General features: G+C 50.0%; 3 protein-coding genes and 1 long non-coding RNA gene across 6 annotated transcripts in view; 3 read left to right on the top strand and 1 right to left on the bottom strand.

Annotated features, from left to right (window-relative positions):
• The first annotated feature begins 3,389 nt into the window (after positions 1-3,389).
• Positions 3,390-12,855, top strand: LOC137356982 (cyclin-dependent kinases regulatory subunit 1-like). The gene is made up of 3 exons (XM_068022888.1): positions 3,390-3,498; positions 5,863-5,990; positions 9,322-12,855. The coding sequence occupies exons 1-3, from the start codon at positions 3,440-3,442 to the stop codon at positions 9,369-9,371; spliced, it is 237 nt and encodes a 78-aa protein (XP_067878989.1). The 5' UTR covers positions 3,390-3,439; the 3' UTR covers positions 9,372-12,855.
• Positions 12,856-15,537: 2,682 nt separating this feature from the next.
• Positions 15,538-57,314, top strand: flad1 (flavin adenine dinucleotide synthetase 1). The gene is made up of 9 exons (XM_068022753.1): positions 15,538-15,571; positions 16,272-16,521; positions 22,205-22,955; positions 26,482-26,629; positions 28,980-29,078; positions 34,063-34,252; positions 35,152-35,225; positions 37,752-37,883; positions 57,123-57,314. Exons 2-9 carry the CDS (start codon positions 16,357-16,359, stop codon positions 57,295-57,297), a joined length of 1,734 nt encoding a protein of 577 aa, XP_067878854.1. The 5' UTR covers positions 15,538-15,571; positions 16,272-16,356; the 3' UTR covers positions 57,298-57,314.
• Positions 57,315-95,723: 38,409 nt separating this feature from the next.
• LOC137356969 (mothers against decapentaplegic homolog 6-like) lies at positions 95,724-112,842 on the top strand. Of its 2 annotated transcripts, XM_068022870.1 has the most exons (5): positions 95,724-95,906; positions 96,250-96,790; positions 105,641-105,700; positions 107,934-108,008; positions 110,789-112,842. In XM_068022870.1, the coding sequence occupies exons 2-5, from the start codon at positions 96,370-96,372 to the stop codon at positions 111,325-111,327; spliced, it is 1,095 nt and encodes a 364-aa protein (XP_067878971.1). In that variant the 5' UTR covers positions 95,724-95,906; positions 96,250-96,369; the 3' UTR covers positions 111,328-112,842. The 2 variants fall into 2 exon arrangements, with proteins under 2 accessions (XP_067878971.1, XP_067878972.1); XM_068022871.1 differs by lacking the exon at positions 107,934-108,008.
• Positions 112,843-114,713: 1,871 nt separating this feature from the next.
• The window catches only part of LOC137356970 (uncharacterized), a 53,966-nt gene continuing 43,598 nt past the window's right edge, over positions 114,714-125,081 (bottom strand). The window contains exon 3 of one of the 2 annotated variants that reach the window (XR_010971118.1): positions 114,714-114,926. This is a non-coding gene — a long non-coding RNA (uncharacterized lncRNA). The remainder of the gene's footprint in view (positions 114,927-125,081) is intronic. The other variant, XR_010971119.1, reaches the window with a different exon arrangement.

The raw sequence follows: 125,081 nt of genomic DNA, 5'->3' as shown, positions 1-125,081 counted from the left end.
GAGCGGAGAAGGTTAAGGGGGAGATTTAATCGGGGCGTTCAGAATCAGGCAGGGTTTTGATGGGAGTAAATAAAGAGAAACTGTTTCCAGTGGCAGGAGGGTCGGTAGCCAGAGGGACACAGATTGAAGATAATTGGTAAAAGAACCAGAGGGGGGGGGGGGAGAGGAGGAGAATTTTTTTTTTAACGCAGCGAGTTGTTGTGATCTGGAACGCGCTGCCTGAAAGGGCGGTGGAAGCAGATTCAATAGTAACTTTCAAAAGAGGAGTTGGATAAATAGTGGAAGGGGAAAAATGTGCAGGGATATGGGGGAAAGAGCAGGGGGGGGGGCGGGGGGAGTGGGACTAATAGGATAGCTCTTTCAAAGAGCCAGCACAGGCACGATGGACCGAGTGGGCTCCTCCTGTGCCGTATCATTCTATCCTATGAGTCATCCAGTCTAATCCTACAGTATTGCCCACTCCCTGTACCCTTTAATATTCTTCTACAATTATCTATTTAATTCCATTTATAGACTATTTCAACAGGAAGCTTTGGCAATGACTTTTACACTCTAATCACCCACTGCATGAAGACATTCTGTCAAACTCTCCTTTAATTTATTTTTGATTATAATATCTGAAACGTGTTCCCTCTCATTACTGTCTCACCAGCCAGGGGAAATGCTCCCTGATTATTTAGTCTATCAGTCCTTCGTCAGCCCACTCGATGCCAAGCTTCTCCAGTCTCTTCTTAAAATTAACCCCTCATTTCCAGCAATAGATTCCATGTACGGAATTTCGGATGATCCACTCACTTGAGGGGGTGGGGGGGGTTCCAATACTGTCTGTTGGACCTTCCTTCCTGTGCATTTATTGGCTGTCCTGGGGCCTCTTCTGTGTATGCCCCAAAGCACTTCACAACCAGTTGGTAGCTTCTGTCGGGCAGTCAGTGCCGTTTAGTCCGACACCAGAAGATTCACTAGTTCATCTGTGTCTGATGGTGGTTTTAGAGGGAGATATCCCCAGTGTCCTGGGATCCAACATCACTAAAAGCAGATCAGAGACAGATTAACTAGTGAGTTAATAGTGTGCTATAGAAATGCAAGTCTTCTTTCATATCGATCATCTTAAGAAGCCATCTATTAACAAAAATGGGAGATTTGCATTTCTCTAGCGCCTTTCACCACCTCAGGACTTCCCAAAACGCTTCACAGCCAATGAAATACTTTTGAAATGTAGCCACTGTTGCCACGGAAACCTTCAGGTGGGTCTGGCCCACCCAAACGCATCCACAACAGGAAATTAAAACAGGTTAAGTCAACAGAAAGAGACAGAAATTGCAGGCAGTGCTCACGGTAAACTAGAAGGGACAGGGTGTTTGCGCTCGAGGGCCAACAAGGCTCAAACTGTGAGATATTGTGAATGGGTTTTTCCCGTCAGCCCCAGCAGTTTTTAGCCTTGCTAAAACAAGTGGATGGGAAGGGTCTATTTACCTTAGCAGAGAGGTCAGCGAACTAGGGGGCATAGATTTAAAGTAATTGGTAGAAGGATTAGAGGGGAGATGAGGAAAATTTGAGGGAGATGAGAAGAGGGTGGTGGGGGTCTGGAACTCACTGGCTGTAGGGGTATTAGATGCAGAAACCCTCAACTCATTTCAAAAGAGTCTGGATATGCGCCTCAAGTGCCGTAGCCTGCATGGCTAGGGACCAAATGCTGGAAGGTGGGATTAGGCTGGGTGGCCCGTTTTTCAGCTGGCGCAGCCACGGTGGGCCAGGTGGCCTCTTTCTGTGCCGTAAGCTTTCTATAATTTTCTTTATTCTATGACTGAGTTACGTGAACACATTCAGGAACGCCATCACTCTCAGCAGCCAACTGTGGAGAGACGGAGGAAAATTCTTTATAAAACCCTCGCGATGACATGCAATATCTCGAAACGCAGAACAAGCATTTTAAAAACCTGCAACAAAAAAAAAATCAGCCAAACCTTCAAGACAAAAGACAATCAGTACAGAGCAATGGTGGGGCGCCGGGGGGCGGGGGGGGGGGCTACCTGAAATGGAGGACAAGGACGCCAACACGTTCCTTGGGGTCCTCACCCCAACTTTCCAAAGACAGTCTGCTCCCCGGAGGATTACAGCAGCACCATTACAGAAAACATTTCTGCTCCTTAGCCAGAGCAGCACAGAAAGTTAAGAGACGGACAGAAATCAGACCTCAAGTTGCAGCGATCCAGTCTTCGTCCCCCACTGGATCCCAAATGGAGCTCTTAAAAGCTCAAGCAACACTCCCCCTAAATCTTCGCAGGAACCACAACTACTGGGTGGGCCCAGGGAGGGGAAAAAAGCATAGCTTAAGACATAAAACAAATGCACAAAGATAGAATAATAGTTATTCATATAAAAAAATTAACTGATTATAATTACAACCCACGTCAGAAATGTACATACAACATCTCTTTAAATGAAATTACAGCCCCAGTCTGGGTCAAAGGCTGATTAAACACAGAGTTTGGGGATTGGAAAAAGCTCCTGAAACTCTCAGCAAAACTTCACCAAAAGTTTTGCAAAACTTTGCAAAAAGTTTGGAGGTCTCCAAGGCCAAACATGTCCTGACCAATGGCAGAAGGGAAGTGGACCCCAACTGACCAATGAAATCCGTTCTAGGTCAGCTGATTGAGCCTGTGACGTTGCTTAGGTGACCAATGGAAATTTCCCTTTCCTTTGCCGAACTGGTTTAAAAAAAAAGCGCGGGCTCGGGGGCGGGGTTTGGAAATAGACCAATGGGAAAGGCGCCCTGAGATCAGCTGATGGGGCGTGCGGGGGGCGGGGCTTCAGATAGCCCATCTGGGGCTGAGCCGCCGCCGGGTGAACTGACAGCGCACGGACCAATGGGAAGGGTGTGTAGGCGGGGCAGGTGGCTGGTGCGGGCCAATTGGAGTGGGAGGTGGGTGGGGGCGGTGTCGTCGCCTGTGCCGGGTTAACTGACAGCGCAAGGACCAGTGGGAGTGGTGTGTAGGCGGGGCAGGCGGCTGGTGCGGGCCAATTGGAGGGGGAGGTGGGTGGCGGCGGTGAGGGAGGTCGGTGCTGGGTTGACTGACAGCGCAAGGACCAATGGGAGTGGTGTGTAGGCGGGGCAGGTGACTGCTGCGGGCCAATTGAAGGGGGAGGTGGGTGGGGGCGCCAATCAATGACAGCGGACGGGGGCGGCAGGCCGGAGCCAACCAGTGAGAACGGGAGTGAGCGTCGGCCAATGCGAGCGGGCCCAGGCAGCTCCGACCAATCGGAGTAGGCCAGGGGCGGGGACCAGCCGATAGGGTCCGGCGCCGACCAATGGAAGCGATCTGTGGGCGGCTGCGACCAATGGAAGCGGGCCGGGGGGAGGGCCAGCCGGTTCAGCCAATGGGGAGATTGCGCGCGCGGGTTTGGAGGGCCCTGCGAGCAAGCGAGTGGCGGTTGGAAGATGGACCGAAACGAGATCTATTATTCAGACCGGTACAACGACGGCGAGTTCGAGTACCGGTAAGCGGAGGAGGCTTCCTACATCAGGCTGCAAGGCCTGAGGCGGCGACATAGTTAATCATCGATTAATTCGGGTTGTTTACGTGAAGTCGTGTTTAATTACTCCCAATCTCTGATTTCCCTGACTGGTCTCCCGCAGGACCTTTTCTAATTTTGCATTTTCATCTGTCCCGGTTTTTTTTTTTATATTGGGCTTTTCTTCCCCGGTAACGGTCAAAAACCGACCTGTTTTTTCTATGCCTCTTCCAACCTATTTCCGGTTCCGAACCGGAAGTCAACATGTCTCGATAGGGCTTATTCTCAGGCGCGCTGGCCGATGGGAAATGTAGTCCCGGATGTGGCCAATCCGCCCCCTCCTCTCCCAAATCATTTGGATCATTGGCTGCTCTGCAGTTTTAGGAAGTGATTTTGTTGCTCAAATGTTGGAAGTGAGTCAATCTCCCCATCTCTTGTTCCCCCCCCCTCCCCCTTCCCACTTGGATAGAGAAGATTGCAAAGTAGAATATGTTCTAAATGGGGAGGTACTATCCAATGCTGGTGTTCAGGGAGTTTTGGGTGCCCTTGTACACGAAAGTTAGCATGCAAACAACTGGGAAGGCTTATTGGCCTTTATTACTGAGGTGGTTTTGGAGCACAAGAGTTAAGAAGACTTGCTACAATTGTACAGGGCTTTGGTGAGACCACACCTGGAGTACTGTGCATAGTTTTGGTTTCCTTACCTGTGCAAGGTATATTTGCCTTGGAGACGGTGCAACAGCTGCACTGATTTCTGGGGTGAGGGGGTGTTGTCCTATGAGCAGAGAATGAGTAGACTTGGCCTGTACTATCCGGCGTTTAGAAGAATGAGAGATGATTTCATTGCAAGTTTAAAATTCTGAGCAGGCTTGACAGGGTAGACGCTGAGAGGAGAACAGAAAGTGCTGAAAATGCTTGGCAAGTCAGGCAGCATCTGTGCAGAGAGAAACAGTTGACATTTCGGTGAACTGTGTCCCTCTCACTATAAATGGAAATGTTTGCTTTTCAATATCAGCACGTGGTTTAGGCTGTATACTAGGAAACAGATTTGCTGAACGGTAAGTTTGATGGGTAATTGGTAGAAGGATAGCCTGTGCTAAATATACTTGAAACTATAACCTGTGAAATACAGTGTAAAAGAACAAGGCGGCGCAGTGGTTAGCACTGCAGCCTCACAGCTCCAGGGACCCGGGTTCGATTCTGGGTACTGCCTGTGTGGAGTTTGCAAGTTCTCCCTGTGTCTGCGTGGGTTTTCTCCGGGTGCTCCGGTTTCCTCCCACAAGCCAAAAGGCTTGCATGTTGATAGGTAAATTGGCCATTATAAATTGTCACTAGTATAGGTAGGTGGTAGGGAAATATAGGGACAGGTGGGGATGTTTGGTAGGAATATGGGATTAGTGTAGGATTAGTATAAATGGGTGGTTGATGGTCGGCACAGACTCGGTGGGCCGAAGGGCCTGTTTCAGTGCTGTATCTCTAATCTAATCTAAGGCAACTATAATGTTTTCTGCACTAAAACTGGACTTGAAACAAGGATACTGGCCATGATCAGGTATAGCAGTTCACTGCTACCCTTCCTCGCCCTTCTCTGCCCTTCGGCTTCACTGGAGCCAACTGATGTGTTTCAAAAAACATGAATGAACTGTGGGATGTTCCTTTTGTCAAAAGCCAGGGGTCTTAATAAACAATATACACATCAAAGGCTTTGAAATGATCTCCTGTAACCCAGACTGGCATTTGCTGTACAGCCTGAGGAAGTAGCTGTCTTTACTCTTTCTGTTAAAGCACCTGAAGGTCCCCGATGGAAAGATATTAAGATATGCCTGTTTGAGCAATCACTTGTCAATGGATTTTAGGGCACAGGGATCAAGGATTAATTCTTGACAGTATTCACTTTGATTCTTGCAGTTCTGATGTGCAGAATCACAGAGAGAGAGAGAGAGGAACTTTCATTTATTCAGCAATGAAGTATTTTTGAAGTCTTGTCACTGTTGTAATGGGGCCCATTCTATAGTGCAGGGGACTACTGGGCCCTTTTTAAGCAGTTCTGCAGATTTCTGTTGCGCCCAGTTTACACCGGATAGGCTCTAGGAGTTTCTGTATGGGTGAAATCGCGACTGCACAATTGGTGGAAAGTCACAGTCTGACTTTGGACATCCCATGATTTGGTGGGGTGTGGGATAGGAGTCCCCAGAGGTCATGATGCTGAAAGTTTAAAATCACGAACAATGTCCTGGGTTCGCATGTCACTGGGGAATTTCACATGAGAATGCTTCTGTTTCCACCTGACCCTTCTTGCTTTAGAGATTGATTACTGAGACGAGGTGTTTTTCTTGTTCACTTCCCAAGCCACGTCATGCTGCCCAAGAAGATAGCAAAGATTGTCCCCAAGACTCACCTCATGTCCGAGACCGAGTGGCGGAATCTGGGGGTTCAGCAGAGCCCAGGATGGATACACTACATGATTCACGAGCCAGGTAACGTCGCCAAAGGGAGCAATCGCTTGCTTCAGTCACTAAAATATCCCGAGCCATCGGCGACCGCCTCACCCAGCACTCGGACTAACTGGTGTTCCTCTACTCTCCCACCTCTCTGTAATGTAACCGGTAATATCTCACGGCCTCAGAAAGCATGCCAGAGTTCACTCCGCTCAATGGAACCTTTTTAGTTAAATGACAAAATCCCTTTGCAATGTTTTGGATTTACAAGTTAACGCCTGACCGATGACTGCGCTGGTAAATACAAGGCTCTATCCGTGTGGAGCTCTACGTGTGTACGGGCCTGCGAGATTTCCCATTCGATCCCCAGTCTGTGCTATGTTGGCTGATCTGAACCAGGTTAGGTTAGCTTCTGTAATCGAGCAATGAGAGGACTTGGCACAGTTGTGAAGCCCTCCCTGATCAAATAACCTGTGGACATTCACTGCCTTGGCTTGCCACACGGGTCTGTAGGGCTAGGAGCCATACCCAGACAGCAGCAGTGCTTACAAGAGAGGAGGAAGAAACATGGAAATGTTTTCTCACAGCAAAAAATGTTTGTCTGTTGGGTTATACACTCCCAAGAATGTGATAAGCAACTAAATCAGTTCTTGTTAAATTTAGGGGTGGGAGGAGGCTCGTGCGCAGCATAAACACCAGCATAGACCACTTGGGCTGAATGGCCTGTTTCTGTGATGTAAACTCTATGTGCACCTCACAAGCACGTAAGCATCCAAAACCCTGCTGCCCAGTATCCTAACTCACACCAATTCCCATTCACCCATCATCCCTCTGCTCACTGACTTACACTGGCTCCCGGTCCAGCAGAGCCTCATTTAAAAATTCTCAACCTTGTTTTCAAATCCCTCCATGACCTCACCCGCTCCTGAACTCTCTAACCTCCTCCAGGCCAGTCCTAAAGGCCAGTTAATCTAACATAACAAGCAGGGTGGACAAAGGGGAACTGGTAGATGTAGTATATTTGGATTTCCAGAAGGCATTTGATAAGGTGCCACATAAACGGTTACTACACAGGCTAAGAATGTTGGGGGTAATATATTAACGTGGATAGAGGATTGGCTAACTAACAGGAAACAGAGAGTGGGGATAAATGGGTCATTTTCAGTTGGCAAACTGTAACTAGTGGAGTGCCACAGGGATCAGTGTTGGGGTCTCAACTATTTACCATCTATATTAATGACATGGTGAAGGGACCGAGTGTTGCAGCCAAATTTGCTGACAGTACAAGATAAGTGGGAAAGCAAGTTGTGAGGAGGACACAACGTGTCTGCAAAGGGATATACGTAAGTTAAATGAGTGGGCAAAAATTTGGCAGATGGAGTATAATGTGGAAAAACGATCCACCCAGTCTAATCCCATTTGGTCCGTAGCCCCTGCAGATTACGGCACTTGAGGTGCGTATCCAGACTCCTTTTGAATGAGTTGAGGGTTTCTGCCTCAACTACCCTTTCGGGCAGTGAGTTCCAGACCATCACCACCCTCTGGGTGAAAAAATATTTCCTCATCTCCTCTCTATACTTTCTACCAATCACTTTAAATCTATGCCCCCTGGTCCCTGACCTCTCTGATAAGGTGAATAGGCCCTTCACCTCCCTTAACTCAAGATTTTGTACATTTCAATCAGATCTCCCCTCAGCCTTCTCTGTTCCAAGTAGAACAAGCCCAGCCTACCCAATCTTTCCTCATAGCTGCATTTTTCCAGTCCCGGCAACATCCTTGTAAATCTCCTCTGTACCCTCTCCAGTACAATTACATCCTTTCTGTAATGAGGTGACCAGAACTGCACACAGTACTCAAGTTGTGGCCTAACCAATGATTTATACAGGTACAGCATAACCTCCCTGCTCTTATATTCTGTACCTCACCTAATAAAGGAAAGGATTCCATCTGCCTTCTTAACTACCTTATCGACCTGTCCTGCTACCTTCAGGGATTTGTGGACATTCACTCCAAGGTCCCTCACTTCCTCTACACCTCACAGTATTTTCCCATTAATCGTGTATTCCTTTGCCTTGTTTGACCTCCCCAAATGCATCACCTCACACTTCTCTGGGTTGAATTCCATTTGCCACTTTTCTGCCCATCTGACCAGACCATCAATATCTTCCTACAGCCTACAGCTATCCTCCTCGCTATCTACCACACGGCCAATCTTTGTGTCGTCTGCAAACTTTTGATCATGCCGCCTACTTTCACATCCACATTGTTAATATATACCACAAAAAGCAGGGGCCCCAGTACTGAGCCCTGCGGAACACCACTGGAAACAGCCCTCCAGTCGCTAAAACGCCCATCAACAATTACCCTTTGTTTCTTGCCACTGAGCCAATTTTTTATCCACCTTGCTGCATTTCCCTGGATCCCATGGGATTTCATTCTTTTAACCAGTCTGCCATGTGGTACCTTGTTAAAAACCTTGCCAAAATCCATGTAGACCACATCAACTGCACTACACTCATCTATCTTTCTTGTGACTTCTTCAAACAGTTCGATCAAGTTGGTCAAACAAAATCTTCCCTTAACAAATCCATGCTGACTATCCTTGATTAACCTATAGCTTTCTAAGTGACAGTTTACCTGCCTCTTAGAATTGATTCCAATAAGTTGCCCACTGAGGTTAGACTGACTGGCCTGTAATTATTTGGTCTATCCTTTGCTCCCTATTTAAACAGAGGTACAATGTTAGCAGTTCTCCAATCCTCCGGCACCACACCTGTATCCAATGAGGACTGGAAAATGATGGTCAGACCTTCTGCTATTTCCTCTGTGGCTTTCTTTTAATAGCCTGGGGTACGTTTCATCCGGCCCTGGTGATTTATCAACTTTCAAGGATGCTAATCCCATTAATACTTCCTCTCTCCCTATGTTTATCGCATCCAATATTTCACACTCTTAAAGGTAGCAGGACATATTGAGAGAATAATTAGCAAAGCATATGAGATCTTGGGCTTCATAAATACTGGTATCGAGTACAATTTCAGGGGGGAGCGTGCTTAAAACAGCTGGTACGACAGATCAGAGGGGAGCATGCTTAAAACTCTCCATTTAATGACATTTTCTCCAGAATATTTTGAAGCGACACACAAACTATTTCTAAAACATTATTGACTGCAAACTTGGCATCTTGTGGAGGCTGGGCCTTTATTTTGTATTTGACCAAGCTTTTGGTCGCCTGTCCCTTAATATCTCCTTATGTGGCTCGGGGTCAAATTTTGTTCGATAACAGTCCTGTGAAGCACCTTGGGATGTTTTATTATGTTAAAGGCACTGTAGAAATGCAAGTTGTTGTTGTTGTCTGTTTCCTCTTCAGAGCCTCACATCTTGCTGTTCAGGAGACCACTGCCAAAGAAAGAAATCTGAAAGCCAGCACCTCCCCCCACCAGCCCACAACCAGCACACACCAACAGCCCCCTACAACTCAAAGCCCCTCGCCTTGGCTCCAACAACGCTGAGTTGCTGGACCTTCCCCTTTGAAGACCAGAACTTGGGAGTGCTTTTGGGGAACCAGGATTATGGAGCCTGCTTCCCTTCGCAAACCACACCTTTAGATTTAATTCTACCATATGAAGACTTCTGGAAAAACAATGGTATTGAGCCTGCATCTTTGATGTAACAAATCCAGTGGGTGTTTAATCTCCTTCACCTTTCTATAACCATGAAAATTCTAATGGAGTGACATGCGTGAAAGATCCTTTTAATAACTCTGAACTCTCGAATTGCAGACTTGTTTCCAGAACAGCACCCAGTTTTATTTCGGTGTGAGAGATGTTCACAGGGAGAGTGTGTCGGGAAATTGTGATCTCTCTGTAACCCTCCTGAGGCACGTTATTTCACAGCCGCCTCCTTTCCCCTGTTTATCAGCTGGGTCCAGTCTGTGCATGCGAGTGCAGTGGTGAGCACGTGAAAGGTTCTACTGGCGTTCCGCCGAATCATATTGTGGGCGCAACTTTCTGAACTGCCAACCATCACCCAGTGCCCTGGTGGTGTGTCCCTCCTTCCACAGTCTGGCTGTGTCTGCAGAGAGTAGTTTGAGCAGCGCTGATGGTTCAATGTCTGGTGCCCGGTCGTGGCAATTTGAGGCGAGGAATTCAGTGTTTTCTGGCTTAAATGCCGCTTCCCCTGGGTAGCTCGGCGAACGAGCCTTGTGGCAAGGCTGCTAGTTGTTAAACACTTGCTTTTTTTGCCCTGCCTGTGTCCGTACCCCACTCCATTGGAGAGAGCCATCTTGTGGACCTGCATGCCCGGCCAGCCTGTGCTTCAGTCGGACAGGCCAGCCGGCATCTGCCTTCGCCTTATTTCATTGTGTTCCACCGCTGCCCATCCTGACCGATTCAAACAGGGCGAGGCCACCCATCGGCCAAGCCTTCAGACACCTGATGATGTGACTGGTGGGTGATCCCTTCTGTCCCACTGCTGCTGATGACATGTAGAGTAAACCTGCTGCAATTTAAGATTTCGCTTCACTCTCTGGTTTTTTTTTTCACTTGCTTTTCATTTATTTTTTTTAATGTTCCTAGTTAACAGGAGGAGGCCATTCAGCCCCTCGTGTCTGTCCTACCACCATTCAGTTTAGGTCACTGCTGATCTGTCTGTTAACTCCATCTCCCCACCTTGGTTATGTATCCCTTGATCCCCTTAACCCAACAAAAATCTATCAATCTCAGTTTGGAAATTTCCAATTGATCCCCCACCTCCCCTCCAGCCTCGACAGCTTTTTGGGGGAGAGAGTTCCAGATTTCCCACTCCCCTTTGTGTGAAGAAGTGCTTCCTGACATCACCCCCTGAACGGCCTGGCTCCAATTTTAAGGTTCAGCCCCCTTGTTCTGGACTCCCCCTCCCCCCCACCAGAGGAAATAGTTTCTCTCTATCGACCCGATCGAATCCTTTAATCATCTTAAACCCCCTCGATTAGATCACCCCCTTAATCTTCTACACTCAAGGGGAATACAGAGCAAGCTTCTGCGACCTTGTTCTAAGGTTTGTGAGACAATGGTGTTTCTTTTAGCTGTGGTAGCTGGTTATATGTTTTATGAACTCAGTCAGGGTGTGACGACCAGTCTTTTTACGGCTGAATATTCCACTCGGCGTCTTAAACAGAGTAGAGTGAAAGATTTCCCACTGTGGGTAGAGCTGATGAACTGGAAGATGATTAGGTATCAGAAGGCTCACCGTCTCGCGACAACTCTGGCCTGGCCAGTGACACCCACATCCCAAGAATGAATAGAGAGAGAGAGAGAGCACGCAGCGTCTGCTGTGTTTCTGGGAGAACAGGAGCTGCATGAACCTGAGAGCCCCGTCAGTAAGGTTGGGGTGGGTTTTTTTTGTCTATTGGTGCGGCCTCCGGGTGGCCAGTTTACTGCCAGGGAAGCTCAGACATCCTGAGATTGCAGGTCGTTCTCATTGAGTCATCCCAAGTAACTGGATGTTTAGCCAGTGACAGTTCTGTGGTCGGTGTCTCTGCCTGTGCCAATCTAGGTCCAGCAGTGTTGTGTTGCCACTCAGATTTCAGCAAGGCGCAATAATGACAGAAGAGAGTTGGTGTTGCTTGGGTGTTTAATGCTGGTTATGGGCATGTTGCTGAGGGTTGGGAGAGATGTGTGGGGGTGCAGTGTATCAGATGGACTGGAATTTTATTCCTCCATCTCTTATGCACAGTTGCCATCCTGTGCTGATAGTCGCCTGTTGTCTGGAGCACGGTTGTTGTGTTAAGCTGCAAACCCAGCTTGCTCTTTAAGCCTTGGGCTGTCCCCATAGGGAAGGGGTCGGGACAGGTCCTAAGACGAGTTACAAGTTGCTGTAGCTTGGGAGCTCTCAATTGTGAAGAAAACCATTTGCTGCTGCTAAAAGAATTTAACCGTCTTAGTGTTTTTATTCATTGTACAAAGTTGAGGATAACTTTTAAACTCCGTCAACCCACAGCTTGCCAAATCCCGACAGGAGCAGCGTGTGTTCAGTCAGAGAAATACCGCAATGTTTGTTTTTAATAAAGAATATATGGTCAGTGACTGAGACGCTGTGGCGTCGGGGGAGACATCTCTGGGGAGTGAGGAGTCCTGTCTGCTGGAATCCCATTACAAAGTGGGAAGGAAGGGATGCAACGCAGCAGAAATCCTCAGCACGTGTGTGTGTGTGTGTGTGTGTGTGTGTGTGTGGAACAAGGACCATGACGTCAGTGAGTTGTTGCTGTGCCGACAGGTTGAAAGATGGCAGACTGTCCTGTGAGAAATTCCAAGTATTTTCGTAACTCCTCGTTGCATCAGAATGCTGTGGATCTACCGGGCTTGTCCTTTATATAAAAAAAAAACATTCAACACTTTCACTTTATCCCTAATTTCAAATCACTTCACCTGCAGCTGAAGGAATGGTTCTTGAAACTGTTTGTTTTTTTTGATCTGGGTGACGCTCACTGCTGTAAAATGTACCTGTTTATATTTCATGTTATTGCTGCTGTTCATTATCAGTCTCTCCTACTCTGTAAATTGCTATCCTGTACATAGCACGGTCATGTTTGAATGAATTGAGACAGCTCTGCATCTTGTACGCCCTCCTTGAAGGTACAGATTTTGCTGTGATCTCTCTCGCACATTAAATGCGCCCAATCATAACTCTGCGCAACTCGGAGGCTTTTGATTGAGCTTGAAATCTCGCCCATTACTTCTTCTCATCTGTCAAGTCAGCTCGCTCAGTGATGCTGACTTTTGAACAAGTGCCTGTGATGTCCCCCAAAACTATTGGACTCTGATACCTGAACCTCATGTGTTTTAATCTGTCATTTTAAATCTTTTGATCTTGGTTTATTGCGATCTGTCTTGTATTTGTGTTTTTAATAAATTTGTAATAACCATCATGTCTGCAATGTTATTAGGGGTGTGTATGTTTGAGGGAGAACTGTGTGTGTCTGTCAGCCAGACACACCCATTGGTGATTGGCAGCAGCTTCTAGCAAACTTTACTCCTTCCCTGTCGACAAGAGCAGGAACACCAAGCTCCCACTACCAGTACAGGACTCCTGATTGCCATGGCCTGTCCCTGTATCACGCACTACAGTCACACATCAAGCCTTCGCTGCTTGTTTAAATATCCCAAACTTTGGTCAGAAAGAATTATGGTGTTGCACTGAAGGAGGAATCGGCTCCTGAGGTTATGCAGCGGTTAATGCGGTATCTGTATTTAGAAAGGTCTAGTTGGCAATGGGGAGCAGAGCGGGCCAGACTTTTCTAGGCATAGTCACCATTACAGAGACTAGGTTTTTTTTAAAATTCCAGATTTATTAATTAATTGAATTTAAATTCCCCAGCTGCTGTGATGGGATTCAAACCCATACTCCAGATCAGTAGTTCATGCTGCTGGTTTACTAGTCCAGTAACATAACCCCTATGCTACTGTACCCAGCAGTGATCAGATCAGCAGTTAAATGATAGCGTGGAGGCCTGTGATCTGAAGAAAAAGATCTGGAGTTAAATGGGTTAAACAGCCATGTAATGGCACGTAACCGATTCCTTAAAAAAAACGTTTTTCTTCCTAATTCTGAGACCATCCGGGCATTACTGCTAAAGCAATGAAAGAGCTTGCATTTCTCTAGCGCCTTTCACAACCTCAGGACATCCCAAAGCGCTTTGCAGTCACTGAAGTGCTTTTTCTTTAAGTGTAATGTAGGAAATGCATAGCAAGCTCCCACAAATAATGTGATCGCCACCAGATCATCTGTTTTAGTGATGTTAATTGAGGGATAGATATTGGGCCGCAGGGAGAGCACCCCTGCTCTTTGAGATAGTCCTGTGGGATCTTTTACGTCCAACTGAGAGGATAGAGAGGGGCTGGTTTAACGTCTCATCTGAAAGATGGCACCTCTGACAGTGTGGCACTCCCTCGGTGCTGGCACTGGGAGTGACCTCTTTTATTTTTGGGCTCAACTCTTGGAGTGGAACTTAAACCCACAAACTTCTGGCTGGGAGATCTACCAACTGCGTCACGGCTGACATGGGGAAAGAGCAAGGGAGTGGGATTAATTGGATAGCACTACCAAAGAGCCAGCACGAGGGTGATGGGCCAAATGGCCACCTCCTGTACTGCACCATTCAATGATGAATGTTCTCCAACACCCGCTGTCCCCTCCAGCTGAGGATTACCCCCACTTATCTGCAGCCTGAAGAGTGGGAGGCAGTTCCTGCAGGTGTCGTGCAGGGGTTCCCTGGCAATGTGTGAATATAGATAGATAAATATATAGTGAGTGTCTATACATGAGAATCAATAGGAGCAAGTCTGTTTGCAGTGCGTCTCCAAAAGTCTTTGAATATTGACAGCAGGTCTCTGGGGTTTGGGAGAGGAACATGTCTCTTGTCTCCAACAAGAGAGAATCTAACCATCTCCCCTTGACATTCAATGGCATTACCATCACTGAATCCCCCACTATCAACATCCGAGGGGTCATCATTGACCAGAAACTGAACTGGAGTAGCCATATAAATACTGTGGCTACAACAGCAGGTCAGAGGCTGGGAATTCTGCGGTGAGCAACTCACCTCCTGACTCCCCAAAGCCTGTCCACCATCTACAAGGCACAAGTCAGGAGTGTGGTGGAATACTCTCCACTTGCCTGGATGGGAGCAGCTCCAACAACACTCAAGAAGCTCGACACCATCCAGGACAAAGTAGCCCGCTTGATTGGCACCCCATCTACAAACATTCACTCCCTCCACCACCGACGCACAGTGGCAGCAGTGTGTACCATCTACAAGATGCACTGCAGCAACTCACCAAGGCTCCTTAGACAGCACCTTCCAAACCCGTGACGTCTGCCACCTAGAAGGACAAGGGCAGCAGACGCATGGGAACACCACCACCTGCAAGTTCCCCTCCAAATCACACACCATCCTGACTTGGAACTATATCGGCCGTTCCTTCACTGTCGCTGGGTCAAAATCCTGGAACTCCCTCCCTAACAGCACTGTGGGTGTACCTACCCCACATGGACTGCAGCGGTTCAAGAAGGTAGCTCACCACCACCTTCTCGATGGGCAATAAATGCTGGCCTAGCCAGTGAAACCCACATCCCATGAATGAATAAAAAAGAAACATAAGTTTCCAGCAGCACAAACATATTTACCAATGACCCCTGACTCTCACTTGTTTAGCAGTGATGCCACCAAGCTTTGAAATTGTCTGATGTACATAGCATCTCCAGAACGTGACCCAAAATTTGTTTTTTTTTAAAATGACCTTTTACACTGCATCACCCGTCAGAAAATAAAAGTCAAGCCAAATGCAAATTTTACATTCCAATTAAGGCACAAATTCAATGAGATCAGGAAAGGGAAGCAAACAACCTCGGAACTGAGAGTCAGGCTGTGGTCGCTCCACACGGACCACGTTGCCCGTGGGGCCGGAAAAAAAATGAATGAAGGGCGCCGCCGAACTTGGCGGCGGTTGGCGCCATGACGTTGGACCAATGGCTCAGCAGGCTGGCGCGGACGGACGAGGCGCTCAGCCAATGAGCGTGGAAAGGAGGTGGGACTTGGGGAGGGGGTGGGCAGCAGGTTCGGTTGAAGGGCAGAGCTGCAGGTAAGTGCAGCTGAGCTTTGTACAGGTGGGGAGAAGCAGCCAAAACCAACCTAAACTATTAAATAAGAGTTTTGTTATTAATATTTAATAATTATAAACATTATATGACGCTTTTAAACACTTCCTTAGGCCAAGAAGTCTAAAACAAGCTATTTACAATTTCCCCTTTATTAAATGCTCAAATATTCAGCATTTGCAGGATTAATGACCAGTTTTACTGGGGATTCAATTCCTTCCCCATGTTTCAGTGGTGGGACACTGAGCCCCTAAAAGTCCAGCTTCAGATCCTGGCCTGTGTTGACCAGGCTGATCCCCGTTGGGTTGCTGCATTTGGTTTCATCAGCCCTCCCTGGGCTAGGAGAGTATGAGGGAGAAAGGAGTTGAAGGATATGCAGACGGGGCGAGATGAGGAGAGGGGAGGTGGGAGGAGGCTCGTGTGTGGAGCAGGAACACTGGCACGGAGCAGATGGGCCGAAGGGCCTGTTTCTGTGCTGTAGCTTCCAGGTAATCAGCTGAGTTCAAACCGGCTGGCACGTGTCACCGAGTTTGCTCTGACTGTATGAGGGCACCGTTCCAGCAGTGCTGAATCACAAGGCAGAGGCTGCTGATTGTTTGACTGATTTCCGTGCAAATGACACATACAGCGAAAGCAATTTGTTCTCCCGTGTTTGTGCGTGCGTTTTTTATTTTTACCCTGCAGCCCAGCATCCGCCGAGGAGGGTTTGCAGACGGCGGAATCCATTGCTGAAAGATTCGCACCAGTTCATGAACCTCCGCGGAGTTCGATGCGTTGGTGCCCGAGGATCTTGGGGGCCACTGTACGCGTGAAGAGACTGCGTTACCAACTGCTGGCCATGGACCCGGTGGGATCGAAGGCCGATGCCTGTGAGGAGCAGGTGGATCTCACATCCACGGCGGGAATCATCGTCATTGGCGACGAGATCTTAAAGGTAAAGGCAACGCTTGGGCTGGCCTGAGAGCAGAACAAGATTTAGAGTCATTTACGGCGATGAGGGAGAGCATTCGGGTGGCCCATCGAGTCCAGGCCAGCTTCCCCCCCCCCCATTTCCCCCACCCTGCAAGTTTATTTCCCACAAGTGCCCATCCAATTTCCTTTTGAATTCATTCATCGTCTCCACTTCGACCACCCTTGTGGGCAGTGAGTTCCAGATCATTACTGCCCGCTGTGTAGAACAATTCTTCCTCACATTTCCCCGCATCTCCTCCCCAAAACTTTCTATCTGCGTTCCCTAGTCCTTGTGCCATCAGTTAATGGGAACAGTTTTTCTTTGTCTACCTTATCTAAACCCATCATAATCTTGCAGCTGCACCTTGTTAATTAGAGAATTGGTTTAAACCAGTTTTCAGGGAGCGAGAGTGAATCAGTATAAAAGTGAGCCATCTTATAGTGCTGACTTGTGTTGCAATAGAGTGCCACAGTGGAAGTTTGGTAAGTGAGGAAGTTCGGTAAGGAGGGAGCGAGGAGCTCCTTTCATTTCCTACCTGTCCTCAGAGTGAGGGGAGCCCAGAGCTTCCAAAGAGCACAGCTGACTGGGAGAAGACTCGGAGGGCAGAGTTCCGGACCGGTAAGTATAAAAAAAAACGTACCTCTGGTAAAAAAAAACTGAAAGTGACGTCACAGGAAAGCTGTGACCTGATTGGCTGGTAGGGAAATTTCTTTTACTGAATTTGAAAATAAAACATTGATAAAAATTGATTAAAACCTGAATTAACTAATTAATAAGTAAGTAGAGTAACTAAACCAGAGGGAGGAGATTACTGTACTTAGTTAGCATTTAATATTTATAGTAGGAATCTAGCACTAGGGACCATCTAGTTATAACAATTTAGTAAGGATTTAATAAGTATTTATCTATCTTAAATTAATTTATTAATTAGTGCTAGAAATGTCAGTTAAAGGGGTGAAGTGCTTCACCTGTGAGATGTGGGAGGTCCGTGACACTTCCAGCGTTCCGGGCGACTACGTCTGCAGGAGGTGTACCCAGTTGCAGCTCCTCACAGACCGCATGGATGCACTTAGGAGCATGCAGGTGGCGGAAAGCGTCATAGACAGGAGTTTTAGAGAAGTGGTTACACCCGAGGTGCAGGCAGATAGATGGGTGACCGCTAGAAGGGGCAGGCAGTCAGTGCAGGAATCCCCTGTGGCTATCCCCCTCTCTAACAAGTATACCGTTTTGGATACTGTTGGGGGGCGATGGCCTATCAGGGGAAAACAGCAGCAGCAGCCAGAGCAGTGGCACCACGGCTGGCACTGTTGTTCAGCAGGGAGGGGCAAAGCGCAGAAGAGCAATAGTTATAGGGGACTCTATAGTCAGGGACACAGATAGGCGCTTCTGTGGACGTGAAAGAGACTCCAGGATGGTATGTTGCCTCCCTGGTGCCAGGGTCAAGGATGTCTCTGAACGGACAGGGGGTATTCTGAAGGGGGAGGGTGAACAGCCAGAGGTTGTGGTACACATTGGTACCAATGACATAGGCAGGAAGAGTGATGAGGTCCTGCAGGGGGAGTTCAGGGAGTTAGGTAGAAAGTTAAAAGACAGGACCTCCAGGGTTGTAATCTCGGGATTACTCCCTGTGCCACGTGCCAGTGAGGCTAGAAATAGGAAGATAGTGCAGCTAAACACGTGGCTGAGCAGCTGGTGTAGAAGGGAGGGTTTCAGATATCTGGACCATTGGGATCTCTTTAGGGACAGATGGGACCTGTACAAGAAGGACGGGTTGCATCTAAACTGGAGGGGCACAAATATCCTGGCTGCGAGGTTTGCTAGTGTCACTCGGGAGGGTTTAAACTAGTGTGGCTGGGGGGTGGGAACCAGAGCAGTAGGACAGCAAGTGAAATAAATGAGGGGGAACTAGTAAATAAGGCCAGTAGGACTAAGAGGAAGAGCAGGCAGTGAGATGTTGCTGAGCACAGCAGGACTGGTGGTCTGAAGTGCATTTGTTTCAATGCAAGAAGTATAACAGGTAAGGCAGATGAACTTAGAGCTTGGATTATTACTTGCAACTATGATGTTGTTGCTATTACAGAGACTTGGTTGAGGGAAGGACAGGATTCGCAGCTAAATGTTCCAGGATTTAGAAGCTTCAGGCGGGATAGAGGGGGATGTAAAAGGGGTGGGGGAGTTGCATTACTGGTTAAGGAGAATATCACAGCTGTACTGCGGGAGGACACCTCAGAGGGGTCATGCAGCGAGGCAATATGGGTGGAGCTCAGGAATAGGAAGGGTGCAGTCACGATGTTGGGGGTTTACTACAGGCCTCCCAACAGCCAGCGGGAGGTAGAGGAGCAGATATGTAGACAGATTTTGGAAAGATGTAAAGGTAACAGGGTTGTAGTGGTGGGTGATTTTAACTTCCCCTATATTGACTGGGACTCACTTAGTGCTAGGGGCTTGGATGGGGCAGAATTTGTAAGGAGCATCCAGGAGGACTTCTTGAAACAATATGCAGATAGTCCAACTAGGGATGGGGCTGTACTGGACCTGGTATTGGGGAATGAGCCCGGCCAGGTGGTCGAAGTTTCAGTAGGGGAGCATTTCGGGAACAGTGACTATAATTCCATAAGTTTTAAGGTACTTGTGGATAAGGATAAGAGTAGTCCTCGGGTGAAGGTGCTAAATTGGGGGAAGGCTAATTATAACAATATTAGGCAGGAACTGAAGAATTTAGATTAGGGGCGGCTGTTTGAGGGTAAATCAACATCTGACATGTGGGAGTCTTTCCAACGTCAGTTGATTAGAATCCAGGACCAGCATGTTCCTGTGAGGAAGAAAGACAAGTTTGGCAAGTTTCGGGAACCTTGGATAACGTGGGATATTGTGAGCCTCGTCAAAAAGAAAAAGGAAGCATTCGTGAGGGCTGGAAGGCTGGGAACAGACGAATCCCTTGAGGAATATAAAGACAGTAGGAAGGAACTTAAGCAAGGAGTCAGGAGGGCTAAAAGGGGTGATGAGAAGTCATTGGCAAACAGGATTAAGGAAAATCCCAAGGCTTTTTGTATGTATATAAAGAGCAAGAGGGTAACCAGGGAAAGGGTTGGCCCACTCAAGGACAGAGATGGGAATCTATGTGTGGAGCCAGAGGAAATGGGCGAGGTGCTAAATGAGTACTTTGCATCAGTATTCACCAAAGAGAAGGACTTGGTGGATGATGAGCCTAGGGAAGGGAGTGCAGATAGTCTCAGTCATCTCATTATCAAAAAGGAGGAGGTGTTGGGTGTCTTGCAAAGCATTAAGGTAGATAAGTCCCCAGGGCCTGATGGGATGCTGCCTGGGGAGGTGGTGGAAGCAGGTGCGATAGCGACGTTTAAGAGGCATCTTGACAAATACATGAATAGGATGGGAATAGAGGGATACGGTCCCCGGAAGTGCAGAAGGTTTTAGTTTAGGCAGGCATCAAGATCGGCGCAGGCTTGGAGGGCCGAATGGCCTGTTCCTGTGCTGTACTGTTCTTTGTTCACCTCGATCAAATCTCCCCTCAATCTCCTTTGTTCTAAGAACAACCCCAGCTTCTCCAACCTAACCTTGTAACTAAAATCCCCCATCCCTGGAACCATTCTGGTAAATCTCCTCTGCACCCTCTCAAGGACCCTCACATCCTTCCTAAAGTGTGGTGACCAGGACTGGACGCAGTAATCAAGTTTAACACAGTTCACTGTTCTCTGTGAGGGAGGTGAGGCTACATAGAGCAGTCTCTTAAGTGAATCTTTCTGATGGTGGTACCAGCTGAATCGAGGTCCTTTTTTTTTGTGTGTCAGCCGTGGCTCAGTGGGTCGTGCTCTCGCCTCAGAGGCAGGAGGTCGTGGGGTTCGAGCCCCCGCTCCAGAGACTTCAGCCCATAACCCAGGTCGACGCTCCCAGTGCCAGCACTGAGGGAGTGCTGCACTGTCGGAGGTGCCGTCTTTCAGGACGAGAGGCAAAAGCCGAGACTCTGGCTGGTTCGGACGGATGCACAAGAGGTTCTGGAGCGCTGGCCGACATTTCCAGGTTTATCTCAGCGCGGTTTGTGGAATCTGGCTGTGCATTAAATGGCTCGCCTGCAATAATGGCGGCTGCCCTCCAATTGGCAGTGAAGTGCTATAGAAATGCGAGTTCTTTCTTAGACCCAAGGTTTGCATAAGAAATAGGAGAATGTAGAAATAGAATCATTGAAATATACACATGGCCCGCCTTGGCCCGGCCAGCTGACTCGTACCCATCCAGCCTTATCCCACTTTCTGCCTCTTGGTCCATAGTTTTGTAGGTTACAGCACTTCAAGTGCAAATCCAAATGAGGTGAGGGTCTCTGCCTCGACCACCCTTTCAGGCAGTGAGTTCCAGACCCCCCACCACACTCTGGGTGCAGAACGTTTCCCCTCATATCCCCTCTTAGCTGAAATCTATGCCTCCTGGTTATCGACCCCTCGACTAAGGGTAATAGGTCCTTCCTATCCACTCTATCTAGACCCCTCCTAATTTTAAACACTTCGATTAAATCTCCCCTCAGCCTCCTCTGTCCCAAAGAAAACAACCCCAGCCTGTCCAATCTTTCCTCACAACTGAAATTCTCCAGCCCGGGCAACATCCTCACCACTTGGGCACTCAAACCTGCTCCACCATTCAATGCAATCTTTGACCTCAACTTCACACTCCTGCCCGCTTCCCATATCCCGTGATTCCCTGAGAGAGCAAAAATCTATCGATCTCAGTCTTGAATATACTCAATGACTGGGCATCCACTGCTCTCTGGGGTAGAGAATTCCAAAGATCCACAACCCTCTGAGTGAAGAAATTTCTCCTCATCTGAGTCTGAAATGATCGGCCCCTCATCCGGAGACTGTGCCCCCCCCGTGTTCTAGATTCCCCAGTCAGGGGAAACAACCTCTGTGTCTACCCTATCCAGCCCCTTCAGAATCTTCTAAGTCTCAATGAAATCGCCTCTCAATCTTCTGAACTCCAGAGAATATTGACCGTATTTACTCAGCCTCTCATCATAGGACAACCCCCCCTCATCTCAGGGACTGATCTAGTGAACCTTTTTCTTTTGGCTCACTGTGGAGTATTAATTTCTTTTTCAAAGATGTTAAGCCCGTAAAATTTGCCTCAATCTGAAAATTCTCATCCTTGTTTTCAATCCCCTCCAAGGCTCCCTCCCCATCTCTATCATCTCCTCCAGCCCCGACACCCCTCCGAGATCTCTGCCCTCCTCCGATTCCGGCCTCTTGCCCATCTCCTCCCCCTGCCGATTCCCATCTCCCATCGTTCCACCATTGGCGGCCGTGCCTTCAGCTGCCTGGGAACTCTGGAATTCCCTCCCTAAACCTCTCCGTCTCTCTCTCTCTCTCTCCTCCTTTAAGACGCTCCTTAAAACTGACCTCTTTGACCGAGTTTTTGGTTGCCCGTCCCCTAATATCTCCTTATGTGGCTTGGGGGTTAAATTTTTTTCTGCTATACATATGCTGCTGTGAGTATAGGAACAAGAGGAGGCCATTCAGCCCCTCGAGCCTGTTCAGCCATACAGGTTTCCCTTGATCTACCTTATCAAGATCCTCGGAACCAGCTCAACGGCGTCACATAAATGCAAGTGGTTGTATAATTTTAGATCTAATCGATTTGTTGAAATCCTTCTTTCAAGGGCCACACCCAGGACACCAATTCCTATTTCATGTGCCGGAAGCTTCGCTCCCTGGGGGTGAAGGTGGAGAAGGTGTCGGTCATCCCAGACGAGGTGGACTCCATCGCGGAGGAAGTGGCAGCCTTCGCCGGGCGCTACCGCTACGTGCTGACCTCGGGGGGGATCGGCCCCACGCACGACGACGTGACCTTCGAGGGCGTGGCCCGAGCCTTCAGCGAGGGCACGTTCCCCCACCCCGAGCTGGTGGCGCTGGTCGGCGCATTCTTCGGCAAGATCGACGCCGCCTGCCCGGAGATGAAGCTGGCCCGCGTGCCGCGGTCCTCCCGCCTCAACTACGGGCTGACCGGCGGCCCCTCCAAGTACCCGCTCATCAGCGTCCGCAATGTCTACATCTTCCCGGGCATCCCCGCCCTGCTGGAGAGGGCCCTGAACAGCTTCGAGCACCTCTTCCGCAACGACCGGCTGCGCTACTCGACCAGGGAGGTCTTCGTCAACGCCGAGGAGACGGCCATCACTCCAGTGCTGGACGAGGCCCACCGCCGATTCGGCCGGCAGCTGAGCCTGGGCTCCTACCCCGACTGGACCAGCAACTACTACCGGGTGAAGCTGACCCTGGACTCTGACCGCGAGGGCCCCTTGGAGGAGGCGCTGCACTTCCTGGTCGAGCAGCTCCCCGCCGGGACCATCGTCCCCCTCGAGAAGGATCCCGTGGCTGTCTCGATGCGCGACGTGTACAACCTGGCTCAATCAGGTAATTCCCTCCCTAAACCTCTCCCTGTGCGTTTAGAGTCCATCGTATCTCTCATTGTTTACAATCACCCTTACTGAACTAGAATACCACATGCAGCCAGCGTCCGCCAGAGCTCAATGGGTATCCCTCTCTCCTCCAAGTCAGAAGGTTGTGGGGTCGAGCCCCCGCTCCAGAGCCCCATAATCCGGGCCGACACTCCCAGTGCCAGTACTGAGGGAGTGCTGCACTGTCGGAGGTGCCGTCTTTCAGGATGAGACATTAAACCGAGGGACCCATCTGCCCTTTCAGGTGGGTGTAAGATCCCTCAATTGGAAGGGGGTGGGGATGGGGGGAGTTCTCCCCGATGTCCTGGGGCCCAATATTTATCCAACCAACATCACTTTTTTATTTAAAAAAAATGATGATCTGGGTCATTATCGCATTGCTGTTTGTGGGATCTTGCTGTGCATAAATTGGCTGCTGCGTTTCCTACACTACAACAGTGACTGCCCTTCACAAGTGCTTCATTGCCTGTGAGACGTTTTTTGGGACATCCTGCGTTGTGAAAGGCGCTATCAAAGTGCACGCTCTTTCCCTGGTTGAGAGACGGATGCTGGCTGGTTTACTAGGAAAACCCATTTCACGTGGTGCCGTGGGGACCTTTTTAACATCCCGCACAGCAGCTCCTCGATGTCCCATCTCCCGGCGGAGTGAACTGAAAGGGAATACCGCACACCGAGCCACGACTGTCCCTTTAAATAGGGAGTGGACGATTGCTGGACTGCAATCCATTATGGGCATCAGAGAGGCTGAGCCTCTTTACTCAAGTGTCCACTTTTCCTCCAGCTATTCGACTGCTTGGGCATCCCAAGAGACCAACGCTGCCCTCATCTGACGTCGGAACATGCAATTTATAACAGGAGACTCGGGGTGGTGATTAGAAGGGGGGTATTCTCCCCCCACCTTAGGCCATACAGATTGCCTGTGACACTACCCTCGCTGGGAGAGGGTAATTTTATAAGAACTGTAGGGATGATAGCAATGCCCCTCTTCTCGGTGAGAATGGAGACGACTGGAGACGGCGCCGCTGTCATAAGAACATAAGAAATAGGAGCAGAAGGCCATTCGGCCCCTCAAGCCTGCCCCGCCTTTCAATAAGATCATGGCTGATCAGCTCCTCACAGCCCTCAACTCCCCGACATTTCAAAAATCTATCTACCTCCTCTTTAAATACTTTCAGTGATCTAGCCTCCACAACTCTCTGGGGGAGAGAATTCCAGACATTCACTGCCCTCCGAGAGAAGAAATTCCTTTGCATCTCAGTTTTAAATGAGTGTCCCCTTATTCTGTAACTATGTCCCCTAGTTCGAGATTCCCCCACTAGTGGAAACATCTTCTCAACATCTACCCTGTCGAGCCCCCTCAGAATCTTGTACGTTTCAATAAGATCACCCCTCATTCTTCTAAACTCTAATGAATAAAGGCCGAGCCTGTTTAGCCGTTCTTGATAAGTCAACCCCTTCATCCCAGGAATCAGCCTAGTGAATCTCTTTTGAACTGCCTGCAATGCCAGTATATCCTTTCTTAAATACAGTGACCAAAACTGCACACAGTGATCCAGGTGCGGCCTCACCAACACCCTGTACAGTTGTAACAAGACGTCCCTATTTTAAAACTCCAACCCCCTAGAAATAAAGGCCAAAATTCCATTTGCCGCCTTAATTACTTGCTGCACCTGCATGCTAACCTTTTGTGTTTCATGTACAAGAACACCCAGATCCCTCCGTGCTGCACTTTTTTAGAATCTCTCTCAATCTAAGTAATAGTCTGCCATTTAATTCTTCCTACCAAAGTGCATGACCTCACACTTTCCTACATTAAACTCCATCTGCCAAGTGTTTGCCCAGTCACTCAACCTATCTATATCCCCTTGCAGATTCCTTATGTCCTCATCACAACATGCCCTCCCACCTAGTTTTGTATCATCTGCAAATTTGGATATATTACACTCGGCTCCCACCATTAAGAGCAAGAGGATAACTAAGGAAAGGGTAGGGCCTATTCGAGATGTACAGGGGAACTTATGAGTGGATGCAGAAGATGTGGGCAGGGTCCTTAATGAGTCTTTTGTCTGTGTCTTCACAAAGAAGAGGGTTGATGCAGACGTTGTAGTTAAAGAGGAGGAGTGTGAAATATTAGATACGATAACCATAAAGAGAGAGGAAGTGCTTGAGAGTCTGACATCCCTGAAAGTGGATAAATCGCCAGGACCAGTAGGATTGCATCCCAGGTTGTTAAAGAAAGCCAGGGAGGAAATAGCAGATGCGCTGAGGACCATCTTCAAATCCTCACTAGATACCGGCGAGGTACCAGATGATTGGAGGTCTGCGAATGTTGTACCATTGTTTAAAAAGGGTGTGAGGGATAGGCCAGGTAGTTATAGACCAGTCAGTCTGACCTCGGTTGTGGGTAAATTGGTAGAATCTATTCTGAGGGACAGGAAAAACTGTCACTGAGAAAGGCACAGATTGATGGAAGTGACTGGGATTGATTTCACGCACGCAGAATCGTGGAATGCTGACAGTGCAGACGGAGGCCATTTGGCCCTTCGTATCCGTGCTGGCTCTCCGCAAGAGCTACTTAGATTAGATTAGATTAGAGATACAGCACTGAAACAGGCCCTTCGGCCCACCGAGTCTGTGCCGAACATCAACCACCCATTTATACTAATCCTACGCTAATCCCATATTCCTACCAAACATCCCCACCTGTCCCTATATTTCCCTACCACCTACCTACACTAGTGACAATTTATAATGGCCAATTTACCTATCAACCTGCAAGTCTTTTGGCTTGTGGGAGGAAACCGGAGCACCCGGAGAAAACCCACGCAGACACAGGGAGAACTTGCAAACTCCACACAGGCAGTACCTGGAATCGAACCCGGGTCCCTGGAGCTGTGAGGCTGCGGTGCTAACCACTGCGCCACTGTGCCGCCCTGCTTGCCTAGTCCCACTCCCCCTGCCCTGTCCCCTTAGCCCTGCAAATTTTTTCTCTTCAGATAATTATCCAGTGCCCTTTTGATAGCCTCGATTGAATCTGCCTCCACCGCACTTTCAGGCAGTGCATTCCAGATCCTAACCACTCGCTGGGTAAAATAAAAAGCTTTTCCTGATGGCTTCTTTTGCCAGTCACCTCAAATCTGTGTCCTCCGGTTCTCGGCCTTTCCGTCAATGGGAGCAGTTTCTCTCTATCTACTCGTGATTTAATAATCCCTATTATGCAACTCCCCTTGACTAACTGCATTCTGCTGGTGATGTAACTGCTTTTGTCGGGAGTCTTTGCTGTAGTTTCCACCATGAGTTCTGTTTGCTGCAGTTCAGAGAGACTCGCTCTAAGTAGACTCTGCTTTAGTGCACTGTATACATAGACTCTGTAGACTGTGAGTCCTGCCATACGTCCCACCCGGTCGCCAAGTCAGTGGCTGACACACTGAAGTCGAAGGGCACTGAAGTGAAAAGGTGACCCTGTGCTGTGTTTGCTGCAGAATCACGGCTTGGCCAGAAGGTGGCAGTAGCTCTGAGGACAGTGGAGGATGCTCTGGCCCAATACAGCCTGTCTGAGATCTGTGTGGGATTCAACGGGGGCAAGGATTGTACAGCCCTGGTCCATCTCTTCCATGGAGCGGTGAGCAGGTAGGTGAGCAACAGAAGTGCTGAGCGGTGGGCCAACTCAAACTGCCGCATCACCACCAGACGCACGGCAGGCTGTTTCCAGACAGAATAAAGCTCCCTCTACACTGTCCCATCAAACACTCCCAGGACAGGTACAACACTGGGTTAGATACAGAGTAAAGCTCCCTCTACACTGTCCCCCATCAAACACTCCCAGGACAGGTACAGGTACAGAGTAAAGCTCCCTAAAAAAAAAACGGGGGTTAGATAGAGTAAAGCTCCCTCTACACTAAAAAAAAGAAAAAAAAACGGGGGTTAGATACAGAGTAAAGCTCCCTCTACACTGTCCCATCAAACACTCCCAGGACAGGTACAGGTACAGAGTAAAGCTCCCTAAAAAAAAAACGGGGTTAGATACAGAGTAAAGCTCCCTCTACACTGTCCCACATCAAACACTCCCAGGACAGGTACAGGTACAGAGTAAAGCTCCCTCTACACTGTCCCACATCAAACGCTCCCAGGACAGGTACAGAGTAAAGCTCCCTAAAAAAAAAACGGGGGTTAGATAGAGTAAAGCTCCCTCTACACTAAAAAAAAGAAAAAAAAACGGGGGTTAGATACAGAGTAAAGCTCCCTCTACACTGTCCCATCAAACACTCCCAGGACAGGTACAGGTACAGAGTAAAGCTCCCTAAAAAAAAAACGGGGTTAGATACAGAGTAAAGCTCCCTCTACACTGTCCCCATCAAACACTCCCAGGACAGGTACAGTACGGGGGTTAGATACAGAGTAAAGCTCCCTCTACACTGTCCCCATCAAACAAGATACCTAGGCCCGATCATCTTCAGCTGCCTCATCAACGAACTTCCCTCCAACATAAGGTCAGATGTGGGGATGTTCGCTGATGATTGCACAATGTTCAGCACCATTTGCGACTCCTCAGATTCTGAAGCAGCCCATGTCCATCTGCAGCAAGACCTGGACAATATCCAGGCTTGGGATTTCTTTTTAATTCGGGATGTGGGCATCGCTGGCCAGGCCAGCATTTATTGCCCATCCCTTATTGCCCCTTGAGAAGGTGGTGGTGAGCTGCCTTCTTGAACCGCTGCAGTCCATGTGGGGTAGGTACACCCACAGTGCTGTTAGGGAGGGAGTTCCAGGATTTTGACCCAGCGACAGTGAAGGAACGGCCAATATAGTTCCAAGTCAGGATGGTGTGTGACTTGGAGGGTAACTTGCAGGTGGTGGTGTTCCTATTGCGTCTGCTGCCCTTGTCCTTCTAGTTGGTAGAGGTCGCGGGTTTGGAAGGTGCTGTCTAAGGAGCCTTGGTGAGTTGCTGCAGTGCATCTTGCAGATGGTACACACTGCTGCCACTGTGTGTCGGTGGTGGAGGGAGTGAATGGCACCCCATCCACAAACAATCAAGTGGGCTGCTTTGTCCTGGATGGTGTCGAGCTACAAGATGCACTGCAGCAACACACCAAGGCTCCTTAGACAGCACCTTCCAAACCCGTGACCTCTACCACCCAGAAGGACAAGGGCAGCAGACGCATGGGAACACCACCACCTGCAAGTTCCCCTCCAAGTCACACACCATCCTGACTTGGAACTATATCGGCCGTTCCTTCACTGTCGCTGGGTCAAAATCCTGGAACTCCCTCCCTAACAGCACTGTGGGTGTACCTACCCCACATGGACTGCAGCGGTTCAAGAAGGCAGCTCACCACCACCTTCTCAAGGGGGCAATTAGGGGATGGGCAATAAATGCTGGCGAGTGACACCCACATCCCAGCAACAAATAACAAAAAAGATAGAGTAAAGCTCCCTCTACACTGTCCCATTAAACGCAGGGACAGAGAATAAAGAGATTGGATGTTGGGTCGCCTGTCTCCACTCATTACCAACATTGAACCCTTGATTAAGGAACTGCCTCTTTAGCTCACAGTGACAAAGCAGCGCTGAATTAAAGGCGGATGCTCACTTGGAACTGCTAAATTCGTTTCCCATTAGGCTCGTAGCTCTGCCAGTGGGGAGCTGAATCATCCAGTTCAGGTTCATTGGTCGTTACACAGCCATCCTTTGTTGAGTATACTTGTAACGGTGAGTTTGTTGATCGATAACCTCGACTGCTGATAAACAGTATAAATGCCTGGATAGCAGGTAACGATAGACGTGGATTCACTGGTGATGCCCTCCATAGCCGAATAGCCCACCCACACTTGCTGTCTGCGCCCACACATGACGTAACGCCGCGTGAGGTGTCGGAAGAAGGGAGGCCCCACAGAAAAAGTGCCCTTGCCCACGTTGGTGCCTTGAGAATAAGAGAGGTCACCAAGAATGCTCCACTTAAAAGTTCCACTGTTTTGTACAGGATGTTTCCAGACCATAAGAATCAGCTGCAAGCTCTGTATGTCCGAATAGTTTCGCCCTTTCCAGAAATGGAGAACTTTATTCAGGACACCTGTAAGAGGTAAGTGTTTCTCCACATTTATAGGAATGCAAACCACCGGAACCCCTCGATTAGATTCCAGTCTGTAACTCACTCCGGGGTATCTGTTATTCTATATATAAACCACCCGAACCCCTCGATTAGATTCCAGTCTGTAACTCACGCCCGGGTATCTGTTATTCTATATATAAACCACCCGAACCCCTCGATTAGATTCCAGTCTGTAACTCACTCCCGGGTATCTGTTATTCTATATATAAACCACCCCGAACCCCTCGGGTATCTGTTATTCTATATATAAACCACCCGAACCCCTCGATTAGATTCCAGTCTGTAACTCACTCCCGGGTATCTGTTATTCTATATATAAACCACCCGAACCCCTCGATTAGATTCCAGTCTGTAACACACTGCCGGGTATCTGTTATTCTATATATAAACCACCCGAACCCCTCGATTAGATTCCAGTCTGTGACTCACTCCCGGGTATCTGTTATTCTATATATAAACCACCCGAACCCCTCGATTAGATTCCAGTCTGTAACTCACTCCCGGGTATCTGTTATTCTATATATAAACCACCCGAACCCCTCGATTAGATTCCAGTCTGTAACTCACTCCCGGGTATCTGTTATTCTATATATAAACCACCCGAACCCCTCGATTAGATTCCAGTCTGTAACTCACTCCCGGGTATCTGTTATTCTATATATAAACCCCCCGAACCCCTCGATTAGATTCCAGTCTGTAACTCACTCCCGGGTATCTGTTGTTCTATATATAAACCCCCCGAACCTCTCGATTAGATTCCAGTCTGTAACTCACTCCCGGGTATCTGTTATTCTATATATAAACCACCCGAACCCCTCGATTAGATTCCAGTCTGTAACTCACTCCCGGGTATCTGTTATTCTATATATAAACCCCCCGAACCCCTCGATTAGATTCCAGTCTGTAACTCACTCCCGGGTATCTGTTATTCTATATATAAACCACCCCGAACCCCTCGATTAGATTCCAGTCTGTAACTCACTCCCGGGTATCTGTTGTTCTATATATAAACCCCCCGAACCCCTCGATTAGATTCCAGTCTGTAACTCACTCCCGGGTATCTGTTATTCTATATATAAACCCCCTGAACCCCTCGATTAGATTCCAGTCTGTAACTCACTCCGGGGTATCTGTTATTCTATATATAAACCACCCCGAACCCCTCGATTAGATTCCAGTCTGTAACTCACTCCCGGGTATCTGTTGTTCTATATATAAACCACCCGAACCCCTCGATTAGATTCCAGTCTGTAACTCACTCCCAGGTATCTGTTGTTCTATATATAAACCACCCGAACCCCTCGATTAGATTCCAGTCTGTAACTCACTCCAGGGTATCTGTTATTCTATATATAAACCACCCCGAACCCCTCGATTAGATTCCAGTCTGTAACTCACTCCCGGGTATCTGTTGTTCTATATATAAACCCCCCGAACCCCTCGATTAGATTCCAGTCTGTAACTCACTCCGGGGTATCTGTTATTCTATATATAAACCCCCCGAACCTCTCGATTAGATTCCAGTCTGTAACTCACTCCCGGGTATCTGTTATTCTATATATAAACCACCCAAACCCCTCGATTAGATTCCAGTCTGCAACTCACTCCCGGGTATCTGTTATTCTATATCTAAACCCCCTGAACCCCTCGATTAGATTCCAGTCTGTAACTCACTCCCGGGTATCTGTTATTCTATATATAAACCACCCGAACATCTCGATTAGATTCCAGTCTGTAACTCACTCCCGGGTATCTGTTATTCTATATATAAACCACCCCGAATCCCTCGATTAGATTCCAGTCTGTAACTCACTCCCGGGTATCTGTTATTCTATATATAAACCACCCGAACATCTCGATTAGATTCCAGTCTGTAACTCACTCCCGGGTATCTGTTATTCTATATATAAACCCCCCGAACCTCTCGATTAGATTCCAGTCTGTAACTCACCTTCGGGTATCTGTTGTTCTATATATAAACCACCCGAACCCCTCGATTAGATTCCAGTCTGTAACACACTCCCAGGTATCTGTTATTCTATATCTAAACCACCCGAACCCCTCGATTAGATTCCAGTCTGTAACTCACTCCCGGGTATCTGTTATTCTATATATAAACCCCCCGAACCCCTCGATTAGATTCCAGTCTGTAACTCACTCCCGGGTATCTGTTATTCTATATATAAACCCCCCGAACCCCTCGATTAGATTCCAGTCTGTAACTCACTCCGGGGTATCTGTTATTCTAAATATAAACCCCCCGAACCTCTCGATTAGATTCCAGTCTGTAACTCACTCCCGGGTATCTGTTATTCTATATATAAACTCCCCCGAACCCCTCGATTAGATTCCAGTCTGTAACTCACTCCCGGGTGTCTGTTATTCTATATATAAACCCCCCCGAACCCCTCGATTAGATTCCAGTCTGTAACTCACTCCCGGGTATCTGTTATTCTATATATAAACCCCCCGAACCCCTCGATTAGATTCCAGTCTGTAACTCACTCCCGGGTATCTGTTATTCTATATCTAAACCCCCTGAACCCCTCGATTAGATTCCAGTCTGTAACTCACTCCCGGGTATCTGTTATTCTATATATAAACCACCCGAACATCTCGATTAGATTCCAGTCTGTAACTCACTCCCGGGTATCTGTTATTCTATATATAAACCACCCGAACATCTCGATTAGATTCCAGTCTGTAACTCACTCCCGGGTATCTGTTATTCTATATCTAAACCCCCTGAACCCCTCGATTAGATTCCAGTCTGTAACTCACTCCCGGGTATCTGTTATTCTATATATAAACCACCCGAACATCTCGATTAGATTCCAGTCTGTAACTCACTCCCGGGTATCTGTTATTCTATATATAAACCACCCGAACATCTCGATTAGATTCCAGTCTGTAACTCACTCCGGGGTATCTGTTATTCTATATATAAACCCCCCGAACCTCTCGATTAGATTCCAGTCTGTAACTCACTCCCGGGTATCTGTTATTCTATATATAAACCCACCCGAACCCCTCGATTAGATTCCAGTCTGTAACTCACTCCCGGGTATCTGTTATTCTATATATAAACCCCCCCGAACCCCTCGATTAGATTCCAGTCTGTAACTCACTCCCGGGTATCTGTTATTCTATATATAAACCACCCGAACCCCTCGATTAGATTCCAGCCTGTAACTCACTCCCGGGTATCTGTTATTCTATATATAAACTCCCCCGAACCCCTCGATTAGATTCCAGTCTGTAACTCACTCCCGGGTATCTGTTATTCTATATATAAACCACCCGAACCTCTCGATTAGATTCCAGTCTGTAACTCACTCCCGGGTATCTGTTATTCTATATATAAACCACCCGAACCCCTCGATTAGATTCCAGTCTGTAACACACTCCCGGGTATCTGTTATTCTATATATAAACCACCCGAACCCCTCGATTAGATTCCAGTCTGTAACTCACTCCCGGGTATCTGTTATTCTATATATAAACCACCCCGAACCCCTCGATTAGATTCCAGTCTGTAACTCACTCCCGGGTATCTGTTATTCTATATATAAACCACCCGAACCCCTCGATTAGATTCCAGTCTGTAACTCACTCCCGGGTATCTGTTATTCTATATATAAACCACCCCGAACCCCTCGATTAGATTCCAGTCTGTAACTCACTCCCGGGTATCTGTTATTCTATATATAAACCACCCGAACCCCTCGATTAGATTCCAGTCTGTAACTCACTCCCGGGTATCTGTTATTCTATATATAAACCACCCGAACCCCTCGATTAGATTCCAGTCTGTAACTCACTCCCGGGTATCTGTTATTCTATATATAAACCACCCGAACCCCTCGATTAGATTCCAGTCTGTAACTCACTCCCGGGTATCTGTTATTCTATATATAAACCAGCCCGAACCCCTCGATTAGATTCCAGTCTGTAACTCACTCCCGGGTATCTGTTATTCTATATATAAACCACCCGAACCCCTCGATTAGATTCCAGTCTGTAACTCACTCCCGGGTATCTGTTATTCTATATATAAACCACCCGAACCCCTCGATTAGATTCCAGTCTGTAACTCACTCCCGGGTATCTGTTATTCTATATATAAACCAGCCCGAACCCCTCGATTAGATTCCAGTCTGTAACTCACTCCCGGGTATCTGTTATTCTATATATAAACCACCCGAACCCCTCGATTAGATTCCAGTCTGTAACTCACTCCCGGGTATCTGTTATTCTATATATAAACCACCCGAACCCCTCGATTAGATTCCAGTCTGTAACACACTCCCGGGTATCTGTTATTCTATATATAAACCCCCCCGAACCCCTCGATTAGATTCCAGTCTGTAACTCACTCACGGGTATCTGTTATTCTATATATAAACCACCCGAACCCCTCGATTAGATTCCAGTCTGTAACTCACTCCCGGGTATCTGTTATTCTATATATAAACCAGCCCGAACCCCTCGATTAGATTCCAGTCTGTAACTCACTCACGGGTATCTGTTATTCTATATATAAACCACCCGAACCCCTCGATTAGATTCCAGTCTGTAACTCACTCCCGGGTATCTGTTATTCTATATATAAACCAGCCCGAACCCCTCGATTAGATTCCAGTCTGTAACTCACTCCCGGGTATCTGTTATTCTATATATAAACCACCCGAACCCCTCGATTAGATTCCAGTCTGTAACTCACTCCCGGGTATCTGTTATTCTATATATAAACCACCCGAACCCCTCGATTCGATTCCAGTCTGTAACTCACTCCCGGGTATCTGTTATTCTATATCTAAACCCGCTCTCTCTGATTAGATGCCCACACTTTCTGCTTTTATTGTGGTGTTCTGTCATTAAGATACTCTGCTATTACCTTCCTATTTTCAATCTCACTGTAGGGACACTAACATCCGCTGATCTTTCTTGCCAGATACCATCTCCAGATATACACTGTGTGCGGCAACATCAAGGAGGCGTTGACGGACCTGAAGACCCAGCACCCTCACATCAAGGCCGTCCTGATGGGCACCAGACGGACTGACCCATACTCGCGGACACTGAACCCCATGTCCATGACTGACCCCAGCTGGCCAGAGTACATGCGGGTCAATCCCCTGCTGGTGGGTATCGGGTGGCGTTCACCCTGCCGGGTCTGCACAGGGCACTGGAAGCCTCTGGCTAACAGTGGCAGGGAGCTGCACAGAACAGGCCCAGTCGGAAGTCAGACTTGCATTTCTGTAGCGCCTTTCACAACGTCGGGACCTCCCAAAGCGCCTCACAGCCAGCGGAGTGCTCTTTTGAAGTGTGGTCGCTGTTGTTGGAAACGCGGCAGGCAATTTGCACACAGCAAGATCCCACAAACAGCAATGTGATAATGACCCAGATCATTTTTTTTTTTTAAACTGATGTGGGTTGAGGGATAAATATTGACCCCAGTACACTGGGGAAAACTCCACCCCCCCCCCCCCCCTTTCCAATAGCGGCCGTGGGATCTTTCACGTCCACCTGAGAGGAGTAAGCGGGGGCCTCGGTTTAATGTCTCATTCTGAGAGACGGTACCTCCAGCAGTGCGGCACTCCCTCAGTCCTGGCACTGGGAGCGTCGGCCTGGATGTTTTGCTCAAGCCTCCAGAGTGGACTTCGAACCCAGGGCCATCTGGTTCAGCGGCTGGAGAGCTACCCACTGAGCCACAGCAGACACTGCCAGTCCCGGGCCTGTCCCTTTAGTTTCATGGGCACATTGATTGCCTCATCGCTAGTTGTCCTTCTTTACAGACTGCTACAACGCAGAAGGGTCTTGGGTCAAAAACCAGTTGATATTGGCTGTCTGGGGAGCTGTTGGGCAGGCGGATGATGCTCCCTGCAGTGGAATAGCCGATCAATAAACATGATTGGGTGATTTTGCGTTACCGACGCCGACTGGGCCAAAGCAGGGAGGCGACAGCCAATGCTGGGAGATGACAGTAGGAGAATTTGCCTCCTAGACATCCCTTTATCAAGGCTTCTGTTGTCTTTTGCAGGACTGGAGCTACCACGATGTCTGGGAGTTCCTACGCACCCTCTACATCCCGTACTGCATTCTCTACGACAAGGGGTAAGTGACACTCATATTGCTGAACTCATGCAACCTCTTCCTCTTGTTTCCGTACCCCAGGACATGGTCCACCTGTACAAAGAGGAGGGCTTGCATTTCTGTAGCGCCTTCACAGCCTGTGAAGCCCTTTTTTGGTTTTTGAAGTGCAGTCACTGTTGTGATGCAGGAAACGCGGCAGGCAACATTGCGCACAGCAAGATCCCACCAACAGTGAGGTGATAATGACCCAGATCATCTGTTTCTGGTGATGCTGGTCAAGGGATAAATATTGGTCCCGGGACACTGTTGCACTGTCGGAGGTGCTCTCTTTCAGGATGAGATGTTAAACTCGTCTGCTGTTTCAGGTGAATATAATGGTCAGAGGCTGGGAATTCTGCGGTGAGTAACTCACCTTCTGACTCCCCAACGCCTGACAACCATCTACAAGACACAAGTCAGGAGTGTGGTGGAATACTCTCCACTTGCCTGGATGGGTGCAGCTCCAACAACACTCAAGAAGCTCGACACCAGCCAGGACAAAGCAGCCCGCTTGATTGGCACCCCATCCACAAACATTCACTCCCCCCACCACTGACGCACAGTGGCAGCAGTGTGTACCATCTACAAGACATACTGCAGCAATGCACCAAGGCTCCTTAGACAGCACCTTCCAAACCACCGACCTCCACCAACTAGAAGGACAAGGGCAGCAAATACATGGGAACACCACCACCTGCAAGTTCCCCTCCGAGTCACACACCATCCTGACTTGGAACTATATCGGCCGTTCCTTCACTGTCGCTGGGTCAAAATCCTGGAACTCCCTCCCTAACAGCACTGTGGGTGTATCTACCTCACATGGACTGCAGCGGTTCAAGAAGGCAGCTCACCACCACCTTCTCAAGGGGCAATTAGGAATGGGCAATAAATGCTGGGGCCTGGCCAGCGACGGCCACATCCCATGAATGAATAAAAAATAAAATCCTACGGTGCGATTTGAGGAGGAGCAGGGGTGTTCTTCCCGGTGTCCCAGGCCAGTAATTATTCCCTACATCACGAACTGTCTGGATATTCAGCACATTGCTGTTTGTGGGATCTTGCTGTGTGAAAATCGGTTGCCCGCGTTTCCTGCAGAACAACAGTGACTTCAAAAGCGCGCCATTGGCTGCTTCCAGCGAGGATGTGAAGGGCAGTGCACAAATGCAAATTCTTTGCTGCTTTAATTCGCTCTCGTCCCCCGTCCAGGAATCGAGCCCCCCCCCCCCCCTCTCCCTCCCTCCGATGCCCCTTATCGCGCTACGCCCTGTGGGAGGCACCTTGACAGCTGCCATGTCCAGTTCTGCGATAAACAGGTGACTCCTCATCCTGGGGAGAGGGAGGTTGGGGGGTGGGGTGCAGGGTGGTGGAGAGAGTGACAGTGTCGGGGGATGAGAGACCTGGGGTGCCTCTGTCTTCCTGCCGGGCAGCCAGCTCTGCGGCGCAGGATGTGACAGAGTTCCGTGGCGTGGCGTGGGGAGGGGGGTGCTGATCCCCGGGGGAGGAGAAACGGAGGGTGTGGAACCTGATTGCGATCTGGGGCGATCGGAGCCTGGCTGATGAAGCTGCAGGAAATCCCCGTGTCGATCCCTGGCCTGTGTCGAGCCAGCACGGGCAAGCAGTGAGGGCCATTCTTCAATAAAACTCTTTCCCGGGATGTGAGCCTCGCTGGCGAGGATGGCATTTGTTGCCCATCCCCACTCGCCCGTTGAGAAGGTGGTGGTGAGCCGGCTTCTGAATCCACTGGCAGGCTTGATACAACTAGTATCAAGTGTCTCACTAGGCCCACTTCAGAGAGTAGTTAAGAGTCAACCAGTTTGGTTTGGGACTGGAGTCACATAGAGGCTCAGACCGACTCAGGACAGCAGGTTTCCTTCCCTTCCAGGGCATTATAACAGCAGCAAAAACTTGCATTCATATAGCGCCTTTGATGCAGTAAAACGTCCCCAAGGTGCTTCATAGGAGTTGTTAGCAGACAAAATTTTGACGCATAAGGAGATATTAGGGACAAGTGACCGAAAGCTCAGTCAAAGAGGTTTTTAGGGAGTTTCTTAAAGGAGGAGAGAGATATAGAGGCAGAGGGGTTTAGGGCAGGAATTCCAGGACTAGATGGGTCTTTGCGACAGTCCGGCAGCTTCGCGGTCACTCGCACAGGCAGTCAGCTTTTTTTAAGTTCCAGATCCGATCAATCTGAATTCGGATTCTGAAGGGCGCGTCAGTGGGGGTTTGAACAAATATCCTCCGGGTTATTGCTCCCTGGTCCGGCAACACAACCGACCCGGGGGACTTGCGGCCTGGACAGGCGGCGGAGTGGAGAGAAGACCAGGTCCCGTTGCGATGCCTGCCTTGGTCGGATATCTTGTCGACGCACTCTGTCTAGGATGACAGCGAGAGGAACGGGGGTGGGGGAGGGGCGGCCTGGGGGCGCAGGCGGGACTGCGTCATGTACCAGAAGCCCTTTGTCTAACCTGAAATATCTTTTTTTCTTTCCCTCCCTCCCCGTCCAACCAGATACACCTCCCTAGGGAGCATGGATAACACCTCAAAGAACCCCAACCTGTGCTACCTCAACCACCTGGGAATGGAGCGTTACAAACCTGCCTATCTGTTGGAGAAGGAGGAGGACGAGCGCACCTCCAGGAAGTAATTGCTGCAGCTCGCGGGTCCATGTCCCTCTCTCCGTCTCTGCTGCAAGGCGGAGACCAACATTATTAAGCCTGGTAGCAGAGAGAGAGGGTTAAATAACCGGCATCAGTTTTGCACACAGATAACAGATATTGGTCACTGGTATGTAGATAGGTGTTAATAATTGTTTAACACTGGATTTGGCAGAGAGAAGTTGAAATCCCAGGCCATTTCTCTTTCCGCCCTCCCTCCCCTCTCTGATGATCTAAATCAGCAGGTATTGCTCTAGCCTTGCTTATTCCTCCAAAGATCTGCCAGGCAGTGGGATCTCGGATGTTCAACTGTGCGTGGCATCACATCCAAGACCGATCCTGCCCTCTCCAAGCTGTGACCCTGAATTCCTTTCCCTTCCACACGGCCAATGGGCACCTGGCAGGTTAACTGCTGCTGCCCCCTGCTCGGCCTTGCCCACTGAGCCCAGTTGCACAGACACTTGTTGAAAGGTGCGGCCTTAACGTCGACCAGAACTGGACCTGGCAGCTGGTGGGCAGTGCGGACGGTCAGACTGGTTCAAAGGAAAACCAATGGGAAGTGGGAGCCTGTAGCGTCTCCCGTCAGATGCTTTCCCTCGCAACGCTGGGACAAAGCAGGAATGTGCCCGCAAGGAAAGTGAGTACAGTTCTTTCTGAGAGTGCAGGGTGTAAATGTGCCAACTGGTGTGGCACTGAAAGTACCCATCTGGTCCCTTTGACCCAGCGACACTGAAGGAACAGCAATATAATTCGAAGTCAGGATGGTGTGTGACTTGGAGGGGAACTTGCAGGTGGTGGTGTTCCCATGCGTCTGCTGCCCTTGTCCTTCTAGTTGGTAGAGGTCGCGGGTTTGGAAGGTGCTGTCTAAGGAGCCTTGGTGCGTTGCTGCAGTGCATCTTGTAGATGGTACACACTGCTGCCACTGTGCGTCGGTGGTGGAGGGAGTGAATGTTTGTGGATGGGGTGCCAATCAAGCGGGCTGCTTTGTCCTGGATGGTATCGAGCTTCTTGAGTGTTGTTGGAGCTGCACCCATCCAGGCAAGTGGAGAGTATTCCATCACACTCCTGACTTGTGTCTTGTAGATGGTGGACAGGCTTTGGGGAGTCAGGAGGTGAGTTATTCACCGCAGGATTCCCAACCTCTGACCTGCTCTTGTAGCTACCGTATTTATATGGCTGGTCCAGTTCAGTTTCTGGTCAATGGTAGCCCCCAGAGCCTGACAACACACAAGGTCATCCAGCAACTGTGAAACTGGACCCCAGCAAGTCAAGTCTGTGGGGATCATGGTGAGTTGAAAATAGCAGAAAGGAGAGATGCGTATTAGGTGCCTTTTAAACACCTTCTTTGACTTTATCGTCCAGTTGTTCCTGTCTCAGTATCATTTTTCTGAAGCTGTCACTGTTAACAATCAGAATGAGTCCAGAAGGAAATGGTATCATGAATTGTATGAGGGGGAACAGACAGCTGAAAGGAATCACATCACCTCTTCCTGTTGAGGGCAGCATTCACATCTAAGCTGCCCGACAGTAGGAATGTCACTTCTGGCCAGCTGATGTGAAATGAGTTGGGTAAAATCCAGTTTCTCGTGAGCAGATCGGGGACAACAGAGCTCCCAAACTAGCAGCTAATTGGCAGTCTCACACAGATACACCTGATGCTGGGAATGCAGAAATGTCACACTGGTGCAGTGCAGGATAGTGTAGAGGGAGCTTTACTCTGCATCGAATCCCATTTTTCTTTTGTGTTTTAAGGTGGCCTTTATACCCCAGGCCCCTTTTATATACATTTAAAAAAAAAGTTACTTCAGTAAAATTTGAATAAATAAACCAAAAACTCAAATTAAAATGCCATTCTCAGCATAGACGATGCACTCCAGTCCCTGCGGTGCCCACCGGTCGCGGAAGGCCTCAAGCGTACCGGCTGACACCGCATGCTCCTTTTCCAGGGACACCCGGGCGCGAACGTAACCGCGGAAGAGGGGCAGGCAATCAGGGAGGACGGACCCCCCGACCGCATGCAACCTGGACCTGTGAATTGCCACCTTGGCCAGGCCCAGGAGCAGACCGACGAGGAGATCCTCCTCCCGGCCCACGCCCCTCCGCACCGGGTGCCCAAAGATCAGGAGCGTGGGACTGAAGTGCACCCAGAACTTGAGGAGCAGCCCCTTTAAATATGCAAACGGGCTGCAACCTCACACACACTATACATACATGGAACACAGACTCGTCCAGGCCGCAGAAAGTACAGGTGGCCTGGGAGTCCGTGAACCTACTTAAAAGTCTATTGCACGGGACTGCTCTGTGCAACACCCTCCACCCCAGGTCCCCGATGTAAAGGGGGAAGACTCCCGTGTAGAGAGACCTCCATCGGGGTTTCCCCTCGCCACCAGATGGCAATGCGGACCGCCAGGGCGTGTTTGGCCGGCTGACTAGGGCGAGGAAGTGGAGAGTGTGCAGGAGCAGCCCGGACAAGAAACCCCTCCGCGCCAATTGGAATTTCACGGAGGCATTTCCGAGAGGCGGCTCGGGTTGTGCGGGACCAGCTCCCGAGGAGGGTTTCGGGGCCTGGGTCCGATGAGCAGTTCCGGCCGAGCGGGTATCAGCTCGGCCAGGATCGCTCCGCACTCCTGAGCCCCCTTGCCACCGACTGTGAGGGGCTTCCCGGGGGTTTCAGCTACTCCTCCGCCCGCCAGACCGTCCCTGGAGTCAGCTGAGGCACACTCCTCCGCCGGCTGGGGAGCGCGCTGACTGGAGGCGACCATGTTCCAGACTCTGAATAGATTACCGGTAAAAGACAGGCAACTCCCTCAGAGAGGCGCGGCTAACGGACTCCACCGGGAGCTGCGTGTCGTCTTGAAGGCAGTGACACTGGCGGAAAAAATACGTCGCCAGCGCACACCATCTGGGAGGACGCTCGACGTACAGGTATCTCTGCAGGGTACGAAGGAGGAGAGTCGCAGCCTGGGTGCGGACGCACACCAGCGACTGGCCGCCCTCCTCAATTGGGAGACTCAGGACCGCGGCAGAGACCAAGTGTTTCCTCCTGCCCCAGAAGAAATCGACGGTTTCTTCAGGATCTTGGTGGCAAATGCAGGGGGCGGGGCCAAAGTGACCAACCGGTACCACAACATGGAGGCCACCAGTTGGTTTATGACCAGCGCTCGGCCCCTGTATGAAAGCATTATCCCACCCCCAGGATCGATGGCGGAGGAGTCCTCTCTGGGTTCTATTGTGAAACTGGAGCCTGTGGGCACCTGCAGTTCAGGACCCCCCTCCACCTCTGTCCCCAGGCCAATGAGTGGTCCAGGGGAGACAGAAGTTCCCGACTCCGGAAATCCAGCCAAAGCCAAGACCGGAGGCGGAGAGAGGAGGCCATCTCCCGCTCCGCCATCACCCACAGGCCCAGCAGATGGGGAAGCATTCTCAGTTATAACAGGGTCGGGTGTCTCCTGGTTGGTGGTGGACTCCGGCTGGGAGGGCCAACCCTCTGGGGCCTCGCCCTCCCCTTCACTCTGCACTCGACCCAGTAGCAGTCGCAGAATGGGCGGCGTCCCCAGGGCCCCACTTACTCCTTCAGGAGGGGCCTCATGTACTGGGGCCTTCCTCTCCCCTCCATCCTGAGGAATAGGGTGCTCCTGCCCGGACTTTGTAGCCTTGGTGGTGGCGGTTGGGGAAACCTGGGGACCCGAAACAGGAGACAGCTCCCCTCCAACAGATGGGCCCTGCGCCTCAGGGCCCCTAGTTACCTCTGTGGAGGGGTGCCTTCTCCTCTTTTTCCCACCAGGGCGCAGAGGCTCAGAGACCTCCATGTCATCAGAGGCCTCCGCCTCCGCACCCTCCTTTTTAGCCACCCTGGGCCTGAGCCCAGCCCTGGGACAGGTGGATTCCATGAGAACAGGCTTTGGGCTGAGCTCAGGCTCGGGTTGTTTCAATGTGTCCAGGGGACGCGCCTCTTGATATTTCTTTTGCCTCCGCGTCTTCCTTCCACTCGGATGGGCACTCCCCTCCCCGCTGGAGGCTGTGAAAACCACAGCCTCCGGAACCGACTGAGCGGTGTCTGTTGGATGTGTGGGGGGAGTGGGAGGACCCTGGGCTGCCGAGGTGGAGCTGGCGGCCGGGAGGTTGGGGCAGTTCTTACGAACATGCCCCACCCCCCTTGCAGACATGGCACTGCGCCCCGTCCGAGGTCCAAAAGACGCGGTAGGCCGTCCCCTGGAACTGCACCTCAAACTGGCCTTCCGAGTCCTCCTCCCGCGCCAGTTGCATAAATAACTGGCGGCGGAAGGAGTAGACATGTTGGAGGCTATGCTCCCGAAGACCAAGCCGACTGGGGTGATCCCCGACCTCACCTCCCCCATGTGGTGCAGGTGGGGAAGGAGGAGCTCACTGGGAATAAAGGGCAGGACGTTTGATAACATCATCCGCTGCGCAGTGGCCCCTGGAGGGTCCACCGGCAGGAAAGCCCCACCCACAGTGAGCCCTTTATTCCGGGCCAGGGACACTGCCCGCTCGGTCTTTAGGAAGAACACAGCCTTCCTGTACATTTTTGAGGCTGCCACAATGGCCGAGGGGCCGACAACCTCGGCCATTGCCTTTACACAGGCCTCTATGGACATATTGGGGTGGGGATAGCTCTTTACCCCATGGCTTGAAGTAATGAATTTAAAAGGTGACGGGGTCACACGGGCGACCACAGAGGCTGCAGCCGCAGAGGTATGAGAAGGCCCCGCCACCGGTGATGATGGGCTTGCCATGGCTCAAGAGCCAAACCCAACCCCAAATTGCAGGCAAACAAAGAAACCAACTAGGAGGTTTGGGGAGAGGCTGAGGGTATACAGGAAAGGGGAAAGACAGGCTGCAAGCGATGACTTTGCTTTTTTTTTCTCAAAGGGTGGTACTCTGAGCACTGTAAACACTCCTGGTCTTCTGGTTGGGGGAGGCGTCTTCACCTGGGTCAGCTGAAGCTGCCCAGGCACTATTTATCCCCTTCTGTATATTAGCCAGGCAGCTTCAGCTGACCCAGGCTGAGCAACTGGGGTGGGGAGGGAGCTTCCCTGCAACTTTAGTGCAATTGCACAGCCTCCTGCAGAATTGTATAGCCCCCACCCCTTGTTCTTCTGGCCTTTTCCACCTCCCACAACAGTCCAAATAAAGTAAGAGTCTGGTGCTCAACACCCACCTCGAAATACAGGCTTAATCCAAAAGTCTTTCCTCCTCTGCAGCAAAAGTTGTTGAAAGGTTTTTGCAGTTTCTTCTCAGCTCTCCCTCTCCAGCAGCACCTCCAGCAACTGACTGCAGCACTGTCAGCTGCACCTCGTTGAGGCACACAGCACTCAGTATTCCCAATCACAGAGGAGCCAATCCCATTTTTTTTTTTCTTTTTTTTGATGGGGACAGTGTTGAGGGAGCTTTACTCTGTATCTAACCCCATTTTTTTTTTTAGGTGACCTTTATACCCCGGGGGATGAGAGGAGATTCGGTGGGAGGCATGAGGGACTCCACCACCTCACTGGCGATGGAATCAAGATCATCCTCCATGCCCCCCACTGAATCCCCATCCTCCTCCAGTCGCGGCCGACACGCCCACCGCACACTGTGGGGCGGACGTCCCGGCCGCGCCAGCTGGTCCCGCCTCCGTCACGATCCCACCCCCAGGATCGATGGCGGAGGAGTCCTCTCTGGGTTCTATTGTGAAACTGGAGCCTGTAGGCACCAGTGGTTCAGGACCCGCCTCCACCTCCGTCCCCAGGCCAATGAGTGGTCCAGGGGAGACAGAAGTTCCCGACTCCGAAAAACCAGCCGGAGCCGAGACTGGAGGCGGAGAGAGGAGGCCATCTCCTGCTCCGCCAGCACCCACAGGCCCAGCAGATGGGGCAGCATTTTCGGTTATAACCGGGTCGGGTGTCTCTTGGTTGGTGGTGGACTCCGGCTGGGAGGGCCGACCCTCTGGGGCCTCGCCCTCCCCTTCACTCAGGGCACCCGACCCAGTAGCAGTGTCAGAATGGGTGGAGTCCCCAGGCTCCCCCACCACAAGCAAGGCCCCACTTACCCCTTCAGGAGGGGCTCAAGTACCGGGGCCTTCCCCTCCCCTCCATCCTGAGGAATAGGGTGCTCCTGCCCCGACTTTGTAGCCTTGGTGGTGGCAGTAGGGGAAACCTGGGGACCCGAGACAGGAGACAGCTCCCCTCCAACAGATGGGCCATGCGCCTCAGGGCCCCTCATTACCTCTGTGGAGGGGTGCCTTCTCTTTTTCCCACCAGGGCGCAGAGGCTCAGAGACCGCCATGTCATCAGAGGCCTCCGCCTCCGCACTCTCTGTTTTCTTATTCACCCTGGGACTGAGATCGGGCCTTGGGCTGAGCTCAGACTTGGGTTGTGTTACGGTGTCCATGGGACGCGCCTCTCGATGTTTATTTCTCCTCCGCGCCTTCCTTCCACTTGGACGGTCACCCTCCTCCCTGCCGGAGGCCGTGAAAACCACAGCCTCCGGTACCGACTGAATGGTATCTGGTGGTGGTGTAGGGGGGTGGGAGGAGGTGCAGCGTCGCCACCCTGGGCCGCCGAGTTGGAGTTGGCAGCCGGGAGGTTGGGGCAGTTCTTACGAACATGCCCCACCCCCTTACAGACATGGCACCGCACCCCGTCCAAGGTCCAGAAGACGCGGTAGGCCGTCCCCTGGAATTCTACATTAAAGTGGCCCTCTGTCACCTCCTCCCGCGCCAGCTGCATGAATAACTGGCAGTGGAAGGAGTACACGTGTCGGAGGCTGTTCTCCTGAAGACCGAGCAGGACTGGGGTGAGCCCCGTCTTTACCTCCCCCAGATGGTGCAGGTGGGGAAGGAGGAGCTCACCAGGAATGAAGGGCGGGACATTGGATAGAATGAGCCTTTGCGCAGTGGCCTCCAGGGGGTCCACTGGCAGAAAGGTCCCGCCCACGGTGAGCCCCTTGCTCAGAGCCAGGGACACCGCTCGATCGGTCCTCAGGAATAACACTACCTTCCCGTACATTTTAGAGGCTGCAACAATGGCCGAAGGGCCGACAACCTCGGCCATTGCTTTCACGCATGCCTCGATAGTCATGTTCGGGTGAACGTAGCTCTTGACTCCATGCTTCGATGTTAATAAAGCAAACGGTGACGGGGCAACAGGTGCAGCTGCAGCAGCCGCAGCAGCATATGAACGGGAAGGCCCCGCCACCGGCGAAGAGGGGCTTGCCATGGGGTCGCAGAGCTGCGCCCACCCCCAAGAAACAAAGCACACGACAGTTTTCTTTAACACAAACAATATGATGGGGGAGGTGGGGATGGGAGTAGAGGAGGATAGGGTTGAAAAGGACAAGGAGAGGAGAGGAGAGGATAGGTGGCCGAGTGATGGAAGAGAGAGAACAGCTGCAAGGATGTTACAGTTCACTTGGTGGTTGGAGCACCTTCCTGCAGAGTCTACAGTTCAATCTTCCAGTTAGGGGAGGGTTCTTCGCCCGGATCGGCTCAAGCCGCCCGGTTCTCTCCCTTTTCTGTTGTTGTATAAAGATAGTCTTCAGCCGGGCAGCTCCAGCCGTCCCGAGCCACACAGTTGGGGGTGGGGAGGGAGCCCCTTTTGTGCAGGATGGCAGATAAACACAAGAACAAATACAAGGGCTCCCTATAGAATTTGGCAGCCCCACCCCTGGATCTTCCGGTGCCTCCTCCCTCCCCCCTCCCCCAACAGTCCAAACAACCAACAGTTCTCTGGTGCTCCAACATCCACCTCTCCAAAATGACTTGCAGGTCTTCTTAACCCTTGAAAAAGTGCAACAGTTCCTCTGTAAATGCAGCTGTCTCCATGCTACAGTCACCTCTTTGCAGTTATTCCTCTCTCCACTCTGCAGTTGCTGCAGCACAGGTGTAGCTGCTCCCCCTGATTGCTGGCAGGAAGTGCTCCAAATTGCCCAGCCAATCCCAGTGCTGTACCTGTCCTGGGGAGTGTTTGATGGGGACAGTGTAGAGGGAGCTTTACTCTGTATCTAACCCCCGTTTTTTTTTGTTTTTTTTTGTCCTGGGAGTGTTTGATGGGGACAGTGTAGAGGGAGATTGATGATTTGGTTCTTGTTATTTTTGTTGTATGTTATGTGTGTCCGAAAAGTGTGAGCTGAAAATCTGTTTAAATGTGTTCCTTTGTCCTGTACCCTGATTCAGTGTGACGATGACTACATTAATATAGTATTTAATACAATAATCCTGTATATTGTGTAAATTTGCTGTAATTTTTTAATTGATTTTTATACTATGTGTATAAAAGCTGTTAATTTCCTAGTACTGAGAGAGCTCAGATTGTCTTATGTTTCTTGTCTTTACCGTGTCTCTGATGCAGTGTTCGGTCACAGAGTGCAACTCTGCATTGTGGCTCTCTGGGTTGCACTCTCACCTCTGAGTAAGACGCTTAATGTCTTGAGACCCACTCCAGAGCCTTATTTTTCATTCGTTCTTGGGAAGTAAGCGTCGCTGTTAGGAAGGGAGTTCCAGGATTTTGACCCAGCGACAGTGAAGGAACGGCCGATATAGTTCCAAGTCAGGATGGTGTGTGACTTGGAGGGGAACTTGCAGGTGGTGGTGTCCCCATGCGTCTGCTGCCCTTGTCCTTCTAGTTGGTAGAGGTCGCGGGTTTGGAAGGTGCTGTCGAAGGAGCCTTGGTGCGTTGCTGCAGTGCATCTTGTAGATGGTACACACTGCTGCCACTGTACATCGGTGGTGGAGGGAGTGAATGTTTGTAGATGGGGTGCCAATCAAGTGGGCTGCTTTGTCCTGGATGGTGTCGAGCTTCCTGAGTGTTGTTGGAGCTGCACCCATCCAGGCAAGTGGAGAGTATTCCATCACACTCCTGACTTGTGCCTTGTCGATGGTGGACAGGCTTTGGGGAGTCAGGAGGTGAGTTATTCCTAGCCTCTGACCTGCTCTTGTCGCCACGGTATTTATATGGCGACTGCAGTTCAGTTTCTGGTCAGTGGTAATCCCCAAGATGTTGATAGTGGGGGTTTCAGTGATGGTAATGCCATTGAATGTCAAGGGGAGATGGTTAGATTCTCTCTTGTTGGAGACTGTTATTGCCCTGTGTGGCGCAAATGTTACTGGTCACTGATCAGCCCAAGCCTAAATGTTGTCCAGGTCTTGATGTCTGTGGACACGGACTGCTTTGGTATCTGAGGAGTTGTGAATGGTGCTGAACATTGTGCAATCATCAGCGAACATCCCCACTTCTGACCTTATGATTGAAGGAAGGTCATTGATGAAGTAGCTGAAGATGGTTGGGCCTAGGACACTACCCTGAGGAACTCCTGTACTGATGTCCTGGGGCTGAGATGATTGACCTCCAACAACCACAAACATCTTCTTTCGCGCTCGGCATGACTCCAACGAGTGGGGAGTTTTCCCGCTGATTCCCATTGACCTCAGTTTTGCTTGGGCTCCTTGATGCCATACTCGGTCAAATGCTGCCTTGATGTCAAGGGCAGTCACTCTCACCTCACCTCTTGAGTTCAGCTCTTTTGTCCATGTTTGAACCAAGGATGTAATGCGGTCAGGAGCTGAGTGGCCCTGGCGGAACCCAAACTGAGCGTCACTGAGCAGGTTATTGTGAAGCAAGTCTATGACCCCTTCCATCGCTTTGCTGATGATTGAGAGTAGGCTGATAGGTCGGTAATTGGCCGGGTTGGACTTGTCCTGCTTTTTGTGGACAAGACATACCTGGGCAATTTTCCACATTGTCAGGTTGAGCCCATAAGCCAGGCCGAAACTCCCAGTGCCACTACTGAGGGAGTGCTGCACTGTCGGAGGTGCCGTCTTTCAGGATGTTAAACCGAGGCCCCTGTCTGCCCCTCTTGGGTGGATGTAAAAGATCCCACGGCCGCTATTGGAAGTAGAGCGGTGGTGGTGGAGGTTTTCCCTGGTGTCCTGGGACCCAATATTAATCCCTCAGTGCTGAAGGCTTGCTGGGGACGCGAGCCCCGCAGAGCAGCAGGAGGTATGAGGTTGTCTCGGCAAGTCAAACCGTATCCGAGGGCCACTGGAATGACCCCATTCCAACTAACTTGTCGTCTGACATGGGCCTCTCTCTTTCTAACCTCGGTCGGTCGAGGAGACTGCTTCCACTCAGAGCAAAACGAGCCTGCGGGAACGGCTTGGCTGTGATGGCCCATGCAGTGGAATAGCCCGCCGATGCGCGCGTGCGAAATGGAATTGGGGGGGGGCGGGGGGGTGGCCATTGCCATCGGGCCCAAGACGGCCCGGGGAATTGGGAAGTGGGGAGAAAAGCCTGACGTTCGAATCATTGAAACTTGCAGCATGAGAGGAGTCCATTCTGCCCATCGTGCCCCTGCTGGCTCTTTGGAAGAGCAGTCACGTTTAGTCCCGTGCTCGAATACCTGTCCGACTCCCTTTTAAAATGATGTATGGAGTCTGCTTCCATTTCATTTTCAGGTTGCACGTATCCAGATGCTGACAGCTCCCTGAGTGAAAATGTTTCTCCTCATCTGCCCCTCTCAGTTGGATGTAAAAGATCCCACAGCCCCTATTGGAAGAATAGCCAGGGGGGATGGGGGACCTCCCCAGGGTCCTAGGGCCCGATATTTATCCCTCAACCAATATCACTAAAAAAAAATGATCTGGTTGTTACCACATTTGCCTTGACATCTCTCCTGAGGTGCGGTGCCCAGAATTCTCCGCAGTACTCCAGCTGAGGCCAAAACAATGATTTATAAAGTGACCCCTTTGCTTTTATATTCTCTTGCTCTATTTACAACCCCAAGTTAATCCCATAATTATTCAGATTTTAAAATCACTCTTCCCGCCCTGGTTCACAAAGTGGGTTAACTTATGTTGCTCTCCGTGGAGCCTATCGGGCAGTGCTCAGTGTGTGGGGGAAGAAAAAAAAACCCTCCCGTCGTTTCCAGATCGCTGGGTGCAGCTGAATGCAGTGTGGCCTGTGTTTGCGGTTTGTGCTGTGCAGATTGTGATCTCTCCTATTGTCTCCCCAGAGCCTGCGAAAGAACCCATGATCAATGGGGGAACGGGCCTGCCATTGTTCCGCTGAGCTATTACGTGGAGCTTTTCTGGAAGGTTCTCTGCCCTTCCGCTGGAGCGCACGAAAATGCCAAATTGGAGCTGGACTGCGGACAGTAACATGAGCTAAAGAGATCATGAGATGGTTGTGGTGTGGAGGGGGGGTGGGGGTTGTGCATATAGTGTTACAGCCTAGTTGGACCCTCCCTCCAACCCCTGATCCATACTCCCCCGCTCCCCCCCAGGTTATTTGGTTCTTAAGGGGCTTGCGGTTGATCGAGCGCGGGGCCGGGGGGGGGGGGTGGAAATCAGCCAGGCTTACTGCTCCTGGGGCAGGCGGAGGCCATTCTGCTCCTCTAGCCTCCTCCTCCGCCATCAGTCAGATGGCGGCTGATCGGTAACTCGATCCCGTCTACCCGCCTCTGCATCCCACGATATCCCGAGCCAATAAAAGTCTGTCGCTCTCGGTCCTGAAGGTTTGATTTAATCCCCGGGGGGGTCATTGTAATCCCAGCTGCCCAATTGGGAACTGTCGGGATCGGACGGGGCTCTGGGGTTTACGCTCCCCACCCACCTCACCCCACCCCTGCCCTATTTTACATTCCCTAAGGTTCAGCGATAGAAATCACCCTCTAAAATCCAGCCACTGCTCACGGGTAACTGGGCAGCAAATGGCAGCCCCTATCACAGGAAAGGCAGACTCGCATTTCTGTATCAAACATCTGTGGCACGGGGAGCAGAGTTAACGTTTCAGGTCAGTGACCCTTCAGCGTCGGGGGGGGGGGGGTGGGGGGGGGGGTTGGTTGGCGGGGACGCAGCGGTTGCGCTTGACGCCAGGATTCCGCCTCCTGCTCGTCGTCGGGGTGGGAATCAGCTGCGCGAGGCCACCCACAGTCGAATAGGCTCCCTGCGCTGTCTGGTCTGAACTGTTGAAGCAGCCCGGGTGCTGCGGGGCTCTCGCTGCCCAGAGTGACGGACTGCGGCGAGGGTCAAAAGAAAGAGGAGGAGGAGGCCATTCGGCCCCTCAAGCCTGCTCCGTCATTCGACAAGATCTGCTACCTCAACTCCACCTTCCCGCACTATCCCCATAATCCCTTAGCAGCCAGAAAATCCTATCAATCTCTGTCTCGAATATACCCGACGACTGAGCAGCCACAGCTGTCTGGGGTAGAGAATTCCAAAGATTTCAAAAACGGACGTCAGACGAGAGGCCAGAGCGTGAGGCCGCGAACTGTTTATGCTGCACTTTGTGAGATCAGAGTATGTACAGTTGAATGGACACAGGAGCAGAGGCAGTGTGTCAGTCGTTTCAGTGGTGACCAATGACAAGGAAAGGAGGCGGGTTTAATGCCCAGGGTCATTGCAAACCATCAGTGAGTCCCAGTTACTCATCGCAGCGGAATCCCACGAGGAATTATGGCTTTCGGACTGGCTGGGAAGAGCTTCCTGGGGCAAAGTAGCAGCTATGCTGTACTCCAGACCATCAGGGACTGCCTCTACATCCTGCTGTGCTGCTGGTGCATTAAGGAAATCATCGACTGACGCGTTCCCTTCGAGTGTGAGTGCCGCTTCCCCCACCAACCCCCCCCCCCCCCCACCCGTCCGCAGTGTTTGTTGTGGCAGCTCTTGAAATGCCACTGCTCCCCAAGCCTGCCGTGACTGAAGGATGCAGTGGATGCAGAAGGTGAGGGAGTGTGAATTGCCAGGCAACTCTTCAACCCCCCCCCCCCGTGTGTGGGCGCCGACACGCGCTGCGGTTCAGCTCCGTTATAAAATGCCCCAACCAACTCGGCGAGCTGAGACGGTGCCTGGTCTGGAGGGCTTTAGCTATGAGGAGAGGTCGGATAAACTCGGATTGTTTTCACTGGAACGACGGAGGTGGAGGGGCGACATGATAGAGGATTACAACGTTATGAGCGGCATGGACAGAGTGGATAGTCAGAAGCTTTTTCCCAGGGTGGAAGAGTCAGTTACTAGGGGACATAGGTTTAAGGTGCGAGGGGCAAAGTTTAGAGGGGATGTGCGAGGCAAGTTCTTTACACAGAGGGTGGTGAGTGCCTGGAACTTGCTGCCGGGGGAGGTGGTGGAAGCAGGTACGATAGCGACGTTTAAGAGGCATCTTGACAAATACATGAATAGGATGGGAATAGAGGGATACGGACCCCAGAAGTGCAGAAGGTTTTAGTTTAGACAGGCATCATGATCGGTGCAGGCTTGGAGGGCCGAATGGGCTGTTCCTGTGCTGTACTGTTCTTTGTTCTTTCTTTGTATGATACTGGTGCGTGTGCAAACAGTCCAGAGGACTTGGAGAGGGTGCGGAGGGAGATTTACCGGAATGGGACCGGGGATGAGGGACTTCAGTTAATGTGGAGAGACTGGGAGAAGCTGGGATTGTTCTCCTTAGAGCAGAGAAGGTTAAGGGGGAGATTTAATCGGGGCGTTCAGAATCAGGAAGGGTTTTGATGGAGTAAATAAGGAGAAACTGTTCCCAGTGGCAGGAGGGTCGGTAGCCAGAGGGACACAGATTGAAGATAATTGGTAAAAGAACCAGAGGGGGAGAGGAGGAGAATTTATTTTTAACGCAGTGAGTTGTTGTGATCTGGAACGCGCTGCCTGAAAGGGCGGTGGAAGCAGATTCAATAGTAACTTTCAAAAAGGGAATTGGATAAATATTGGAAGCGGAAAAATGTTGCAGGGATGTGGGGGAAAGAGGAGGGGGGAGTGGGACTAATTGGATAGCTCTTTCAAAAAGGGCGGGGGGTTGAACTTGGCACTGTCTGGTTCCTGTGGCTCAGTACCCACGCCTGTTCCTTTTCTCCCAACAAAGCACACAATTGGCTCCTCCAATTCCGGCCTCTTGCCCATCCACCCCCCCCCCCCCCCCCCCGATTCCCATCGCTCCACCATTGGCGGCCGTGCCTTCAGCTGCCTGGGGGCCCTAAGCTCTGGAATTCCCTCCCTAAACCTCTCCGCCTCTCTCTCTCTCTCCTCCTTTAAGACGCTCCTTAAAACCGAGCTTTTGGTCGCCCGTCCCCTAATATCTCCTCCATGTGGCTCGGGGTCAAATTCTGTGATAACGCTCCTGTGAAGCACCTTGGGGTGTTTTACTATGTTAAGGGCGCTATATAAATGCAAGTTTTACTTTAACACAAGTTTGCATTAAGTAAGCTGCAGCAAATCGGGGGAACGTTACCCCAGTGCACCGGACTGTTACGTCACCTCTTTTAGCTTCCTGACTTTTTATTGTGAGAAACCGAAGGGCGATTGTTTTCCAGAGAGCCGGCGTGGACTCGATGGGCCGAATGGCGTCCTTCTGTGCTGTTACGATTCGATGAGAGCAGCCAAGACACGACTGGCAAGTTTGTAAAGATCGGGAAGTGGCAATGAGGTGACACCAAGCTTGGGTTCTTGAAGTCCTCGAGGAAGAAGGGACAATGGAGGGAGGGAAGGAGTGTTGGGAAAGTATGAGTTACTGAAGGAGACAGAGCAATGATCCTTGATTCCAACACAGTGAGTGCGGATGGAGGAGGTCAAGTGCATAAAGAGTGTAAAAGTTACTTTCGAAAGGTTCAATGGTGAATCACCATTGCAAAGCGCCGGGTTTCATTGCGAGAGAGATAGACCTTTTATCACACTGTGGTTGGACTACACCTAGAGTCACTGTGCACAGTTCCAGATATAGAGGCACTGGGGAAGGCGCGCAAAAAGGATTTTTACTAGAATGATACCAGAACTGAGAGGATATAACAGGAAAGACGGGGGCTGTTTGCTCCAGAGAAGAGCAGGCTGAGGGGTGACCTGAACGAGGTGTTTCAAATGACGAAAGGGTTCCGATAGGGTAGACGTAGAGAAGATGGGAGGAGTCAAAAACCAGGGGCCATCAATATAAGACAGTCACTGATAAGTCCAATGGGGAATTCAGGAGAAACCTCTTTCCCCGGAGAGTGGTGAGAATGTGGAACTCGCTACCACAGGGAGTGGTTGAGGGGGAATAGCGGAGAGACATTTAAGGGGGAAGCTGGATAAACACGTGAGGGAGAAAGGAATAGAAGGATGAGGGTAAAGCCGTGGATGTGGTGTATATGGATTTCAGTAAGGCGTTTGATAAGGTTCCTCACGGTAGGCTATTGCAGAAAATACGGAAGTATGGGATTGAAGGTGATTTAGAGCTTTGGATCAGAAATTGGCTAGCTGAAAGAAGACAGAGGGTGGTGGTTGATGGCAAATGTTCATCCTGGAGTTTAGTTACTAGTGGTGTACCGCAAGGATCTGTTTTGAGGCCACTGCTGTTTGTCATTTTTATAAATGACCTGGATGAGGGTGTAGAAGGGTGGGTTAGTAAATTTGCGGATGACACTAAGGTCGGTGGAGTTGTGGATAGTGCCGAAGGATGTTGTAGGTTACAGAGGGACATAGATAGGCTGCAGAGCTGGGCTGAGAGATGGCAAATGGAGTTTAATGCGGAAAAGTGTGAGGTGATTCACTTTGGAAGGAGTAACAGGAATGCAGAGTACTGGGCTAATGGGAAGATTCTTGGTAATGTAGATGAGCAGAGAGATCTTGGTGTCCAGGTACATAAATCCCTGAAAGTTGCCACCCAGGTTAATAGGGCTGTTAAGAAGGCATATGGTGTGTTAGCTTTTATTAGTAGGGGGATCGAGTTTCGGAGCCACGAGGTCATGCTGCAGCTGTACAAAACTCTGGTGCGGCCGCACCTGGAGTATTGCGTGCAGTTCTGGTCACCGCATTATAGGAAGGATGTGGAAGCTTTGGAAAGGGTGCATAGGAGATTTATTAGGATGTTGCCTGGTATGGAGGGAAGGTCTTACGAGGAAAGGCTGAGGGACTTGAGGTTGTTTTCGTTGGAGAGGAGGAGGAGGAGAGGTGACTTAATAGAGACATATAAGATAATCAGAGGGTTAGATAGGGTGGATAGTGAGAGTCTTTTTCCTCGGATGGTGATGGCAAACACGAGGGGACATAGCTTTAAGTTGAGGGGTGATAGATATAGGACAGATGTCAGAGGTAGTTTCTTTACTCAGAGAATAGTAGGGGCGTGGAACGCCCTGCCTGCAACAGTAGTAGACTCGCCAACTTTAAGGGCATTTAAGTGGTCATTGGATAGACATATGGATGAAAATGGAATAGTGTAGGTCAGATGGTTTCACAGGTCGGCGCAACATCGAGGGCCTGTACTGCGCTGTATTGTTCTAAAGTTCTAAAGGAATAGAAGGATATGGGGATGGGGTGAGATGAAGAGGGGGCTCGTGTGAAGTAGAATTGTCAAGGGGCATGCAGCACCAGCTTGGCACAGGGCTTTGCGGACAGTTTGGAGCCCCGTCCTTGTCAGCGTGGCCCACTCCAAGAGAACGCCTGCACACCCGACTATGCTGCAGCACCTGTCGGCCGATGCCTCAGCTTCCATTGCAGCGTAAGCAGCAGCCACCCGATGTCTGAGTGCTCCAGACGAAGCTCAGACCGCCGTCACCATGGCTGTGGATACCAGTGTGCGAAGGGTGTCGCAGCAGCCTGTCCTCTCGCACGTTTTTGCTCGGCTTGCCGAGGTGCCTCCCCGCAGCTCGGCGGAGCGCGGGCCTGCTGTCCTTCCCCGGGATGGCAGCGTTTGTGCTCCCACCGCCAGCCCGGACTGCTGCCGCCTGTGCCGAGGCGGCGCGGTCCCAAGCCGGGCCCAGAGCTGCTCGAGGGCGTCCAGCAAGGCCGTCTAGGGTCTCCCCCAGAGAAAGCCAGCAGCCACTGGGGTAACACTGTGTAGGAGCATTAGGACAGGCAAAGGCACGGGGAAGACGGGCACTAAAAGAATGGACAAGTGTGACTCGTCGACTTCGATATGGAATATTGGATGATTTGATTTACAAATTTGGTTTGAAATGATTGCTTCAGTTGCTTTTGTTTTTGCATTGTGGCCAGGAGGAGGCTGTGCCAGTCAGTGACAAGAGGGAAGGGAAGGTGTGGGACTGTTGGGGAGTTGGGGTTGCATTCACTGGTACTGCAGTCAGATGTGTTGATTATGGACAGCCCAGAGAGAAAAGGGATGTGTTGACTGCCTCCGCCTCTTCCTCCTCCTGCTCCTCAGCTTCTCGCTGCGCTGCCTGGTTTCTCACGTGTGCGTGGGTCGTGCACCGGAGTCATCGGCCGCATGGTCAGCCCTCGTCGCCCAGTAGCCGCCCTCCGGTTTGTCCCGGTGGCTCAAACACAGCTGGCACAGCGGACGGCGGCGGAAAGAAGGCATCACGACGTCCGGGCATTGACCTGCGTGATTCGCTGCCTGTGGTCGCCCACCAGCTGGACGATGAGGGACTGTAATCCCCTCCGGTTGCAGCGGTACATCCCCCCAGAGTCGCCGCGCGGCGTCAGCAACCCGGCGTGCGTGCCGTCGGTAGCACCACGGGGACGGCTGCATTTCTCCGTGAAGCTGCACGCTCGCTCCGCTTGCTGCTGTCGGGCAGGAGAGAATGAAATGTGGTTCAGTTCTCGTTAAATCGAGGGCCTCGGGGGACCGCCCTTCTGCAACAGCGGGCGGCAAACTGCGAGTTGTTGGAAATGCCTCCAGCTCCGGCCTGGAGGGAGCCCGACATGTAGGAGTTTCCTGGCCCAGGTCACCTTCACAGCCACTGGCAACGCCGTCCTCGCCCTGCTTCGGGGCTGCAGTTGCGGAAGATTTCAGTCAGGGCGTGCTTCTTCAAACAGAGGTGTCTGGCACACAGTTCCAGGCTGAAGGTTGAGGTAGGCGAATTGTAGATGTGGCATGATCCCTGTGCCAGCACTAGCGCCCTAACCAAGATGGTGTGTGCCACAGCCCGCACACAGAGTTGAGGCACGGACACCCACCCACAACTGAATTTTGCGGCTTTTGGAATGAGGTATTGTTCGGGGTCCAGGGAGCCGGTGCTGGCATCTGGTGGTTTCCAGCAGTACTGCAACACATATAGCAGAGATTCTGCAAAGGTGTGAATGCTGACAGTTGACGTCAGAGCAGGACTAGGCCATTCAGCCCATCGAGTCTGCTCCACCATTCAATTAGATCATGGCTGATCATCTACCTCAAAGCCACTTTCCCGCGCTATCCCCATATCCCTCGATGTCATTAGTATCCAGATATCTATCAGTTTCTGTCTTGAACATGCTCAATGATTGAGCTTCCACAGCCCTCTGGGGTAGAGAATTCCACAGAGTCACTACCCTCTGACTGAAGGAATTCCTCCTCATCTCAGTCTTAAATGGCCTGCCCCTTATTCTGACGCTGTGTCCCTCGGTTCTCGACTCACCCGCCAGGGGAAACATCCCATCCACATCCACCCTGTCACGAATGTTGTACGTTTCAGTGAGATCACCTCTCGTTCTTCGAAACTCTAGAGATAGGAGGCTACATCTATGCAAGTCCTTTTTGTCAAAAAGGTATTTCTAGGTTCTGAGGATGTACAAGATACAGCTACGATATTTACTGCCAGCCCATAACTTTTCTAAAAATTTCAGGCAGCGTTTTTGAAAAGTCCGGAGGAGCACGCCCGTTTCTTCTGACCCCACACACACACCAAAAAAAAAAAAAAATCCATTTAAAAACAATTTTATGGCCTTTCTGAGTGTAAAGAGAAACATCCTAGAAGCTCCCGCGAGAGTGGGGCTGCGACAAGACGGGAGGTTTCTGCCAGTGTGGCATTTATGAAGAGGCTTTCATTCTTTGCAACTGCTGCAGGCTGTCTGGCGTCAGCCCTTGCCTCTGAGTCAAGGATCAGGAAAGGGTCAGTTTCTGTATCGATGGAGACGGAGGGTTCCTCAGGCAGCTCTATACCCTACAAGTTAACCCAGAGGAGTTACTGCCCAGCGGGACATAACTCATGAAAACATATGAAACATACCAACATATAAAACATGGAAACACATGACTCATGCGAATATATGAAACATACAATCATATGAAACATTTGGACATATGAAACATACCACCAAATGACATGCAAACATATGAAACATACAAACGTGTAAAACATTCGAACATATGAAACATCAACATATGACTCATGCAAACATATGAAACATTCAAACATATGAAAAATACCAACATATGAAACATGGAAACACATGACATGCGGATATATGAAACATCCCAGAAACTCAGTGCTCTCTGATCTTCGCTCAAAGATTCACACTTCTCTCTCTTTCTTTACTCCCCAGCTGGTGGAACTCAAAGGGACTGCCCCCCGGCTGCCAGCTGAGCCTCCCCACTGGCCACCCTTCGATCACGAGCTCACCAGAGTGGGCCAGGAGCAGCGACTCGCCATTTGACACAGTCTCAGCAAGGAGGACCCGAGGGCCAAAGGATGCCTCAGCATCCCCATTCAAGAAATAAAGATTGGGACAATTGAATCTCTTTGGTTTGTGTGCGGGTTCTTACCGATGAGATGCGAATGTACTGACCCCAGCCAAGATAACAAGCAGAACAGGTCGTACCGTAGTGCACATCGGAGAGTGGCGGCTATCTTAGTCATCCCACACACACTGACGTAACTGGGTCGGAGGTCGCAGCCACAGAGCAGGGAAGGACTTCCATCTCTCTAGCGCCTTTCACCATGAGCCAAAGCGCTCCACAGCCAATGAAGCACTTTTTCTTGTTTTTGCCATGGGGGAAACGCAGCAGCCAATTTGCGCACAGCAAGATCCCACAAACAGCAATGTGATAAAGTCCCGGGTCATCTGTTTTTTTTTTACTGATGTTGGTTGAGGGATAAATATTGGGCCCCAGGACACCGGTGCGGTGGGGGGGGGAAACTACCCGCCAGCTCTTCTCCCAGTAGTGGCCATGGGACCTTTTACATCCACCTGAGAGGGCAGAAGGAGCCCTCGGTTTGAAAGGCGACACCTCCGACAGTGCAGCACCTCATCAGTACTGGCACTGGGAGTGTCGGCCTGGATTATGGGTTCAAGTTTCTGGAGTGGGAGGGGCTCGAACCCACGACCTCCTGCCGGAGTGCTACCCACTGGCACCACAGCTGTCAGATCCAGTGCATCACAGACTCCCTTAAATGATCAAGAGATGGCGGGGGGGGGGGTGTGGGGTTACTGGGATTAGCCTGGGCTAGGGGATATGGGGAGACATCTGAACCGCTTCAGCAAGGAGCTGGCACAGACACAGTGGGCCGAATGGCCTCTCCTTTTGCTGCGAACCACATAGGTAGAGAGCTGCTTGAGACGTTGGAACGGAGCTCCAGCGAGGAGCCACGCCTTTGTGGGAGGGAGTGGGGCAGGGCTGGTGGTGGTGGCTAGAGGAATGCGATAACATTCCACAATCACACGATTGAAGTACAAAACAGGAGGGAAGGCGATCGGTCCGACTCAGCTCAACCTGCCAGACAACAAACTACACACACCTCATCCACCAGATGGTGCCAAAACATCAAGACCGCAAAGAAAGGCCTCCACTGTCATCGAGCAAAAGTGGGCAAGAAATTGCTTCCTTTAAAAAGGAAAACGTGCATTTCCGTGGCGCCCCTGGAATCCAGTGAAGTACTTTTTTTGAAGTGTGGTCACTGTCGTAATGTGGGAAACACGGCAGCCTGTGCACAGCAAGATCCCACACACACAGCAATAAAGACCCAGATCATCTGGGTTTTTTTGTGTGTGATGTTGGGTTGAGGGATGAATATTGGGCGCCAGGACACTGGGGAGAACTCCACCCCCCCCCCCCCCCGCTCTTCTTCCAATAGCGGCCGTGGGATCTTTTACATCCACCTGAGAGGGGCAGACGAGGGCCTTGGTTTAACGTCTCATCCTGAAAGACGGCACCTCCGATAGAGCGGCACTCCCTCGGCGCTGGCACTGGGAGTGTCGGCCTGGATTACGGGCTCGGGATTCTGGAGTGAACCCGTGACTTTCTGAATCCAAGGCGAGAGTTCTAGTCACTGAGCAGTGGCTGACTGGTCATGAGGCTGTTGTTTGACTCGTCTCAGCACCTGGGCACCACCCAGCGATGCCAGTGAGGGGGACTTAACTGGGCTCAGCTTGCTGTGGCCTGATCCTGATGTGACGCCATGCTCTCTCTCTCTCTCTGTGTCTGCTCTTAGATTTTGAGATACAGCGCTGAAACAGGCCCTTAGGCCCACCGAGTCTGTGCCGACCATTAAACACCCTTTTATACTATTCCTACACTAATCCCATATTCCTACCACATCCCCACCATCCCTCAATTTCCCTACCACCTACCTATACTAGTGGCAATTTATAATGGCCAATTAACCTATCAACCTGCAAGACTTTGGCATGTGGGAGGAAACCAACGCAGACACAGGGAGAACTTGCAAACTCCACACAGGCAGTACCCGGAATTGAACCCGGGTCGCAGGAGCTGTGAGGCTGGGGTGCTAACCACTGCGCCGCTGTGCTCTTGCTTTTTCTCGTTGTGCCGTAGGCCTCCAACAGATCTGGCATCGCGGATGCAGACACCTTGGACGGCGGCTGTTGTTTCAATCTCACTGCAGGTACCCAGCCTCGCAAAGCGAGCGAGGAACTGAAACCCATCATCCAAATTCAACGCGGCTTCCGCACAAGTGACAACGGCATCTCAACCTACCGGCAGGGGTGCGAGACAGGCCCATGGGAATCGCATTGAGAATCCCACAGAGTAATTCAGCAGGCCAATCAATAGCAACAACCTGCACTTCTATAGCGCCTTTAAATGTAGCAAAACCACCCCGAGGCGCTGCACAGGAGCGTTATTGAACAAATTTTGACCCCGAGCCACATGAGGAGATATTAGGGGATGGGCGATCAAAAGCTCGGTCAAAGAGGTCGGTTTTAAGGAGCGTCTTAAAGGAGGAGAGAGAGAGGGGCGGTGGGGGGGGGGGGGGGCGGAGAGGTTTAGGGAGGGAATTCCAGAGCTTAGGGCCCCCAGGCAGCTGAAGGCACGGCCGCCAATGGTGGAGCGATGGGAATCGGGGGGGATGGGCGAGAGGCCGGTATTGGTGGAGCGCAGAGATCGCGGAGGGTTGTAGGAGGTTACAGAGATAGGGAGGGGGGGTGAGGAGGGCCATGGAGGGATTTGATATAAAGGATGGGAATTTTAAAATGGAGGTGTTACCGGACCGGGAGCCGGTGTAGGTCAGCGAGCACGGGGGGTGATGGGTGAATGGGACTCGATGCGAGTTGGGATACGGGAGCAGCAGAGTTTTGGATGAGCTGAAGTTTACCAAGGGTGAAAGATGGGAGGCCGGAGAACATTGGAATAGTTGAAATGACCCAACTACTCCGTGCTGGTGTTTCTGCTCCACTCGAGCCTCCTCCCACCCCCTCTTCATCTCACCCTATCACCACATCCTTCCATTCCTTTCTCCATCATGTGTTTATCCAGCTTCCCCTTAAATACATCTCTGCTATTCCCCTCAACCACTCCCAGTGGGGTAGCGAGTTCCACACTCTCACCACCCTGTTTCCACCGGTGCTGAGTTCTGTGCTGGGCCGGATCTGAACTACACCCCTGAGATACAAGGCCGCTGTCCTAACATGACTGAACCACGCCAGCCAGTTCACTCAACCCACCCCCCTTCATTGTTACAGTGACCTGCAACAATGTCTGCACTGAGTGTGAAGAAGGGAGTGAATTTTAAGGGTTAATCTCTCAAGACTAGCTTTTGTTTTGTTTACATCTAGCAATTAATTGAAATTCCTGTTTCAGTTAAGAGGTAAGTTAGGTTTCTTGCAGTTTTCAACAGGGGCATACTAACACTCTGAGAGTATCTATGGTGAGTTAATCAGGTAGCTAGCTTAAACTAGTTTCTGAGCTGTAGCAGAGCTCTAGCAGAGCTGACACAGTATTGTTTTCAGAGTATAAATTCAGGGGACTCTCAGTGCCGCTTGTCTGCATTGAGTGTTGCTGGAGGGCACAGAGTGTTAAGAAGGGAGTTTGGTAATTGAGGGAGTTCGGTTACAAAATTACAAAATTTAAGAAGAAAGTACATTTGAGTGCACAGAGTGTAAAGTGGGAGTTTGGTGCCTGAGGGAGGGGCTCCTTTCTTTCTTTCTTTCTTTTACCTTTTTTCAGCCTCCAGTAGCTGCCTCTCTCGTCTTTGCAGGGGAAGAAGCTGATTGGTGAGTAATTGGTAAGTTATTTTACTTCACATTGTAATAAGTTTTTAAAGTTACAATATAGCAGGTCAGCTTGGCCAAGTGGAATATACGTCCTGTGTTATGTGGAAAATCATGGACGCAACACATGTCCCAGTCGAACACACAAGTGTCACCAGCTGCAGAAGCTTGAGCTCCAGGTTTCAGAACTCCAGCGGCGGCTGGAGTCACTGTCGTGCATCCGCGCGGCAGAGGACTACATGGATAGCACGTTTAGGGAGGTGGTCACACCTCAGGTTAGGAGAATGCAGGCAGAGAGGGAATGGGTGACCGCCAGGCAGTCTAAGAGAACCAGGTAGGCAGTGCAGGAGTCCCCTGAGTCTATCTTGCTTTCTAATCAGTTTTTCATTATGGGTACTGGTGACAGCGATGGTTCCTCAGGCAAGTGCAGCCAGAGCAAATGGCATCACGGGTGGCTCAGCTGCACAGGAAGGGAGGAAGAAGAGTGGAAGAGCAATAGTGATAGGGGATTCGATAGTCAGGGGATCAGACAGGCGTTTCTGTGGCAGTAAAGGTAACTCCAGGATGCTGTGTTGCCTCCCTGGTCCCAGGGTCAAGGATGTCATGGAACGAATGCAGGACATCCTTCTGCGGGAGGGTGACCAGCCAGAGGTCATGGTCCACATTGGTACCAATGACATAGGTAGGAAGAGGGATGAGGTCCTGAAATCAGATTTTAGGGAGTCAGGAAGGAAATTAAAAAGCAGGACCCCCAAAGCAATAATCTCAGGATTACTCCCAGTGCCACGTGCAAGTGAGCATAGGATTGATCGATTGACCACGTGGCTGGAGAATTGGTGTTGGAGGGAGGGCATCAGATTTCTGAGGCATTGGGGCCAGTTCTGTGGCAGGTGGGATCTGCACAAGATGGACGGGCTACACCTTAACAGGACTGGAACTAATATCCTCGTAAGGAGATTTGCTAGTGCTGTTGGGGGAGGGTTTAAACTAGCTTGTCAGGGGGAAGGGAACCTGAGGGGTAACTCAAATTGGAAGGAAGTAAAGCTAGTAACAGAAGGTAGAAAATTAGCAAGTGACATTAAAAGGCAGGCAAAACAAAGGTGACAATCAACTAGACTTAGAATGCATAATGTCAAGAAGACAAGGTTAAGGGCACTCTACCTGAATGCACGCAGCATTCACAACAAGGTAGATGATTTAAAGGCCCAAACAGAGGTAAATTGGTATGATCTAAGAGCCGTGGCGGAAATGTGGCTACAGGGTGACCAAGACTGGGAACTGAATATTCAAGGATATTCAACATTTCGGAAGGACAGGAAAAAAGGAAAAGGAGATTGTGTTGCGCTGATAATAAGGGAAGGGATCAGTACAATAGTAAGGGAGGATCTCAGATCGGAAGAACAAAATGTGGAATCTGTTTGGGTGGAGCTAAGAAACAGCAAGGGACAGCAAATATTGGTAGGAGTCGTTCAAAAACAAACAAAACGGGAAGAGGATAGTGACAGCCAGAAATATGCTTTAGGCACCACAGGCAAAGAGAAAAATAAAGATGTCAAGTAATTAATTCAGGAGAGAGAAATAACAAATGTGTGAGTAAAACATTGGAGCAGAAGGACAGGTTTGGGTGTGTGGCCGAGATAAGTGTTCTTTATAAGGAGTATAAGGAAAATAATTGAATGTTTTCTTTATTCTTTCATGGGATGTGGGTGTCACTGCATCCCTAATTACCCTTGTCAACTGACTGGCTTGCTATGCTATTTCAGAGGGTAGCTTAGAGTCAGCCATATTGCTGTGGGTCTGGAGTCAAATATAGGCCAGACCGGGTAAGGATGGCAGATTTCCTTCCCTAAAGGGTATGAGTGAACCAGATGGGTTTTTATGATAATCGATGACCGTTTCACGGCACCATTACTGATTTTTCAAAATTAATTGAATTTATTAAGTTTAAATTTGACCTGGTGCCATATCTGGATTTGAACCTACGTCCCCAGGGATTACTCGATCAGTGATATTACCACTAGACCACTGTCACCCATAGTAGTGCTAGCCCAAATTCAATTTGAAGGGTATGACATGGTAGCCAATACTGAGACATGGCTGCAGGACAATCAGGACTGGGATCTAAACATACCAGCTTATAAGGTCTACTGGAAAGATAGGGAAATGATTGAGGCCAGGAGAAGCCCTTAGTGAATATGGATTAAATCACACCCTTGATAAGAGAGGATATGAGAGGTAAGCAAGCAGTGGCACCTTTATGGGTAGAAGGGCAGCACAGTGGCTAGTACCACAGCCACACATCTCCAGCAACCCAGGTTCGGTTCTGGGTACTGCCTGTGTGGCGTTTGCAAGTTGTCCCTGTGACTGTGTGGGTTTTCTCCCACATGACAAAGACTTGTGGGTTGATAGGTAAATTGGCCATTATATAAAAATAAATTGTCCCTAGAGTAGGAAGGCGGTAGGCGAATTGACAGAAGGTGGGATGTGAAAGGGAAAAATGGGATTAATATAGGATTAGTATAAATGGGTGGCCGATGAGTGGCATCGACTCGATGGGCCAAAGGGCCTGTTTCAGTGCTGTATTTCTCTATAATGTGGCAGATCAAATATAATGTGAGATATACCACTTTGGTAGGAGGAATAGATGTGCAGAGTATTTCTTAAAGGGTAAGAGATTAGAAAGTGTAGATGTACAAAGGGACCTGGCTGTCCTTGTCAATAGGCCACTGAAAGCTAATGTGCAGCAAATAATTATGACGGCTAATGGTATGTTAGATTTTATCGCAAGAGGATTTGAGTACAGGAATAGTGAAGTCTTGCTTCAATTGTATAGAACCTTGGTTAGACCGCACCTGGAGTACTGTGCAGTTTTGGTTCCCCTTACCTTAGGAAGGATATTATTGCCATAGAGGGAGTGTAACGAAGGTTCACCAGACTTGTTCCTGGGATGGTGGGACTGTCCTATGAAGAGAGATTGGGGAAACTGGGCCTGTATTCTCTAGAGTTTTGAAGAATGATCTCATTGAAACCTACAAAATACTTAAAGGGATAGACAGGATAGATGCAGCTAAGATGTATCCCCTGGTTGGGGAGTCTAGAACCAGGGGACACAATTTCAAAATAAGGGGGAAGCCACTTAGGACAGAGATGAGGAGAAATTTCTTTACTCAGAGGGTTGTGAGTTCTCTACCCCAGAAGGTTCTGGAAGCTCAGTCATTGAGTAAGGGGATATGAGGATAGTGTGGGAAAAAGGCATTGAAGTGGATGATCAGCCATGATCATACTGAATGGCAGGGCAGCCAAATGACCTACTCCTGCTCCTATGTCCCCGTGGAGGCCCCCACCAGCAGCCTCCCTCCCCAACTCCACCCCCTCTAATGTTCCCAATTCACAATGTGTTGGATTCAAGAGAATGGAATCAGAATGGATGACCTTTGAATGAGATTTCTTGCAGACAGACCCATCTGGGACAAGAGCCTCCCAATGAGAACACGCGAACAACATGGCGGGGGCTGGTAGACTGGTTTCCAAACAAGGCTGTGGTTTGTCAAGTGACCTTTGACCCTCCCTCGCCCACCCTAACAGGATACTTGACTAATCCACAACATGGAAACATCTCGTTTAGTTTCCTTTGGAGTGTATGTGCGTGTTGAATGTGCGGTTGCGGGGCCAGGGGTGGTTTGCGGTGGTGGGGTTGTATTCGGGCCTTTCAGCGAATGAGCTGTTTTTTTTTGCGGGGAATTTTCCACTTTATTTCGCAGACAGTGTCAAGGACTCGCTGGTCAGTGGAAATCTGGAGCTCTCTCCCCGAAAAGGATCAATTAACATTTTCAAACCTGATCAATGCGTTTATGTTGACGAGGGGAATCAAGGGATATGGAGCATAGGCGGGTTAATGTGGTTGACGTACAGATCAGCAGCAAATGAAAGGATTAGGTGCACAGGCTAGAGGGGCTGAATGGCCTCATCCTGTTTCTATGTGAGATAAAGCATGGAGTTAGACACAAAGTAAAGCTCCCTCTACACTGTCCCCATCAAACACTCCCAGGACAGGTACAGCACGGGGATTAGATACAGAGTAAAGCTCCCTCTACACTGTCCCCATCAAACACTCCCAGGACAGGTACAGCATGGGGGTTAGATACAGAGTAAAGCTCCCTCTACACTGTCCCCATCAAACACTCCCAGGACAGGTACAGCACGGGGGTTAGATACAGAGTAAAGCTCCCTCTACACTGTCCCCATCAAACACTCCCAGGACAGGTACAGCACGGGGGTTAGATACAGAGTAAAGCTCCCTCTACACTGTCCCCATCAAACACTCCCAAGACAGGTACAGCACGGGGGTTAGATACAGAGTAAAGCTCCCTCTAGCTTAATGTGGCTTAGTCCCCAACCTTAAGTACCAACAGATCCTCCTGAAGTCTAATTTGGTAACTGCATCACGCACGGTATCATATTCGACTAGGTGCTCTCTGATTCAGGTCTGTGCTCCATTGGTTGGGCTCACACAGTGCTGGTCTGGAGAGAGGGGAAAATGAACCATAATTCCCATTCCTGTGGCAAAAATAAAATAATTATAGCAAAATTATAGTGCCCGTATTAATTTCGGCCCATCCTCCCTCATTGCTATTGAGGTTGCGACCAATCAGACAACTGGGAATTGGTAATAAGTGCAGCCTTGCCTGTGCTAGCCCCTTCTCAAGAACAACTATTTCAAAAATGAGTTTCTGGAAGACTCTTAATCCAACTTATTAAGAAAAGTTGGATCAAAATCATAAATCATGGCAAGCAGAGTGTGCTTTGTTCACATAACGATGTTGTTGTGTCACGATGAGTTTACAATCAAATCAATCCATCTACTCACAAGCCCTCCCTGCACTCACGATGGGTGGCCAATGTGTCAAAATGACCACACTTACATTCTTTGGCCTCCAAATTCTCATCCTTGAAATCCCTTCATGGCCCTCGCCACCACCCCCCAACCCCCCCAATCTCAGTCACCTCCTCCAGCCCCTACAACCCTCCGAGATCTCTGCCCTCCTCCAATTCTGGCCTCTCGGGCATCCCATCCGATTCCCATCGCTCCACCATTGGCGGCCGTGCCTTCAGCTGCCTGGGGACCCTAAGCTCTGGAATTCCCTGCCTAAACCTCTCCGCCTCTCTCTCCTTTAAGACGCTCCTTAAAATCGACCTCTTTGACCGAGCTTTTGATCGCCTGTCCCCTAATATCTTGTCATGTGTCTCGGGGTCAGATTCTGTCTGATTAACGCTCCTGTGAAGCGCCTGGGGGATGTTTTACTACGTTAAAGGTGCTACATAAATGCAATTTGTTGTTGTTGTTGTTGTTGTTGTGCCCATTCAAGTGCTGGTGATCTTCGCTGGAAAATGTGGCCAGGCTTTGTTCTGGATGGTGTTGAGCTTCCTGAGTGTTGCTGGAGCTGCACTCATCCAGGCAAGTGGAGAGTATTCCATCACACCTCCTGACTTGTGCCTTGTAGATGTTGGACAGGCTGTGGGGAGTCAGGAGGTGAGTTACTTGTGACAGTTTGGAGTTACCAGTTGATGTCCCCAGCATCACAGATGCCAGTCTTCAGCCAATCTGATTCACTCCACGCGATATCGAGGAACGACTGACGGCACTGGATACTGCAAAGGCTATGGGCCCTGACAATATTCTGGCAATAGTCCTGACGACCTGTGCTCCAGAACTTGCTGCACCCCTAGCAAAGCTGTTCCAGTACAGCTACAGCACTGGCATCTACCCGGCAATGTGGAAAATTGTCCAGGTATGCCAGAAGCAGGACAAATCTACCCAGCCAATTACCGCCCCATCAGTCTACTCTCAATCATCAGTAAAGTGATGGAAGATGTCATCGACAGTGCCATCAAGCGGCACTTGCTTAGCAATAACCTGCTCACTGATGCTCAGTTTGAGTTCCGCCAGGGCCACTCAGCTCCTGACTTCATTACAGCCTTGGTTCAAACATGGACAAAAGAGCTGAACTCAAGAGGTGAGGTGAGAGTGACTGCCCTTGACATCAAGGCAGCATTTGACCAAGTATGGCATCAAGGAGCCCTAGCAAAACTGAGGTCAATGGGAATCAGGGGAAAAACCCTCCGCTGGCTGGAGTCATACCTAGCACAAAGGAAGATGGTTGTGGTTGTTGGAGGTCAATCATCTGAGCTCCAGGACATCACTGCAGGAGTTCCTCAGGGTGGTGTCCTAGGCCCAACCATCTTCAGCTGCTTCATCAATGACCTTCCTTCAATCAGAAGGTCAGAAGTGGGGATGTTCGCTGATGATTGCACAATGTTCAGCACCATCCGTGACTCTTCAGATACTGAAGCATCCATGTAGAAATGCAGCAAGACCAGGACAATATCCAGGCTTGGGCTGATAAGTGACAAGTAACATTCGCGCCACACAAGTACCATCTCCAACAAGAGAGAATCTAACCATTTCCCCTTGACATTCAATGGCATTACCATCACTGAATCCCCCATTACCAACATCCTAGGGGCTACCATTGACTAGAAACTGAACTGGACCAGCCACATAAATACCGTGGCTACAAGAGCAGGTCAGAGGCTGGGAATCCTGTGGCGACTAACTCACCTCCTGACTCCCCAAAGCCTGTCCACCATCTACAAGGCACAGGTCAGGAGTGTGATGGAGTACTCTCCACTTGCCTGGATGGGTGCAGCTCCAACAACACCCAAGAAGCTCGACACCATCCAGGACAAAGCAGCCCACTTGATTGGCACCCCATCCACAAACATTCACTCCCTCCACCACCGACGCACAGTGGCAGCAGTGTGTACCATCTACAAGATGCACTGCAGCAACGCACCAAGGCTCCTTACACAGCACCTTCCAAACCCGCGACCTCTACCAACTAGAAGGACAAGGACAGCAGACGCATGGGAACACCACCACCTGCAAGTTCCCCTCCAAGTCACACACCATCCTGACTTGGAACTATATCGGCCGTTCCCTCACTGTCGCTGGGTCAAAATCCTGGAACTCCCTCCCTAACAGCACTGTGGGTGTACCTACCCCACACGGACTGCAGCGGTTTAAGAAGGCAGCTCACCACCACCTTCTCAAGGGGGCAATTAGGGAAGGACAATAAGTGCTGGCCTGGCCAGTGACGCTTATGTCCCAAGAACGAATACTTTAAATAAAAGGATAAAGTCCGCCCGATAGGGGTGTGTGGTGAGGTTTGGCAGGGTTCTTTCTGTATTTTAGCCAAGCCTGTTTGGCACCAAGCAGTCCAGGCTCTGACTGTCTCACACGCTAGTGAGTTGGTCATTATACTTATCAGAACCAGATGCCTTGTTCCAGTGTTGTTGGAGCTGTCTCTCTCTCTCCCCCTCTCTCTCTCTCTCTCTCTCCCTGTCTCTCTCGCTCTCTCCCAGCTTTTGATTGTCCTGCCAACATTTACTTTGGCTGCCAGTGACCGTATGTTTGTGGAAAGAGACTTATTAAAGAGATGCAATCTCTCGCTCGCTGGCTCTGCGCTGACTGTTTTTTCTAGATTTTTCCACTTTTTATTTATTGTCTTTTGTTTGAACTGCTTTTGTCTGTGTCCCTTTGGTTTCACCCTCCTCTGTCGTTTACATGGGACTTGGCTCCAACACAGGCCCAGAACTGGGCTGATGGCGACCGGAGGGAATGAGGTTGCAATCCACAATCTTAAGTCCGCAACTGTTTATTCTTGCCCGGGCGGGTATTCGTTCCGTTAATCCCTGTGCTTTTCCCCCACCTCCCCAACACCAAACACCATCCCCATCTCCCCTCAGGATGCTGACCCAAGTCAGAGTACAGTTTCCCATTAAACCGAGGCCCCGTCAGCCCTCGCAGGCGCGAGTGAAAGAGCCCACGGCCACTATTGGAATGAAGAATGTGGTTCTTCCCCAGTGAGCTGGCCAATGCTCATCTCTCAATGACCATCACCAAAAGCAGACAACCCTGGTCATTATCTCACTGCTGTTTGTGGGAGCTTGCTGTGCACAAACTGGCTGCTGAGTTTCCCACATTATCACAGCGACTACACTTCAAATGGCCGCCAGGTGCTTTGAGACGTCCCGTATCTTCCTATAACAATTAGGAATAAAGCTGAGTCTAGCCTTATCTGGAATCTTTCAGCAGGGGTCGGGTTCGGGATGGGGGACAGGGGTGGGGGGGGGGGGGTGGGGGCGGGGGCGGGGGGGCGTTCGGACATAACTGGATAGGGATCAAGTGGGGGAAACCACGGCTGATTTCCCCCCCCCCACCCGACCTAAGCCAAAACCGGGGGCATTGCAACCAATGGCAGCAACTCCCACTCCCCAGCCAGCCCATTCCCGCTGTCGCAGCTCTGGCTGGAATCAATGTGTTTCCTGTCTTGGGAGCAACGGGGATGGCCACACCGACGGGCATCACTGGCAAGGTCGGCATTTATTGCCCACCCCTTAGTTCCCCTGAGATGGTGGTGGGCCACCTTCTTGGACCACCTCGTAAGGGGGTTTGATGCAACTCCCTGGGCCCGCTTCAGAGGGCAGTTCAGAGTCGACCACGTTGGTGTGAGACTGGAGTCACGTGTAGGCACAGCAGCTTTCCTTCCCTTAAAGGGGCATTTGTGAACCAGTTGGGTTTTCACAACACGGTGACTTTTATTGAGACCAGTTTTTAGATTTAGCACTGAACTTGCCATTTGTTGGGATTTGGACTCAGTCTCCCTGGATTGCATTAGTTGGGGGCGGGGGGTGGGGGGGGGTGGTGGTGGGTAGAGGGTGGGTGCTAACCATTAAGGATTGGCTTAAGTCTTCAGGAATAGAAGATTAACCTGCAGGACATTTGCAGCGAGCAACACTCGGGAGAAAACCTTCGGGGTGTTTAAATGAAATTACGCCAGATTTAAAAAAAAATTTTCCCTCAACATTTATTAGTTATAAAAGTATTGGCGACGGGCCAAAGATGGCTGTTTGACAGTCAAGGGTCGTCCAATCGGGTAATTAAAAACCCAATGGTGAGAGTGGTGGGGGGGGGGTGGTGGTTGGGGGGGGGGTGCGGGTGCCACTTCGGGGTAGGAGGCTTCACTCCACTCTTTGACTGCATCAAGAGATTACGGAGATGGGGGGAGGGGTGGGGGAGGGGGAGGTGCGAGGGGACCATGGAGGGATTTCGACTCAACGATGAGGATTTTAAAACGGAGGCGTCGTCCGGCAACCGGGAGCCAGTGTAGGTCAGCGAGCGCCACTGGGTGATGGGTGGATGGGACTCGGTGCGAGTTAGGCTGCGGGGACAGAAAAGTTTTGGGTGAGCTGACACTTACAGACGATGGAAGGCAGACGATCAAGATTTAAGAAGGTTGTGGGTTCGAGGGAGTGCCGCACTGTCGGAGGTGCCGCCTTTCAGGATGAGACATTAAACCGAGGCCCACGTCTGCCCCTCTCAGGTGGAGGTTAAAGGTTCCACGGCCGCTATTGGAAGAAGGGCAGGGGGGGAGCCCTCCCCAGCATCCATGTGACACGTTCCTCACCATTAAACATCCGGTTGTTCACCTCACTGTTGTTCATGTGCCAAACCAGCTGCTGTGTTTAGCTACATAATGACAGTCACTACACTTCAAAGGTTGAGGGAGGGCTGTTGACCAGGACACTGTTTCCAATGGTGGCCATGGGATCTTATACATCCACCTGAGAGGGGCGATGGAGATTCAGTTTCATCTGAGTTACGGCACCTCCGACAGTGCAGCACTCCCTCACTTCTGGCACCAGGAGTGTCAACCTGGATTATGGGCTAAAATCTCTGGAGTGGTAGAAGCCATCCTTCAGCGATACAAAGCCCTGGTTAGAACACAACTGGAGTTACTGTGGGCAGTTCTGGGCACCACACCTTCGGAAGGATAGATTGGCCTTGGAGGGAGTGCAGTGTCGATTCACCAGAATGATACCCGGACTCCAAGGGTTTAATTACAAGGAGAGATTACACAAACTAGGGCTGTATTCCCTGGAATACAGAAGATTAAGGGGTGACTTGATCAAAGTTTACAAGATATTAAGGGGAACAGATAGGGTAGATCGAGAGAAACTATTTCCGCTGGTTGTGGGGAGTCTAGGACTGGGGGGGCAGAGTCTAAAAATTAGAGCCAGACCTTTCAGGAGTGAAATCAGGAAACACTTCCACACACAAAGGGTGGGAGAAGTTGGAACTCAATTCTGCAAATGGAAGAACAATTGTTAATTTTAAATCTGAGATTGATAGATTTTTGTTACCCAAAGGTATTAAGGGAAAAGGTGGGTAGATGGAGTGGGGGTACAGATCAGCCATGATCTCATTGAATGGCGGAACAGGCTCAAGGGGCTGAATGGCCTCCTCCTGTTCCCTATATTCTCATGCTCCGTACCAAATGGGATGGTGCATTCAGCGGTTAAACCTCTGGTGATGGACAGAGGGAGGAAGACGTCATTGCTTCTTACTTATCGAGTGCGTTAATGTCCCTGGTCGAAAGCTTGGATCTGGCTCCCCTCTCCGACCATCCCTCCCCGTCTCCACTGCAGGCACATTCCCAACCAGTGAGAGCACTGTGAGCCGGCCCTTCACAAACCAGCCTGACTCCACTCTTTTCCTGTTGACCTAAACCTTGTTTGATTTTCTGCCTCTGTTTCTTCCTCTTCAGAAGTGGCGACCTTTCCCCGCTCGGTTCCATTTTCACATGGAGAGCCAGTCTCCAACTGTGCAAGAGATTAGATAGAGAGAGAGAGAGAGAGAGACAACTGTCTGGTGACAACAAGCCTGTGAGCAGTCCGACCGAGTGTGCTTGCCCAGTGTGAATGTCTTTCCTTAACCCTTTAATTAAACGTCGACACAGCACGGTGCAACATACTCTGTGGCAGCAGTGACGTAGGTCCCTCGATAACGCCGCCCTCCCCCGTAACTGCGCAGAGACTGTGAGGTTCGATCCCCTGGGCTGCACAAGGAAAGACATGCATTTCTGTAGCCCCTTTCACGACGGCCCACAGCCCTTGAAGTAATTTTGTCAAGCAGCGGTCACTGTTGCAATGCAGGAAACGCAGCAGGCGAGTTGCGCACAGCAAGATCCCACAATGCGATAACGGCCGGATCATCTGCCTTTTTTTTAGCAATGTTGGTTGAGGGATAAATATTGGCCCCAGGGAGAACTCCCCCCCCCCCCACACACACCTTCCAATAGTGGCTGTGGGATCTTTTACATCCACCTGAGAGGGACAGACTGGGGTCTCATCCGAACAATGGCACCTTCGACAGTGCGGCCCTGGGAGTGTTGGCCTGGATTATGGGCTCAAGTCTCTAGAGCAGGGACTCGAACCCACAAATTTCTGACTCAGAGGTGAGAGCCCTGCCCACAGAGCCACGACTGACAGCTACAGGGCTGTGCAATTTACTCAATGACACCAGAAACGTCAATGATGAAAATACTTGCTCCCCACCCAGTGACTCAGGCGAGCTCCTGATTACCACAATGCCACAGGGAGCAGGAAGGTTCTAGGTCTGATCAGCAGGCTGTGCTGCATCAGGTATAGCAGTGGGTGGCTCACGATTCTCCCTGGAGCAGAGAGGGCTAAGAGGGGATTTAACAGAGGCGTTTAAAACCATGACGGGTTTAGATGGAGTAAAGAAGAACAAAACTGTTTCCAATGGTCAAAGGGTCAGATTTCAGATGATTGACAAAAGAAGCAGTGGCGACATGAGAGAGAACGTTTTACACGAGTGGTTAGAATTTGGAATGTACTGCCCGATTGGGTGGTGGATACAGGCTCAGTCGTAGCCTGAAAATAACAAAAAACTGCATTTATAGAGCACCTTTAACTCATAAAACGTGCTGAGGTGCTTCACAGGAGTGTTAAACCTGGTGAAAGACGAATGAGATATGAGGGACAGCTCGGTCAAAGAGGTCGGTTTTAAGGAGCGTCTTAAAGGAGAGAGAGAGGGAGGCGGAGAGGTTTAGGGAGGGAATTCTAGAGCTTAGGGCCCCCCAGGCAGCTGAAGGCACGGCCGCCAATGGTGGAGCGATGGGAATCGGGGGGGGCGGGGGGGGGTTGGGCGAGAGGTCGGAATTGGAGGAGCGCAGCGATCTCGGAAGGTTGTAGGGGCTGGAGGAGATTATAGAGATAGGGAGGGGGTGCAAGGGCCATGGAGGGATTTGAACATGAGGATGCGGATGGAGAACCGAGGAAAAGGGGCCAGGTTTAGAGAGGCAGAGGAGGCACAGACAGATTAATTCGTGTGTGTAATGGACGGATCAGGGAGGCAATGTTGACAGATAACGTGGGATAGGTTAAGGGAGAACTGGATGGGTATTTGAATTACGAAGTCACTCTTACCTAGGGTTGACGTGGACCCATAATCAAGGCCGACTCTCCCGGTGCCAGTACTGAGGGAGTGCTGCGCTGTTGGAGGTGCCTTCTTTCGGATGAGATGTTAAACTGAGGCCCCGTCAGCCCCTCTCGGGTGGATGCAAAAGACCCCATGGCCACTATTGGAAGAAGAGTGGTTGGGGGTGGTGGGGTGTGAAGTTCTCCCTGGTGTCCCGGGGCCCAATATTTATTCCTCAATCAACTCCAAAAACAGATGATCTGGGTCATTATCACATTGATGTTTGTGGGATCTTGCTGTGTGTAAATTGGCTGCCACGTTTTCTGACATTACAACAGTGACCGCACTTCACGAAGGCTTCATCGTCTGTGAAGCACTTTGGGACACTCTGAGGTTGTGAAGGGTGCTATAGAAATGCAAGTCTTTCTTTCTGACGCTGTTCGCAGTGACCCACGGTGAATCCGGGTGATTGATCCCTGATCAGCTCCTGAACTTGCTGCCTCCTCTGCCTCTTGTTGCTGGGTAAAAGGTCAGAGGTTGTGAGAGATTCGGCCGCTGGCTGGATGGAAGTTCCCAGCCTTATAGTGGGAGCTGGAAATCATTGCTCGGCTAAATCTGAGCTGGGTCACATTCCACAGACCCCATCGGCTACCCTACCCAAGTGGCCGCTCCCCATGAATGAGCCTTGGCAGTGAAAGTTGGCAGGCTATTCGGCTGTGCAGGCAGCGCACCCAACCAAGACCAAGCCTGTCTTCTGGTCAAGCAGCATACAACTGGGCAACAAACTGTCCAATGGCAGTCGGAGGCGGGAGTCAACTTCAGGTAATCACAAGCAGCAACCCCGGCCAACTTTCCCTCTCCACAGTTGAGACGACGCAAAGAGTCTCTTTGCTGATGTAACCCACTTGCAGGATAGATGGTGGCATAGTGGAAATGTCACTGGACTAGTAATCTAGAGGCCCAGGCTGATGCCCTGGGGACACGGGGCCAACGGCCCGAGGGAGAGGAGGCGGGTTGCCGTGCGACAAACTTCCCGGAACGCGCTCAGCCAGAGTTTGGCGACTCCGGGTCGGAGATTTACCGAGCGCGACAGGAGGAAGCTGCACTTCTCTAGCGCCTGTCACAACCTCAGGACGTCCCATTAAGCGCTTCGCAGCCAAGGAGGGACCTTTTTCTTTCTGGAGGCGGTGGGTCGCTGTTGCCGTGTGGGGAACGCGGGCAGCCCGTTCGCGCACGGGGAGATCCCACAAATCCAGGGAACGCGCCGATTTGGGGAGAAAGAAAGCATTCTTGGGACGTTGCCCATCCCCGATCTGCCCTGACTGGGTGGAGGGGAGCTGGGGTTGGGGGGGGGGGGTGGGGTGCTGACCTGCCAGACCACTTCACAGAGTGACCGCGTTCCCGTGGGGGACCCCGCACTGCGCAAAGATGGCAGGCATCCTTCCCTCAGGAGGGGGCACGCGTGAACCAGTCATGGCGGCTCTTTATCCAACAGCCTCAGGGTCACTTTTTTTTTTAGGGCATCCTCTACCAATGTACCGATGGGGGGGGGTGGCGAGGCTGCTGGGAGCGGCTCCGGGCTGTGGCTCACAGGGAATTAAATGCAACATAGGAGACACTCCGTGTCAGATGTGCTGTGCAGACTCCCTTCATAATCAGCAGACCTCAGCCTCGGCCCCCTGGCGCCTGCAAATGAGCGATTGCTGTGAAGCGGGCAATCAAGGGATTCAGACGTCAACCTGTTAGGATGTGCTTCCGTTCCCTCTCTGTTTGCTGAGGACTTCCTTCCTGGCTCTTTTCCTGGTCATTCCTGCCTTCACCAGTGCTCCCCCCACCTCCCCCCCCCCGCCCCCATGTTCTCCCCACCGCAAACTCCCAGCCTCTTCCAAAGATTCGAATCCAAACACGGAATTTTATTTAGGAAACAAACAAAAGCGATCCGCGTCAGCTGAGAGCAGGGATAAAGAAAAGAAACGGCCGGGCTGATAAGGATCCATTTTGAGGCGGGGCAGCGGGCCCATTTAGAGGAAAGGCTTAACTGTTCCGGGGGGGGTGTCGGGGGGGACTTGCTTCCCCTTTTGTTAACCATTGGGTTCTCCCTCCCGGCCGGCTCGTAACCAGGGCAGTTTTGATCCCTCACCCACCTCGTGTGGCCCTTCCTCTTGTGTGAGCCTCGGCACCGGGTTGGGGGTGGGGGGGGGGGGTGCGAAAGGGGAGCCTGGAGCTGTTCGACCAGGTGTGGCATCGTGGCTGAACCTGATCCTGCCCTTGCCCGACACCCACCCCACCCCCTCCCCCCACCAGCACACACACACAGTGGGGAGGAGGAGGTGGGGTGAGGGAGGTTTGAGCTGGTACTTGAATAAGGATGGATGGACGTCAACTTGGCACTGAACTGGCATTTCTGCAACACATTTCAACACTGCACAGTTGTAATGTAGGAAACGATTTGTGCACGGCAAGATCCCACACGCAGCAACAAGATAATGACCTAGATCATTTTTTTTTCTTAGTGGTGTGGGTTGAAGGATAAATATTGGGTCCCAGGACACTGGGGAGAACTTCCCCCCCTCTCTTCTTCCAATTGCAGCGGTGGGACATATAACATCCACCTGAGAGAGGAGACGGGGGCCTCGGTTTAACATCTCATCCTGAAAGACGGCACCTACGGCAGTGCAGCTCTCCCTCAGTACTGGCACTGGGAGTGTCGGCCTGGATTTTGTGCTCAATCTCTGGAGAGGGCCTCAAACCCACAACCTTCTGATGCTGAGATTTGCGATGCTACCCACTGACAACATGCACGAATAGGAAAACAGTTAAGAGAGGACCTCATCCAGGTCCACAGACCATTACAAAGTAGGTTACAGGTAAACTTGAAAGGATTAGGTTGGTGGTCAATGCAGCCTGGGGAAGCTGTGTGAATTGGCCTCAGGCGAAGCAGCAATTAGGGATTCTCCCACTGGTTCCAGCAGGTCTGGGTTCGCGTGGGCAGCAATGTCAACCAGAGTTGCAATCCAGCAATGCCGGTGGAAAGTGCAAGAGTGTGGATGTGTCAGACATTCCCTGCTAATGCAACCGAGAGAGGTAAGTGTGGAGACCATGGTTTAGTTTATATTAATGGACAGAATAAACACGTGCAACCCCCTAACATCACAATTCTACACATTGATCTCTCTGCTGGGGACACAGCAATGTAGAATCAGCCACTGTGTGTCATGAAGATAAAGATGCATTACATATAGAGGGTGTGTTAGAGAGAGAGGGTGTGTTCGATATAGAGAGAGGGTGTGTGTTATATAGAGAGATGGTGTGTGTTATAGGGAGACAGGGTGTGTTTTATATAAAGAGGGTGTGTGTTATAGGGAGACAGTGTGTGTGTTATAGAGAGGGTATGTGTTATACAGAGAGAGGGTGTGTTTTATATAGAGGGTGTGTGTCATAGGAAAAGAGGGTGTGTTTTATAGAGAAAGAGGTGTGTTTTATACATAGAGAGGGTGTGTGTTATAGTGCTTCATATAGAGAATGGTTGTGTGTTTGGAGAGAGGGTGTGTTTTATATAGAGAGAAGGGATGTGTTTGGAGAGAGGGTGTGTTTTATATAGAGAGAAGGGATGTGTTTCGAGAGAGGGTGTGTTTTATATAGAGAGACGCTGTGTGTTATAGGGAGAGAGGGTGTGTTTTATATAGAGAGAGGGTGTGTGTTATAGGGAGACGGTGTGTTTTATATAGAGAGGGTGTGTGTTATATATAGAGAGTGTGCTTTATATATAGGGAGAGGGTGTGTTATATAGAGAGTGGGTGTATGTTTTATATGCAGAGAGGATCTGTGTTATATAGAGAGGGTGTGTATTATATAGAATGTGTGTGCTTCATATAGAGAGAGGGTGTGTGTTTTTTATAGAGTGTGTGTTATAGGGAGACACAGTGTGTGTTATAGAGACATGGCGTGTGTTATATAGGGAGGGTGTGTTTTATATAGAGAGAGGGTGTGTTTTATATAGAGAGGGTGTGTGTTATAAAGAGAGAAGTTGTGTGTTATAGAAAGAGGGTGTGTGTTATAGAGGAGAGTGTGTGTGTTATAGAGAGAGGGTGTGTGTTATAGAGAGAGGGTGTGTGTTATAGAGAGAGGGTGTGTTTTTTAAAGAGTGGGGGGGGTGTTATTTAGAAAGAGGGTATGTGTTATAGGGAGAGGGGGTGTTTTCTAGAGAGAGGGTGTGTCTTATATGGAGGGAGTGTGCTTCATATAGAGAGGTGTGTTTTATAGAGAAAGGCTGTGTTTTATTATAGAGAGGGGGGTGTTTTATAAAGAGTGGGTGTGTGTTATTTAGAGAGAGAGTGTGTGTTATAGAGAGAGGGTGTGTGTTATATATAGAGTGTTTTATCGAGAGAGGGTGTGTGTAATAGGGAAAGAGGGTGTGTGTTATAGAGAGAGTGTGTTTTATATAGAGAGTGTGAGTGTTATAGAGAGACGGTGTGTGTTATAGAGAGAGGGTGTGTGTTATAGAGAGAGGGTGTGTGTTATAGAGAGAGGGTGTGTGTTATAGAGAGAGGGTGTTTGTTATAGGGAGAAAGGGAAGGTACTTCATACAGAGAGAGGGTGTGTGTTATATAGAGAGGGTGTGTTTTATAGAGAAAGGGTGTGTGTTTTATTTAATTTCATTCATGGGATGTGGGTGTGACTGGCCAGGCCAGCATTTATTGCCCATCCCTAATTGCCCTTGAGAAGGTGGTGGTGAGCTGCCTTCTTGAACCGCTGCAGACCGTGTGGGGTAGGTACACCCACAGTGCTGTTAGAAATGGAGTTCCAGGATTTTGACCCAGTGACAGTGAAGGAACGGCCGGTATAGTTCCAAGTCAGGATGGTGTGTGACTTGGATGGGAACTTTCAGGTGGTGGTGTTCCCATGCATCTGCTGCCTTAGTCCTTCGAGGTGGTGGAGGTCGCAGGTTTGGAAGGTGCTGTCTAAGGAGCCTTGGTGCGTTGCTGCAGTGCATCTTGTAGATGGTACACACTGCTGCCACTGTGCGTCGGTGGTGGAGGGAGTGAATGTTTGTGGATGGGGTGCCAATCAAGCTGGCTGCTTTGTCCTGGCTGGTGTCGAGCTTCCTGAGTGTTGTTGGAGCTGCACCCATCCAGGCAAGTGGAGAGTATTCCATCACACTCCTGACTTGTGCCTTGTAGATGGTGGACAGGCTTTGGGGAGTCAGGAGGTGAGTTACTCGCCTCAGGATTCCTAGCCTCTGAACTGCTCTTGTAGCCACGGTATTTATGTGGCTGGTCCAGTTCAGTTTCAATTATACAGAGAGAGGGTGTGTATTTTATAGAGAGAGGGTGTGTGTTATAGGAAGAGAGGGCATGTGCTTCATGTAGAGAGAGGGTGTGTGTTTTATGGGGAGATGGTGTGTGTTTTATAGGGAGTCTGTTTTATATAGAGAGCGGGTGTGTTTTACAGAGAGAGGGTGTGTGTTATAGAGAGAGGGTGTGTGTTATAGAGAGAGGGTGTGTGTTATAGGGAAAGATATGTGTTATAAGGAGAGAGGATATGCATTATATAGAGAGGGTGTGTTTTATAGCGAGAGAGGGTGTGTGTTAGAGAGAGGGTGTGTTTTATAGACAAAGCGTGTGTGTTATATAGAGAGAGGGTGTGTGTTATAGAGAGAGGGTGTGTGTTATAGAGAGAGAGGGTGTGTGTTATAGAGAGAGAGGGTGTGTGTTATAGAGAGAGGGGGTGTGTATTATATAGAGAGAGGGTGTGTGTTATAGAGAGAGGGTGTGTGTTATAGAGAGAGGGTGTGTGTTATATAGAGAGAGGGTGTCTGTTATAGAGAGAGGGTGTGTTTTATAGCGAGAGAGGGTGTGTTTTATAGAGAAAGCGTGTGTATTATATAGAGAGGGTGTGTGTTATAGCGAGAGGGTGTGTGTTATAGAGAAAGCGTGTGTATTATATAGAGAGAGGGTGTGTGTTATAGAGAGAGGGTGTGTGTTATAGCGAGTGTGTGTTATTTACAGAAAACATTAATAGTGAGATTAACAAACTCCAAATCCCCAAAGACAATCTGTGCATTGGTCTCCCGGTGGAGTTATGTCTGGAGCCTGTGGGATTCGGGCAGGATTTCAGGGCCAGGGTGTTCTGTCACTGAGTCCTAAACTCGGAGATTAGATCCAGGAGCGTCCCAGTCCCTGAAATGACTCGGGACCTCTGACACTGCAGGTAAACTCTCCCACGGAAACCGAAACAGAAACTGCTGGAAACACAAAGGAGATTGAGGAGAGATTTGATAAAGGTATACAAGATTATGACTTAGAAAAGTTAGACATGGGAAAACTGGTGCCTTTAACAACTGGTACAAGGATTAGGGAACACAGATTGAAAGTTTTGGGTAAGAGATGCGGTGGTGGGGGGGGGGGGGTGATGTGAGAAAGAACTGTTTTACACAGCGGGTGGGGTAATGACCTGGAACTCACTGCCCACGAGGGTGGTGGAAGCCGAGACGATGAATGATTTTAAAAGGAAACTGGATGGGCACTTGAGGGAAATAGACACGCGGGGCTACGGGGATCGAGCCGGGGAGTGGGACTGACTGGCTAGCACCGTGCAGATGGACTCGATGGGCTGAATGGCCTCCTTCTGTGCCGTAAATGATTCTATAACTCTGCGCACCACTTTTGAGAAAGCGCAGGGCCGGGGAAAAGAGGAGGGTTTGCAAAGCAACAGGGAAAGTCCCTGATTGGGTGGAGGACAGGAAGGGTTGTGGGGAGGCTTAAACTGTTACAGCAAGCTAATGGCTACAACAATAACTTGCATCTATATAGCACCTTTAGCCAAGTAAAACATCTCAGTGCGTTTCACAGAAGTGTACATCAGACAAAATTTGACCCCCGGGCCACATAAGGAGATATTAGGGGACAGGTGACCTAAAGCTCGGTCAAAGAGGTCGGTTTTAAGGAGCGTCTTAAAGGAGGAGAGAGAGAGAGAGAGACAGACACGGAGAGGTTTAGGGAGGGAATTCCAGAGCTTAGGGCCCCAGGCAGCTGAAGGCACGGCCGCCAATGGTGGAGCGATGGGAATAGGGGAGGATGCGCAAGAGGCCGGAATTGGAGGAGCGCAGAGATCTCGGAGGGTTGTGGGGGCTGGAGGAGGTGACAGAGATAAGGGGGGAGGGGAGGGGGATTGTGGGTGAGGATGTTTTTTGAAAACCCGGGTGCGAATTTCAAAATTGCGGCAGGAGGCCAATGTAGGTCATAGAAGGAGGGGAGCATGGAAAGTCTGGGAAAACAAGGCTCCCTTGGCCTGGGAATGTCAGGGGAGAAAGGCAGAACCTCCCCCCCCATCCCCCATCCCACTCCCCACTCACCCCGCACTAGGCATGGACTGATCAGGGAGTCCGACCCCAAGCACTAGCCCACATCTCCTGCACTCCCAGTGGCTCTGGTCCAGCCAATATCCATAACTAGCACTTGCTGTCCAAGAGAGACTGGGAGTAGTGGTGAAGGTCTGAAAACTGTTAAACTGAACGCTAAGGCCGGAAGTGCGTAAAAGTGCTTGTAGAACAAATAGGTGGTGTTCCTCCAACTTCCAAGCTTTCGGCTGCCCATCCGGGACAATGAAGTCTGATAGTTTGCTTGCCGGTGGTTGAGTGGATGCAGAGGTTACTTGTAAACTCTCAAAGCACAGTGCACTATTGGCTCAGTGCTGACGTTCGGAACAAGAGGAGGCCATTCAGCCCCTCGAGCTGGTTCCGCCATTCAGTTAGATCCTGGGCCCACCTGCACCCCAACTCCATCTACCCGTCTTTGCTCCTTAATCCCTCGACACGCTTACCCAACAAAAAATCCATCCACCTCAGTCTGGAAGGCTCGGATTGACCCGCCCAAAAATCCGCCACGTTTCGGAGGAGAGAGTTCCAGATTTCCAGCGCTTCCTGATTTCCCTCCTCTCAGCTGCGGCTCCGTTGAGCAGCAGTCTTGCCTCTGAAGCAGAAAGCTGTGGGTGCCATATTCCACACCACAGGTGGGAGCACGAAATCCCGGCCCGACGCTCCCAGTGCCAGCACTGAGGGAGTGCTGCACTGTCGGAGGTGCCGTCGTTCGGATGACGTTAAACCAAGGGCTGCCCTCTGAAATGATCCCCCGGCACTATTTTCGAAGAAAGGCAGGAGAGTTCTTCTTGGTGTCCTGGCCAATATTTCAACTGATACCATTGCTGTGTGTGTGGGACCTTCTCGTACTACCATATTTTCGACATGACAACAGTGACTTGCCTCCAAAAGTACTTCATTGGCTGTAACGTCCTATGATTGTGAAAGGTGCTATCGAAATGCAAGTCTGTCTTTGTTTCCTGAATGGGCTAGATCTAATTTTAAGAATGTGCCCCTTGGTCTGCAGATTAAATAGTTTCTCGCTATCGACCATATCAAATTCCTTTATCAACAACAACTTATATTTATATAGCACCTTTCATGTAACAAAACGTCCCAAGGTGCTTTACAGAAGCATTGTAAATCAAAATATGACATTGAGCCACAAAAGGAGATATTGGTCAAAGAGGCCGGAATGGGAGGAGCGCAGAGATCTTGGAGGGTTGTGGGGCTGGAGGAGGTTACAGAGATAGGGAGAGACGAGCCTATGGAGGGATTTGAAATCAAGGACGGGAATTTTAAGATTAAGGTATTGCTTGACCGGGAGCCAATGGAGGTCAGCGAGCACAGGGGGTGATAGTGGAATGGGACTCGGTGCGAGTTAAGACCACAGGCAGCAGAGTTTTGGATGACCTCAAGTTTACGGAGGGTGGAATGTGGGCGACCAAACAGGAGAGCGTTGGAATAGTCAAGTCTAGAGGTAACGAAGGCATGAATGAGGGTTTCAGCAGCGGATGAGCTGAGGCAGGGGGAGGTGGAAATGGGCAGTCTTCGAGATGACAGAAGATGTGAGGTTGAAAACTCATCTCGGAATAGCACATTCAGACAAAAAAAGCAGTAGGTTAAAGACTGGATGCTATTTCCCCCTTAATCATACAGCAGATTCTCAGAGGCCAGCATTTTCCAGAACATTCCTTTATCTTTCTTCCCAGCGCTGTGCAATGTCACGTTTATTGTTGCTATCTGCAGAGAGGAGGCCAATTCCTGACTATTTAGACAACTCTAATAAATCATTCCTAGACCCATCCAATTAGCTTGCTAATGGATCCGATGAACAATGGCGGATAGGTAAAGACCCTATGCTCTACCAGCCTGTCCCGCAAATGAGTAATACCTTGTATATCACCTTGTATAGACATTCCCCACCCAATCCACAACCGCCTCTTGATATCAGCACTCGCACCCGCTGAATCAGAAGGTTGTGGGTTCGAGCCCCAACTCTAGACACTTGAGCACAAAAATCCAATCCGATGCTCCCAGTGCCAGTACTGAGGGGGTGCCGCACTGTCGGAGGTGCCGTCTTTCCTGTCTGCCCCTCTCAGGTGGATGTAAAAGATCCCACTGGGACCCCGCTGGGACAGCCTGAGGTCATGAAAGGCGCTACGAAAGTGCTCGCTCTTGTGTGATGACCCGATTTGTGTCCCGTTTATGTTGACGCACATCTGGGGGGGGGGGGGGGGGTGCGGAGAGGGGTGGGGAGGGGAGACTCCTCCTCAGTCGGCGGGGAGACAGGGATACTCCATACGATGAAGGAGGACTCATTTTAGGGACGGAAACAAACAAGAAAAAAAAAATCAATGGGAGGGAGAGTCAGCTTCGCCCGTGACCTTTGACCCTAACGAAGGCCAGCCTGCCCCCTTCCGAAAGGTCAGGTCGGCACCGTGGCTCCCTGCAGACGCTGAGTAAACACGGCGACTGGATCCTTATCGTGCCCTGCCGAGTCAGAGGAGCAGACAGGATGTAGCTTGGGCCGGAGATGAATCTGTTTATAAATTTTATTCTTTTTAAAAAATTGTTCTATTGAGAAGAGAAATTGGAACAAATTTTTCTCAAAGGCTATGTGCCACGCTGAGGTCATTTGACGGAGTTTGTTTTCCTTCAGGGACCGTCTGATGCACATTTCCAAATATAACCAGCTCACGCTGCACAAGATACCGGGTACAAGATGCCGGAAGCAGTGGTAATTTCAGAGAGGTAGAATATCTGGCTTGAAAGGATTGAGGGTTTGTATAAAGGAAGACAGTGTAGACTTGCATTGATGCAGCATGTTATCATGTCTCCCGTATATTATCCAGAAACCCTCCACTTCAGAACCGTATGTAAAAGAAGAACTTGCATTTCTCTAGCGCCTTTCACCACCTTGGGAAGTCCCAAAGCGCTTCCCAGTCAACGAAGTACTTTCTGAAGTGCGGTCACTGTTGTAATGTAGGAAAGGCAGCCGCCAATTTGCACACGGCAAGATCCCACAAACAGCCACGTGGTAATGACCCAGATCATCTGTTTTTTCAGTGATGTTGGTTGAGTGATAAATATTGGCCCCAGGACACCAGAGAGAACTCCGCACCCACTCCCCCAACTCTTCTTCCAATAGCGGCTGTGGGATGATTTACATCCACCTGAGAGGGGTAGACGGGGTCCTCGGTTTAACGTCTCATCTGAAAGACGGCACCTCCAACAGTGCGGCACTCCCTCAGTACTGGCACTGGGAGCGTCGGCCTGGATTATGGTGCTCTAAGAAAGACTCACATTTCTACAGCAACCTTTCGCAACCACCACCTCCCTATCTCTGTCACCTCCTCCAGCCCCTACGGCCCTCAGAGGTCTCTGCGCTCCTCCAATTCCAGCCTCTTGAGCATCCCCCCCCCCCCCCAATTCCCACCAGCATCTCAAAGCACTTTCCAACCGATGAACCACTTTTGAAGTGTAGTCGCTGTTGTACTCTAGGGAGGTCTCTGGGGTGGGTCTCGAACCCCACAACCTCCTGACTCAGAGAAGGGCAGTGCATGCTGCTCATTGAGCCACAGCTGACACCCAGTTGGAGATTCAGCGTAAACTGGGGTATGGATAAGAATCTGGTTAAAGGGGGTGACGTCGGGATAGGGGAACAGACTGAGTGTGATGCCTCAGAGTTCATGACTGTTTTCTAATCCTACATCAGTGAATTGGTTTCTGACTGCTGAGCATCAAGGGAAACCAAAGGAGGAATCTAAGCCTAAAGTGGTGGGGGGGGGGCGGGGGACGCGGTGGGGGGGGGGAGACGCAGGAGGGTTGCGGTCCAAATCTGAGGGAAGACTGTTTTTTTCTTTACCCTGCAAAGGAGGTGAGAGATGAGAGGTGTAGGGAATAAAACAACAACTTGCATTTACATAGCGCCTTTAATGTCGTAAAACCTCCCAAGGTGCTTCACAGGAGCGTTATCAGACAAAATTTGACGCCGAGCCACATAAGGAGATATTAGGGGACAGGCGACCAAAAGCTCAGTCAAAGAGGTCGATTTTCAGGAGCGTCTTAAAGGAGGAGAGAGAGAGAGAGAGGCGGAGAGGTTTAGGGAGGGAATTCCAGAGCTTAGGGCCCCCCAGGCAGCTGAAGGCACGGCCGCCAATGGTGGAGCGATGGGAATCGGGGGGGGGGGGATGGGGAATAGGCTGGAATTGGAGGAGCGCAGAGATCTCGGAGGGCTGGAGGAGGTAACAGAGATAGTGAGGGAGGGGGGAGCGAGGAGGCCATGGAGGGGATTTGAAAATAAGGATGAGAATTTTAAAATGGAGGCGTTGCTGGACTGGGAACCGGTGTAGGTCAGGAGGTCCAGAGAGGGAGGAAAAATCCACGTGGGAGAATTCCTGCATGGTTTCCAGAGATTGGGTTTGATTGGCCGGCGAGCCTGTCGGCACTCGTGTGAAAGCTGTGCACGATTCAGTACTGAGCCAGAGCAACCAGGGAAGCCTGTAGATGGTTCAACCGCTCTGGATCAGGGGGTCGGAAATCAGCTGAGGACCCCGCCCCCAGGTCCGAAAGTCAGTGGACATCCGGCGAGGGCAGGATTAGACGCGGCTGTGATGCCCTCTGTAGTTGAATAGTCTGGCAGCGCTCACTGTCCAGACAGTAGACGCCGTGCCCAGAGAGCGGAATCAACGCCGTCGGGAGCCGAACAAACAATGTTGGAATTAAAAATTATTTTGAAAGGAGTGCTTTCCCCATATGACAGCAATGCTCTGTTGGAGCACATGGCATGTGGCAAAAAGGAAACCCTGAGACCACTGGGAGACTGCAATCCATTTTTTAGGCACAGAATCTAGACATGCATGTACAGTAACTATGGGTAAGAGCACCAGCACACTTCTGTCAGCTCCTGTACATGTACAGTACACACACCGGGTAAGAAAGACGTGAGGGCATTGGAGAGAGTAAGGAAAAGATTCACGGGGATGGTTCCAGGGATGAGGAATTTCAGTTATGAAGATAGACTGGAGAAGTTAGGACTGTTTTCCTTGGAGAAGAGAAAGGCCGAGAGGTGATTTGATCGAGGTTTTCAAGATCATGAGGGGGTACATGAGGGGGACAGAGTGGATGGGGAGAAACTGTTCCCACTCGTGAAAGGATCGAGAACGAGAGGACACAGATTTGAAGTATTTGGTCAGAAAAGCAAAAGTGACAGGAGGAAAAACTTTTTCGCAGCCAGTCTGGAATGCGCTGCCTGAGAACGTGGTGGAGGCAGGTTCAATTGAAGCGTTCAAAAGGGAATTAGACAGTTATATGAAAAGGAAGAATGTGCAGGGTTATGGGGAGAAGGCGGAGTAATGGAATTAGGGAATTGCTCTTTCAGAGAGCCGGTGCAGGCACGATGGGCTGAATGGCCTCCTTCTGCACTGTAATAATTCTGTGATTCTGGGTAAAAGGGAATGATGCAATCCCAACTGGAACTGTACTGCCCGTGTGTGTCTCAGTGTCAGCTCCTGTACATGCACAGTACACAGTGGGTAAAAGGGAACAATTCACTCCTGTATGGTACTGTACTGCCCGTGTGTGTCTCAGTGTCAGCTCCTGTACATGCACAGTACACAGTGGGTAAAAGGGAACAATTCACTCCTGTATGGTACTGTACTGCCCGTGTGTGTCTCAGTGTCAGCTCCTGTACATGCACAGTACACAGTGGGTAAAAGGGAACAATTCACTCCTGTATGGTACTGTACTGCCCGTGTGTGTCTCAGTGTCAGCTCCTGTACATGCACAGTACACAGTGGGTAAAAGGGAACAATTCACTCCTGTATGGTACTGTACTGCCCGTGTGTGTCTCAGTGTCAGCTCCTGTACATGCACAGTACACAGTGGGTAAAAGGGAACAATTCACTCCTGTATGGTACTGTACTGCCCGTGTGTGTCTCAGTGTCAGCTCCTGTACATGCACAGTACACAGTGGGTAAAAGGGAATGATTCACTCCTGTATGGTACTGTACAACCCGTGTGTGTCTCAGTGTCAGCTCCTGTACATGCACAGTACACAGTGGGTAAAAGGGAATGATTCACTCCTGTATGGTACTGTACTGCCCGTGTGTGTCTCAGTGTCAGCTCCTGTACATGCACAGTACACAATGGGTAAAAGGGAATGATTCACTCCTGTATGGTACTTGACTACCCGTGTGTGTCTCAGTGTCAGCTCCTGTACATGCACAGTACACACAGTGGGTAAAAGGAAATGATTCACTCCTGTATGGTACTGTACTGCCCGTGTGTGTCTCAGTGTCAGCTCCTGTACATGCACAGTACACACAGTGGGTAAAAGGAAATGATTCACTCCTGTATGGTACTGTACTGCCCGTGTGTGTCTCAGTATCAGCTCCTGTACATGCACAGTACACACAGTGGGTAAAAGGGAATGATTCACTCCTGTATGGTACTGTACTGCCCGTGTGTGTCTCAGTGTCAGCTCCTGTACATGCACAGTACACACAGTGGGTAAAAGGAAATGATTCACTCCTGTATGGTACTGTACTGCCCGTGTGTGTCTCAGTGTCAACTCATGTACACGTACAGTACACACAGCAGGTAAAAGGGAACGATTCACGATTCACTCCTGTTTAAATCTCTGGATGAAATAATCAGACACTGCGGGATCATGTTTCCCCCCCCCCCCCCGCACGATTGGACGGGACTGTGCTCCATGCTGAGAGTCGCAGACTGTGGGATCAGCCCAGGGATATGTTACACTTGCTGATTTCACACTGACGCTAAATGAATTGCGATGTGTCGACTGGTGTCAGTGAGCTGTCTCCCCAGCGTTTACGCTATTAAATCCAGCTCCCTCAGCCTGGCTGCAACTCAAAGAGCCAGGAGAAACTGGCTCTATGAGACTGGCGCCTGTGCTGGAGAATCAGATTTAACAACGTAAATGCTTGGAGCAGACTCCCAGACACTGGTCTCCTGGAATCTGAACTAAATAAGCACCAATAGAAAAGGAGGCTTAAGTGTGTCTCTGTGTGTCAATGTATGTGGGGGTGTCTCGATGACTGTCTTTCTGTGCATCTCTGTTTTTCTCTATTAGCGCCTCTGTGTGTGTCTCTTTGTCTCTCTGTGTCATGGTGTCTGTTTTTCTCTGACTGTCTGTGTGTGTGTGTCTCTCTCTGTGTCTCTCTGCATGTGTCTGTGTCTCTGTGTGTGTGTACCTATGTGTGGATCTTTGAGTGTGTGCCTCTTTGTGTGTGTGTGTGTGTGTCACGACATGTGTGTGTCTGCGTGTGTGTATCTTTGTGTGGGTCTGTGTGTGTGTGTGTATTGTGTCACTGCGTGTGTGTTTCTCTGCAGATGTGTGTGTGTGTGTGTCTGTCTGTCTTTGTTTGTGTGTCTGTGGGTGTAGTGTGTGTATCGCTGTGTGTGTCCCTGCATGTGTGTGTTTGTGTGTCTGTGTGTGTGTACCTATGTGTGGGTCTTTGAGTGTGTGCCTCTTTATGTGTGTGTGTCACTACATCTGTTTATGTCCGTTTGTGTGTGTGTATCTTTGTGTGGGTGTGTGTGTGTATCTGTGTCACTGCGTGTGTGTTTCTCTGCATGTGTGTATCTGTCTGCGTGTGTGTGTATCTGTGTGTGTGTCTGTGTGTGTATCGCTGTGTGTCTCTGCATGTGTGTATCTGTGTGTGTGTCTCTCTCTGCATGTGTGTATCTGTCTGCGTGTGTGAGTCTTTGAGCGTGTGCCTCTTTGTGTGTGTGTATCTGTGTCAATGCGTGTGTGTGTCTTTCTGTGTGTGTGTGTTGTCTGCGTGTGTGTGTGTGCAGTGTGTCTGCGTTTGTGTGTGTCTCTGCATGTGTTTGTCTGTGTTTGTGTTTATGTGTGTGTTTGTGTGTCTCTGCATGTGTGTGTCTGTGAGTGTGTGTGTGTGTCTGTTCGTGTATCTCTTTGTGTGTGTCTGTTTGTGTGTCTCTGTATCTGTTTCTGTGTGTGGGGAGTCCCTGAAATTCCTCCTTATCATCCCCAAGTTCCCTTCTCAGGTTAAAGGGACATCCTTTGTCTGGGACCGTCCAACGACCCTTCCCACATGACGCAGGCACAGGAATCACTCCTTCCAAAAATGGTATCAATGGCACCGCAAGTGAAACAGTGGCCTCTTCCCTGTGGCAAGCAATTAAAAGTTTGCCACACACAACATTTTTTTGCGGGGGGGGGGGGGGGGGGGGGGAGGAGTGGTATTTGAGAAAGGCGTGCCCCTTTAAGAGGCCATGCTGTCTCCCTGCCCCCGCCTGTGGCAGAGCATTCCTTCTCTGTACACACTCAGTATTTCCAGTCTTCATCAGCACTCCACTGGCGCCATATACCAGACTTTAACAATAGCAGTTTGACTTAATACAAAACGCACAGTCTCTCCTCTCCACGCCTCCCCCAGCAAGTAATTCATAGAGGATTGTTCAAAAAATAGAGAGGTTTTAATTCCAACACCCCCTCCTATTGATAGATATATATTTTTAAATCTTATTATTGCCTGCTCCTTTCAAAGCTCCGGTTTAAAGAAGTAACCCACTGCTCAGAGAAACTCAATTACTCGGGCTGAATTGCCTTCTGGCAGGCGCCAGCTTATCACAGTGGGAAGTTTGGAATAAAGCAGCTCTCAGCACTGACTGGGGACAGGGGGTGGGACAGGGAGATAGTGCCCAGGGCAGCCTGCTCCCTGTTTACCAGGGCAGAGTGAACGCAGACACGGTTTAATTCGACACCCCGCACCCCCCCCCCCCTCCCCTTTCACGGGCCCTTTCATCCTTCGCTGCTCTTCCCTCCTCCTCCCCTCCTCTCCGCTACTCTCACCTTTATTTTGCCACTCTCTTTTTTCAACCTTTCACTCCAGCTCGTACACCCTTACTCCCACCTGCTCCTTATCCTCTGTTTCTTCATCCCTCCTTCCCTCACTCTTCCTTTCCTCTCCCTCTTTGACACCTCCCTGTTTCTCTCGCTCCGTCTATCTCTCTCTCTCCCCCCCTCGTTTTTTCTCTTTTGCATTCTCTTCCTCCTTCCCTACCTACCTTTAGCTCTCTCTCCCTCCCCCTGTCGGCTGATCTCCCTCAATCCCCCCTCCCTTTCTCTCCCTCCTTCTCCCTCTCCTCCTGCCCTCTTCCTTGTTTCCCCTTACTCCCTTCCCATTCTCTTCCGGCCCTCTTTCCTCCTTTCTCAGTCTCCCCTTTTCCCTTTCCCCTCTCTCGCCTTCTCTTCCTCGCTCCTTTATCTCTTATTCAGTCCTCTCTACTCACATGTTGCATCATCACATCATAAGAATGGTTACAGCACAGAAGGAGGCCATTTGTCCCGTCGTGTTTAGTTTAGTTTAGAGATACAGCACTGAAACAGGCCCTTCGGCCCACCGAGTCTGCGCCGACCATCAACCACCCATACTAATCCTACACTAATCCCATATTCCTACCACATCCCCACCATCCCTCAATTCCCCTACCACCTACCTATACTAGGGGCAATTTATAATGGCCAATTTACCTATCAACCTGCAAGTCTTTTGGCATGTGGGAGGAAACCGGAGCACCCGGAGGAAACCCACGCAGACACAGGGAGAACTTGCAAACTCCGCACAGGCAGTACCCAGAATTGAACCCGGGTCGCTGGAGCTGTGAGGCTGCGGTGCTAACCACTGTGCCACTGTGCCGCGAGAGCGACATAGCTAGTCCCAATCCTCCACCCTTTCCACGCAGCCCTGCAAATTTTTTCTCTTCAGATAATTATCCAGTTCGCTTTTGAAACCCACGATTGAATCGGCCTCCACTACTCTCTCAGGCAGTGCATTCCAGATCCTAAGCACTCGGTTGGACAGAATAGAGCAACACTGCTCGAATCTATGGAGCAGCTGCTTGGGAGCGATTACTTCTGAGGGATTCGGTTGTGTCATAAGCCAATGACTACTATCCCAACCCCTAAGGTATGGATATAAGAGAACACGTCTTGTTTGACTGGCAGTCCTCTCTCTCCTACAGCTTCCAGCATCTCTCTCACAGTGCTTCTTGCCCTTTCATTTCGTCCCTTGCCTTCCCGCTTCCATTGCCCCCAATCCCCCCCGTCCTGTAAATTCTTCCTCCACCCTACATCCTCAATCAAGCTGCATTGCACGACTAACAACAATGTGCATTTGTGTAGCGCCTTTAACATAGTGAGACATCCCAAGGTGCTCAACAGGAATGCAATCAGACACTGAGCCACTCAAGGAGATATTTGGGTCAGGTCAGGACTGAGAAGCTCAGGCAAAGAGGTCGGTTTTAGGGAGTGTCTTAAAGGAGGAGGGAGAGAGGCGATGAGGACTGAGGAGGGAATTCCAGAGCTTAGGGCCCCCAAGCAGCTGAAGGCACGGCCGCCAATGGTGGAGCGAAGGAAGTGGGAAGAGGGACAAGAGGCCAGCGTTGGAGGAATGTAGATTCTTCGGAGGGTTTCACTCAATCTTTCCCAGGACTTCAATATTATGGAGCTCCCTCAGTCTTCCCTTCTTCCAAGACTGGTGCCACCTAACCATGACCTATTTCATCTTCGTTTTCCAAACTTGGCGGTGAGCTGGCTTCTTGCAGCTCGGCCCTGTTAAAGGGAAGACGGCACTCGTCTCTGGAACTCTGAGCCGCAAACGGCAATTTATGCTGGATACAATTGTTCATTTTAAATCTGAGATTGATAGATTTTTGTTATCCAAAGTTTATTAAGGCATATAGGGGCAAAGGCAATATGGAGCTATGGCGCAGAGATTTTAAGATATTGAAGGGAACAGAGAGGGTAGAGAGAGAGTTCGGGAGACTCGGACTAGGGGGCAGAGTCTAAAAGTGAGAGCCAGACCTTTCAGGAGTGAAATTAGGAAACACTTCCACACACAGAGGGTGGGAGAAGTTTGGAAATCTCTCCCTCAACTGATGCTGAATCAATTGTTAATATTAAATCTGAGATTGATAGATTTTTGTTAACCAAAGGGATATGGGGGGGTGCAAAGGCGGGTAGATGGAGTGAGGTCACAGAACAGCCATGATCTCATTGCATGGCGGCGGAACAGGCTTGAAGGGCTGAATGGCCTCCACATGTTCCTCTGCTCCAATGTTCAGTCAGACTTCCATTGAAAAGGATGGTGGATTGTGGAGACAGCACTGAGCGCCACAGTGGCTGGGAGACCACGTCCCTCAGAGGCTACCCTGTTCAGGATTATTCCAGTGATACTATCTCACAAATTTTATATCAAGTAGTATTTAGAACTTTGGCCTAAAAATATCCATATCGGTTATTTTCCTAAGACTGTTTTCTCATCATGAAGGACTGGATAGAACAGTGAGTTAGTGTGTTGCCCTTTTACTTCTGGGATTGAGGTTTGTATCCAGCGCAGACTGATGGTCTGAAAGCCTTCTCTATCTGATACTCTCCCAGCGTCCGTACTGAGGGAGTGCTTCACTGTCGGAGGTGCCGCCTGTCGGATGAGACATTAAACCGAGGCCCCTGTCTCCCCTCTCAGGTGGATGTGAAAGATCCCACTGCCATTATTTGGAAGAAAAGGGTGGTGACCTAAGGCCAATATTTACCCTTCAACCAACATCATCGTCATCATGCTGCTGCCTGTGGGATCTTGCTGTGCGCAAACTGGCTGCTGCCTTTCCTATGTTACAACAGCGACCGCACTTCAAAGAGATTGCAGTGGGTTCCGCTCCGTGACACCATACAGAGCTTAAAATTCCTGAATAGCATCACAGTGAAAAATGTTGATCAATTGATAAGCCCCAGTGAATAATCAGTCACATTGATTGGCATAATTTTTCTGACAGCAACTTTTACCGATCCCTAATTCAAACACCTCAGTAGCACCCGGCTAAGTGCGCCGAAATCGGTAGAAAATGATCAGTTGCCTTGTGTTAGTCAGCTCCGTCCTCAATATTTCGTTTCATTGACATTTTAGTCTCTCTGTTTGAGGGAATAATCCTGTGATTAACTCACTTGTCTGGTGCGGGACAGATGCCGAATGCTCAATAAACTTCCAGAGGATTGTTACACGGCCAAGGCATCTTTAGTCCAACCCCCATCCTGAGTCAAGATCAGCTTTGATACGTACTCTGGGCTCAGGAGAAACCAAGAATGAAAAGAATGATAGAGAAGAGAACACAAAGTGTTGGTGAGAGACATGCTCACTGATCTATACTGGCTCCCGGTGAACCAAAACCCCCGAATTTAAAATTCTCACCTTGGTGTTCCAATCCCTCCCTTGGCCCCTCTCCCCTTCCCTATCTCTGTAACTTCCTCCAGCCCCTACAACCCTCCGAGATCTCTGCGCTCCTCCAATTCCGCCCTCTCGCCCATCCCCGCCCCCCCCCCCCCCACCCCACCACCACCTAATTCCCATCGCTCCACCTTGGGATGTCTCACTGCACTTAGAGGCACTGCGCGAATGCAAGTTTTTTGTTGTTGTTGGGGGCCGCGAAACTTCAGAGTTTTAAAATCCTGTTGACAGTACGAGGACGGGAGTGCCAAAGGAGGCGAGGAGTTCCACAGGTTTGGTATCCTGGGACGTAAGGAGTTAGTCCAGGAGAGTTGTAACATCTCAAATTAAACACGGCGAAAATTCTCTGCTATATATATATAACTCATAAATAAATACCACTGAGGAGACAGGAGCGATTTGCGCGGTGACTGAAACATGGAGATAAATTGTGCACCGTGCATGTGGGTGTTTTTAAAAAGCAGACCCACAGATATTATAAAAATACTAATACTGAATGGAGTGCCAAACCATTAACAGTTTAGGAAATGGGCTGGGTAGGACCAAACAACAGGTTTTTTCAATGGACTATAAATAATTCCAGCTCGATTTCTTCTCTTGAACAAATGAAGGAAATTGGGGCACACAAGTTGTGAATGGCCCGAAGTTCTGTCATAATTGGACAAATAAATATTTAGGTGCATTACATCACTCCCGGGCGAAGGTCTGCTGATCCCGCACTTCTTAAATGTAATAGTACCAAAAAGAAAATAAACAAACAACTCACCCAATGGCTCAGTGGGTAAAAGGCGAGTGCAATTTGGAGCCTTACAACAACAACTTACATTTATTTGGCGCCTTTAACGCAATAAAATGTCCCCCCCAAGGCACTTCATAGGAGCGCGATAAAGCAAAATTTGACCCCGAGCCACATGAGGAGATATTAGGGGACGGGCGACCAAAAGCTCGGTCAAAGAGGTCGGTTTTGAGGAGCGTCTTAAAGGAGGAGAGAGAGAGAGAGGGGCGGAGAGGTTTAGGGAGGGAATTCCAGAGCTTAGGGCCCCCCAGGCAGCTGAAGGCACGGCCGCCAATGGTGGAGCGATGGGAATCGGGGGGATGGGCGAGAGGGCGGAATTGGAGGAGCGCAGAGATCTCGGAGCGTCGTAGGAGCTGGAGGAGTTTACGGAGATAGGGAGCGGGGGCGGAGAGGGGCCACACGAGGGGATCTGAAAGCAGGCATGAGAGTTTTAAAATGGAGGTGTTGCTGGACCGGGAGCCGGTGTAAGTCTGCGGGCACAGCGGGTGAGAGGGGCACGGGACTCGGTGCGAGTTAGTACACGGGCAGCAGAGTATTGGATGACCTCATGTTTATGGAGAGCAGAATGTGAGCGGCCAGCCAGGAGTGCGTGCAGTAGTCAAGTCTAGAAGTAACGAAGGCACGACTGAGGGTTTCAGCAGCAGATGGCTGAGGGAGTTAAAATCAGGTCATGTTACGAAGGTGGAAGTAGGTGACTTGTGCTGTCTTGGGATTGCAACTGGGGGGCGGGGAGGGTTAAAGGCCCCAATCCCTGGTCTCTGCTGAGTCCCTGATGGCTTGGTGACGATACAGCTATGGTGCCTATGAGCCTGGCAGGTTTTGACTTTGTTTATTTCTGTGGTCTGTGGTCAGCCTGGAGCATCGCGTGACTTACCCTGGAAGCGTCTAACTGTCTGACCCTGCCATCGGTGATTCAGCTTACTTGGCATTTTGAGGATTGAGAGGTCGAGGTGAAGTTCTGTGGTGGTGGACACCACCAAGGCTGAGAAGCACTCGAAGAGGTTGGCCAGATGAGGAAGTAGTGGTTAGGCACAGTTGCACTTGTAGATTGCTGGAATGAGGGAAGGTCAAGGCAGTTTTGAGGTCACGGAATGGAATGAGTAGGAGATAGTGTAATGATGCTTGATTTCAACAATTTGAAGATTGGTGGAGGAGGAAGAGATTGTAGGGCGGGGCAATTGGAGATTAGGAGCAACAAGAGATGACGTTGGCTGGGGCGCCAAATAGAGAGGAACCTTGTCTGAAAATGAAAGTAAATCTACCTCGGTACCCTACCTGTGTCACCCACTACAACCCTCCGAGATCTCAGTGCTCCTCTAATTCTGGCCTGTTGCATGTCCCACCGCTCCCCACACCCGATTCCCATCGCTCCACCATTGGCGGCCGTGCCTTCAGCTGCCTGGGGGCCCCCAAGCTCTGGAATTCCCTCCCTGAACCTCTCCGTCTCTCTCTCCTCCTTTAAGACGCTCCCAAAAACCAACCTCTTTGACTGAGCTTTCGGTCACCTCATGTCTCCTTACGTGGCTCGAGGGTCAAATTTTGTTTGATAACGTTCCAGCGAAGCACCTTGGGACGTTTTACGACGTTAAAGGCGCTACATAAATGCAGTTGTTGCAGGAAGGTGGGAGGGGGGGTCCTTCTAGCAGCAGAAGAGTTAACACGGAGAAAGCATGAACTGATAAAAGCGTTTTCTTTCATCCTAACAGAGAGGTGAAAGAGTTAAAGGGAAATCTTTTTCCCAATCCAATCCCATCCCTTGTCCCGCCTTCCTTTCTGTGTTTGGGTACGTGGGGCCAAGTCTGACCAATGGGTTTCTCAAAAGACGCGGAGGAGGGGAGAAAGTTTGTGAGAGATTGACGATGGGGGCTGGTTCTTGAGGGTACCCCCTCCCCTCCCTGCTTTACATCAATCTCGCCACAGGCACAGGGAAGATACAGGGTTGAGGGAATGGGTCTTGTTATCCCACACTTTGGGAGAGCAGAGATACACTAGAACGGACTGTTATAAGCAGGTCCACAGCAGAGACATAGACAGACAGAGAGAGAGAGAGAGAGAGAGTGAGTGAGTGAGTCTCGCCTAGCTTTGCAAGAGGTTGCTACTTCTGGAAGTGAGTTGATGTTTAGATTTTTTTTGGAGGGGTGGGCACGTTAAAGTGACGTTTGTGAAACTGTAAACTGGTTTTCTAGAAAGTTAAACGCCCCTTTCTAAACTGATTGGGGGGGGGGAATTTATTTCTGAAAGTTTCTTTTTTTTTGCTTAAACAAGATGTGGGTTGACTGTAAACTTTTGGAATCAACCTTTGGGGGGGGGGGGGTGGTTTAACATGTGTCACTTTCTGGTGACTTTATCAAAGTTTTAAAAGTTTTCAAAACATTGTAAAAGTTTTTGTAACTTTTTTTTCATGACAGTTAATTTTCTCTTTTTTTTCCCCCCCCCCCATTTTTTTTCAGCTCAACTTTCCCACCCGACTCAATTTTTCCCCTAGTCGACTCCCCTTCCCCCTCCCAGCGCATCCCCACACGTTGCTGTCTCTCAGCACTCTCTCTGAATGCCTGTGTCTTAAGCGTCGCATGTTCGGGTCCAGACGCTCGGCCGTGGTGCGGAGATTGTGGGGCAAGCGTTGCTGGGCGGGCAGCACGAAGTCAGGGGGAGGGGAGGGCGGCCAGAATGCGGAGGACCCGCAGGGGGGACTGAAGCTGGTCACACACTCCCTCTTCAAGAGGCTCAAGGACGAGCAGCTGGAGCTGCTTGCACAGGCGCTGGACGCCAGGGGCACGGACGACGACCGCGGCGGCTGCTGTGTCCGCTTCCCCCGCAGCGAGCTGAGGGTGGGCAAGCAGAGCTACTGGCCCCAGGTGCTCACCTGCAGACTCTTCCGCTGGCCGGACCTCCGGCACCTCCACCAGCTCAAGCGGCTGTGCTTCTGCATCTGCGAGGACCATGCCACCGTCTGCTGCAACCCTTACCACTTCAGCCGGCTCTGTGAACCAGGTAACCCTGTGTGTGCTAATCGAGGGGAAGGACAGTGGTGTAGTGGCGAAGTCACCGAACTAATACTCGGGGTGGAGCTGGGTTCAAATCTCGCCGGGGGAATTTAAATTCAATTAATTAATTAATAAATTAATCTGCTTCACTTCATGGGAAGGGAAATCTGCCGTCCTTACCCGGTCTGGCCTACATGTGTCACAAGTCTCTTGATAAGGGGTCGGTCATTTCGGTCCGAGATGAGGAGAAGTTTCTTCGCTCGGGAGGGTTGTGAATCTTTGGAATTCTCTAGCCCCGAGAAGGAAGGGCTGCGTTGCATTTAGATAGCGCCTTTTCATGACTACCGGCCGCCTCCAAGCGCTTTCCAGCCAAGGAGGTACTTTTTGTTTTGAAGTGTGGTCGCTGTTGTCATGCGGGAAGCGTGGCAATCAGTTGGCGCACAGCAAGCTCCCACGCACAGCAATGTGAATGGGACTGTTCTCCTCCTTAAGAGAAGAGAAATGTTTGATAGAGGTGTTCAAAATCATGAGGGGTCTGGACAGAGTAGAGGGGAGAAACTTGCCCCATTGGTGGAAGGGTCGAGGGCACAGATTTAAGGTAACTGACAAAACGGCGACATGTGGAAAAACCTTTTCACACAGCGAGTGGTTAGAGTTCTGGAATGTGCTGCCTGACAGTGTGGTGGAGGCAGGTTCAATTGAAGCATTCAAGAGGGAATTCAACTGTTATCTGAAAAGAATGTGCAGAGTTAGGAGGAGAAAGTGGGGAGTGGCACTAGGTAAATTGCTCCTTCAGAGAGCCAGTGCAGACTCGATGGGCCGAAGGGCCTCCTGTGCTGTAAACATTTTATCATTCTACGATAATGACCAGACAATCTGTTTTTAAGTGATGTTGGTTGAGGGCTAGATATTGGCCAGCTCAATGGGGAGAACATCCCTGTTCTTCTTCAAAATAGGGCCACGGGAACTTTCACGTCCACCCAAAGATGGCAGATGGGGGCCCCGGTTTAATATCTCATCCGAAAGATGGCATCTCCAACAGTGCAGCACTCCCTCAGTACAGCCCTGGAGTGTCAGCCTTGACTTTTTTCTTTTTGTACTCCTGCCTGGAACCTTGTAACTAGGAGGTGTTACCCACCAAACTGACACTGAGCTATGGATGTTCAGCTGTTGAGTATATTCAAGGCAGACATCGATAGATTTTTGGGATTGGGCATGAAGGTGGAGTTAGAGTCATAGAGTTCTACAGCACAGAAACGGGCCCTTTGGCCTGTTGAAGACCAGCCATGATCTTATTGAGTTGCACGGCAGACTCGAGGGGCTGAATGGCCTACCCCTGCTCCCACTTCTTAAGTAATGCAGGAAATGCAGCAATCTGTGCACAGCAAGCTCCCACAAACCGCAATGCGATAATCTGCATGAACGATATTGGTTGAGGAGTAAATATGGGATAATATTTTACAGCAGCAAAGACTGCACATTCTACCGGTATGGTAGAATGGCTGAGACAGAATTGACCTGTTGCAGTCACTGGCGAGTCTTAATTTTAAAAAAAAAGGGCAGATCATTGGACGTGAATTGGAAGTGACTGATCAGCCAGTAAGACAAAGTACAAGGGGGTGTTAGACATATTACAACAGAGAGAATCTACCATTTAAAAAAATGTTCTGGTGCACAACCTCCGTTCGGGACCCTACAATGGTAGTCAATAGCCTGCCTGGGACAGTCGAATTCGGCACAAATAAATCCAGATCGGTTCCGCAGCAGGTAGTATATATTGGGGAAACTGTTCCACCATTGGGTCGTCTGGCATAATAAACATTGCTGGGTCTGATTGTTTATACAACAGCTTCTCCTTCCTCGCCCACTCAGGCAAACCTGCTCCGACAGCAAAAACTTTGCATTTAAGATACCCTGTCAACAGAGTAAAATGTCCCAGGGTGCTTCACCAGGGCGTCAATTTAACCCTGAGCCACGTAAGGAGATATTGGGGACAGGTGACCAAAAGTTTGGTCAAAGAGGCCGGTTTTAAGGACACAGAGAGAGAGACACGGAGAGGTTTAGGGAGGGAATTCCAGAGCTTAGGGCCCCCAGGCAGCTGAAGGCACGGCTGCCAATGGTGGAGCGATGGGAATCGGGGGGGATATGCGAGGGGATGGAATTGGAGGAGTGCAGAGATATCGGAGGGTTGTAGGGGCTGGAGGAGGTGACGGAGAAGACCACGCTGGGAATTTGAAAACGAGGATGAGAATTTTAAAATCGGGCCGTTGCTGGACTGGCGGCCAATGTTGGTCAGCGAGCACAGGAATGTTCTCCAGACTGCTATTGCCAACTCCCCCATACTTTCTGATCTTCCCTCCCAGATTGGAGGTGCAGATTAAGAGGTAGGCATCTCGGCTGTTCACCCTCCCCCCACCCCCCCCACCTTACTTCACCCTGACTGAGACGCAGTGGAAACGAGCCCATATACCCACCCACACGCCCGCGCAAAAAATATAGAAAGTGGCAGCCCTGCGCTTGTGCCATCCCCCGCTCCCCCTCCCCGTCTGTCCTGATGGCAGCAGCTCCTTGTCACTGCCCCCAAGTGGCCACTTCACGTGGGCAGAAGCTGAATGTATGGAGATTACTCAACTCATGGACGCCAGATGCCGCCCTGCTGTCGTTCAACACCTGCTCCTGTGCTGGAACCAGTGAGAAGTGAGCAGGGAGAGAACCCAAGCTGATCACCTCCATTAACCGTGCCTCCCCAATCCCTGATGCACTGGCTACTTGTAGCGGCTCCGACTGCCTCGTTGAAATATGCACAATTTTCTCACAAAAGTACTCGGGATGAGGAGAATGCTTACAAAGAGCATAAGGCTAGCTTGACGGGAAAATAAGAGATTAAAAACGCGGGGAACGTGATGCATACCAGCCAATCTACACACAGCAAGGTCCCATGGAAGGTGATGGCTGAGTTCGTCTGTTGACTGAAGGGGAATGTTGCACCAGGAGAATTCCCTTTCCTCATTGGATTACACAGGATACACAGCACAAACAGGCCATTCAGCCCAACCAGTCCATGCTGGTGTTTATGCTCCACTTTAGCTTCTCCCATCCTTCCTCATCTAAATCTCTCATCGTAACCCTCTATTCCTTTCTCCCTCATGTGTTTATCCAGCTTCCCCCTAAATGCATCTCTGCTATTCCCCTCATCCACTCCCTGTGGTAGCGCGTTCCACAATCCCACCACTCTCTGGGGATAGAAGTTTCTCCTGAATTCCCCCATTAGATTTACTAGTGACTGTCTTCTATTGATGGCCCTTAGTTATGCTCTGCCTCACGAGTGGAAACATTCTCTGAATCCACTCTATGAAAAACCTTTCATTATTTTAAAGACCTCTATTTGGTCACCACTCAGCTTTCTTATTTCAAAGGAAAAGGGACTCAGCTCGTTCTTCCTACCACATTTCTGCTAAGATCCTTGTAAATATTCTCTGCACCCTCTCCAGTTCCTCTATATCCTTTCTGTAATATGGCGACCTGAATTGCATGCAGTACTCCAACTGTGGTCTAACCAAGGTTCAACACAGGATTAGTATAACTTCCCTCCTTTTCAATTCTATCCCTATAGAAATAAAGGCTAGTGCTTGGTTTGCTTTTTTAACAGCCTTGCTAACCCGTGGTGCAACTTTTAGTGATTGTTGTGTTTGTACTCTGAGATCCCTTTGTTCTTCTACCCCGCCTAGACTCTCACCATCCGAGTAATAAGTGACTTCCCTATTCTTCCTCCCAAAATGTACGACCTCACATTTATCCGTGTTGAACCTCATTTGCCAATTATTTACCCAGTCTGTACGTTTACTAATGTCCTCCTGTAATCTGTTGCAGTCCTCCCTCAGTATTGACGGTCCGCCCCTCCCCCCCCCCCCCCCCCCCCAACCCCAATTTGGTGTCATCCGCAAATTTAGAAATTGTGTTTTTTGACTCCCAAAGTCCAGATCGTTGATCTAAATTGTGAACAGCAGTGGTCCCACCTTCTGCCACTCTGAATAAATACCCTTTACTCCCACTCTCTGCTTTGTCTTGAAGCTAGCTCGCAATCCATTTGGCCACATGTCCCGTGACTCTGCATTCTCTGTCCTTAATCATTAGTCTATTACAGGGCATCTTATCAAAGGTCTTCTGAAAATACAGATAAATTATATTTACCGCTGGACCATTCTTCTTCCAATAGCACCGTGCGACTGTTAACGTTCACATAAATAGGCAGACCAGGTCTTGGTTTCAGGTGTCCCCACCATGACTGTCAGCACTCCCCGCTCGGAATTAGAAGGTTGTGGGTTCAAGTCCCACTCTGCAGTCTGTTGGGGAGTGTTGCACTGTTGGAGGCGCCGTCTTTCAGCTACCTCGAGTGAATGTAAAAGACCCCACCACCACTATCCAAAGAAGAGCAGGGGAGCTCTTGCCAGTGGCTGATCTTTATCCCTCCACCAACATCGTGAAAACGGATTATCTGACCGTTATTTGTGGGAGCTTGCTGTGTGCCAATCGGCTGGCACGTTTCCTACATTTCAACAGCAACTGTGACGACACTTCAGAAAAACTTACATTGGCCGTGAAGCGCTTGAGGTGGTGAAAGGCGCTATGGAAATGCAAGTCCTTTTTTTTCCCCACCCCTCTTCCCCGGGCCTCTGTCAGTAATACAGCTCCTGGTAGGCGGCTTGTTCAGACCAGCTAACTCATTGGCAATTGAACATGCCCCTTTGCTGGGTTGCATGTATCATTGCACTGGGCACTGTGGAGTTGGTCACCTGAACTATAGGGAAGGGGAAGGAAGCAGAGTTGGAAGGTTTTTATTTTTGAGGTTAAATCAGTTGTCAAGCTCACCCTTGCCCTCCAGGTGGCTCTGCTGTGCCCATTTCTAGAGGTTGTAAGCCATCTATTCAGAGTAGAAAGGGGATTTTGCTTGCAGGCGTTCTGAAGTCACCAATTAGGATAGTGAAGGTTTCCAACTAATGCAGACAACGTGATCTGTACCTTGGGTTAACTGAATCATATTATGAGTTGCATTCATGAGGGGGAGGGGAGACCAGAACTAGAATATAAGACAGTCACTAATAAATCCGATGAGGAATTCAGAAGAACCGTCTTTCCCCAGAGAGTGGTGGGAATGTGGAACTCGCTACCACAGGGAGTGGTTGAGCGGAATAGCAGAGAAGTATTTAAGGGGAAGTTGGACAAACACATGAGGGAGAAAGGAAATGAAGGATATGAGGATAGGGTGAGATGAGGATGGGGGGGTGGGAGGAGGCTCGTGCGGAGCTCAACCACCAGCACGGAGCAGATGGGCCGAATGGCCTGTTTCTGTGCTGTAATTTAAAAAAAAAAAATTCGTTCATAGGACGTGGGCATCGCTGGCAAGGCCAGCATTTGTTGCCCATCCCTAATTGCCCTTAAGCTGTTCAATACGTCCCCATGACATTTGTGACTAGCTCAGTGGCTGTATCTATTGAATGTTTAAACGAAAAACTGTTCGGAGTAATAGGGTGACATTGTATCTTTTTTTAAAAAAAAAAACTATGTGAATGGGGGAAATTATTTCTAAAATCTCCAGTGATTTTGGTAGTTCATCCCATAATATTCACATTTGTTGCTTAAAATGAACTGACTCGTGCAGGCGTAATATTTCTAGGTAAGGTAGTGCAAAACTTTTACAAGGTACTCTTAGTGTAGAAACACATTCTCACCACTCTCTGGGTAAAGAAGTTTCTCCTGAATTCCCAGTTGGATTTATTAGTGACTATCTCACATCGATGGCCCCCTAGTTCAGGTCTGGCCTGCATCTGTCCATCGTCCTTTGTGCAAAGATAGATTTCTGCGCCTAAACCTGCCCTTCTCAGTTTTGAGTCCTCTGCTGTCTTGCCCTGGGATAGTCTGAAAATACTTTCCCTCGTCCCATTTAGGTGTTTTCCCTACAGCGTTCCCTCAGAGACTTCCCTTGCACGTGTGGATTTGTTCGGCGTTTTCAATCGGGATTTTGCCTGGCCCCTTTCCAGCAGGGTTGGGGGAAAAACCTTCGTTGCTCACCAGCCCCCCTCCCCCTGCTGCGTGTTTGCTTGCGCTGGTGCACAAGCAAGATACTTGTGGAATAAGCAATCCATCCTGGGTTGGGAGTGGGGGGAGCAGGGCTTTGTTGTCAACAGTGCATCTAAAGCCACAATGGTTCCAAACAGTACTGCCATTAATGGGGAGAAAAGACGGAGGCAGACAGTGCGGTTTAGAGGCACCAGGGGAAGTCCAGAGGGAGGAGGTTTAATACTCGGGTGCCTTGGATGGTGGAAGCTTTACTTGGTGCATTTTGCAACGTAAAGCCCCCCCCCCACTGCCTGTAACTGGATGGCATCGAGAAGAAAGACTTGCATTTCTATAGCACCTTTCACAACACTGGGTCTTCCCAAAGAGCTTCACGGCCAATGAAGCATTTTTGAACTGTGGTCGGAAACGTGGTGGGCAATTTGTGCACAGCAAGCTCCCACAGACAGCAATGTGATAATGACCCAGATCACCTGTGTTTAGTGGCATCGATTGAGAGATAAATATTGAGCCCCAGGACACCGGGGAGAATTTACCCCCAACAAACCACCGTCCCCACCCCTACTCCGGCTCTGCTTCCAACAGCGGCCGTGGGATCTTTTACATCCACTGAGAGGGCAGGTACTGAAGTGAGGCTGTCGGTTTAGAATGAGCTCTGGAGCAGGATGAACCCACGACCTCTGACCTGCGGCACGAGTGCTGCCCACTGAGCTACGGCTAAGCGTCTTGCTGGGAAGTGTTTCTGTCCAAGGGCCAATTTCTGCCTTTGGCTGTGACGAGCCCCCCCCCCCCCCCCCACCCCCCTCCCCACGGTCGAAGACCCGCTGCTGCCTGGGCACTGATCCAGGTGTGGAACTCGGTGAGCAGTAGCTGTTGAATGAGGAGCCTTGAGGGGAGGGGAAGGGTTGGGGAGGAAAGGGAGAGGGATCAAACTCGCAGCCGAGGTCGTGTTTTTTTTTGTATGGGTAGAGATCGGAGATCGAGTGGCATTGCTGAGCTGTTCTTCCTGTAGTGCTTTTGAAACATTCTGGGAAGGGTGCCAGAGTATTTTTCGGGAGCTAAATGGAATCTGTGGCTAGTGCCAGCCTTTGCTGTTCCAAAATCAGGTTATGCCCGATGTATGTTTTTTAAAAATTAATTGCCCACGCTTTCCCAGTGCCAGGATTGTCATTATTAGCATCCCACATCCATGCCGGCTGCCCTGGTAGAAATCAGCTATCAGAAGAACTCAATGACTGAACATCCACAGATCTCTGGGGTAGAGAATTCCAAAGATTCACCACCCTCTGAGTGAAGAAATCTCTCCTCGTCTCAGTCCTAAATGGCCTTCCCCTTATTCTGAGACTGTGACCCCTGGTCCTAGACTCCCCACCCAGGGCAAACATCCTATCTATATCCACCCAGTCGAGCCCTGTGAGAATGTTGTATGTTTGAATGAGATCATCTCTCATACTTAACTCCAGAGAATAAAGGCCCAGGCTATTTAATCTTTCCTCATAGGACAATCCCTCCATCTCAGGATTTAGTCTGGTGAACCTTTGTTGCACTCCCTCTATGGCAAGTATATCCTTCCTCGGGTAAGGAGACCAAAACTGTGCACAGTACTCCAGGTGCGGTTTCACCAAGGCTCTATTGCAGAAAGACGTCTTTACTCCTGTATTCAAACCCCCTTGCAATAAAGGCCAACATACCATTTGCCTTCGTAACTGCTTGCTGCACCTGCATGTTAGCTTTTGGTGACAGGGAAGGGTACTGTCCATTCAGGGCGAGGATTGGGTTGGGCCAGGATCACTCCATCATAACCAGTCCCTGAGTCTACTGTGGATGTGGTGGATGTGGGCTCGGTGCTCAAACCAACTAGATAGAAGTTGCCTGAGCTTGAATAAAAGCCGGGTGACCTAAATGGTGTGTGTCATCTATTCCAGTGTGTTGTCTTTGCTGCCTGTCCATTCTTGCAGGCACTGACCCCGGTTTGGCAGAAAGGGGTGGGGAAATTGCTTCCCAAAGGTGTGCTGGCCTTCTTGACCCAGTGGCTATTCTTTGAGTCAAGACAGTGAGTGTCATCAGGGCCTTCATGAGTGGCTTTGCAGTTGAACTTGATTGTGCCCTCGTCCAACTGGCTGCATCTTCCAGGGGTTGTCTCCAATTCCGGCCTCTTGTCCATCCCCCGATTCCCTTCACTCCACCATTGGTGGCCGTGCCTTCAGCTGCCTGGGGGCCCAAGGCTCTGGAACTCCCTCTCTAAACCTCTCCGCTTTACTCTCTCCTCCTTTTAAGAAGCTTCTTAAAACTGACCTAGATTTTAGTCACCTGTCCCTAATATCTCCTTATGTGAACATCAATGGTGTGGAATATTGTCTGATAACGCTCCTGCGAAGCGCCTTGGAACGTTTTACTATGTTCATGGTGCAAGTTGAACCCTGTAGCCTTCCTGATAGTCTGGCTTAGAGGGGCTCGGAGGAGGCATTCACTCGGTTGTGTCGTTGAGGGAACAGATTGGGGTGAGTTTGTGTAGCAGTGGATTAGGGATGAGCGTTAGTAAATATTTCTGTAGTGATGAATAGCTTTGGGGTTCGAATGACCTTTGCCCTTGCAGTTGACGCCGCCAATGTCTGAAAACCTCGATTGTGTTTACTTTGTACGTCAGAAGATTAGCAGCAGGTTGCATGGTCTTCGTGCACGCATGTTCAGACTTATTTTTTGACAGCTTGGTTACAGAGGAAGAGTCCCCACCTCCAAATAAACTCTTGTGTGCTCTCTCTCTCTCTCTCTCTCGTTTCAGAAACGCCACCGCCTCCCTACTCGAAAGTATTACCAGGCAGCAATGGAAAGAACATTGATGGTAAATATATCTCCCGGTTCCCATATGTTTGTGTGTGTGTCCGTCTGTATCCCGGTTCCCTGTCTGTGTGTTATATTACCAACGGGTTAGAAACTAGGAACTGCAGAGGAGGAGGAGGAGGACAGATATTTAGGAGTCCAACTGAGCGCACAAATCATTTAAGTTAGTCGATGGGCACAAAAAAAATGATCGAGGCCAATGGAATGTTGGCCTTCATCTCGCAGGGATGGAATATGAAGGGAAGGAAGTTTCACAGATCCTTGCTCAGACCCCCATTGGGAGTAACCGGGTTCAGTTCCAGCCTCCACACCTCAGGAACGATATGTTGGTTACGTTGGTCTTGAAGAGGGTGCAGAGTAGATTTGCCGGAATGATCCCGGGGCTGAAAGGGTTTAAATTACAAGGGCAGGTCACACAGACGAGGCTTGTATTCCCTCCAGTGTAGAAGATTAAGGGGGTGATCTAATCGAGGGGTTTAAAATAATTTTAAGGATTTGAATGGGAGAGAGAGAGAGAGAGAGAGACAGACTTACCTCCGGTGAGAGAATGGTGAACAAGGGGGCACATGAGTTTACAATTGGAGCTGGACGGACGGTTCAGGAGTGAAATAAGCAAGTGCATTTTCACAGAGTAGTGGAAACCTGGAACAACTCTTTTCACCCCCCCCCCCCACCCCCCCCCGCCCTTAACTATGAGGATGCAGGTGAGGTTTTCATAACCGTACGATAAGATTACCGTTGGATAAAAGGTATTGAGGGATATGGAGTGAGGTACAGATTTTTAAAAAACAAATTCTTTATTTCTTGGCAAGGCCAGCAATTGTTGCCCATAACTAATTGTCTTTGCCAACTGAATGGCTTGCGAGGCCATTTCTGAGGGCAGTTAAGAGCCAACCACATTGCTGTGGGTCTGGAGTCACGTAGGCCAGACCAGGTAAGGACGGCAGATCCGCTTCCCGAAAGGGCATTGACAATCTAATTGACTGGCAGAACCGGTTAAATGGCCTCTGCTGTTTCTATATACAGGCACGTGAATGGCTTCTGGCATTGTAAAAAATCTTTTGCCTGCAGAGCTGCTACGTTTGCTTTCTCTTCCGTTAACCGGCAGCGAACGGACTCTTATCCAGGTACCGTTTTCTCACCATCTCCTGCTGTGCTCCTCGATACAAATGGCCCAATCCCCCATCTGTGCGGCACCGTAGACCTGGATTACCGCGGGATCTGGCGTTTTTTTTCTCCCCCCATCTCTGCTGCTGGCTCACTTGCGAAAACGTTGGGCCAGAGGCTCCGACTCGCTGGGAGGTTTGGAACCCGCTGCGAACGGGGATCGCGAGGAGGCATGCTGCTACAAGCTGCTGCGCATCCAAGGATCTGACTTTATTTCACCCTCTTTTCCCCCCCCCCCCCCCCCTTGGGTACCACGTGCACTCCTATCTCCCCAAAACTGTTTGAATAACGACTGAACTATTCAGGTGATTTCCAGTGATTTTTTTTTTTGCTTCTGTGTTGCGATCTGCTTAAATTTCTCCCAGGGTTTATAATCTTCCGATTTCCTCTTGTGCTGCTTCCTGTTTGATGGGATACTGTTTTGCGCAAATGCCCTGCCACTCTGTCGGGCTTTTTTTTTATTGTACCAAGGGACTGCCTTGTGAGTTAGAGCTCACTGTCCAGGCTATTCAACTGTGTGGGGGGGGTGGTGTTGCAGGCAACCTTCATCCTGCCACCATGAGGGTGCAGGTTTCCCAAGAAGGGGGTACAGGATGGCTGTCGGGAGTAGGGATACTGGCTGGCTTGCTTCTTCCTACCGATAGCACGGTGATAATTTGGGTGGGCGATTGGGGGAGAGATCTTTCATTTATATAGCGCCTTTCACGACCTCAGAACGCTCCAGAGGTAGGTCAGAGCCAATGAAGTACTTTTTCAAGTGCATTGGATGTCGCAGTGTAGGATCTTCTGCTTTCCCCCCCCCCCGTCCTCCATTATACCATCCGAGGTCTAAGCGAAGGCGAAACTGGGACGTGCCCCATTGGGATCAGTGCGGAATCATGGAATGGTTATGGCACAGAAGGAGGCCATTCGGCCCTTCATGTCCGTGCCAGCCCTCTGCAAGAGCAACTCGGCTGGTCCCATTCCCTCACCCTTTCCCCCTGCAGCCCCGGGGATTGTGAATTTGCTGACCGCGAGCTGATGTAAACATTTTTCTCCTCTCGACACCACCCCCCTCTCCCCCACAGACCTTTTTGAACGCGAGTCTGCACGTGAACACAGGGCAAACGAGCCTTCCAATAACATGAATGAAGACTGGCCAGGTAAGATCACGAACAGGAGCACTGACATTGCCATTCCCATGACAATCGGTGGGGATGTTGGTTCAGTGTGCTTTAGCACTTTGGGGTGGGGCTGTTGGAGGGCAGAGATGTGGTGCACAGATCTTTCTGTACTGCCGTTCAGGACCTGATGGGGCTTTGCACGTTGAGGCTCTGTTCCCAAACACACACACTTGCTCCTGTTTTGGTGAATTTTATTGCCATTGAAGTAAGTGATTTCTGGGGTGGACATAGAATGTGTTCCCATTCTGGGCATCTACTGTTGGGTTAGATACAGAGTAAAGCTCCCTCTACACTGTTGAGGGGTTGGGGGCGGGGGGGAGGGGGAATTCTCTCCGGTGTCCTGGGGCTGATATTTATCCCTCAACCAACATCATGAGAAAAACAGATGATCTGGGTCATTATCACATCGCTGTTTGTGGGATCTTGCTGTGCGCAAATTGGCTGCCGACGTTACAACAGTGACCGCACTTCAAAAGTAAAAAGTACTTCAGTGGCTGTGAAGTGCTCTTGGACGTCCTGAGGCTGTGAAAGGCGCTACAGAAATGCAGTTCTTCAGCGTCGGCCTGGACTGAGCAGTCCAACACTGGAGTAGAAGCTGTAGCCACAACCCTCTGACAGCCGGGGGTGATACTTGCGAGCCAAGCGTACAATGGGAAGCTGTCAGTTCAGGTGCTGGCGAGTCCTGTAATTCCTTGTTTTACTAGTGGAGAGAATGTGAGCCAAGTGCTGTTGTGCCTAAGCGGGGAGTATGTTTTCTTTCTGAAAGCAGTTCAATGCAGATGTAGAGAAGATGATGGCTGGGACGGACACGTGCGACTTGCACATCCTCCTTCTCGCCCAGGGGACAATTGGCTGTTCAGGTCTTATTGTTGGAGCAGGAATGTTTATTTTTGGGTATTGTGGGGCGAGTGAGCAGACGTCCCGTCAAGTTTGACTTGGGACTCTGTGATGGAGCGAGAGAGAGGAAAGGCAGACCGTCCTGAAATCTCCTGCTCCCCTTTTCACTGGGAAAAGGCGGAAAATAAATTCCTTTCCCCCAACCCCCTCAACAACAACAAAAAAAAAAGTCTCCATTCAAGAGGAGAAGCCTTCCCTGCTCTCCTGCTCTTGGCCAACGAGTGGAGCAATTGGGCCTGTTGTTATTTTTGGACTCCACTTTGGACCCTTCGGAGGAAATCGCAAATCACACGCCAGCAAGGACAATGTGTCTTGACGCACGTTTTGAGGAACCCTGGTTCAGCTGTTGGCTGCTTTCCCAGGAGCAGTGAATTGGGCTTCCTCCTCCCCGGGGGCCACGTGACCACAACAAAACAGCCAGAATGTCTGGCCTGATTTTTGTCGCCGGCTGTCCTGGTGCTGTGCTCCCTCGGCATGGCCTTTCGCCAGCGTTTAGCCTCGATTCTTCCAGCTCCTTAACTCCTGCTGTGCGGGTTTAGGAACAGGAGGAGGGCCATTCAGCCCCCTGAGCGGGCTCTGCCATTCGTTGAGATCTGTATCTTGACTCCTTGGTCCCGTGTCCCTTTTGACCTCCCGCACGGGAGGGAATACAAGCCTAGTCTGTGCAGCTGTCCCACGTAATTTAACCCTTTCTATGCCAGATAGACCAGTGACCTTGCCCCCTGGTTCCGCCCTATGCCCAGAGTAGGCTGAGCTCCTAGTCACGATAGAGCTATTGAACTGGGGTTGGGGGAGGTGGGGGGCATAGCCTCAGCTAGGAGCGGGTGAGGAAATCAATCCGGGTTCCCATTGGGGGAAAAATGCATCTGTGAAGATGGGGTTCAGCTTTGGTGCTGCACTTCATGGTCAAACAGCCCAGTAACCTTTGCGGGTCAGTGTACTAACAGAGAATATCGAAGTGCCAGAGAGGAGAAAATGGGGTGGAAATAAAAGCAGTAAACTTTTTAAAAGCTTCAACTTTCACAGACACCCCTTCCCCCCCCCCCCCCCCCCCCGCTGCATTTCTGCCCCGCCTTTTAGGGCTCAGTAGCACAGCAGTTATGTTACACGATGATCGACACATTGACCCATTTCGCTCCTTAACTGTGGGAGTCGTCATCACCTTTTTCCCCCCCCCAACCCCCCCATCTTCCCTTGATCATATAATCTGTAGCCTGCCTAAACCCAAGCTGCCTGTCCCTAACCAGCACTTTATTGGCCCTGAATTTTTTTTCTCTACTCGAGTGTTTTTCTGTCCCTGGGTTTCTCGCCTTCCACCCGCTGAACTTGATCTCATCCAAAACTCTGCTCCCCCACCCTTTTCCTAACTCGCACCAAGTCCCATTCAGCTTATCACCCCCCCACCCCCCACTGTGCTCGCTGACCTACACTGGCTCCCGGCCCGGGAACGCCTCGATTTTTAAAAATTCTCATCCTTCTGTTCAAATCTCTCCTCGCCCCCTCCCTATCTCTGTAACCTCCTCCAGCCCCCACGGTCCTCCGAGGTTTCTGCAATTCCGGCCTCGGGTGCATCACCCGATTCCCATCGCTCCACCATTGGCGGCCGTGCCTTCAGCTGCCTGGGGGCTCTGGAATTCCCTCCCTAAGCCTCTCCGCGTTACCCCTTTGACCGAGCTTTCGTTCACCTGTCCTAATATCTCGTTATGTGGCTCAGAGTCAAATTTTAATCTGATTAATGCTCCTGTGAGGCACCTTGGGGTTGTTCCACTCTCTGAAAGGGGCTCTATAAATGCAAGCTGCATGGAAGAAGTTTGAATTATTGCTTTCGAGGTGGTGGCCCTGATCTTTCTCCCTCCTTGCAGATTTCAGCTTGTCCCCACGCGTGACGAGGGAGGGGCACTGGTGCAGCGTGGCGTACTGGGAGCACCGGACAAGAGTGGGCCGCCTCTACGCGGTCCACGAGCCCTCGGTCGGCGTCTTTTGCGATCTACCTCGAGGCACCGGCTTCTGCCTGGGCCACCTCCACGTGGACAACCGCCACGAGCTGGTGAGACGGACGCGCGGCAAGATCGGCGGCGGGATCCTGCTGAGCAAGGAGCAGGACGGGGTCTGGGCCTACAACCGCAGCGAGCACCCCATCTTTGTCAACTCGCCCACCCTGGGGCACCCCCGCTCCCGGACTCTCTCCGTTCACAAGGTGCTGCCCGGCTACTCCATCAAGGTCTTCGATTACGACCGGTCGTTCGTCCTGCAGCAGACGGTGGGCTTGGACTTCCCCGACGGTCCCTACGATCCCAACAGCATCCGAATAAGCTTCGCGAAAGGCTGGGGCCCTTGCTACTCCAGGCAGTTCATCACCTCGTGCCCTTGTTGGTTGGAGATACTGTTGAACCACACTTGATGGATTTTTCTTTTAGTCACAAAAGAAACTCTCACAGACACAGACACCCACGTCCTGCCTGTGCTACTGGATGCAGTTACTAACCTAGTGAAATAAATAACCAGGCTTTGGGCAGCGTTTTAAGATCATGCATTATGTTGAGGAGGCTTGCTAGTGCCGTAAATATTTTGGCGCTGGTTTAAGTTGTGTTGAGGGGTGCGCTTCAGGTCACCAATTGTCTCCCATCCCTTAAACACTGACTTGCAGCTGCCCCGTTCCCAACTCACCCACCCAATCAATCAATTAGCTGGAGACGAGGGTCACCATTTAAAAAAAAAAAAAAAAAATTGCCTTCTCGTCAAAACTCAATGTTTTGAGTTTACTTTCCTCCTGTTGCAAGATTTGCACCGTTTTTGTTTTAATTCTTTCATGGGATGTGGGCATCGCTGGTAAGGCCAGCATTTGTTGCCCATCCCTAATTGCCCATGACAACTGAACGGTTTGTTAAACCATTCCAGATTGCTGTGGGTCTGGAGTCGCATGTAGGCCAGACCGGGTAAGGGCAGCAGATTTCCTTCCCCAAGGGACGTGAGTGAGCCAGGTGGGTTTTTGCAACAATCGATGATCAGTCTCGTGGCATCGTTTACTGATGACTAGTTTTCAATTCTGGATTTACTTTCACGAAGTGAATTTAGCAATTAACTGAATTTAAATTTTCAAGAGCTGTCATTGGTGGGATTTGAACCTGCGTCCATCAGACAGGCCTCTGGATTACTCGTCCAGTGATATTACTACTGCACCATCACCTCCCCATCCCTGCGGGCCGAACCGGTTAGACTTGGGCACATAAGGATGGTTTAATTACCTCGATTCTCCACACCCCTCTCCCCTGCCAAGGGATTTAGGAAGGGCTGTTCTCCGGGATGTTGCCTCACTGCCGGATGAACATGGGGATCTGGTCTTGGGGACGTATGCCAATTAACAGGAGGGTGGATTTGAAACTTTACACACGACTGAGAAGTCGATTATATGAACGTGCTGCGTTTGTTTGACCAAACCGCCAAAGACGTTTATCCATCTGCTTTTATCAGATGATTTGGAGGAAAATTACAGACCGACACTTTATTTAAAAAAAAATGTACAATAATGTTGCTCGGACAATACTCTGATCACTCCATGAAATTGCTTTCACTCACTAGTGTAACCCAGCAGTGCGGTTCGCTCGTGTTTAATATGCAAAGCCAAGTTGGTAAGGGCAGAATCGAGGACTGTACGATTGTTTCCCCCACCCCACAGTTGTACCGGGTATATTGTGGAACCTTCATTATTTGCCACAATGGATGGGAACCCGGGCGCTGAGAGAGCGACAAATGGGGAAAAAAAAATTAAGGGGGAGACGAGTGTTTTTTTTTTTTTGAACACAGTGAGTTGCTAAGTTATGGGATTATCTGCCTGAAAGCAGATTCATTTGTAATTTAGATCAGACAATTGGATAAATACTTGAAAAGGGAAAATTTTTGCAGGGCTATGGGGAAAGAGTGGAGGTGGTGGTGGTGGTGGTGGGGGCTGGGAGGCGGGGGGTGGTAGTTAGAACTGTAGAACCGGAGAAAAATTGGGGGCGCGGAAGGAGGCCGTTCAGCCCATCGCGTCCGTGACGGCCGAAGAAACTAGCCGCCCACTCTAATCCCACCTTCCGGCACCTGGTCCATAGCCTTGCCGGTTACAGCACTTCAGGTGCATGTCCAGGTACCTTTTTTTAAATGAATTGAGGGTTTCTGCCTCCACCACCGCACTAACTCGACAGCTCTTTCAAAGAGCCAGCACAGGCACGATGGGACGAGTGGTCGTCTTCTGAACCTCTACAATTCTGAAGAGAGAATGCCCCAACGTTTTTTTTTCTGATCTTGCCCATATGGTACGGTACAAGACCTTGTGTGTGCGCGCGCACAAGAAACTGCCAAATAAACAGTAGTGGGGCGTGCAATTGTAGAATGATTACAGCACAGAAGGAGGCCATCCAGCCCATCGAGTCCCTGCAAGAGCAACTCGGCTAGTCCCCACTTCCTCTGCCTTTTCCAGTATCATAGGAGAGAATTGGGAAGTGAGAGCCTGGATAACGCAGGTTCCACTACAGCCCGAGAATTTTCCACCACCATCGACTTGTATTTTATCGAAAGCCTTGTGACAAATACAGACTCTTAAATCTTGACAGTAGATTAATTTCCTTGTTATAGGGCTTTTTAATGGCTGTGATATTTCCTCTGGTGTTCTCTGCCTGTGTTACCATGGTAGCTTTTCTGTTTTGGCTAAAAATAATGGGTAAATGATGCCACTGAGGGTACTTGCTACGGAAAGCTGACCACTTCCCGCGACGTGAGTAATAAGCTGTACCGTAGGGAAATTACCTTTTTTTTTAGTTATTAGAGTGGGGGGCGGGGTGAGAAGTTGCCTTACCTTCCGTTCTTGGCAGCGAATATTTATTGTGACAATGATCTCCACTGGCTAGACTGTTTTCTGTTTTGCCGTTACTATGATCTCGCGTGCAAGAGTTTCTCCGCGTGGCCTTTGGAAAATTTCAAGCCATTTGCCACTCCTCGTTCCCTTGAGCAGGAAGGCATTTTGTCAGTAAATTGGACTGAACCAATTGGGGGTTTTTTTTTTAAATTTTCGGAAAGTTCCTACTACCATTAATTCACTGGGAATCAGCTTTGAGGAACGGCCAGAGTTGATGTCTGACTATTCCGTTGTGGATTTTTCCCTTAACCCATCACCCAACCATCCCTTGGTTTACGTCCAGGGTACTGAATGAGACGATCAGCCATTTTGAATGGCGGAGCAGGTCCGAAGGGCTGAATGACCGCCTCCTATTTTTTTTTCTATGTTTCTATAATCCTCTGTTATGGATAACCAAGTTTCTCCCTTGATGAGCAGCCCCCCCACCCCGCGTCGCTAGATACACCCCTTTCGAGCGATCGAGTACACGCTTCCTGTGTTAGGGTCTTAATTTGCCCCCTTAAAATTGCTTCAACCCACAACTCGACCCACCCCAACCTTGTACAGATGCAAGTCTCCCGTCAGCTGCCATGGCCGGAAGGACAGAATTGTACGTTTGGCTATTTCTACCAGACCCGGCCGTCCAAGTTTGACGTTTTCACACCCACCTTTTACATTTCACTGAAATTCCAGTAATCACTCGGCCAGTGTACGCTTTGTAGGAGCTTATGTGTATGTGACAAGGAAACCACGATAACCATCTAACATTAGACACCGAGATACCGACAAATCCTCCTTGGATTAGAGTTGATCCTTTTTTAAACGTAAAAGAAAAATCTTATCTCACTATATATGCTCAGATTTAATATAAAGTTTTATATATTAAAATATAATTGTAAATATGGAGGTGTTTTTACATAGTAATTATTTATGCGTTTTGAAATGTATACAAAAATGACTAATGCACTTTCTTGAATGTCAGTATATCACTGCTTAGCTACCCTGAAAGATGTTACGTGAATGTACACTAGTAAACTCACATTTTATCCACTGCTGTTCTGGGCAGGTCTCCGTGTAGTGTGTCAAGCTGAAAGAAATGGAATGCATTGAGCGCACACTCCCTCTGACTGTTCGGATAAAACAAATATCCACAGGTTAAAAGGTGTTGCAGGAAGGAGGAGGACTGGCTCCTCTTAATGCTTTGAATTTAAAATTCTCCTGTTCAAATCCCGCTGTGGCCTCTAACCTTCTCCCCCTCCCGCCCCCACTCCCCACCCCCATCCCAGCAAATCACTGCGTTCTTCCAATTCTGGCCTCTTTCAACGTCCCCAACTCCGCTCCACCATTGACGGCCTCGCCCTCAGCACTCCCGCCCCTAAATCTCTGGAATTCCCTCCCTAAACCTATTTTGTAAGTGGGTTGTTTTCAAATGGTGCTACAGATTTATATTTTTGCCCTGCCGTCTAGTATTTGGGGGTCTGCACGGGATATTTCCTTGGGTTCAGTGCAGTTGGTCTCCTGTGAGCGGACTTTGTGTCCCCTATGATTCGGAGTTCGCCTTTGGTGCTCAGTGTCTAGACGTAGGAAAGTGTAGCTTGGGGTTTGTAGCCGTGGAACCTCTGCACCCTGGTCTTTTGACCTTTTGAGTGAGTTGAGGCCAACTGTAAACCAACAGGTTGGTTTGTTTTACAAGTAATCTATAAATGAACAGATATCAGCTTAGTATATTTCAATCTACTTCATAATGATCTCTGTAACATTAATAACAAAACACACAACACAATCTGTTACCTATAACGCACAGCAACTGCTCCGTGTTGGTGTCTATGCTCCACACGAGCCTCCTCCCAAACCCCTCTTCATCTCACCCCATCCCCATATCCTTCTATTCCTTTCTCCCTCATGTGTTTATCCAGCTTCCCCTTAAATGTTTCTCTGCTATTCCCCTCAACCACTCCCTGTGGTAGCAAGTTCCACATTCTCACCACTTTCTGGGGAAAGACGGTTCTCCTGAATTCCCCATTGGATTTATTCGTGACTGTCTTATATTGATGGCCCCCTAGTTTAGTATTTCCGCACAGGCAGTGACTCTGTTGAATCCCTTCGTTATTTTAAAGACCTCAGTTGGGCCACCCCTTACCTTTCTCTTTTCTAGAGAAAAGGTCTACAGCCTGTTAACAGGCTAAGTTCACTGTACTGAGCAGCACACCTCTGGAAACTAATCAACTGTAACCCAAGGAAGCTCCCTGTGGCTCTTTCTTCCCCCCCTTCCCGATTGTTTTGCTCAGTCCCAGATACACAGGAAACAAAGAAAAGTGACCGCTGACCACCCCACCCCTCAGCCTTCACTCTGGTCAGGGATTGGCCAGTTGAACTACCAAACAAACTGGCGACTTCGACTCAGAAACCTTTTTACATGGTCGGGTTCAGTTGGTGAATAAGCCATTTTACCGTATTGAGTGTGAAAGACCGAACCGTGCCCGTGTTTCCCGAGGTATGGCATGTTGTCTGGGTTCAGCCATGGCTCAATGGGTAACACTCTCATCTCCCAGTCGTGGGTTTGCTCCAGCCACTTAAGCACAAAACCTAGCTGACCCTCCCAGTGCATTCCTGAGGGAGGGCAGCACTGTCAGTGGTGCCACCTTTTAGATGAGGTGTTAAATTGAGGCCTTGCCTTCCAGCGTCACCTGACGCTGTCCAAAGAGAGGGGGAGGGATTTCTCCCTGGTTGTCCTGGAGGCCAATGTTTATTCCTCAACCAACATCACTTGGGGGGAAAAAAAAATGATCTGGGTCATTATCACTTTGCTGCTTGTGGGATCTTGCTGTGCGCAAATTGGTTGCCGGATTTCTTACATTGGAACAGCGACTGCACTTCGGTTGTAAAGCGCTTTGGGACATGCTGAGCTCGTGAAAGGAACGCTCTATAATTGGGAGTCTTATTTTTAATCTTTCGTGAGCTGAGCTCACGAGCGTTATTGTCAAACAAATTTATTCGAAATCCTTCTAGGCCTAGTTCCATATCTTGAAACATTCTGACTGCTGAGGTAACCCGCTTAATCAACATTACATGTACAATCTACATTATTCTACTCTTCCCTGTCTCATTCTATGGATGCGTGCCCCCCACCCCGTGTTGGTGTGTTCGAATCACAGGAGTATTTCCTCTTGTCCGTGGGCTCTTCGGGAGGCAGTCACTCCCTCCTGGGGTACAATTCCATTGGGTTTGTTTGCCTTTTTTGGTATCTTGCTCGATTATCTGTCCCATATGAGCCTTGGCAATATATGTCTGTCTCAACAGGGGCATCCAGCCTTGCGCGCCCTCTCTCTCGCCTTTCCCCAAGGCATGCACAGGTCAGGCAAGGTCAATGAGCTGCAGTGGGAACCCTGCCCCCGGCACAACCCAGGGGGGTGCTATGGGCAACTATATAGTGCCCTCTATCCCCCACCCCGACCAAATTCTGGGACTGCTCTAGCTGGGATTGGCTATCAAAGCCGAGATCAAACCTGGGGCCTCCTGGCTTGTACGGCTGAGAGACATTGGAGTTATGACTTTTCACAGCGTCACCAGCTATGTCTTATTTTGTGGAAATTCATCCCTGCGACGACAATAGAATCTTACAGCACAGAAGGAGGCCATTCGGCCCTTCGTGCCTGTGCCAGCTGTTTGACAGAGCTGTCCAGTCAGTCCTACTCCCCTGCCCTTTCACTTCCCCCCCTCTTCCCCCACCCCCCTTACTCCCCAACAGCCCTGCAAATTTTCTTCCCCTTAAAGTATTTATCCAGTTTCCACTTGAAAGTTACCATTGAACCTTCCACTGCCCTTTCGGGCACTCAGTCAGATGTCGGTGGGAGGAAAATCTAATTTCAAAACTTGCATGGAGCTTTGTTAATTTTGTTCTTAGATTGAGTTCCAGCCCAGATATTTTCCTCATTTTGTCCCTCCCTTTCCCTTTGCCTCATATTGGGAACAGTTCCACAACAGGATCTACACATACTCACTTGAGCTAAGGAAGGATTTTTGGGGGGGGTGCGGGGATAATTACATTGTGCATGCGGCTGACAATAAGAAAAAAAAATTACGTTTAAAATCCTTGCCCTTGTCTTCCAATCCCTCCGTGACCTTTGCCCTCCCTATCTCAGCAATAGTTTTCATTTATATCGTGCATTTTCACGCGCAAAAACATTCCGAGGCACTTCATGGAGGTGCAGGCGAGAGTTTGGATGCAGACCCAAAGGGGGAGATGTCAGAGGAAATGTCCAAAATCCTAGTCCAAGAGTTGGACTTTAAGGCAGATCTTAATAAAGGAGGAGAGAGAGGTGGAGGGGTTCAGGGAGGGAATTCTGGTGAGTGAGGCTGAGGTGGATGAAAGCAGGGCTGGAGTGAAGTGAGGTGAGGATGCAGAAAGGGCTGGAGTCAGAGGAATGGAGAGTTTGTGGAGCAGGGATGGGGTTGGGTGGATGGGAGGAGAGTAGAGATAAGGAGGGGTGAACCCATGAAGGTATTTAAAGGGGAAGGTTTCATTTTTAATGAGAATAGTGTGTGGGGACCAGGAACTAATGTAGGCCAGCCTGGGCAAGGGCATATCCTCAGCCCGGTCCATCTTTACATTCCCTTTTACACCCTTTGGTCATCTAACTCTGGCCTTTTGTGGACCTTGCCTCCCTTCATCTATCGGTGACAGAACAACCAGTCCTACTAGCTCAAACCCCTTGCCTGAACCTCTCCCCACTCCACCTTTCCAAAACCTTATCAAGACCTATCTTGTCGATCAGGTGTTCATTCACCTCTCTGAAAGGCGGAAGGCGGGCAGGAAGAGGACGTTCAATGCCAGTAGAAATTAGACCTTCAGGACTGGGGCAAAAGAGTCAGATACCAACAGACGGTCCGACTATTGTACTCGGCCACAAAGCAGAGCTGCTTTCCCTGAGAAATGGGGAAAGGGCGACACCATGTGGTGATGAGGAACTGGCACTACTGGACTAAGATGGATGTTTTCATGAGAGTAAACTATGAGCCTAACATTCCATTCATTGCCAATCTTCACCAAAAAAAAGATGTGAATAAAAAGGTATAATATATGGAACAAAATGTGAGGTTATCCACTTTGGTAGGAGGAATAGATGTGCAGAGTATTTCTTAAATGGTAAGAGATTAGAAAGTGTCGATGTACAAAGGGACCTGGGTGTCTTTGTTAGTACGTTACTGAAAGCTAACATGCAGGTGCAGCAAGCAATTAGGAAGGCTAATGGTATGTTAGCATTTATCGCAAGTGGATTTGAGTACAGGAGTAGCGAAGTCTTGCTTCAATTGTATAGAACCTTGATTAGACTGCACCTGGAGTACTGTGTGCAGTTTTGGTCCCCTTACCTTAGGAAGGATATTATCGCCATAGAGGGAGTGCAACGGGAGATTCACCAGACTTGTTCCTGGGATGGCGGGACTGTCCTATGAAGAGAGATTGGGGAAACTGGGCCTGCATTCTCCAGGTTTTTGGAGAATGAGAGGTGATCCCATTGAAACCTACAAAATACTTAAAAGGATAGGCAGGGTAGATGCAGGTAAGATGTTTTCCCTTGGTTGGGGAGTCTAGAACCAGGGGACACAATTTCAAAATAAGGGGGAAGCCACTTAGGACAGAGATGGGGAGAAATTTCTTTACTCAGAGGGTTGTGAATCTTTGGAATTCTCTACCCCAGAGGGCTGTGGAAGCTCATTCATTGAGTATGTTTAAAGCAGAGATTGACAGATTTCTAAACACAGATGACATAAAGGGATATGGGGATAGTGTGAGAAAATGGCATTGAAGTGGATGATCAGCCATGATCGTATTGAATGGCGGAGCCGGCCTGATGGGCTGAATGGCCTACTCCTGCTAATATGTTCCGAAGTGTCAAAGTCATTTATGGCACACAGAGAGGCCATTTGGCCCATCGAGTCCATGCCGTGGTGTAACATTGGGGAGGAAAGGGGCTAGCCCTCCTCTCCCTCTGCTCAAATAAATAAATACTTTTATCTCTTGCATCTGCCGTGCGTTTATCACACACCACGTGTCACACACCGGATGCGCACTTGGTGATTTGGTTGACGCAAACTCAACGAAAGCCGGGCAAAGAGCCACAATCATTGACCCATAGTTGTTCTGTTAGTGGAGTAGAGACCCTGAGGACATGGGTTCAAATCCTACCACGGCAATTTTTTCAAAATTTATTTTGATGAATCTGTCCAGGTAAGGGTCCTGTGCTCAGGGTTACGAGCCACGGCCAACGGCGGAGCCACTGAATTTTCAGCAATCGGAGGATACTTGGGGAAGAGGACGTGTGTCTCCTTCAAAGCACACACGAGGAAGGCAACAGGAAGCCCACCTCATGTACTTTTCCCCTAGTTTTATTGCCCATTTCTCATGAAAGTTAAAAAAAAAGGGAGGCTCTTATGAGCGATTGAAGGGGGAAGCGCAGGACCGGGAGGTGTGGGGAAATGAGCAAAGGACCTGCCCTTGGGAAGATCACCGGTACGGATCTGTATGCACTTCTCAAAGTACTTCATTGGCGGTCAAGCACTTTGGGAAGTGCTGAGGTTGTGAAAGGCGCTATAGAAATGCAAATCGGGCCCTTCTTGGGCTGGCACCAGAGACAGATGGCCATTAAGGTGTTGGATTGTCCTCAAAGCCTGACGCATTGACTCATGCCCTTCAGGGGAGGATTACCTGCTACCCCTTTCAGGTCTGTGACTCCAGTCCCACTCTAATACCCACTGAGTTGGCCTCGGAAGAGACGTAGTTGTAAAGACAATTGCTGCAGTTCAAGGACAGCCCCGCCACCCTCTCGGGGCAGCCAGGGATGGGTAATAAATGCCATCCCACCCACATCCTGAGAGCAGATAATTGAAACGATAACGGGGCGTACGAGTTTAAGTGTGATTTGCCGTCTGGCTGGTGTCAGCTGTGACACCCTTGCTTCTGGGGATTGTGGGCTCAAGCACCCCACCCCTCCAGAGACTTGAGCACAAAAGCTAGGCCGGCACTCCCAGGGCCAGTACTGAGGGAGTGCTGCAGTGTCGGAGGTGCCGTCTTTCGGTTGAAACGTTAAACCGCGGCCCCTGTCTGCCCCTTTCAGGTGGACGTAAAGACCCAATATGACGCTGTTGGAAGAAGAGCGGACGGGGGAATTCTCCCTGCTGTCCTGGAGCCAATATTGATCCCTCAACCATCACCACTAAAAACAGATTATCTCTTTGAGAATCAAGGTGTTGTTTGTGGGATCTCGCTGTGCACAAATACGCTGCCGCGTTTCCCGCCTTGCACTCCCAAAAGCTTCACGCCCGATGCTATTGCGACAGACGTTACAGGTGTGAGACAATCTCAAGGAAGGGCGACAATTCATTGGCTGTAAAGCGCTTTGGGATGGCTTGGCGCTAGTTAAATGCAATTTCCTCCTTTCTTGTGTGACACGGCCGTCCCTGTTTCAGCTCCGGACGTGCCCGCCTCTCGAGTCCTCTCCTGCTTGAGGGGGGGGGGGGGGGGTATTTTCAGTGGATGACTGCATGTTTGGTGGGTTGCCGAGGGTATAGAAAGCCTACCTGCGGGTTACCCTGAAGATGCTGCATCAGTTCCAGAATCATGTGGTGCCGCAGGTGCTGTGCCTTTAGAGTTGGCGCCTCGGTCCACTGTGCAGACGGTACAGATCTGTTTCTAAGGCGAGTGCTACTCCACTCGTACCACTGCTGGATTGAATGCTGCCGGTGCATGTCATCCGAACGTGAGAAATAGGAGCAGGCGGAGGCCATTCGGCCCCTCGAGCCTGCTCCGCAATGCAATAAAGATCGTGGCTGATCTTCTGCCTCAACCTCACTTTCCCGGCCGGTCCCCGTGTGCCTTGATTCCTTTAGTGCCCATAAATCTCTCAATATACTCCACGACAGAGCTCTCTGGGGGTAGAGAATTCCGACGATCCACTGCCCGCCGAGCGAAGAAATCTCTCCTCGGCTCAGTCCGGAATTAGCCGACCCCTCATCCCGAGATTGTGACCCCGTGTTCTGGATTCCCCAGCCAGGGGGAAACAGCCTCCCAGCATCTACCCTGCCAAGTCCAAGAATTTTATTCATTTCAGTGGGAGAACCTCTCAATTTTCTCCACTCCTGGGATCATGTTTCCCAAGACAGCGGAGGGCATCCATAATATCATCCGCAACTGCTGTGGGAGCCTTCCGGAGAGATACTCCCAATTTGCCGAAGGAGGAGAGAGAGAGAGAGGGGGAGAGGTTGAGGCAGTGAATTCCCGAGCTTAGGGCCCCAGGCAGCTGAAGGCACGGCCGCCAATGGTGGAGCGATGGGAATCAGGGAACGGACAAGAGGCTGGAATTGGAGGAGCGCAGAGATCTCGGAGGGTTGTAGAGCTGGCGGAGGTGACAGAGATAGGGAGGGGGGAGGGGGTGAGGGGTCTGGGTGGTGGTGGGGCATGGCCATGGAGGGGATTTGAAAATGAGGATGAGAGTTTTACATTTGACTCATTGCTGAGCTGGGAATTAATGTAAGTTAGTGAGTACAGGGGATGACAGGGTGATCACTGAGCCCCCTCCAGCCCGCTCATCGATCACCATCATTGCTAACCTTTCCTCACTGGTGTTCCCTGTTGTAATATTATTACGCTATAAGCAGGCACAGTGTGTGATGACATCATTAAATATGTTGGCCTTCATAGCGAGAGGATTCGAGTACAGGAGCAGGGATGTCTTGCTGCAATTATACAGGGCCTTGGTGAGGCCACACCTGGAATATTGTCTGCAGCTTTGGTCTCCTTATCTGAGGAAGGATGTTCTTGCTACAGAGGGAGTGCAGCGAAGGTTCACCAGACTGATTCCTGGGATGGCGGGACTGATGTTTGAGGAGAGATTGAGTCGGTTAGGATTATATTCGCTGGAGTTCGGAAGAGTAAGGGGGGATCTCATAGAAACCTATAAAATTCTAACAGGACTTGACAGGGTAGATGCAGGAAGGATGTTCCCGATGGTGGGGGAGTCCAGAACCAGGGGTAATAGTCTAAGGATACGGGGCAAACCTTTCAGGACTGAGATGAGGAGAAATTTCTTCACCCAGAGAGTGGTGAGCCTGTGGAATTCGCTACCACAGAAAGCATTTGAGGCAAAAACATTGTATGTTTTCAAGGAGTTAGATATAGCTATTGGGGCGAGAGGGATGAAAGGATATTGGGGGGGGGGGGGGGAAAGCGGGAACAGGTTACTGAGTTGGATGATCAGCCATGATCATAATGAATGGCGGAGCAGGCTCGAAGGGCTGAATGGCCTACTCCTGCTCCTATTTTCTATGTTTTTACGTGAAAATGAAGAGATCCAGATTCAGAATATGGCAATTCTTGAGTGCAAGTCAGCAATTTTGCTAACAGAGTTTGGCCCAGATGTGTGTGGCACGCTCACTAACCTTCTTGCTCCCAACAAGGTGCCATTCAAAACAATCATCACCAAGTTGGAGGAACATTTTAATCCTAAGCCACTACAGATAGTAGAAAGCTACAAATTTGGAATCAAAACCAGAGAAATAACTAAATAGTTGGCAAGTACATTGTGTTACGGAAGAATTTATCATTACATTGCAACTTTGGTACATTCTTGGACCGTGCAGTACGAGACAGATTTGTGTGTGGATTGGTGGATGAAAGAATCCAATCTAAGTTACTGAACACACAAAATCTTACATCTGAGCTAATGTGTAAGATTGCTCTTTCTATAGAGGTGGCATCAAAGACCGCTCGGGCATTTCATCCCATGCCAGTGATTAGTAAAGCTTCTGCACCCTGTCAGAAGGCTTCTGCCAAGCCTAAAGCTGGGGGACCTACTCAGAAGAGTGCTGTTGATAAACGTTTGGTGACTTGTTACAATGGCAACCACACGCACACAAACAGAAATGTCAAATGCTTTAATTGACAAGAGATAGGCCACATCGCAACTGCTTGCCGAGCGAAGGCCAATGCAGGAAAGAGAACTCTTTCCAGGAGTCATGGAAAGCAGCAGCGTAATGACAGTGGTGTTTACAATCTCCAAGTGAATGCAGAGTGCTTAAGCGGAGAGGAGCTAGGCTTGCACAGCATTTATGCCACTAGCAATCACTCAAATGATAGATACTTTTGCAAAACAAGGTGTTGGTAAATCAACATGTGCATTGATACAGATTGCCCAGTTAAGAGTGGGGACACATATGAGAGCAAATTCAGCTGCATACCTCTAAGAGCACAGTTCAATTGAAAACCTACTCTTCGGAGCTGACGAAGTGTTAGAAACGTGCGGGCAAATGGAGTGCCATGTCCAACATAAGGGCAAATCCCTCAAGTTACCCATTGTTGTAGTGAGATATGTCAACAGACCAATGTTAATGGGCAAAGACTGGCTTCACAAGCTGAAGTTAGACTGGAAGCAGGTTTTCCCAAGTTGAGATGACCAAGAAGCTTGACCAGCCATTGAATTGTTACAGCAACGTTTTCAAGGATAGCTATGAAGGTATAATCAGTGTGAAAGCTCACACTGCGAGTTAGGCCTGATGCAAAACCAGCTCATTGTAAGGCTAGGCCGGTTCCTTATGCTGTCAAAACCCAAGTTGAAGAGGAGCTAAAGAAGCTAGTGGGAAATGGTGTGTTGGTGAAAACGGATCACAGTAATTGGACAACCCCCATTGTAGTAGTGCCCAAGTCAGACAAAACCATGAGAATAGGCAGGGACTACAAAATCACAAACAATCAGGCAGTGGATGATGAGCAATATCCACTACCGACATCCCAAGATTTGTATGCGGAATTAGTGGGATCCAAGCTATTCACAAAGTGGGATTTGACCCATGCTTATGCACTGCTCAGTGCGGATCGAGTCAGCAGTATCTCACGGTAACATGGGGTTATAGTCCTACACAAAGCTGCCCAATGGTGTGAAGCCTCCTTCAAAAATCTTCCAAGCTACAATGGATAAGATTTTGTAAGGAGTGCCGCATTGCTCGTGTAATCAGGATGATGTGTTGATGGTGACCGCAACAGAGGAAGAGAATCTTCAAGTGTTGGATGAAGTGTTAAAAAGGCTCAATGAATCACAACATGAAGCTGAAAACGCGCAAATGTGCTTTTGTGCAATCTGAGGTAATGTAACTTGGCTTGAAAATCTATGAGAAAGGGCTACAGCCAGTGAAAGAGAACATAGAGGCAATGGTCAATGCCCCAAAGCTAAAAGATCTGTCTGAACTTACATCTTTTCTAGGCATGGCCCAATGTTTTCCAGTGGTGTTCC

Source organism: Heterodontus francisci, chromosome 46 (genome assembly GCF_036365525.1).
Source record: "Heterodontus francisci isolate sHetFra1 chromosome 46, sHetFra1.hap1, whole genome shotgun sequence".
In the NCBI taxonomy this organism is placed as follows: domain Eukaryota; kingdom Metazoa; phylum Chordata; class Chondrichthyes; order Heterodontiformes; family Heterodontidae; genus Heterodontus; species Heterodontus francisci.
Note: the sequence above shows the minus strand (reverse complement) of the source record. Positions and strands in the feature narration are given on the sequence as shown.

Coding starts and splice junctions, on each gene's coding strand:
- LOC137356969 (XM_068022870.1), top strand. CDS start 96,370: ATGTTCGGGTCCAGACGCTCGGCCGTGGTGCGGAGATTGTGGGGCAAG. Junction 96,791..105,640: donor CAGCCGGCTCTGTGAACCAG/GTAACCCTGTGT, acceptor CTCTCGTTTCAG/AAACGCCACCGCCTCCCTAC. Junction 108,009..110,788: donor CATGAATGAAGACTGGCCAG/GTAAGATCACGA, acceptor CCCTCCTTGCAG/ATTTCAGCTTGTCCCCACGC.
- flad1 (XM_068022753.1), top strand. CDS start 16,357: ATGCGTTGGTGCCCGAGGATCTTGGGGGCCACTGTACGCGTGAAGAGA. Junction 22,956..26,481: donor GTACAACCTGGCTCAATCAG/GTAATTCCCTCC, acceptor TGTTTGCTGCAG/AATCACGGCTTGGCCAGAAG. Junction 26,630..28,979: donor TTCCATGGAGCGGTGAGCAG/GTAGGTGAGCAA, acceptor TGTTTTGTACAG/GATGTTTCCAGACCATAAGA.
- LOC137356982 (XM_068022888.1), top strand. CDS start 3,440: ATGGACCGAAACGAGATCTATTATTCAGACCGGTACAACGACGGCGAG. Junction 3,499..5,862: donor GACGGCGAGTTCGAGTACCG/GTAAGCGGAGGA, acceptor TCACTTCCCAAG/CCACGTCATGCTGCCCAAGA. Junction 5,991..9,321: donor CTACATGATTCACGAGCCAG/GTAACGTCGCCA, acceptor TTTCCTCTTCAG/AGCCTCACATCTTGCTGTTC.